General features: G+C 56.7%; 4 protein-coding genes, 1 long non-coding RNA gene and 2 pseudogenes across 17 annotated transcripts; 2 read left to right on the top strand and 5 right to left on the bottom strand.

The window, feature by feature from the left end:
- Window positions 1–39,366: 39,366 nt before the first annotated feature.
- LOC133234629 (tumor necrosis factor alpha-induced protein 2-like) lies at window positions 39,367–53,543 on the bottom strand. 4 transcript variants are annotated; one of them, XM_061395445.1, is made up of 12 exons: window positions 53,194–53,543; window positions 50,090–50,450; window positions 49,152–49,797; window positions 46,487–46,601; window positions 46,228–46,350; window positions 45,968–46,068; window positions 45,279–45,377; window positions 44,555–44,678; window positions 43,585–43,707; window positions 43,274–43,429; window positions 42,966–43,087; window positions 39,367–41,126 (listed from the first exon to the last, which is right to left on the bottom strand). In XM_061395445.1, the coding sequence occupies exons 1-12, from the start codon at window positions 53,524–53,526 to the stop codon at window positions 40,985–40,987; spliced, it is 2,445 nt and encodes an 814-aa protein (XP_061251429.1). In that variant the 5' UTR covers window positions 53,527–53,543; the 3' UTR covers window positions 39,367–40,984. The 4 variants fall into 4 exon arrangements, with proteins under 4 accessions (XP_061251429.1, XP_061251430.1, XP_061251428.1 ...); XM_061395446.1 differs by having other exon boundaries at window positions 53,091–53,232; XM_061395444.1 differs by lacking the exon at window positions 53,194–53,543 and adding an exon at window positions 51,323–52,884.
- Window positions 53,544–62,668: 9,125 nt separating this feature from the next.
- On the bottom strand, window positions 62,669–70,176 carry LOC133234632 (exocyst complex component 3-like protein 4; annotated as a pseudogene).
- A 7,187-nt stretch (window positions 70,177–77,363) lies between these two features.
- On the bottom strand, window positions 77,364–92,092 carry LOC133234628 (tumor necrosis factor alpha-induced protein 2-like). 7 transcript variants are annotated; one of them, XM_061395437.1, is made up of 13 exons: window positions 90,217–90,868; window positions 87,315–87,499; window positions 86,389–87,028; window positions 83,688–83,802; window positions 83,429–83,551; window positions 83,169–83,269; window positions 82,933–83,031; window positions 82,220–82,343; window positions 81,711–81,833; window positions 81,400–81,555; window positions 81,091–81,212; window positions 79,004–79,136; window positions 77,364–78,852 (listed from the first exon to the last, which is right to left on the bottom strand). In XM_061395437.1, the coding sequence occupies exons 1-13, from the start codon at window positions 90,843–90,845 to the stop codon at window positions 78,727–78,729; spliced, it is 2,676 nt and encodes an 891-aa protein (XP_061251421.1). In that variant the 5' UTR covers window positions 90,846–90,868; the 3' UTR covers window positions 77,364–78,726. The 7 variants fall into 7 exon arrangements, with proteins under 7 accessions (XP_061251421.1, XP_061251420.1, XP_061251423.1 ...); XM_061395439.1 differs by adding an exon at window positions 91,489–92,092 and having other exon boundaries at window positions 77,366–79,136; window positions 90,217–90,310; XM_061395440.1 differs by adding an exon at window positions 91,489–92,092 and having other exon boundaries at window positions 77,366–79,136; window positions 90,217–90,307.
- On the top strand, window positions 89,553–89,671 carry LOC133234839 (5S ribosomal RNA; annotated as a pseudogene).
- A 785-nt stretch (window positions 92,093–92,877) lies between the features above and the next one.
- EXOC3L4 (exocyst complex component 3 like 4) lies at window positions 92,878–108,141 on the bottom strand. Of its 3 annotated transcripts, none has more exons than XM_061395448.1 (12): window positions 107,703–108,138; window positions 101,655–102,076; window positions 100,141–100,792; window positions 99,097–99,208; window positions 98,729–98,851; window positions 98,275–98,375; window positions 97,992–98,072; window positions 96,357–96,471; window positions 95,451–95,570; window positions 95,225–95,377; window positions 94,460–94,581; window positions 92,878–93,420 (listed from the first exon to the last, which is right to left on the bottom strand). In XM_061395448.1, the coding sequence occupies exons 2-12, from the start codon at window positions 102,058–102,060 to the stop codon at window positions 93,228–93,230; spliced, it is 2,178 nt and encodes a 725-aa protein (XP_061251432.1). In that variant the 5' UTR covers window positions 102,061–102,076; window positions 107,703–108,138; the 3' UTR covers window positions 92,878–93,227. The 3 variants fall into 3 exon arrangements, with proteins under 3 accessions (XP_061251432.1, XP_061251434.1, XP_061251433.1); XM_061395450.1 differs by lacking the exon at window positions 92,878–93,420 and adding an exon at window positions 94,835–94,882 and having other exon boundaries at window positions 94,495–94,581; window positions 107,703–108,141; XM_061395449.1 differs by lacking the exons at window positions 92,878–93,420; window positions 94,460–94,581 and adding an exon at window positions 94,795–94,882 and having other exon boundaries at window positions 107,703–108,141.
- A 3,563-nt stretch (window positions 108,142–111,704) lies between these two features.
- Window positions 111,705–124,726, top strand: LOC133234633 (uncharacterized). Its single transcript, XR_009732235.1, has 4 exons — window positions 111,705–111,818; window positions 112,757–112,881; window positions 117,389–117,564; window positions 124,435–124,726. It is a non-coding gene; the product is annotated as an uncharacterized LOC133234633 (long non-coding RNA).
- On the bottom strand, window positions 113,345–118,277 carry LBHD2 (LBH domain containing 2). Of its 2 annotated transcripts, XM_061395452.1 has the most exons (4): window positions 117,965–118,277; window positions 116,425–116,514; window positions 114,756–114,912; window positions 113,345–113,709 (listed from the first exon to the last, which is right to left on the bottom strand). In XM_061395452.1, exons 2-4 carry the CDS (start codon window positions 116,494–116,496, stop codon window positions 113,609–113,611), a joined length of 330 nt encoding a protein of 109 aa, XP_061251436.1. In that variant the 5' UTR covers window positions 116,497–116,514; window positions 117,965–118,277; the 3' UTR covers window positions 113,345–113,608. The 2 variants fall into 2 exon arrangements, with proteins under 2 accessions (XP_061251436.1, XP_061251435.1); XM_061395451.1 differs by lacking the exon at window positions 117,965–118,277 and having other exon boundaries at window positions 116,425–116,924.
- Window positions 124,727–138,022: the final 13,296 nt, after the last annotated feature.

The raw sequence follows: 138,022 nt of genomic DNA, 5'->3' as shown, positions 1-138,022 counted from the left end.
ACAAAGTAGGAGGCATAACTCTTCCAGACTTCAGACGATACTGCAAAGCTACAGTAATCAAAATGGCATGGTATTGGTACAAAAACAGACATGAGGATAAATGGAAGAGAATATAGAGGCCAGAAATAAATCCAGACACCTCTGATCAATTGATCTTCAGCTAAGGAGGCAAAAATATACGATCGAGAAAGACTGTCCCTTTAGCAAGTGGTTCTGGGAAAGTTGGACAGTTGCATATAAACCAATGAAGTTAGAATACTCCCTCATATTATACAAAAAAATAAACTCAAAATGGCTTAAAGTCTTAAACATGAGACAAGACACCATAACAGTCCTAGAAAACAACATAGGCAAAACATTCTCTGACATAAATTGTAAAATGTTTTCTTAGGTCAGTCTTGAAGCCAATAGAAAGAAAAGCAAAAATAAACAAATGGAACCTAAGAAATTGCAAGCTTTTGCACAGCAAAGGAAACCATAAACAAAACAAAAAGGCAATCTACAGACTGGGAGAAAATTTTTGAAAATGACACAACCAGCAAGGGCTTAGTTTCCAAAATACATAAACAGCTCATACAACTCAGCAATGACAGAAGCCAGACAACTCAATTGAAAAATGGGCAGAATGAAATAAACATTTCCCTAAAGAAGACATACAGATGTTCAACATTGCTAGTTATTAGAGAAAAGCAAATCAAAACTACAATGAAATAGCTTCTCATGCCAGTTAAATTGGCCACCATTAAAAAGTCTACGAATAACAGATGGTAGAGAGAAAAGAGTGGAGAAAAGGGAATCCTTGTACAAAAACTCAGCAGTGGCCACAGGACTGGAAAAGGTCAGTTTTAAGACGGTAGGCACTGAGAGAGGGCATCAAAGGGCAGACAGACTGAAACTGGGTGGCCAAAGTATTGGAGCCTCAGCTTCAGCATCAGTCCTTCCAGTGAATATTCAGGGCTGATTTCCTTTAGGATTGACTGGATTGATCTCCTTACTGTCCAAGGGACTCTCAAGAGTTTTCTCCTACACACACACGTGTGTGTGTGTGTGTGTGTATCTGAATCACTTTGCTGTACAGAAGAAATTAACACAACGTTGTAAGTGAACTAGAATTTTTTTTAAAAAAGAAGAAGATAGGCTCCCAGACTCTGTTTAAAAACAGGCTGGCTTCTCTGGTGATGCAGTAGTTAAGAATTCACCTGCCCATGTGGGCCACACGGATTCCATCCTTGTTCTGGGAAGATCATCCACGCCTCAGAGCAACTAAGCCCGTGCACCACAACTCCTGAGCCCACTCTCTAGAATCCACAAGCATCACTACTGATCCCACAGCCACTGAAGCCCGAGTGCCTAGAGTCCCTGCTCTGCAACAAGAGAAGTCACTGCGACGAGCAGCCTGAGCACTGCACCTGGAGAGGAGCCGCCGTGCGCTCCAACCAGAGAAAGCACGCCCAGCAACGAAGATCCAGAGCTGCCAAAAAGTGAAAATCAGTAAAACCAGTAAAGAACTCTTTCAGAAAAAAACAGGCAAGAGGACATCTGATCTTATTTAAGATGGAAGAGCAAGGACCAGGTCTATGCTGTGACCTAAACAACCAAAAACCTCAGCAAAGCTAGCAGACAACAGCTTTTAAGACACTGGGCACCACGCCGTGAAGGACAACAGAAAACGAGGGAGGTGCGCCCTCTGCTGTGTGAACCAGCGCCAGCTGGAGTATTTCCAGGACAAGAGGCAAGGACGGGACCGGGCGTCTCCTGAGCGGAGCCCACAGGGCCGAGTGCTGAAGAGGAGAGAGACACACAGAGAGTTCTGGAGGCCTGCAGGGCCGCCCTGCAGTGTCGGCTGAGCACCAGTGAGCACAGGCCGGGTCAGGACAGGGGGTGGGGGGCCGGTGAGGCACCCGAGGCTGGGAAAGAACCACCACGAGGACTGGAAACCGCAGCAGCTGGCGCTCACACAAGGTGGGGAGTAATCGTTTGTACCATCAGCCAGAGTAGGCATGTCTCAGTTCAGGAGCAGGGAAATCACCCCGGACCAAATGCTTCTTGGACCCCACCTGTGAAAAGTGAAAATGTTAGTCATTCAGTCGGGTCCGACTCTTTGCGGCCCCTGGCCTGTAGCCTGCCAGGCTCCTCTGTCCATGGGATTTCCCAGGCAAGAATACTGGAGTAGGTTGCCATTCCCTTCTCCAGGGGATCTTCCTGACCCAAGGATCGAATCGGTGTCTCCTGCATTGCAGGTGGATTCTTTATCATCTGAGCCACCAGGGAAGCCCTGGACCCCACCTAACAGAGCTTAAATGCAAATCCCAAAAGGATCAGACTGTTTCCAAGTAACTCAACTGCAAACAGAACAAATACCAAGAATATTTGCAGGATGCAGAAATATCCAGCACCAAAAGATAAACTTCATATGGTCTGATTTCCCATCAGAAAGTATCAGGCATGCAAGAAATAGGAAAATAGAACCATAAGGAGGAGAAAAAACAGCCATCAAGATAGACCCATAAATAATACAGTTGAAGGAATTAGTGGATAAGGATGTTGTCACATAAAACTCAATTGTCAAAGGTATATGCCCCCCCATACACACACCCAGTGTTCACTGCAGCACTATTTACAACACTCAGGACGTGGGAGCAGAAGCAGAAGGGGACGCCAGAGGATGAGATGGTTGGATGGCAGCACTGACTCCATGGACATGAGTTTGAGCAAGCTCTGGGAGATACTGAAGAACAGGGAAGCCTGGCGTGCTGCGGTCCATGGGGTCCCAAAGAGTTGAACACGACTTAGTGACCGAACACCAACAAAATTAAATAACTAATGAAAAAATTTAAACATTAAAAAACCCCAAAAGTTGATAACAATGAGAGCCTACTGTAAAGCACAGGGAACTCTATTCAGCGCTCACTGATGACCGAGAAGGGGAGGGAATCCAAAACAGAGGGAATTGTTGTGTGTCTGTGGCTGATTCACTTTGCCGTACAGGAGACATTGAGACAGCAGTGTCAAGCAGCTACACACTCTTTGAAAAAACCCCCAATGGTCTACACGCCTGTATAAAAGGTAGAAATTGTGGAATTGGTTTCAAAAGACAAGACCCAATAGTATGCTACCTATAAGAAACCCACTTTAAATGTAAAGGCACAGCAGCTTAAAGATAATAGGAGGGAGAAAGATAAGCCACATCAAATCAAAAGAAAACCGCTGTGACTCCTTCGACATCGGACAGGATAGATTTCAGAGGAAAGAATATTATCAGAGACAGAGGACAAAGGAGTCTATTAGAGAACATGACAATTCTGAACATACCTGCCAGCAAGCTGCAAAATATGGCATAATGAAGCCAAAACTGATGGAGCTACTGAGAGAAAGAGATGAATTCACACTTACAGCAGGACATCCCAGCACCCCTCTTTCAATACAAGGACACCGAAATTCAGGAAGGAAATAGAAGACATGACTAACACGATCAACAAATTTGACATTTATAGAACATTATAACCAACAACAGCAAAATACACCTTATTGGCAAAGGCACACAGAACATTTGCCAAGAGAGACCATATTCTGGGCCGTAAAACAAGTGTCAAAAAATTTTAAAGTACTACAAATACTTAAGTCACACAAAGTATGTTTTCTAACCACAGTGGAATTAAATTAATAAGCAATAACAGGAAGATCTCTGGACAAAAACAATCCTCAAATATTTGGTAATGAAAGTCATGCTTCTGGGACTTCCCTGGCGGTCCAGGGAATTCTGAGTAACTAGTAAACACACGCTATGATGCTACCCTCAGCACCACGGTGACCAGAATTCTGCGTGTAAACAAGATACAGTTTTCCCAGCATAAATAAGGCACAAGGACTGACCCATGATCTTGGGCAGTGGTCAGCCTGGGTGACACAGAGCTCCAGCACTGGGTGCTGTTGGCACCTCTAAAGAAGCTTTTAAAATGACACCTATTCCCTTTGATATCTGGGAAGGTGTCCATTTTCTGCCTTGAGCAGGGAAAGGGGCACGTTCAAACCTCCCTCTTGACAGCTCCAGCCTGTCAACTACAAACTGGCATTTGCCAAGGTGGTTCAGAGGGCAGAGAATCCACCTGCAATGCAGCAGAGCCGGGTTCGATCCCTGGGTCAGGAAGATGCCCCGGGGAAGTAAAGAACCGATTCCAGTATTCTTGCCTGGAGAACCCCACGGACAGAGGATCCTGGCGGGCTACAGTCCGTGGGGTCACAAAGAGTTGGACGCAACTTGGCAACTAAACCACCACTGTCTGCCTCTCCAAGGATTAAGTCATGCCCTGCTGAACCTGCTGACCTTCAACACCCACTGAAGGAGTTTAGGATGCAGAGCGGAAATGTGGCACCCTCTGCTGCGGTGGGGGGAACTGCCAGGACAGGTCTTCACATAGTTAGATATTTTCCAGAGCCGATTTTAGGAGCCCAGTTCTTATATCTCCCCGTATGTGGAAAAGCACTGAAGTCCTCCATGGTGACCACTGTTCCGCGTGACGCGCAAGGCTTCACGAGACCTGTAGAGACTTTCCGGGAACGTACGTGCGCCGTGGCGCGTATCCCCCTTCAGCAGAATCACATGCATCCTGACCTTCCCCCTTTCTCCTCGGAGCAGTCTCTCAGAGCTCTCTGAGGTGCTGGCTCCCAGGCTGCAGTCCTCATTGTGCCCCAGGTAAAACTTCACTCGCAACTTTCAAGCTGTGTGTTTCTTAGTTGACAAGCCCTAGGGGCTCCTACTGCTCTGGTCACGACGGGCCCAAGGCAAGTGTGCGTCCGGCACCGGGGAAATGGCCCGCACCCTCTCAGGAGCCTGTGCGGCCCGTGCTCCAGAGCCCCCTGGAGCTGGAGTTGTGGTGGCATTTCCTCCAGAACTGAGCAGCAGGACAAGCTCTGGATGCCCCGTCCTCAAAGTCTGGACCTGCCCCCTCCCCCAGCGCTTTGGAGGACGCTGGGCAGGGAGCCCTAGGGCCCCTGGTCAAGGGCCCCAGATATGCGTCTACCTGCTGCCTTCGGACCTGAGAACTGTCCTACATCCAGAGCTTGCGAGGAACCATGATTTTTCCACGGACAAGCCAGTTACCATCAGCCTTCTGCTTGCCGGCTCCAAAAGCTGTTACTGTCCAAAATGCTACCTCATCGAGGGAACGACACTCTCCTGGACATCACTAGGGGCCCCGCCGCGCCCTGACTGCCGCCGTGGCCTGCTCTTCATCTCAGTAATCGTGTCCATCCTGTCTCCGATGGTGAACCCAGGGCAGCCTCTCTTGCCAAGCGCGGTCTGCAGACGACAGCCGTCTAATGGGTGCCGAAGCCCGTCCAGTTCAATGCCTGATGCGGAGCCTTCTCCAGGATGCCGGGTCTGGTGGAAGCTCTCCAGCCTCACCTTGTAGCCCATCCCGCAGGGCCTTCAGCACCCCTCACTTAGTCCTCTGCCAAGGAGGCCCCGGCGTCTCCACCTCCTTACTGAAGGCCGCTGTCACAGGCTTCAAGCCGCCCTCCCAGCAGTGAATGTTGACTGTGTCCTTGCCGGGCACTGAACTGAGTCCCGGGTGAGTGACTCCGTGTGGGTCACTCATGTCTATCCATCTGTAAATGTCCCCTGCCCCTCCCCCTGAGAGTCTCACTACTCTCAAGCTCCGCTCCCAGAGTCCTCTTTCTGCAGTTAGGGTGCCTCGGCCCCTTTGGTCAGGAAGCAGTTTGCTCTCAGAGATGATGCTTCCCTGCTGGGCTGCTTTCAAAGCCGATCCTGTTTGTCTGGGCTTCCCTGGTGGCTCAGATGGTAAAGAGCCTGCCTCCAGCGCAGGAGACGCAGGTTCGATCCCTGGGTCGGGAAGATCCCCCGGAGACCCGCTCCAGTGGAGCATGGTGACCCGCTCCAGTGTTCTTGCCTGGAGGATTCCATGGGCAGAGGGGCCTGGCGAGCTACAGTCCACGAGGTCGAACAGAGTCGGACATGTCTGCGCATGCGCACGCGTACCCTAGGTTAGTCCGGTTGATCCGCTTGGAGGTAAGGAGGCATGACAGGGTCAGGCCTGTAGAGAGACCCGTGACCTCCCTTTCCTTAGAGTATTTGCTCTGGAAGTCTTGTCATTGTACACCCTTTCTCTGCCCCCTTGAAATGTCTGAAGGTTATTCAAGTTGAGGAAGACGCTCAGGTTATCTCGGCCACCTGCCAGGGCAGGGAGTGGGCAGCCATCCAGGCTCGGCTCCCGGGGACCAGGGAGCCATCCGTGCGGGGACAAGCTGCCACCAGGGAAGCCCACAAACATCGCACTGGCCAAGATTCTGTTCCTCAGCAGTTTCACCTACTGGTTTTAGCGTTCGTCACATCTTTGGTAGATCATTGTACTCAGGACTGTCCCCAGGGGACAGTTAGTGGTGAGGTGAAGTTCTCCCAGCAGGGCTGGAGGGGAGAGGGCGAGGTCTGCGGTAAGGATATACTGATTCCTGGGCTGGCTGTTGGTTTGATATAAGAAAGGGGCAAGACTGGAAGACTAGTAATGAGGAGGTCTGGGGAAGAGGCATACGAGTGTGAGGGGGCTGGGTGGAAAGCAGGCAGATCTCTGTGCCACCGGAGCCTGCCGGAGACCCCTTCCCCTCTTTTAAGGAAGTACTTGACCACGTGGTAGACAAGATGGCTTGTCCAGTAGATGTCAGGGGCCTCCTTCCTTAGCCACACCACGGTTTACACAGGGGGCCATGACCAGGGACAATGGCGGCCAGGCTGGAGGCTGGGTGGGGGCTTCTTCTCCCTGAGACTTAGCTCACCGATGACCCCTCCAAAGGCCAACATGTCATCATAAGAGCTGCTGGCCCTCAGTGTGACACTGTCCCTTGAGAAGACAAGTCACTCACTTGGCCAGTTTATTACATCAGACCTCTTCCAAGCAGGAGATGGAGAAATGCTTCCTCAACAGAAGCAATGCCTACTCTGGATATAGATTTTTTCTGTGCCCACAGTTGCTCTGCCAGGTTACCTGACGTCTGATTGACCTTTCATAACATCACCTCAGAGTCAGAAGAGCTGTGACATCGGGGTGTGACTGTAGGCTCTTCTGTTCTGATACAGATCATATCGCTGAAGCAGCCGGTCAGAGAGATCAGGATTACCTTCAGCTAGGACATGGGGCAGGGTTGAGGCTCTGTCCCCCAGCGTGCGGGGTAAGCCCTGAACCGATGACCCATATATGATCCTACAGCCGAGTAGCTAGAGGCACCGTGGGGAGGTGGGAACAGCCGCTCTCATCACTCCTGGAAACCCAAGGGAAGCAATTTTACTTCTGGTCCCCGAACGTTTAGGTCCCACTACACTGTTATCCAGGGGATGAAGTCTTCCCCCAGGAACAGTGTTCTCTGAACTTAAACCTGTGAACATCGTCTGGTCACTTTGAGCTCTGTATTCTGATGGACCAGCAAAGAAAGGAGATACTTTCTTGGTGGGGGTAGTTGACCCTGGTTATCCTGAGAAGTTACAGTGCTGCTATTCAATGAAGACAGAGAGGAGCATATCTGAACTCAGGGCATTCTCTGGGGTATCTCTGGGTGCTTATATCCTAAGGGAAAATGGAGAATGGCTAACTGTAGCAACCACATTTTGACAAGAGAAAGGTGACTACGACTCCTCAAGTCTGAAAGTCTTGGTCACCCTACGAAGAGAGCAACCTGAGCCAATATAAATGATTGTTGAAGGTGAGGAAAATCATGTGTGAGTGGTGGAGGAGAAAGATGACTTTCAATTGCATCTCTAGTCCAGTTGCACCAGTGACTCGGCCTTCACCCCCTAATTTTTATGCAGTTAGCCTTTTGTGAAGATTGAAAGAAACTGAAAAATCAGACTTCAAATGTGGCATGAGAGGGTCTGAGTGGTGCAAGAGGCTGATTGTACGTAGCTGACACCTCTGATGCCCTGTGTCCCACACCATCAGCCCCCTCTGTCTCAGCTGGAAGTGTAACAGGCAGTTCCATGCAAGCTCAGGTTGATAGCATCCCAGGTACCATGCAACTTATCCACTTCTTATAGCAAGGCTGTGGGTGCTAAGTCGCTTCAGTTGTATCTGACTCTCTGCAATCCCCTGAACTGTAGCCCTCCAGGCTCCTATGTCCATGGATTTCTCCAGGTAAGAATCTGGAGTGGGCTTCCATGCCCTTCTCCAGGGGATCTTCCCGACCCAGGGAGAGAACCTACATCTCCTGTGGCTCCTGCCTTGCAGGTGGATTCTTTACTACTGAGCTAGTGGGGAAGACTTTTTAAAAAGTACTTTATTTTATTTTTGGCCATGCTCTGCGGCATGTGTGGTCTTAGTTCCCCAACCAGGGATCAAATCTGTGCCCCCTGCACAGGAAGTACAGAGTCCCAGCCACCTGGAGCACCAGGGAGGTCCTGGAGTAGCTGCTGTTGAGGTTTTTTTGTTTTGTTTTTTTTTAATGACCACAAAGTCTTTCATGCTCCTCTTTTCAAAAAGCACATCTCTCTGCTCCTTGATTTCAGGCTGGGCATGTGGCTTGCTTTGGCCAAGTTGATATTAGCCAACACCAATCGAGGCTTGAACACTCCTTGCTTGTTGTGATTTAACTTTTTAATAATTTTGTACCTATGGTGTATAGGTTGCTGAAACTGAAACTCCAGTAATTTGGCCCCTGATGTGAAGAACTGACTCACTGGAAAAGACCCTGATGCTGGGAAAGATTGAAGGCAGGAGGAGGAGGGGACGAGAGGATGAGATGGCTGGATGGCATCACCGACTCCATGGACGTGAGTTTGAGTGACCTCCGGGAGTTGGTGATGGACAGGGAAGCCTGGCGTGCTGTAGTCCATGGGGTTGCAAAGAGTCGGACACGACTGAGCGACTGAACTGATGGTTTATAGGCCAATATGGTCGGAAGAGTCAAGTAAAATCACCACCACCAAACACTTAAAAGATGCATGGATGGTGGTCTCTTCAGAACATTCATTCGATTCACGTTTCTGGCATCTACAGCACACGTAGCCTAGATGAATCTCGGCAGATGCTGATGGGCTGACGTGAGCTCAGACAGGTGCAGTTCCTGTAACAGCTGACGTGCTGGGTGTGGGTAGTTCTCAGCTGAAGCAGACTGACCAACCCTCTGGAATGTGACACACAGCTATTGATTCAGTGAGTGGTTTAGTCTCAATACTTATGAAGACAGAAAAGCAAAAGCAGTTCAACTCTATGCGCCAAGGAAATCAATACCCCTCCTTATCTCGCCTCAGCTCCATGTTATTAATAACTCTGCTGCCCTCTGTTCCACGGTCAGGAGAGCTCTAATCCTCTTGATATTTTGCATGATGTCACGGTGGTTCCTGGAGAAGGAAATGGCAACCCATTCCAGTATTCTTGCCTGGAAAATCCCATGGACAGAGGAGCCTGGCAGGCTACAGTCCATGCGGTCACAAAGAGTCGGACACAACTTAGCGACTGAACATGCACGCATAAGCTAATTCACTAGTGTGTTGACAACACCATGCTAATTGGATCTGTTACACAGGAAGAGGCAGGTACTGTGAGTGTTCCAGTGGGTCATCTGTGAGCCAGATAAGGGGACGTAAAGACTACTACTCAGCACATGAGCCAAGTTGGTCAGGTCCAGGCTGAGCATACCGAAACACCCTCTCAGGGAAGAGAAGGGGAGGAAAGCCTGCTGCCTCTTGTGTCTCCACCGCCGAGGAAGATGCACAGCTGGGTCAGGGGCTCTTTGTATTTCGGAGGCTACAGATACTGCAGCCACTCACTGAGTGGTCCAGAGACTTCCAGCTTTGACTAGAGGAGATCAGCGCATTCAGGGTGCTATGGCCATAGACTTCTGGCTTTGACTAGGACCCAGAGCCAAAGCAGGCTCTGCGGCACATTCAGGATGCTTTTTGAGCCACAAGACCCAGGACATCCAGTGGAAATAAAAGCATCAGGATTGGACTTGAATGCTACTTGGATTCTCTGGTAAGAGTCGCGGCAAAGCCCCCTCAGAGCATGGGGGGTGGGGGGGTCCACGCCTTCCCAGCACTTACACAACAGCTTCTGGAAGCTGTCAGCGCTGACAGTGGAGGGATATGTCCTCAAGGACTGGGCAGAAGAGCTCCCTGTCATGAACTGTTATCTGACCCACTGAGTCATAAGAGAGTCACGGGAGGCAGGCCCGGGAGCCATCTGTCATGTAATGAAAGTGCTACTTTTGAATCAGCTTCAAGCCAGGGGCTTTCCAGATGGTGCTGGTGGTAAAGAACCTGCCTGCCAATCCAAGAGACATAAAAGACACGGGTTCGATCCCTGGGTTGGGAAGATGCCCTTAGGAGGGCATGGCAACTCACTCCAGTATTCTTGCCTGGAGAATCCCATGGACAGAGGAGCCTGGTGGGCTTTAGTCCATAAGGTCACACAGAGTTGGACATGACTGAAGTGACTTAGCAAGCCAGTGCAGAGGACAGGAGTAAATTCCACCACAGATCCACCACCTCTTCTCTCTCCACCCAAGGCCTCTGGGGAACTCCTGATGACCAAATGGCAAAAAATGATGGCCTTGGGCCAGTGACCCTCTTGCAGAATGGATGTACCTTGTCCCTAAAGCTCTGTCAAGTTAGAGTTGCCCGGGATCTCTCCCAGGAGAGAACACTGAAACCTGGGACACAGGCAGGTTTTGCCAGTTCCCACTTGGCTATGAATTATCACTGATTAAGTTTCCGCAAATTATCACTGAGCTCCCCATGCCATTGGACCAAATTCAAAAAGTACCAGAGCCTCTTTACCACGAGACGCTCCTACACATGGGGACAGGAAGGGGATTGTCAAGCTCAGTGTGGCCAGCTCTTTGAGACCCCATGAACTGCAGCACGCCAGACCTCCCTGTCCATCATCAACTCTGGGATTTCTACCCAAACCCATGTCCATCGAGTCGGTGATGCCATCCAACCAACTCATCTTCTGTCGTCCCCTTCTCCTCCTGCCCCCCATCTTTCCCAGCATCAGGGTCTTTTCCAGTGAGTCTTAGCATCAGGTGGCCAAAGTATTGGAGTTTCAGCTTTAGCATCAGTCCCTCCAATGAACATCTAGGACTGATCTCCTTTAGGATGGACTGGTTGGATCTCCTTGCAATCCAAGGGACTCTCAAGAGTCTTCTCCAACACCACAGTTCAAAAGCATCTTCAGAGCTCAGCTTCCTTTATAGTCCAACTCTCACATCCATACATGACCACTGGAAAAACCATAGCCTTGACTAGACCGACCTTTGTTGGCAAAGTAATGTCTCTGCTTTTTAATATGCTGTCTAGGTTGATCACAACTTTCATTCCAAGGAGTAAGTGTCTTTTAATTTCATGGCTGCAGTCACCTATCTGCAATGATTTTGGAGCCCAGAAAAATAAAGTCAGCCACTGTTTCCATTGTTTCCCCATCTATTTCCCATGAAGTGATGGGATCAGATGCCATGATCTTAGTTTTCTGAATATACTACTGGAGATCAGTGGAGAAATAACTCCAGAAAGAATGAAGGGATGGAGCCAAAGCAAAAACAACACCCAGCTGTGAATGGGACTGGTGATGGAAGCAGGGTTCAATGCTGTAAAGAGCAATATTGCATAGGAACCTGGAATGTTAGGTCCATGAATCAAGGCAAATTGGAAGTGGTCAAACAGGGGATGACAAGAGTGAATGTTGACATTCTAGGTATCAGCAAACTCAAATGGAATGGAATGGGTGAATTTAACTCAGATGACCATTATATCTACTACTGTGGGCAGGAATCCCTTAGAAGAAATGGAGTAGCCATCATGGTCAACAAAAGAGTCCCAAATGCAGTACTTGAATGCAATCTCAAAAATGACAGAATGATCTCTGTTCATTTCCAAGGCAAATCATTCAATATCACGGTAATCCAAGTCTATGCCCTGACCAGTAACACTGAAGAAGCTGAAGTTGAATGGTTCTATGAAGACCTACAAGACCTTTTAGAACTAACACCCAAAAAAGATGTCCTTTTCATTATAGGGGACTGGAATGCAAAAGTAGAAAGTCAAGAAACACCTGGAGTAACAGGCAAATTTGGCCTTGGAGTACAGAATGAAGCAGGGCAAAGGCTAATAGAGTTTTGCCAAGAGAACGCACTGGTCATAGCCAACACCCTCTTCCAACAACACAAGAGAAGACTCTACACATGGACATCACCAGATGGTTGACATAAAAATCAGATTGATTATGTTCTTTGCAGTCAGCAAAAACAAGACCAGGAGCTGACTGTGTCTCGGATCATGAACGCCTTACTGCCAAATTCAGACTGAAACTGAAGAAAGTGGAGAAAACCACTAGACCATTCAGGTATGACTAAATCGAATCCCTTATGACTATACAGTGGAAGTTAGAAATAGATTTAAGGGCCTAGATCTGATAGAGTGCCTGATGAACTATGGATGGAGGTCCTTGACATTGTACAGGAGACAGGAATCAAGACCATTCTCAAGAAAAAGAAGTGCAAAAAAGCAAAATGGCTGTCTGAGGAGGCCTTACAAATAGCTGTGAAAAGAAGGGAAGCGAAGAGCAAAGGAGCAAAGGAAAGATACACCCATTTGAATGCAGAGTTCCAAAGAATAGCAAGGAGAGATAAGAAAGCCTTCCTCAGCGATCAGTGCAAAGACATAGAGGAAAACAACAGAATGAGAAAGACTAGAGATCTCTTCAAGAAAGTTAGAGATATCAAGGGATATGTGTATACCTGTAGCTGATTCACATTGTTGTAGAGCAGAAACCAACACAACCTTGTAAAGCAATTATCCTCCAATTAAAAATTAAAAAAGAGAGAAAAGAAGTAACTCAGGTGGCCACGGAGGGCCTGAGCAGGCATGCGCCCAGGAGCAGTCCATCCCTAGCTGCCACCAGGAGGGGGCACAGCCAGCTCGCTGGAACAGGAGCTTCCAGATCCTGGCTCCCAGCTGGAGTCCGCAATCCCAGGGAGCCTCCTGCGAAGCCCAAGCGGGCTGCTGTCCTCTCCCTCAGGGGGCCCTGCTCACCAAGGCGCTTCTGCTCTAGGGGTCCCCCACCCATGCCCCAGGGCCTTCTCTCCAGTCCTGGTCCCTGTTGACTGACATATGGCCTCCAGAGGCACCCAGCCTGTGAAGCTGAGAGTCCCGCCGTCCCGGGTAGTCCCAGGGGCCACTGCCTGCTGGTCCCCCTCCCTGCAGCTCTCTGGGCCCGAGGCTGGCCCACCTTTTCCGGGACATCACTGGGGTCATGGGACTTCAGAGCAGCCAGGGCTGCCGGCCACCCCTGGGCTGCACACAGCACCCAGGAAAGGCTGGGCAGCATGAACTGTGTGCCCTCGTCCCCAGGGCCAGGGATCTGAGGGGTGGGTCATGGGAGCAGAGTGGGCATAGGGCGGACCAGTGTCACCAGATGTCACCGCGCTGGCTTCTGGAGGGGGCTCAGAGTAACGACAGCTGGGGACTGACAGGGTGTTGTTGCCACTGGCCAGTAGGGGGCGTGCTGGGCAGTGGGGAAGGCACGTGGGGGGAACAACGAAGCGGGGCCCAGCGAGCCCTCCACCCGGTCCTCTGTCCACGGTGTCCCGGGGATGGCCCTGCCCCCTGACGCCCCCTCCTCACAATGTGAAGGGGAGGGGCTGGCCTGGGCCTGGCAGCCCCCGCCCTCTGCAGACACCCGCAGCCCACCTGACTCGCCTCCCCCCAGCTCGGAGTGCCCTGTGTCCTCCGTAAGTCCCTCTCAGCCCTTGCTAAACATTCGGGAGGAGTCCTTGGATCACTCTGGAAAAAAATCAGAGTTCCCGTCCTCCCTGATTCCGTTTGTTGGTAGAGTGGTGTGGACGGGGATGCTCACTGCCCTCGGGGAAAGGCTTGAGGGGCAGAAGCAGCGATGGACACCCTCCCCCGGGGATGAGAAGCAGCTGCCCTCCCGGTCCAGGAGCCCCTCTGCTGACCAAGCCTGACCCCACCGTCCTTTCACCCTGTGACCCCAAGGACAGCTTCCTGGCAAACACTCCCCCTGCCCCACACCCCGGGGGAGCATGGCAGCCCCTCGCCTGGCTCCTCCTTCAGGGATCTGCTCTTAACCCCCCACCCCCAGCCCAGGGCCCAGGCCTGGTGCAGAGGGGTGAGATTCCTGTCTGTTCTGGGGGCCCAAACCGGGTCCCCTCCCACTGCTCCTGGCTGCACTTTGGGAAGCTGTAGCCCTGGGGTCCGGCCAAGCTCTAGGGGGGCCCTGGCCCCCCGTCCCCCCGCCTGGGCTTCCCAGCCCCTCAGTCCTCCACCTGGATCCACTCTCATGGAATAACTGGAGGAGGCATTGGCCAGTCACTCGGCGGGGGGAGTTCCGGCCCCAGCCTTGGGCCCTCACACAACACGCCAGTGGGACCAGTCTCGTTTTTAAGTAAAACCTCAGGCATCCTTTCCTCTATTATGCAGACTTGAAAGGGAAAGTGTTAGTCTCTCAGTCATGTCTGACTCTGTGACCCTGTGGGCGGTAGCCTGCCAGTCTCCTCTGTCCCTGGGGTTTTCCAGGCAATACGGGAATGGGTTGCCATTTCCTACTCCAGAAGGAAAAAAAAAAACCCATTTTCTAGTTTCAAAAGTATTTCACTGTAGAAAATGTTCAAGTTAAAATAGCAAATAAGTAATTTAAAATCACACATAATACCAACAGAATCAGGCACTGCAGACGTGACACATATATATGAAAGTCGCTCAGTTTTGTCCGACTCTCTGCGACCCCACGGACCGTAGCCCACCAGGCTCCCCTGTCCATGGAATTCTCCAGGTAAGAATACTGGAGTAGGCAGCTGTTCCCTTCTCCAGGGGATCTTCCCAATCCAGGGTTCGAACCCAGGTCTCCCACATTGCAGGCAGATTCTTTATCATCTGAGCCACCAGGGAAGTCCTGGGTACGTGCTAAACAAACTCCTATCCCAGCTATGTTTGTACAAAATACTTTTTTTTTTTTTTAATTTGCCAGTGTTTCCCATGGTTTGGATTCCTGGTCTGGGAGGATCTCACGTGCTGTGGGGCAGCTAAGCCAGTGCACCACAACTCCTGAAGCCCGAAAGCCTAGAGCCTGTGCTCTGCAGCAAGGGAAGTCAGTGCAATGAGCAGCCCATGCACCGCAAGCAGAGAGTAACTAGCTCGCCACAATAGAGAAAAGCCTCCACGTGGCAATGAAGACTCTATAATAAAAAAAATAAAGGATTATGTGAAGGACACACTGGACAGCACCCACTCCCCGCTCAGCCCGTCTGCTCCTCTAACCCCTCCCCAGGCGGCACGCCTGCCATAGATACTGTGCTGCAAATAAACATTTGTCACTTAAGGTCAGGTTATGGATGTTTTCTTCGACGAGTGGAAGTGGACCTGGCTCATTCTGCGGCTTGCAGGATCTTAGTTTCCTGGTCAGGGATCGAACCCAGGCCCTGAGCAGTGGAAGCGCAGAGTCCTACCCACTAGACCGCGGCTCATTTTCTACAAAATGGCCACACTGTCATGTGATTATTTTCCTCTTTCTCTCTTGCTGGATATTTTGAGATTTTCCAGTTTATCCTACAGCAAGAATCCTTGTGCATATTATTTCTGATACATAGATTTTCCAGAAGTAGAATCCTTACCTCAAAGATCTTGTTGAAGGTAAGATAAGAGTCTTAATCTCTTTATTAAGATAAGAAATCTAGCAGAGGCAAACAGTCTACTGTTTGTCTGAGAAATCTCTTAAGTACTTAACACTGTTTCGGAATCCAGAAATGTGATTACACACAGTTACCAGCTAAGATCAGCAAGCAGCCTTCAGTTTTCTACGGAAAGTTGTTCTCATGAGTCATGGCAACAAATTCTAAAGTCTTAGAAACATTCTAAGATCCTTCTGTTTAAATAACAGATTCATTGTAACTGAGAAATGAGAAGCTGGTAACAGTATAAATGTTCAGACAAGTCCCATTTTATACCAGAAATCAAGACTTACACATGTGTAAGAGGTCTGAATTCAACACTTTATCAAATGGAAGTCTTCCATTAAGTTTTAAAATTCAGAATTATATCTTTCCCTTCATGATTCCGGGGGAAAGAAGACATCTTTAACTCTTTCTCAGCTTCCTTTTGTTGACTATATACGCTTTCGTTTTTCAGGCCAGGCTCTGGAAATTAACTAGTCGGCCTTTGAGAGGCAAAAATCAGATGTGTGGAGCTCCATTTTACTGAGCCAAAAAGAGAAATAAATGAATAAGATCTTAATTAATAATAGCTGAATAAGGAGCGCACACGATTTCTCTTCATCAAAGAATAGAAAAGCTTTTTAGTGGATACTGCAGTAATTAATTCAAAAAAGACTAAGGCCAATTCATTCTTCCACCAATAGGGAGCCAGTTTCCTCACAATTTTGCTGGAACTGGAGGCAATTATCTAGTTTATTTTTGGACAATCTGATGGGACACAAACACACCAAATGCGCATGTTTTCATGCTTTTTAAAAGGGGGCTTTATTGAGATGTAACTGACATGCAACAAACTGCACATATTTGAAGTTCACAGTTTAGTAACCTTTCATATGTATGTATCCTCATGAAACTGTCATGGCAATAAAGATAACACATCCAGCACCACTAAAAGCTTCTTCATGCCCTTTGTAATCGCTCTCCTCACCCACCCTGCTCACCACCCCTGGGCGAGGACAGATTCCTTCTTCGCAAGATCAGCTACCATTTCCCAGCAGTGAGGCTGACAGCAACCAGGAGCTTCCCCTCCTGCTCTGGCAGTGTAATTTCACACCCTCTGTGGAGGGCCCTTTGACAATATCAGTCAAGGTAACACATGCACAACTGAGCGAGCCATTCTAGGAATGAATCTTATGAGCACTCTAATATCCATCGAAAACGACACAGGTGCCAGGATAGTCTCTTCAATTGTAGTAGCAAAACACTGGAAACTCCCTAAATGTCCAGCAGTAGACACCAGGGAAATAATCCAGTGACTCAAACAATGGAATAATATGCAGCCGTGAAAGAGAATGAGGAAGCTTTATTAGTTCTGGTGCAGAAATTATCCCCAGATATGACATAAAGGGGAAAGTGTGTGTGCAGAGCGGTGGGTGGCCTGCATGCCTCTTCATTCTTTGTGGACCATCATGAGAGCTACGTCCCTGACCTCGCCTCTCACCCTCCCCTGTCCCTTGCCTCTGCAAAAAGAGGAAGCACTTACCTGGCTGGCAGTTGGTAGTGGTATTAAGCCTCTTTCTCTCTCTTGTTTATTAATTTTGTTCCACTGTCTCCTTCTGTCTCCAAGCGGGGAATCTGCCTGGGGGGAAGCACCGCTGTCCATGTCCAAGGGGCTCTGTTTGTCCAGAAGTGGTGGTCAGTGTTGTACAGCCCACAGCCTGAACTGAAAGCCACATCCTCCCCACCAGCTTTTTCAGTAGTCATGAGGATGTTCTGATCTTCACCTGCCTGCCAGACTCAGGTTGAGCCCAGGCAGGTCACCCCCAACAATGAGGTTGTGTGCCAGCAGGGTATACACATGCCATGCATGCATCCTACAAGGCGTGTGTGTATTTTATGTATGTGGGAAATGCACATAACATCAAACTTACCATCTTAACCATTTTAAGGTTACTGTGGTATTACATACAGACGCTCACATTGCTGCGCAAGCATCGTCACCATCCATTCCTGTAACTCTTCTCGTCTTGTAAAACGGGTACTTTATACTAAACAATAACTCCCCATTCTCTCCCTCAACCCCTAGCCCATGGCAACCACCATTATTCTTCCTGACTCTTTCAAATACTCTAAGTACTTCATCTAAGTGGAATCACACAATATTCGTCTTTTTGTGACTGGCTTCTCTCACTCAGCATGACATCCTCAAGGTTCATCTATGTTGTAGCATGTGTCGGAATTTCCTTCTTTTTTAAGACTGAATAATTAGTTTTGCTTTAGTTCAATGGAACCCCTTTGAATTCAGTTTTAATTCCGCTGTGTGGGTGTGCTGCGCTGTGCTTATCCGTCCGTCCATCGGTGGAGCTGGGGTTGCTTCCATGCTTTAGCTACTGTGAATGCTGCTCCTGTGAACGTGAGTGTGAGAAAGTCTCTCTGAGCCCCTCCTCTCACTTCAGAGCATGTACCCAGAAGTAGAATAACAGAGCACAGGGTAGTCTTTAAAAAAATTTAAGGACCACCCTATATTCCCCCAGTACGCTTACATTCCCACCCACAGTGCCCAAGGGTTCCAATTTCTCTACATCCTCACCAGCTGTTTTTTGATTTTTTGATAGTAGCCATCCTGGTGGGTATGAGGTTGATATCTCATTGTAGCTCTGATTTGCATTATCACTAAGTATTAGTGATATTGAGCGTCTTTTCATGTGCTTATTGGCTATTTATGTATCTTCTTTGGAGAGATGTCTGTTTAAGTCGTTTGCCCACTTTTGAACCAGCTAGTGTGTGTAGGGGGGTTATTTCTATTATTGTTGAGTTTTAGAAGTTCTTGACCTATCCTGGATATTAATCCCTTGCAATGCAGAACACCCAAGTTCAGTCCCGGGGTGGGGAAGATCCCCTGGAGAAGGGAATGGCTACCCACTTCAGTATTCTTGCCTGGAGAATTCTGTGGACAGAGGAGCCTGGCAGGCTATAGTCCATGGGGTGGCAAAGAGTTGGACACGACTGAGTGGCTAACACTTTCACTTTTTCACCAGATATATGGTTTCCAAATAGTCTCTCCCATTCTATGGTAGTATTTTTACTCTGTAGATAGTGTCCTTTGAAGAAAGACAAATTTTAAAATTTTAATGAAGTCCAACTTGTCTCTTCTAATTTCATTACCTATGCCTTCGGTAATATGCCAAGAAATCATCGCCAAATCCAGTACCATGAAGCTTTTGACCTGTGCTTCCTTCTAACAGATGTATAGTTTAAGGTCCATCATTTAGGTCTTGATCTATTTTTAGCTAATTTTTGTAAATAGTGTTAGGTAAGTGAGTGACTGAACTGAACTGAAGGGTATAATTTCATTCTGTTGCATGTGGGTATCCAGTTTTCTGAGCATCATTTGTTGAAAAGACCGTCCTTTCCCTGCTGAATGGTCTTGGCACGCTCGGCAAAAATCATTTGATATATGAGGATGTATCACTGATCCTTTTCATGATGCCAGTTGTTTTGCTGTTCACACTGTCTGCACTGTTCGCCGAACCCAGCGTAGGCCAGGCTCAAACTCAGAGACTGGAAGGAGGCTGGAGGAACCATAGGAATGTGTATTCTCCCCTGGCTGGCACGTCGGCCGTAATGCAGCCTCTCTCCTGGCTGATGCAGCAGCGGTAGCAGCAGCCATAGCTTAACCATAATGTAGCAATAAGGTAGCCACGACACAGGTCGCTCCGGTGTAGCCCCAGTGCAGCAGCAGCAGCCCGGGCTTTCATGGTGAAACTCATACAGGCGAACCACACAAAGCAGCCTGTGAGCAAGTGAGTACCTCATGACGCGCATGCATAGGGCTGCGAGTGAGCTTGGCTGTTACATAACCATGCAAAGTCACTGTTTACAGAGGGTGTGAGAGCGTGGGTGAGAGAGCATGACTGGCAGCATCGTCTTAATTTCCCCACAGAGGGCTTCTATCCGCACTCTCCATTTTATTCCACTGACCTATGTCTGTCTTTATGCCAGAGCCACGGCTATTACTATAGCTTTGTAGGAAAGTTTGAAATCAGGATGTGTGAGTTCTCGGTTTTGTTCTTTTTCAAGATTATTTTGGCCATTTGGGGTCCCTTGAGAGTTCGTGCGATTTTTAGAATGGGGTTTTCTATTTCTGCATATTCTACAAGTGTCATTAGTTTGAAGAATTTTAGATTTTGATAGGGATAGCATTGGCTCTGTAGATCACTTTGGATAGTATTCGTATCTTAACAATGTTAAGTTTTCCAATCCATGAACACGGGATGTGTTGCTATTTATTTGTTTCTTCTTTCATTTCTTTTGACGGTGTTTTGTTGTTTCACTGTACACCTCCTAGGTTAGGTAAATGCTTAAGAACTTTCTAGATGTCTCATAGCTCGTCTGTCCCTCATTTCCTGCACTACTGTCTTCTTTTGTGATTGGTTGATTTTTTTTTTTTAATAATGAAATGTTTACATTCTTTTCTCATTTCCTTTTGCATATATTATATAGCTGGTTTCTTTGTGGTTACCATGGGGATTACATTTAACATCCTAAAGTTATAACACCCAAGTTTAAATTTATACCAGCTTAACTTTAATAACATACGGAGCTCTGCTCCCTTACAGCTCTTTTTCATGGTCAGTATCACAAAACTACATCATTAAACGTTGTTGTCTCTGTCCCAGGCTGTTAATCCTCTTGGCCAGGAGTATCTGGGGCACTGGCTGGGGGCTGTGTTACAGTGAACACCACAGGCCTTCTGCCACCAGGACCAGTGTTGTGACTGGGCTGGCCTTGTGTTTCTTGTTACAATTGCAGGACACACTTCAGCAAAAACCCACCAGGGAACTTTGAGGAACAAGCTTTATTACTCACAGGTCCTGGAGGGTGCATAGCACACCGAGGACCACACAGGTTGTGGGAGCGAAAGAGAGACAGCGAACGTGGGGCCCTGCCCTTGTTGTGGTCCGAAAATGGTGTCTGGGGTTGTATGGCTCACTCGTCACTGAAACAGGAGAGCAGGAGTTAGGGTTTAGCTTTCTTCCAAGTTGTTGGTTTCCTAGGTTTCCCACAGGGCTCCGAAAGGGGAAATTCCTGAGTGTGGGAGGCCTAGGGCCTCAGCTCGTTGTTTTGATAGTAGCTGTCTCACACAGCTGGTGATATGTTTACTTAAAATGGGTGTCTTCTGAAATGGATGCCTCAGCACTTACATTGCAATCAAAAGCTTAATGTTACGTACTTACACTACACTTGTCTTCCCCAAAATCAGTTCAGTTCAGTTCAGTTCAGTCACTCAGTCGTGTCTGACTCTTTGCCACCCCATGAATCGCAGCACACCAGGCCTCCCTGTCCATCACCAACTCCTGGAGTTCACCCAGAGTCACGTCCATCGAGTCAGTGATGCCATCCAGCCATCTCATCCTCTGTCGTCCCCTTCTCCTCCTGCCCCCAATCCCTCCCAGCATCAGAGTCTTTTCCAATGAGTCAGCTCTTCGCACGAGGTGGCCAAAGTACTGGAGTTTCAGCTTTAGCATCATTCCTTCCAAAGAACACCCAGGGCTGATCTCCTTCAGAATGGACTGGTTGGATCTCCTTGCAGTCCAAGGGACTCTCAAGAGTCTTCTCCAACACCACACTTCAAAAGCATCAATTCTTCGGCGCTCAGCTTTCTTCACAGTCCAACTCTCACATCCATACATGACCACAGGAAAAACCATAGCCTTGACTAGACGGACCTTTGTTGGCAAAGTTAATGTCTCTGCTTAATATGCTATCTAGGTTGGTCATAACTTTTCTTCCAAGGAGTAAGAGTCTTTTAATTTCAGGGCTGCAGTCACCATCTACAGTGATTTTGGAGCCCTCCAAAATAAAATCTGACACTTTTTCCACTGTTTCCCCATCTATTTGCCATGAAGTGATGGGACCAGATGCCATGATCTTCGTTTTCTGAATGTTGAGCTTTAAGCCAACTTTTTCACTCTCCTCTTTCGCTTTCATCAAGAGGCTTTTTAGTTCCTCTTCACTTTCTGCCATAAGGGTGGTGTCATCTGCATATCTGAGGTTATTGATATTTCTCCCGGCAATCTTGATTCCAGCTTGTGCTTCATCCAGCCCAGCGTTGCTCATGATGTACTCTGCATGTAAGTTAAGTAAGCAGGGTGACAATATACAGCCTTGACGTACTCCTTTTCCTATTTGGAACCAGTCCGTTGTTCCATGTCCAGTTCTAACTGTTGCTTCCTGACCTGCATATAGGTTTCTCAAAAGGCAGGTCAGGTGGTCTGGTATTCCCATCTCTTTCAGAATTTTCCACACTTTATTGTGATCCACACAGTCAAAGGCTTTGGCATAGTCAATAAAGCAGAAATAGATGTTTTTCTGGAACTCTCTTGCTTTTTCCATGATCCAGCAGATGTTGGCAATTTGATCTCTGGTTCCTCTGCCTTTTCTAAAACAAGCTTGAACGTCTGGAAGTTCATGGTTCATATATTGCTGAAGCCTGGCTTGGAGAATTTTGAGCATTACTTTACTAGTGTGTGAGATGAGTGCAATTGTGCGGTAGTTTGAGCATTCTTTGGCACTGCCTTTCTTTGGGATTAGAATGAAAACTGACCTTTTCCAGTCCTGTGGCCACTGCTGAGTTTTCCACATTTGCTGGCATATTGAGTGCAGCACTTTCACAGCATCATCTTCCAGGATTTGAAATAGCTCAACTGGAATTCCATCACCTCCACTAGCTTTGTTCATAGTGATGCTTTCTAAGGCCCACTTGACTTCACATTCCAGGATGTCTGGTTCTAGGTGAGTGATCACACCATCATGATTATCTGTGTCTTGAAGATCTTTTTTGTACAATTCTTCTGTGTATTCTTGCCACCTCTTCTTAATATCTTCTGCTTCTGTTAGGTCCATACCATTTCTGTCCTTTATTGAGCCCATCTTTGCATGAAATGTTCCCTTGGTATCTCTAATTTTCTTGCAGAGATCTCTAGTCTTTCCCATTCTGTTGTTTTCCTCTATTTCTTTGCATTGATCGCTGAGGAAGGCTTTCTTATCTCTTCTTGTTATTCTTTGGAACTCTGCATTCAGATGCGTATATCTTTCCTTTTCTCCTTTGCTTTTCGCTTCTCTTCCTTTCACAACTATTTGTAAGGCCTCCCCAGACAGCCATTTTGCTTTTTTGCATTTCTTTTCCATGGGGATGGTCTTGATCCCTGTCTCCTGTACAATGTCACAAACCTCAGTCCATAGTTCATCAGGCACTCTATCAGATCTAGTCCCTTAAATCTATTTCTCACTTCCACTGTATAATCATAAGGGATTTGATTTAGGTCATACCTGAATGGTCTAGTGGTTTTCCCTACTTTCTTCAATTTCGGTCTGAATTTGGCAATAAGGTGTTCATGATCTGAGCCACAGTCAGCTCCTGGTCTTGTTTTTGCTGACTGTATAGGGCTTCTCCATCTTTGGCTGCAAAGAATATAATCAATCAGATTTCGGTGTTGACCATCTGGTGATGTCCATGTGTAGAGTCTTCTCTTGAGTTTTTGAAAGAGGGTGTTTGCTATGACCGGTGCATTTTCTTGGCAAAACTATTAGTCTTTGCCCTGCTTCATTCTGTATTCCAAGGCCAAATTTGCCTGTTACTTCAGGTGTTTCTTGACTTCCTACTTTTGCATTCTAGTCCCCTATAATGAAAAGGACATCTTTTTTGGTGTTAGTTCTAAAAGGTCTTGTAGGTCTTCATAGAACCATTCAACTTCAGCTTCTTCAGCGTTACTGGTTGGGGCATAGACTTGGATTACTGTGATATTGAATGGTTTGCCTTGGAAACGAACAGAGATCATTCTGTCGTTTTTGAGATTGCATCCAAGTACTGCATTTGGGACTCTTTTGTTGACCATGATGGCTACTCCATTTCTTCTGAAGGATTCCTGCCCACAGTAGTGGATATAATGGTCATCTGAGTTAAATTCACCCATTCCAGTAATATAAACCATTAATTCTTTTAAATGCATTATTCTCCTAAATTTCATGGAAAACAAGATTTGGAGTTCCAGACCAAAGTTACGGTAATACTAGCTTTATGCTAGAAACTGTTTGTTTGTTTTTAGTGTATCCATCACTTAATTAGGTAGAAAACAAGCAAAGGTACAGGCACAAACCATTCTTACAATAATACTGGCTTGTATAATTGCTCATGTATTTACCTTTATTGAGATCTGAATTTTCCCATGTGGCTTCAGGTTACGTCTAAAGCCCTCTCACTTCATCTTGGATGACTCCTTTGAGCATTTCATGCAGGTCAGGTCTCGTGGTCATGGAGTCTTTCAATTTCGTTTATTAGGGAATATGATCATTGCAGGTCTTCCCAGGGGGTGCTACTGGTAAAGAATCTGCCTGCCAATGCAGGAGACGTAAAAGAAGCAGGTTTGATCGCTGGGTCAAGAAGATCTCTTGGAGGAGGCCATGACAACCCACTCCAGTATTCTTGCCTGAATAATCCCGTGGACAGAGGAGTCTGCTGAGCTACAGTCCATGGAGTCACAAAGAGTCCAACACAACTAAAGCAACTTAGCACACACCCACATGTTCATTTCTCTCTCTTTTGAAGGACAGTTTTGCTGGGTATACGATTCCTGGTTGACAAGTGTTTAAATTTTAGCATTTGCATATACTGGCCCACTGTCTTCTGGCTTACAAAACTTTATATATATGTTTGGCTGTGCCAGGCCTTAGTTGCAACATGTAGGACCTTTAGCTGTGGCATGTGGGATCTAGTTCCCTGACTACGGATGGAACCTGAGACCCCTGCATTGGGAACGAAGTCTTAGTCACAGGGCCACCAGGGAAGTCCCATGGCCTCCAAAACTTCTGATAAGAAATCTGCTGATGATCTTATTGAAAATCCCTTGTATGTGATGATGTGATGATTCACTTCTCTCTTGCTCTTTTCGGGAGAGTGAAAAATCTGGCTTGAAACTCAACATGGAAAAACAAAAGATCATGGCATCTGGTCCCATCACTTCATGGCTAATAGAAGGGGAAAAAGTGGAAGCAGTGACAGATTTTCTTTTATTGGGCTCCAAAATCCCTGCAGATAGTGACTGCAGCCATGAAATTAAAAGACACTTGCTCCTTGGAAGGAAAGCTGTGCAAACCTAGACAGTGTATTAAAAAGCAGAGACGTCAGTGTGCAGACAAGGTCTGTATAGTTAAAGCTATGGTTTTCCAATAGTCATGCACAGATGTGAGAAGTGGACCATAAAGAAGGTTGAGTGCTAAAGAATTGATGTTTTTAAATTGTGGTGCTAGAGAAGACTCTTGAGAGTCCCTTGGACAGCAAGATCAAACCAGTCACTCCTAAGGAAATCAACCCTGAATATTCATTGGCAGGACTGATGCTGAAGCTGAAGCTCCAATACTTCGACCACCTGATGTGAAGAGCCAACTCGCTGGAAAAGACCCTGCTGCTGGGAAAGATTGAAGGCAGGAGGAGAAGGGAACGCAGGATGAGATGGTTGGATGACATCACTGACTCATCGGACATGAATTTGAGCAAACTCTGGGAGATAGTGAAGGAAGGGAAGCCTGGCCTGCTGTAGTTCATGGGGTTGCAAAGAGGTGGACATGACTTAGCAGCTGAACAACAATAAATTGTACTTTTCAGCTCCAGAATTTTGGGGAGGAGGGAGTTCTTTTTAGGTTTTCTCTTTACTGATATTTTCGTTTTGTTCCCACATTGTTTTCCTGACTTTCTTCACATCTTCCTTTCTTTGAGCTTCTTTAAGATAATTGTTTTAAAGTCTTGGTGTACTCTATCTGCTATCGGGTCTTCTCCAGGGTGGTTTCTGCTGGTTTCCCTTCCTCCTGTGAACAGGCTATTTGTTCCTGTTTCTTTCTGTGTCTCGTGATACTTTGGTTGTACAGTGGGCATTTCCATTTCATAATGTAGGAACTCTGGAAATCAGATTTTCCTCCTTCCCCAGGGTGTGCTGGGTTTTGTTATTGTTTTTATTTTTATTCTTGCAGGCTGTCTCTGTGCAGAGGATTAGCCCGAGGTGTGGATATGATATCTTTCTGAGTCTTTCCTGGGTATGTGCTGTCACTTCCGAATTTCCCCCAACTATGCAGTTCAGGCTCCTAAAAGGGGAAAAAGCACAAAGTGAAGGTGGGAAGGGCAAGGGCTCTTTGAGTCCTCTGCAAGGCACCGCAGCTAGCGGGGCAGGTCTTGCAGCAGTGGAGAGGGAGGCGCGAAACAACGCAGCCGCCTCTTTGTGCACCTCTGTGATCAGACAGCATCAGCGACGAGAGCGCAGGTTCCCAGTGTTTGGAGGGCAGAGTCCTTTTTGCCCACCTAAGCTCCCACATGCTATGTGCAGGCTGCTCCAAGAACATGTAAATAGCTAGCTGCCGAATGGCTGGGAGAGGAGGATGGGTAGCCGCTACTGTGCTAAGAGCTGAAATTGCCCCAAACTAATCACCAACCAAAATTTATCATCCAAATATTCCCCATATTCCCCGAGAACTTGGATACCTTCAACAGACTCCAGAGTTCCAAAATAATTGCATCAGAAAGACTCTGTCCGTGTGATTGTTGTCTAGGTGGGGAGACAGAGCTCTTGTTCTTCTTATTCTATCATCTTCCCAGAATCTTCTCCGAGGTGTATTTTGTATGGCGGTTACACAATGCTCATATACATGTATAATGTCCCCAAATGACAGTATTGTTCACTCAGAACATCGAAGCAACTAAAAGCCCTTTAGAACAAGTGATACAATCTGTTAAGTTCACTGACTGAAAACAAATGTCTGTACAAAACTCATTAGGTTAACACTTTTTGCCCAGGACCTTATAAAATAATTTTTATACGAAACGGTCTGCTTCACAATATTGGCTAAAACCATGAAAAGCCTAGTAACAAGTTTGAAAAGAATTGTTTAAGACCTATATGGTAGCAACTCAGTAGAGAACACTTAAAACTAAAAATCAAGGAGGAGGACCAGAATTCACCGCTAGAGTGAAAGGGGCTGCCTGCGGCAGTAGGGGTGGCAGGGGGTGGAGAACTGACATTTTAATTGTAAGCTTAGAACAGTTATTTGGTTTTTTTGAACACTAGTTGCATTGCTGACCTGGTAAAAATATAAATCGAAACTTAAAAATTTCACCGGACAGAACAAATTTGGTGAGGAAGTTACAAGATAATTTTGAAACCTTGGAACTACATTTTTAAAAATAAGTATTTCAATGTCCTTGAGAAATTTTGTGCTAAGTTACAGTCACACCAATGGTGGGTGCATGTCTTCATTCCCAACACTTCTCTCACATAGCCCTGGGAGTGAGTGTGATCTTAGGAGTGAGGCACCCAGGACACCAGCTTTATGTACTGGCTTAGTGTTTGCGTGATCCTGAGATGAGCAGCTCTTTAAATTTTGTGCCCTGGTGCTTCCCTGTTTGATCCCAGTCCTACCCCTCATTGTGTCCCTGGGCAATTGCAAAGATTACTGCCACAACTGGAGACTTGAAAGAAGCAGGAATGGGAATTCATATTTCATTCCCGCACTCCAAACTAGCCAGCTTAGCCTGTGCAGATGTTGAATGGATCTTGGAGAAGGACTCCGAACTGTGATAAATGGAATCAGGCGGTGACTGCACTTGTATCTGCTGTCCCAGATGTAGTAGGTTTACTGGGGCAAATCAAAATGGCCCTGGCACTAGGCATGTGACTATTAGACTCGTTATTGTCTTCTTTGTACTAATCATCAAGGACCATCAGAAAGAGTTGGCTTTTACCTGGCAGGGCCAACAGTATACCTTAACAATGTTCCCTCTTAACTATGGAAATTCTTCTGCTCTCTGCCACAATATATCCCACAGAGATCTCTACTACCTCCCTTATTATTTGTAACCGGTGCTTTCTTAAAAGCTGAGGAAAATATTTAATTTGCATATGAGTCACCTAGGAATTCTTCCTTTATGAATTCTAATCCAGAAAGTCTAAAGCAGGCATTCTGCATTTCTAAAAATGTTCAGGGGAATGCCATGCTGCTAATCTTTTGGCCACTCTACGAGTATCAAGGTCTTAACACACTGACTTTTTAAAATACAGTCACACAAAAACACAAAAATTTTCTATTTTAATCTATGCTTAGCTTACTTTTTGCAGAAGAAATTCTTTTTTAAATTGTGGTAATATATGCATAACATCTATTTCTGCTTTATTGACTATGCCAAAGCCTTTGACTGTGTGGATCACAATAAACTGTGGAAAATTCTGACAGAGATGGGAATACCAGACCACCTGACCTGCCTCTTGAGAAACCTATATGCAGGTCAGGAAGCAACAGTTAGAACTGGACATGGAACAACAGACTGGTTCCAAATAGGAAAAGGAGTACATCAAGGCTGTATATTGTCACCCTGCTTATTTAACTTATATGCAGAGTACATGATGAGCAACGCTGGGCTGGATGAAGCACAAGCTGGAATCAAGATTGCCAGGAGAAATATCAATAACCTCAGATATGCAGATGACACCACCCTTATGGCAGAAAGTGAAGAGGAACTAAAAAGCCTCTTGATGAAAGTGAAAGAGGAGAGTGAAAGAGTTGGCTTAAAGCTCAACATTCAGAAAACGAAGATCATGGCATCTGGTCCCATCACTTCATGGCAAATAGATGGGAAAACAGTGTCAGGCTTTATTTTTGGGGTTCCAAAATCACTGCAGATGGTGACTGCAGCCCTGAAATTAAAAGACTCTTACTTCTTGGAAGAAAAGTTATGACCAACCTAGATAGCATAATCAAAAGCAGAGACATTACTTTGCCAACAAAGGTTCATCTAGTCAAGGCTATGGTTTTTCCAGTGGTCACGTATGGATGTGAGAGTTGGACTGTGAAGAAGGCTGAGCGCCGAAGAATTGATGCTTTTGAACTGTGGTGTTGGAGAAGACTCTTGAGAGTCCCTTGGACTGCAAGGAGATCCAACCAGTCTGTTCTGAAGGAGATCAGCCCTGGGATTTCTTTGGAAGGAATGATGCTAAGGCTGAAACTCCAGTACTTTGGCCACCTCATGTGAAGAGTTGACTCATTGGAAAAGACTCTGATGCTGGGAGGGATTGGGGGCAGGAGGAGAAGGGGACGACCGAGGATGAGATGGCTGGATGGCATCACTGACTCGATGGACATGAGTCTGAATGAACTCCGGGAGTTGGTGATGGACAGGGAGGCCTGGCGTGCTGTGGTTCATGGGGTCGCAAAGAGTCAGACACGACTGAGCGACTGACCTGAGCTGATGCATAACATAAAACTTCCTGTTTTAACCAATTTTAAGTATACAGTTTAGTAGCACTAAGTACATTTATGCTGTTATGCAACCATCACCACCAACTATCTTGAGAATTCCTCTTGCAAAACTGAAACTCAGTTCCCATTAAATAATAACTCCCCATTCCCTCCTCATCCTAGCCCCTCACAACCACCATTCTATTTTTCATCTCTATGAATTGATCTTATTCAACTGAACATTAACAACTGGTCGACCACATTGATGACATCATGCTGATTAGGTCTGATAAACAGGAAATAGGAAGTACTTCAGATACCTTAATAAGATACATGTGAACTATAGGATGGGTGATAACCCGTCCCCCACCAAAAAAATTTAGGGGCCTGTGATTTTAAATTTCTGGGCATTATTTGGTCTGGAGAATTTTAAAACATCCCCTCTAAGATGAAAGGCAAATTGCTGCATGTTTTACCAGCTACCATGAAAAATGGGCTTCCCTTGTGGCTCAGCTAGTAAAAAACCTGCCTGCAATGTGGAGCCCTGGGTTTTTTCCCTGTGTTGGGAAGATCCCCTGGAGAAGGGAAAAGCCACCCACTCCAGTATTCTGGCCTGGAGAATTCCATGGACTGGATAGTCCACGGGGTTGAAAAGAGTTGGACACGACTGAGTGACTTTCACTTTCATGAAAAAAAAAAGAGGCAAATTCTTGGTAGGTCTTTTTAGACTTCGGAAGCAACACATCTTGGTGTGCTGTGAGATGACCCATCTGCAGAGTTCCCTGTTGGTAGCCGGTTTCAAGAAGAGACCAGAGCAAGGGAAGGCTCTGCAGGTTCAGGCCACTCTTCCACACAGGCCGTTCTGCCTGTTGTATAGATTACCACCTATAATCCCGCAGATCCAGTGATGCTCAAAATACCCATGACAGCATCTGTAGGAAAAGCACAGCCAGATCTCTGGAGCAACCCTCTGCTCTCTTCTTCAGCTGACTGTTTTCCTTCTGAGAAACAGCTTCTGGTTTGCATTTGGGATTCAGTGGAGACTGAATCCCCATCATGGACACCCAGTGACCACTCAGCATGAGTTTCCCATCAAGAGCTAAGTGTTGTTCGACCCACTTAGCCAGAAGGGTTGATGTGTCCAGTAGCTTTTCCATCATCACATGGTCTGAATGAAAGACTCAAGCTCAGGCAGGCCCAGGAGGCACAAGCATTGGACTGGCCAAAAAGTTCATCGGGCTTTCCTGGAAGATGCTACAAATGAACTCTTTGGCCAACCCAGTAATAAGAGTAGAAAGTGACTCCAACACCAATTCCTGTTGCATCGCCTCGCCTCCCTTCTCTCAGCCTATGCCTAAGGCCTCTTGGGCTGTTGAGTAAGAAAAACTCAAGTCTGATTGTCTGAGGGTCTGTCGATACGCTGGGTCTCCCTGGAAGTGGACAACGCTGCACTGCAGCCCCACTCAGTAGTGACCCCGAAGGATGCTGGTGAAGGAGCATCCGCCCAGGCTGCAGAGCTTGGAGCAACATGTTTGGCTGTCTACTATGTGTAGAGGGAGAAATGGCCAGAGAGACGGATTTACACTGATTTAGACAGTGGCTAACACTTTGCTTGGAGGACACCACACAGAATTGGGGGTTTGTTGACAAGAAAGCCTGGGGAAGAAGCGTGTAGATGGACCACCTCTCAGAGTGGGCACAGACAGATCTGTTCCCCGCATGGAAGCGTATCAAAGGACATTCACTTGGGAAGCGATTCGTTAATCAGGTGAGAGGACTAAGGTCTGTGTAGTTGTCATCAACCTCCGTGATAGTTTGCTCGAGTTTCCTTGACAAAGTACCACAAACTGGGTGAACAGAAGTGTGTGCCTCACGGTTCTGGAAGCTAGAAGGCCAGGAGTTGTTGTGAGGGTGCTTCCTTCTGAGTGCTGACAAGAAATTTGTTCATGCTTCTCGCCTCGCTTCTGGAGGCTCTCTGGGGACCTTTGGTGCTCCCTGGCTTGTAGGAGCATCGCCCCAGTCTCTGCTTTCATCTTCACATGTGTTCTCCGTGTATGTGTGTGCGAGTTTCCAAATCTCTCTTAAAATATATATATATTAATTAATTTATTTTTGGCAGTGCTGGGTCTTAGTTGCGGCGTGCAGGTTCTTCAGTTGCACTGTGTAGGGCTTAGTTGCTCCACAGCATGTGGGATCCTAGTTTCCAGTCCAGGGATTGAACCCATGTCCCCTGCATTGGAAGGCATATTCTCAACCACTGGAGCATCAGAAAAGTCCCTCATCTTTCTACTGATATAAGATCAGCAGTCATATTGGACTAAGACCCACCCTAATGACCTTATTTCAGCTGATTACCTCTGTAAAGATCGTGTCTCCAAATGAGGTCACTTTCTCGGGTACTGGGCATCGGATCAGGACTTCAATATGAAGTGGGGAGGGGGACACAAATCAACCCAGAAGAGCTTCTTTCCCCCCAGCCGCCCCAGTGGGTTCGCTATGGCCCCATGAACACAGCAGCTATGGTGACAGGGATGCAGGCTCTGCTTGGGGTCAACAACGCAGACTTCCTCTTCCCAGGCAGCTCTGGCAGCTGCCCAGTGCCTTATCTTGACAGTGGCGGCAGTCAGCACTTGGCTCTTGGTGGCACCATTCCCCAGGGACAGCAGCCGGCTGCCTGGGAGCAGGTGGCTTACACTGGCCCTCTCCCATCATGCAAGGGCTATGATTCATCCTCCTGGAATAGATGCATTCTGGACAGAGATGTGGCTTGGCTTCCTTGACTGTAACTTCCATCAGCGCCACGACTCACGGACTCACGAAATGCCTTATCTGCCATCATGGTTCTCCATGCTGCATGGCTTCTCAGAGAGGGATTCATGTCACAGCCAAGGGGGTGCAGCGGTGTGGGCTCCCGGCCATGGACTTCACTGGTCTCACTGCACACCTGGAAGTGACCAGCCCAATGGAGGGGCTGAATGACGTAGGGAAGATTCAGTTGTGGTGCCAGATAGGCGACAACATCCAGGAAGGACTTCACTGGTCTCACTGCACACCTGGAAGTGACCAGCCCAATGGAGGGGCTGAATGACGTAGGGAAGATTCAGTTGTGGTGCCAGATAGGCGACAACATCCAGGAAGGACAAGGCTCTCTCTGCTTCACAGGCTTCCATAAGGGTTTGGGTCAGAGACAATTACATGGGTCTGTTTCTGCCGTGGCAAAATGCATGGGTCCAGGGACCCCCCCCTGCTGGTCCAGTGGCTAAGACTCTGAGCTCCCTACGCAGGAGGCAGGGTCCAATCCCTGGTGGAGGCACAAGAGCCTACATGCCACCACTAAGAACTGGTGCAGCCAGATAAATAAATAAGTACTCAAAATGCACAGGTCCAGGGCCAGGGAGTGGAGCTGCAGTGGACCCTCTCTTACCCCCAACCTTGAGCTCTGCTGACTTGAGGGTCTCAGTCCTCCATGGGGAATACTGCAGCCACGGGGCACCCAGCGGCTTTATCAAATCGAAAGGCAATACTACCACCTGGCTCTTTGGGGTTCATTATGCAAAAGGCCGGCAAGGGATGGCTCTATGGCTGGCATGATCAATTCTGTTCCTGGGGGCCACTGTGTGGCCACTTTGCAGTGAGGACGGGAGGGCTGGCCTGCAGAGCAGGGTGTTCTCTGGAGCTCTTCTGACAATTTCTACAACCTGCAGGAAGGGCTAATGGAAAACCACATCAACCATAGCAGGGCAGGGGAGCCAGGACTCAGACCCCTCGGGGACCTTCCTTCAGGTCATTTCATCACTTCCTTGTTCTGCAGCCAGCCCACCAGCTGAGGCTCTGGCTGCGGGTGGGGGAAATCCAGGCTGAGTAAGGAAAGAAGAATGAGTAACGGGAGAAGGAGACATGGCTTCCCAGCTGTTACAGAAACTAGGGCTGTGGGAGCTTCGCCTGAGAGTCTTTGCTGCTGCTGCTGCTAAGTCGCTTCAGTCATGTCTGACTCTGTGCGACCCTATAGACAGCAGCCCACCAGGCTCCCCTGTCCCTGGGATTCTCCAGGCAAGAATACTGGAGTGGGTTGCCATTTCCTTCTCCAAAGGATGCATGCATGCTAAGTCACTTCAGTTCTGTTCGACTCTGTGAGACCCCATGGACAACAGCCCACCAGGCTCCTCTGTCCACAGGATGCTCCAGGCAAGAGCACTGCAGTTGGTTGCCATTTCCTTCTCCAAGTCTTCGCTAGTTTAATGTGTTTGTTTTGCGAACTGTTTCCCTCTTGTCTCTCCTCGGCTTTGTGACTGTACCTGCCGTCTGTTGGAGGTTAACTCTACAGTTCAGACTGCAGGTAACAGAGCATCCGGGGGGCTGTGACTGAGTGTGGGAAGCAGTTAGCACAGCCGGGAAGAGATAAGGGGACTCGGGACAGCACATCCTCATTCTGGGGAAGAGAGAGTACCCCCGCTTGTGCGAAGGCTGGGTGGATGGCGCTGAGTGAAAGCGTTCACGGGACGCTGAGTCCACAGGAGGTGCATCTGGAGACCAATCGCCTGTCATCAGTCCAAGTCCCCCAGCTCCAAACTCCTCTGTCATTGCCCTACGTGAGGGTTTTGGAATTTCCTCCCTTGCAGAGTGCTGAGCTTCATCAGTAGCGGGTGCCGGAGGGACCATGAAGCAGGAGGGTGTCGTCGGTGTCACACCCATCTGTTGGCGGCCACCTGGCGCATCTCGCCCCGGACCGCTGCCCCCTCCGCCCCGACCTCCCAGGAGGCTCTGCAGCAGGTTCCGAGCGGAGCACCTACCAGTGCGTGGCTCACCTGGCATCCCAGGGCCTGCCTTTCCAGCAAGTTCTGCAGGCGGAGTGCCTCACTGAACTTTGCTGGGGCTGCAGCCTCCCCACTGAGGCCTGAATCCGGGCCAGGAGCCCACGTGGGGGTCGGGGTGGGATGAGGGGCTCTTCCAGACTCGCTCCTTCCTTGGGGCACTGCTACACCCTCAGCACCCCAGCTCCGCCTGTGCTTCGGCTGCTCCATCCTCAGTAGCCATCTCCACACTCTGATCCCTGCTGCCGTCCCTAAGCGGCCCCCTCCCAATTACAGTGTGGTCCTTGACTGGACTCCGAATGATCCGAGACTGTAAAGGTGCTCAGCTACAAGCCTGAGCCAATGTCACGGAAGGATGCTCAGAGGGCAGACCATGAGCAGAGGAGAGATGGTGGAGTCCAGAGCTGATGAGAAGAATGGATGCTCGAGGTCGCCCCACCCCTGTGCCTGCACCCCAGCCCCCTGGGGCCCAATCCTCCGACCCAGCCCCTCCCCTCTAACACCCCCCCAACCCTCCCACCCTCTGAGACCCCAGTTTACTGTTCTAACCTCTTGTGGGGGTACCCTCACATCTCAGCTCTGCTCACCCTCTGTGTGACCGTAGGACCCGAACCATGAAAGAAAGTTGCTCAGTTGTGTCTGACTCTGCGACCCCTGGTGACCCCTGTAGTCACCAGGCTCTTCTGTCCATGGAATTCTGCAGGCAAGAATACTGGAGTAGGCTGCCATTTCCTTCTCCAGGAGATCTTCCCCACCTAGGAACCAAACCCAGGTCTCCTGCATTGCAGGCAGATTCTTTACCGCCGAGCCACCAGGGACGCCGACCCAAACCGTGTTCTCCTTTGAAGCCCACTCTGTGACTGCAACCGGCCCCTGAGCACTGAGCTTGGTTGGAGAAAATCACCGGCCGCTGACAAAACCACTTCCACAGTCTCAGCATCGCTGGACCACCTCACACTCGAGATTCACAAGTCTCATCTCCTCCTGGAAACTACAGCATCTCAATGAGATGTTAGATTGTAAACTGTGTAACACACTCACATGGCTCAATAATTGAAAAAATTAAAGCTGGACACACAGTGACGTATCTCCTCCAAAACCTCTGCCTCCCTCCCCATCCCCTCCCCACCCTCCCCCACCACCCACGTGCACACACACACTCACCAGCAAGCACGCTCTGTTCCTGGTATGTTCTTCCAGGCCGTCTTAAGGCACATACATTGTTGTTCAGTCGCTAAGTCGTATCTGACTGCAGCACGCCAGGCTTCCCTGTCCTTCACTATCTCCCAGAGTGTGGTCCAACTCATGTCCATTGAGTCGATGATGCCATCCAAACATCTCATCCTCTGTTCCCCGCTTCTCCTCCTGCCCTCAATCTTTTCCAGCATCACGGTCTTTTCCAGTGAGTTGGCTCTTTGCATCAGGTGGCCAAAGTATTGCAGCTTCAGTTCAGTTCAGCTGCTCAGTTGTGTCCGCCTTTTTGCGACCCCATGAATCACAGCACGCCAGGGCTCCCTGTCCATCAGCAACTCCCGGAGTTCACCCAAACTCATGTGCATCGGTGATGCCATCCAGCCATCTCATCCTCTGTCGTCCCCTTCTCTTCCTACCCCCAATCCCTCCCAGCATGAGAGTCTTTTCCAATGAGTCAACTCTTTGCATGAGGTGGCCAAAGTTTGGAGTTTCAGCCTCAGCATCAGTCCTTCCAATGAACACCCAGGACTGATCTCCTTTAGGATGGACTGGTTGGATCTCCTTGCAGTCCAAGGGACTCTCAAGAGTCTTTTCCAACACCACAGTTCAAAAGCATCAATTCTTCGGCTCTCAGCTTTCTTCACAGTCCAACTCTCACATCCATACATGACCACTGGAAAAACCACAGCCTTGACTAGACGGACCTTTGTTGGCAAAGTAATATCTCTGCTTTTTAATATGCCATCGAGGTTGGTCATAACTTTCCTTCCAAGGAGTAAGCATCTTTTAATTTCATGACTGCAATCACCATCTGCAGTGATTTTAGAGCCCCCCAAAATAAAGTCGGCCACTGTTTCCACTGTTTCCCCATCTATTTGCCATGAAGTGATGGGACCAGATGCCATGATCTTGGTTTTCTGAATGTTGAGCTTTAAGCCAACTTTTTCACTCTCCTCTTTCACTTTCATCAAGAGACTTTTCAGTTCCTCTTCACTTTCTGCCATAAGGGTGGTGTCATCTGAATATCTGAGGTTATTGATATTTCTCCTGGCAATCTTGATTCCAGCTTGTGCTTCTTCCAGCCCAGTGTTACTCATGATGTACTCTGCATATAAGTTAAATAAGCAGGGAGACAATATACAGCCTTGACATACTCCTTTTCCTATTTGGAACCAGTCTGTTGTTCCATGTCCAGTTCTAACTGTTGCTTCCTGGCCTGCATATAGGTTTCTCGAGGCGGGTCAGGTGGTCTGGTATTTCCATCTCTTTCAGAATTTTCCACAGTTTATTGTGATCCACACAGTCAAAGGCTTTGGCATAGTCAATAAAGCAGAAATAGATGTTTTCCTGGAACTCTCTTGCTTTTTCCATGATCCAGTGCATGTTGGCAATTTGATCTCTGGTTCCTCTGCCTTTTCTAAAACCAGCTTGAACATCTGGAAGTTCACGGTTCACGTACTGTTGAAGCCTGGCTTGGAGAATTTTGAGCATTACTTTACTAGCGTGTGAGATGAGTGCAATTGTGTGGTTGTTTGAGCATTCTTTGTCACTGCTTTCTTTCGGATTGGAATGAAAACTGACCTTTTCCAGTCCTGTGGCCACTGCTGAGTTTTCCACATTTGCTGGCATATTGAGTGCAGCACTTTCACAGCATCATCTTTCAGGATTTGAAATAGCTCAACTGGAATTCCATCACCTCCACTAGCTTTGTTCATAGTGATACTTCCTAAGGCCCGCTTGACTTCACATTCCAGGATGTCTGGCTCTAGGTGAGTGATCACACCATCGTGATTATCTGGGTCATGAAGATCTTTTTTGTACAATTCTTCTGTGTATTCTTGGAGCTTCAGGCAGACATAAATGTCTATTTTTTTCTACTTTTGTTTATCCATGGCTGCACACCATCAACTCTTCTACACTGTGTGTTTTTGGTTTTTTTTCTCAACATTATATGTTGGGACAATTTTCAAATTGGAAGCAAGACAACTTCCTCATTCTCTCCCCAGCCACGTAGCGCTCCACCGTCTGCACCACGGCAATAATTTCCCTGGCGTCTACTGATGGACACTCAGGGGGTTCCCAGCGCTTTGCTACGACAATGGAAGTGACTGTCCTGCTGCCTGTCACTTCTCATGGATGTTAGAGAGTTGATAAGATTCATTCATAGGAGCAGAATGGTTCCCAGGAATCTCTGTGGGTTTCACTGATCTTGCTGAGTTGCCCTCCTGGGGGCTGTGAAATCACACTTCCAGAGTAGTTGTGGGGGTGGCTCCTGGTGACTGTCAGCCTCACCAGACACTGTCGTCACCCACACACTAGGGGTTTGGGCAGTCTATTCTTTTTAAATATTTTTAATTTTTTGACCACGCCATGTGGTGTGCAGGATCCTAGTTCCAACCAGGGACCAAACCCATGACCCCACAGTGGAAGCTCTGAGTCTTAACCACTGGCCCACCAGGGTTTCATCTTTCAAACCAGAAACCCCAGGCTTCCCCCCAGGACTCCCCTGGCTGCAAGGAGGCCCCGAGGCCCCGTGGTCCCCGTTGGGATGGGAATGAGGCTTCCCCTGCCTCCCTGCCCTGGGCCAGCCTCACCTCCCCGTCTCAGCCCTCACAGACCAGGCCTCCTCCTGGGCACCCTGGCACTCCTCACGGGCTCCCTGGCCTCCCTGCGGCATCCCCGCTCTCCCTACAGCAGCCAGAGAGTTCTTTCCCAGTCACAGATCCCAGCAAACTGCCTCTTCAGAGTCCCTAGTGCTCCCCCCTTTGCAGTGAGTGGAGTGAGTGAACCCCAACGCCCAGCCCCACCAAGGCCCCCTCGTTGCCAGCCTGCCACTTCAGTGGGGCTTGCTTGAATCCCCACTCCCAGCCAACCCTGCCTTGAGCTCATTCTTTCCCTAAAACCTGAGCCCTTCCCGAGTCCTAGGCTGTTTCCCTTCTGGTGCTGCCCCTCCCTGCTCTGTGCACATGCCTGTCCCCCGCCAGGGTCCCCCGCCCGTAGTGAGTACTGCCTGTGGCCACAGCGGGACTGCCCCACCCCATAACCGCTGCATCACCCCCCCACCCCCCCCCAACCATCTGCCCCGCACTTGAACCTGGACTGTTTATTAACTTGCTCCCTGTTCCTTCCGGGCCTCCCAGGGATGTGAGCCCTTCAGGGAGAGCCTGGCCCGCCCTCCCCATTGCTCCCCTGCAGGGACGGGGCGGGGTTGGAGGATCCCACCTGCGCTTGACCCATGGCCTGCCTTCCAGTTCACAGGAGCCTGGATGGGGGCCGGGGATGGGGTCCCTCACCCACAACCTGCCCTCTGTCCCCTCTGCCCAGCGACCCACTCCTCGCCTCTGAGGTGAATCCTTCCCTTAAAGGAATTTTCCTTCCATGACCACAAAGTTACTGATGCAGAGCCCTTGGTGGAGGGGCCGGAGCTGGTGACCCCGCGGGACCTTAGCGGCTCTCCCCCTCCTACAGGGACAGCAGGGATGGCGCCCCCCACAGCGCCAGCATCGAGTCCACCCAGCCGGCTCCCCGACCCCAGGGCCCCGCCTCTGACCGCCTCTGTTCTCCTTGGACCCTGGCCCACCCTGCTGCAGGGAGGCTGGGGGGTGCATCTCAGCACCCTCTGCATTTTGGGGCCCAAGTCCATTCTCTTTGGTCCATGAATAACTGCCTGGATCAGAAACTTTCCATCTGGCCCTCAGCTTCCATGAGCTCCCCCCTCCCCCTGCCTCCTCCTCCTGAGCTCCGCAGGGAGAACTCAGCGGAAAACCCACCGGCCATCCCCCTGCCCTGAGGCTCCAACCTGCCCAGGGCCCACACTCGGAGCTCAGCCTGGGGTGGCCTATCCCTCCCCCTCCCCTGGGTGCTCCCCAGGATCAGTGGGTCCATCCCTCCCGCATCTCATCCCAAAGGGCCTTCCCTCTGGCTCCAGCCGCTGATGTCCAGGCGTTTCCAGCTGGACTTAGTCAATCCTCCCCCGCCCCCCCACCCCACACGCCTCCAGCTCTGTGGAATGAGTTCACCAAGGTTCCCCTTTGCCTCCCAGGGACTCTGCCCTTCTCCAAATCCTGGGCCAGGATGGGGGTGTGGAGGAGAGCTGGGGCCAGCTGTAATCACAGCTGGGCCCTTCGAGGTCAGTTCCAGGAATACGAGAGCCAGTTCCCACTGGGCCCGATACATGGAGCTGAAATGTCGCCATCCCCCTCTTCTGTAAAGGACTGTGGGGGACGTCAGACAGGTTCGTGATCACCACCTCCAGGTGAGGAAACTGAAGGGTGGAGTGAGGGGCCTTGGCCCACAGCAGACCCTCCCAAAGGTCACGCTCACAGGTGAGAGCTGGGCAGGAGGCGCTGGGGGACAGAGTCTGCCAGACCCCAAGAGGCTGAGAAAGCCTCTCCAAGAGAAATCACTCGACAGCCAGTTTTGAAATCAGCTTTATATTAAGCTATAAAAACCAAGAATTTGTTCTTAAAAAAACATACAAAAGCACACTATCAAAAAATAATAATAACATCAAACATGCAAATGTACAAAGGCCTTCATGAACCATCTACTCGGGCCAATTTCTGGCCACAGTACCTGGAAAGAGGGGGACAAGTCCACGAGAGCTGGCTACAAACCCAGTCACAGAGGGGCGTTCCCGCAGGCACAGGCGGGGTGGGTCACGCCTGCATCTCCACTGTCCCAGGCCCAGGAAGGTGACTGCACCTTTGCTTTCCTGGGTAGGATAAGGCACTCCACAGGGCAGGCGATGGGTGAAGGCTGTAGGCAGCAAAATAGTGTCCACCCCATAAAGATGCTCACATCCTAATCCCTGGGCCTGTGACTACGTTAGTTTCCATGGCAGAGGAATTAAGGTTGTCAGGTGGAATTAATAATCAGCTGACTTTAACATCAGAAGAGGATCCTGGAGTGCCTGGGTAGGTCAAAGGTCATTGTCCGGTGGGTTAAAGGTCACCACCAGGGGCCTTAAACCGGAAGAAGGAGGTAGGAGGGGAGTGCTGAATGCAAAAAGGATTTGACTGGCCTTTCCTGGTTTTGGAAATGGAAGGGGGCCACAAGCCAAGATATATGGGAGGTTGGCCTCTAAAAACTGGAAAAAGCAAGGAACTTCCCCACCAGAGCTTCCAGAGGAACCGCCTAGGTCAGCCCACCAGATCACGTCAGACTGCTGACCTCCAGAACTGAAAGCAAGGTCTCGTTTTAGGCTCCCAAGCTGTGGAAGTTTGTTAGACTGGCAACAGGGAACTGACCCAGAGCCAAGGGGTCAGAGGTCAAGATGGCCCTGCCCCGACCTCCGCCTGACTTCCAGGGGAGGACCCACAGAGGCATCCCTGGGTCTGCACCTTGTCGGGGGAGGCAGACCCCGAGAAAACCCAGCAGGTCCTGGTCCTCCCAGGCCCGTCCTCAGGGGACACCTGAAGGGAATCAGAGAGGGGGTTAGGGGCTCGGACACTGGCTTTGCCCCCACTTGCCCTGTCATCCCACAGGCCCTTTTCCAGTCCCCCCACGCCTTCCCCAATAAGAGCTCATCTTTCCCTTTTTCCTCCTCCACTTCTTCCTTCTGTTCTACTCAGAGGCTGAGGCCGGCTCGATGCAACCCTGCACCAGAGAAGGCAGGAGGGGTGAGGCTCGGGCCCTGGGCAGGAGCTGGGGAGGCTGGAGACCCAGCCTGAGCAGGGCAGTCCTCAGGCAGGTGTGGCAGGACCTCGCGGACAGGCGGTGATCCCGGAGCTGGGTCCCCGAGCCACACACCCTCCTCACCCCTCCTTCAGGGCGTGCAAGCTCCACTCTCATCCACAGAGCTTCCCCTCCACGGCTCCTGCCCCACAGGAGGGGTCAACACGCCATGGCTTGTCCAATTCCAGTGGCCCAGGGGCCCACACCTCGGCCAGGCTGGGGCAGAAGCAGCAGCAGAAGGCAGGACCCCCAGAGGGGCTGCGGGGCTATGACACTGGTGCCGGTCTGACGGCCTGCAGTGGAGTGGTGTCCCATGCTTGCCAGGCGCTCCTAAGGAGATCAGTACACAGGAAAAGCTAACCAACCTTTATAAGCGAAAATAGGGCCTTGGAGGGCTCGTGTGCCCCCGTGTTGATGTCCAGAATGCTCCGGATGCTCTTGGCGTCACTGCTGGACAGGTTCCCCTTGATGGCCAGGATGGCACTCAGGTGGCCCTTGCTGTCAAAGACAGGGTCCCATCAGTGTAGCCCGCTCACCAACACCCCTGCTCACACCCCTTCCCAGCACCCAAGACTCCTGGCCGGAGCCACAAGGCCCGGCAGCCAATCCCCCTACCCACGAGGGTGCCCTGATATGCTTAAAGCACTGGGCTCGGGAGGCACCGGCCTCAGTGCCTCCAGAGGGTGCCAAGCTCCTGCCCGGTCCAGCCTTTGCACTGGCTATTCCTCCCAAATGCTCATCCCCAGGCCCTTGAGGTAACCAGCTCCTTCTCACCCCTTAGCACTTAGCTAACATGTCACCTCCCCGTCAAGAAGCCACCTGCCAGTACAGGAGACACGGGTTCGACCCCTGATCTGGGAAGATCCCAAATACCACCAAGCAACCAAGCCCTTGGACCACAGCTATTGAGCCTGTGCTCAAGAGCCCTCAAGCCCTCAAGCCCGCGCTCTGCAGTAAGAGGAGTCACTGCCATGAGAAGCCCGAGCTCTGCAGTAAGAGGAGTCACTGCCATGAGAAGCCCGCGCGCTGCAGTAAGAGGAGTCACTGCCATGAGAAGCCCGCGCTCTGCAGTAAGAGGAGTCACTGCCATGAGAAGCCCGCGCTCTGCAGTAAGAGGAGTCACTGCCATGAGAAGCCCGCGCTTTGCAGTAAGAGGAGTCACTGCCATGAGAAGCCCGTGCGCTGCAACTCGAGAGCAGTCCCCTACTTGCTGCAGCTAGAGAAAAGCTCACGCAGCAACAAAGACCAGCACAGCCAAAAGTAAACAATAAAAACTGTTTTAAAAAGTCACCTCCCCAGAGAGGATTTTCCAGCTCTAAAGTCAGCACCTCCCACCATTCACAACCTTGGTTAAACAATCTTTAAAACTTGCAAATAGTACTCCTTCGCCGGATGACCTCATCATTGCTAACCCTCATCTGACTATCTGTCTGTCAGAAGGCCTGGTCTGTCTTGTACCTCCTCCCATCCTGGTGCCTAAACACAGCCGGGTAGCTAGTAGGAGACCACTTGATAACTGTTGGCCGGCTGGGTGGATACAAGGATCCATGAATGGATAGACGGATAGGTGGGCAGGTGGATGACTAGATGGGTGGATGGATGGATAGATCGAAGGACAGACAGATGGGTAGATGAGTGCGTGACCAGATGGCTGGATAGCTAGATGGGCGTCCAGATGGGTAAGCGGGTGCCTGTATGATGGGTAGTTGGACGGGTGAGTGTGTAAGTGGATGGGTGGCTGAACAGGTGGACTAGACCAGCCAGTGGCTGGACCAGGCTATGCGGGGACAGGCCGGCCACACCAGAGGACTCAACCCACAGAGACTGCTGCCCCGGCTCACCAGATCCTCAGGCAGTCAGGGATTGAGCCTGCACTCTAGAACAGAGGCCCCAGGACACAGGTCAAGCCTCTGAGGACCTCTAGGCTGACCGGCGGACCCCAGCTTCACTACGGACATGCCACGGCCTCCAGCAGGTCCGTGGTCCCTCTGGTCTCGGATCCCCTTCTGAAGGAAAGTCTCAGAGGATGCATTGTGGAGTCGGATGCCTGGCTTTGCTGTCTCGGCTCTACGACTGACCAGCTGCTTTACCCTGGACACATTCCTCACAACCCCCAAGTCTCATCTGGACGACCGGGATGAAGAATGTTAGCCCTAGCAGGTGGCAGCAAGGACCGAGTGAACAGCTGCTGTAAAGATCTGGGCACAGTGGCCAGTATCTATCTGCACTCTGCCCACCCTCAGGGACTCACTCTGGCCGCCCCTCCAGGCTCCGACTGCAGCGGGGAACCACAGGGCCACGCTGCCTTCCCTGGGTGCTGGAGGTCCCGGTTCTCACCTGAAGTCAGGGTACAAGGTGGCATAAGTGGCCACCTCAATCTTGATGGCACTGGGGTCTTGCAGGCGAATGATCTCCGCAAGCGTGGGGAGGGCGTCGTGCAGCCAGGTGGCCGGGGAGCCCTGCAGGCACAGGCTTGTTGAGAGAGGCTGGCCCTGCCCAGAAGCGCGCCCAGGGGCCCAGAGAGGCTCAGATCGGACCTGATCAGGTTTGGAGAGGCCCAGAGAGGCTGTCCTAGCCCGTGAAGAGCTTGGAGCAGGAGGACAGCCTACCGCCGTGGGAGGTTGAGGGGGTAGGCGGGGGCTTACACTCTGGGTGCAGAACTGCTGGATGAGCTGGGCGTTGGCCTGGACGTGCCCCGCCAGCTGCTGCTGCTGCTCTGCCGTCTTGAGGACCAGGCGCCGCTTGCAGAGGCGGGCGATGTACTCCTTCACCAGGTGCAGGTGGACCGCCTCCAGGAGCTCCTGGGTGGGTGAGTGCGCAGGGCCATGGGAACCCACCACCTCCCTGAAGGCCAGGGTCCAGGGAGGGGCGGTGGCCAGAGCAAAAAGCGCATCCGGGTGTGCGCACACACACGTCTGCCTGCGTGTCCCCCGCCGGCAGCCCAGCACCCCCTCACCTCCCGGAAGCAGTCCTGCAGCTCTGAGAACTCAGGCATCCTCTCGGCCACGGCGGAGACAATTTCCTCCAGGGTCTGCTGGGGGGCAGCCCAGCGGGTCTGCGTGAACCTCTTGAACAGCGGCTGCGAGAGAGGGTCAGGCTGTGTGGCCACACCCGGCAGAGGACGGGCCAGCCCAGTAGACACGCACGCACAGACACGCACAGACACACACGGGGCCAGGACAGGGGTCGGGTTATATTAAAGACTCCCCGGGCGCTCCAGCAGGAAGTGGAGGCCGGGTCTGGGTCCCCTTCTCCAAGGCCGACCAGCCAGGACTGCCATCTGCCTGCCCTGAGGCCTTCTCCAGCATCTCCCTCCTTGGATAAATAAATTCCTGACTAAACAAAGCCCTGTGCTTGGCTGGGCCTATGATGATGATGCCGAGTCATCCAGGGTCACCGCCTGGCCACCCGCAGCCGTGGGCACTGGGGTCAAGGGGGGGTCCCCCAGGGGGCAGGCAGGGAGTGCCCCCCTTCCTCCCCTAGGACCCCCGCCTCCTCCTGCGGTACAGGCACCAAGGGTTTCTGGGGATGCCCTGGGCCCCGCAGATGTGGCGGGAGCCACCAGAGGCTCTGAGCCTCCTGGCTGGAAGGCAGGGTCAGGTAGGAGGGCCTGGGGGCCTCAGGGGAAACTACAGGCAAACTTGAGGACTAGGTGGAGTCCCAACAGGGAGGGGCGCTGAGGCTTCTCTTCCGCACCCCAGGGCCCTAAGTGGCCCTCTGAGGCCAAGCCTGAGGCTGAGCGGGGGTGATGTCAAGGGCGGATCACGGCCCCATCACGGGCCTCCCTGCAGCTGCCCCGTGCCGCGCCTTCCTCGAGCCAGGTCTTCGTTTCTGTCGCCGACTCCCCCACCCCACCGTCCAAGGCCCTCCCGCAGGCCCCCCCAGCACTAGACTCAGCACTGCCGGGGGGCAGGAGGCTGGACTACCTTCAGGTCCCCAAACAGGCTCTGGAGCAGGGTATCAAAGCCATGGCTCTTGAGCTCATTCAGGGGCCTCAGCAGGGAGCTCCGGAGGTCTGGCGGTGTCTGCCACTGCTGCTCCAGGGACGTCCTGGAAACACAGGAGGCAGGGAGGTCACGCCAGCCCCAGCCCCGCCCAGCCTGCAGCCCTAAACCAAGAGAGCCAGGGAGCCCCAGGCGAATCTCCCTAAACCATCGCTCTAGAACCCTCCCTGGCTCCCCAGGCCTGGTGGGAGCAAGACCAAGACACTCCATCCAGGCTCCCTAGGCGGGACCCAGCCTTCCCACCTAACACCCACCTAACACCACATCCTGTTCTAACTGAGGACAAGTGGCTCAGCCTCTCCATAGCTCAGGGTGCGCATGGATCAGTGGACACAGTCACTGTATCTACTTAACGAGGTTGCTAACAGGATAAATGAAGCCCTGCGCGTGAGCGCCTGACCCACCGGCACTAGACAAATGTTCGCTGTTGCAGCTGTAAGCCTGGGTATTTCCTTTCCACCCTGTTCATTTTAATTCAACATCTCTGCTTAGGCTGCTCCTCCTCCCTCCCCCATCCCAGGCACCTCCCCCCCCGACCCCCCCACCCCCGCCTCTCTGCACCCCCACCCCCTGCCGGCTTCCCGGGCCCCCCCACCAACACAGGCAGGCAGCCGCAGTGACTCCCCCCACTGCCCAGCGCCCTTACCGGAAAGGGAGGCAGTTGTTGATGTTAGCGATGACATTGGCCCTGTAATTGCGCAGCTGTCTGCATCGCTCCAGAAATCCATCAAAGGCGCGCTGGTAGCTGGTGAAAGGGAAAGGGCACACATAGGAGCAGCACAAACACTGGGGCAATGGCAGCCTCGGTGGCTGCCTGATCACCCTCCTGCTCCACATGTGGGCCGGACGCAGCAGGCATTCCGGAACTGGCTTCACACGCTCAGCGCTCAGCCAGGCGGGGCCAGGGCCCCTGCAGAGCTGCTGGAGAGGATGCGGCAGAGCCCCCAGGCCCCTCTAGAGCTGCAGGCAGAGGCAGGGAGGCTGGCAGCCATAACTCTGGGGTCACAGACCCGGGTCATCACCTGAAGGGGAGGCCAGGGCCTCAGTCCCTCGGGGGGCATCTTTGCAGTCGGAGGCTGCTCTTCCAGGGGATTTGCTGAGCAAGGTGGCGGCGGGGTGGTCAGATGACCCGAGGCTCTCAGCGCCCAGTTTGGTGGTGCAGGGGGACAGGGACTCCTGCTCATAATAACAGACACCCTAGGGGCAGGGAGGGGGCGCTGGTCTAGCTAAGATCCCTACCTGGGGCCCAAGGGAGGGATTGGGGCTCTGAGAGAGGTGGTGGCAAGGACTCCTCAGCCCCCAGCCCCGCTCCAGGCATGTATGCCCATCACCCACCTCCTGAGGAACCTGGCCAGCTCTTCCAACAGCAAGGGCTTTATCTGCGCGCCCAGGTCCAGGGTGATGCTCTCGGCCTTGGCCTGGCCCTGGGAGATGATCTGCAGGGGTCAGGGGTGAAACTGAGCAGAAGCCTGCCTGCTCTAGGGCTGGGGCAGGGGTGGGCGTGGGTAAGACATGGAGCAAGGGGGTGTGTGCTCAGTGGCGGGCCCGTCTGCCCACAGGGACGAGGCCGGTGCAGGCGGCACAGTGGGTGCTACCTGGATGATGTCGATGGCCAGCTCACTGTGGCAGTGACCGTCCAGCCTCTGCGGGGCCTCATCGTTGGTCCAGCGGTTTGACTCCAGCTCCAGAGCTCGGGCCGTCAGCTCCCTCACGCTGGCCTGGAGGGGAGGAGGGGCCCGCTCAGGGTAGGGCGAAGCCCACAGGGGCATCCCTGCCAGGCTCCCTGCCCGCGCCCCCCGCTCCTCTTCCTTCCCACCCCGCCTCAGCCCCGCCTGGCACTGGCCCTGGACTCACCACCTCGTTGGAGAGGAACGTGGCCTCTAGCAGCCGGATCTGGGTTGGGGGCAGGAGGGTCCCCAGTCTGACTCCCTGCAGCTCGGGCGCCAGCTTGGGGCTGTTGAGGATGTCGCTGTGGGCAGATGGGCTGGCTGAGGAAAACCAGCACTGTCCCCCCAACCCCAGCCCCCGCCCCAGCCAGAGCCCTGCACACAGCTCAGTCGCCTTCCCTCCTGTGCCTCCCACCCCTGCCTCTCCATCTCAGTTCAATCCAGGCCCCAAATCCCAGAATCACCCTGCCTCCGTTCACTCTCTCAGCCGCATCCACTCTTACTCCATGTTATGCTCCCGAAACCCATCAGCCTCTAGCTACCCTGCCAGAGGCACCCCACAGCCCAGCCCCCATCTCCCGCCTGGCACACCAAAGGACCCTCCTCCCGGGCTCCCTGCCTTGCCTCCAACAGTCCCTCCTCCCCGCTAGGGCGGGAAGAACCATATTTCCGGTCTGATCATCCTGCTCCAAGGGCTCCCACTCCCCTTCTCACCCTCTGTCTCCTTCCCTCCATCCCCCACAGTGCTCCCATTGCATCCCACCAGCCTTGCCCCGCCTCCCCCCACCCCCAGACCAGCTGTGCTGCCCTCAGAGGAGGGCCAGTCCCAAGGCATATCCACCCATCCTTGTGGCGCTTCCCTTGGGTCCCAGAGCCTCCTGGGGACTGCCCAGCCCTGGCACTTCCTCAGGGCCTTTGTCTGCCCGGAGGCTCAAGAATAGCCCTTTCTGCCTCCCGCGCCCCCCACCCCGGCCTGGATGCGCTGTGTCCCTTTGCTCCCCAGACTTCTGGCCACACGGGCCTCCATGGAGCCACCCTGGTCGCCCCCTCTCAGGGCTCAGCGTCCCGCTGCACTGACCCCAGGGGGCCCCAGGTGAAAGCCCCTGAGGTCACAGGGACAGGAAAGTGGAGGGGCAGAAGGGACAGGCCCAGCACTTCCTGGTGAGTCAGGACCAACAAGAAGGAACCGGTTCGGCTGGCGGGCCTCTCCGGCATCCCCTGCCCTGGGCCAGCTTCCCTGCTCTCCTTGACTCCTCACCACCACCCCCGCCTGGTCCTTCCTTGGGCCCCTGCTGGAGGCTGAGCCACCAGCACTAACCGAGACCACTGACATCCCTGAGAGCCTCAGACATCGCTCACAGGGTCTACACCTGCAGGCTTCCTGCAGGCTTTATGCTACAGGCCGGGGCCAGCCCCTACCAGAAACCCTGAACCGATCCACACTGCAGTTTAAGTCTCTCCCTACCCAGCTTGTACGAATGACGGACATGCTTGTTGCAGTAAAATAAGGGAAAAAAGAAGAAAGGAGGTGTTGTGCTGTTTTTTTCCTCCAGTTCTTTACCTGTTCCTGATCTGCAGTCTGTAACTAAGTTTCTTTATCAAAAGATTAAACCTGATTTGAGAATTACATGCTGCACCTATCGTCCCCTCAAAACATTTTGTATCTGGGGCTCAACTTCATAGCGCCCTCTCTGCAAACCACCCCTTCGAGTTTTTCTCTCCTTCTGCATTATAGAAAGAAAGTCTCAGTACAGTCCACAAAACACAACGGACCCAACGACTGGGCCAGCAGACTGCCAGACCCAAATTACCAGGCTACTCAACGCCAGCCTGATGACTGGTTTTGAAACAGCGTGAGGAGAAGCATGCAGGATCCTTACCCCTCTGTTCATCTCCAACCCCAGACTGCGAGCCCCCAGCTATATGATCCCCTAGGTTCCTCATGGAGGCAGGGACACAGTACTGGAGGCAGGAGCCTGCTGTGTTCTTGCCTCTGTCTCCGGATTTTCTTATCCAGCTTCGGTGGGCAGAGAAAGCCAAGATACTGGCAGCAACATGCTCAGGGATGCATGGGGTCTGAGTGTATCAGGGGATGCCTGCATCTGAATACAGTTGGTACCAGGGATTCTCCACTGCAGTACCAGGTGCCTCCCAAGCTGAGAGCTCCAGGCCTCGGTGGCCAGAACTCAGCTCTGCCACTGGGAGAGACCTTGCACAATGGGGATTTCCCCAACAGGCCCAGTGCCCCCCTGGGAGTGCCTGGGAGTGCTCCCTGGGCCTGCTGGGGGTATTGAACCACAGTGCTCCCAGAAGGCCTCCCAGCCCAGCCTTGGGCCCTGTAGGGCAGCTCCCTTTGCCAGGAACACCATCCCCCACTGCCTCTCCCAGCCTGTCCTTGCTTCCCCCTCGCCTGACTCCCTTACTTCTGTTAGACTGTCAGCAGCCCCAGAGCAGGGCCGCTGCCTCCTGCGGCTTGTAGAATCCTGCACCTCCTCCTCCGAGCTGGCTTCCTGGGCTGACCCAGGCCAGGCCAGGGCCCCTGCTCCTGGCCACAGCCCTTCCTGACTCTGGATCACAGGCGGCTTCACCCCCTAACCCAGACTGGAAACTCAGGAATGAAAGATGAGGTCCTTGCCCCCATTCTCTGTGCCTCAGTTTCCACAACTGTGGGATGCCGCTGAGGCTGGAGAGACTAAGGATTCCCAGGGCAAAGCAGGCCCAGCGGAGGCCCTGTCCCTTTGATTCCAGCCCCCCCTGGGCCGTTCTCCCAGGGGACTCCCTGCACGTGGTGACACCCAGGCCCTGCCCGCCCAGGGAACCCCAGCCCGGCGGCACCCCGCACCCAAGCTCACTTGGGGTAGAGGTTCTGCACCCATAACAGCAGCATGTAGGTATCTCGCTGGCACAGCTCAAACTGCGTCAGGGCCGACAGCTGGGACGCAAATTCCGCGTGGTAGCTCTCGGCGTAGGCGGCCACCACGCGGATGTCTGCGGGGAAGAGCGGCTTGAGGCGCTCCACCACGGCCTCCAGGTCCTCCTTCATGGTGCGGCCCATGTGCAGGAAGGTGCGCTCGGCCTCCGTGCGGCCCTCGGCGTCCGCAGCCGGCCGCCGGCTCAGGCGCTCCGCGGCCGCCTGCGCCACGCCGTCCCGCCACAGCTGCAGCCAGCCCCGGGGCCGCGTGGCCGCCAGCCCCGGGCACCCCGGGGGCCCCGCCGCCGCCGCCGCCGCCGCCGCGTGGTCCTGGCGCTCCTGCTCGGCCAGCACGGCCAGCGCCTGGCGCAGCCGCTCGGGCTCCGCTTCCAGCGGCCGGCGCAGCTGCCCTAGCACCTGGTCGCGCAGCAACGCGTACAGCGCCTCCACCTTGCTCTGGCGCCGCACCAGCTCCTCCTCGCTCGCGCGACCCGCCGCCGCGGCCTCCTGCAGCTCCAGCTCCAGCGCCAGCAGAGGCCGCGCCGCCTCCAGCCGCCCGCGCTCCAGGTCGGCCTTGAGCTCCTCCACTGCGGCCAGGACGCGGCATTAGTGTGGCCTGGGGTTCTGAGACCCGCCCAGTTCACCTCCCAGGGGCCAAGACTCCCCAAATCATGCAGGGTGTCCCAGCCCGGGCAGGGCATACCAGGCTCAGATCCTGAGATCAGGGGGCAGCAGGTGAAAGCAGGGAGGGGAGGCCCTTCGACGCCCTTAAACACCCACATGCCCTGCCCACTCTGTCCCAGCTGAGCGGGGCATCCACTCCAATGAGCCCCCATCCTGCCCAGACCCTGCCCGCCTGGGGAGGGGGCTGCCGCCTACCTGTGGGCAGCTGGGCAGGCGGCCGCGGACTGGATTCAGACTCGCTCTCGGTCTCTGATAAGCTGGGCTGACCCTTCTTCTTCCTCCCTTTGGTGAAGACGCTGATCATGGTGGCCAGGCCTTTCGACTTTTTCTTCTTCTTGCCGGCCTCTTCTTCGTCCCTGTCTGTGGCCACCTCGGCCTCCAGGGATGGCACTAGGTCCTCGGAGGAGGCCTCCGACATGGAGGCCTCAGACTCTGCCTCTGAGGTAGAGGGCAACTTCTGGGCGCTTCTGGGGAAGTCAGGGGCCCCGGACACAGGCTGCTGGCCTGGGAGTCCTTGGAAGAAGGTCAGCATCTTCAGCATCACCCCGACTCTGGCCTGCAGGTTGACAAGCGGAGGGAATGAGAGGGTCAGTGGTCGTGGGGGACTGGCCCCTGGCTCCCCAGCCCAAGCATGCAGCCAGGTTGATCTGTTTTCACCTGTGTGACCGCCAGGGCTCTGGCTGTCTCCTGGCCCAGATGGATACCAGCAACTTAACTTTCCCCCTGGAGACCACTTCCGCAGAACTCGCAGGCCCTCCCAGAATCTCCAGACAGAAGGAGACTTCATTTTGGCAAATCCTTCCTTGTCAGCCCATCCTCTGGGCAGGGAGGGGGACCACAGGCTCGCTGGGGACCCTGGGGGAGTGGGCAGAGCTCGGCTTCTGGCCCAATGCACAAAGCGAGAACCGAGGTCCAGAACAGTCAGAGGGCACAAGAGGCTGGGCTGAGGCAGGAATCCGGCCCCAGCCCCATCCTCCGTTCTGCTCTGTTCTCTTGACTCATGTGGCTTGGGGTCCCAGGGGAACGTAGTGAGCAGAAACAGGGCTGCTCCCACTGGGACCACGAGGCAGGCAGGGCCAGACCCCTATTATGACCTTGGGGGGCTCAGGTCTACAGAAACCACAGTGCCCCCTCAAGCCCTTTCCCAGGTCAGAGGGACAAGCGGCCTAAGGAGGCCCAGGCCTGTCTGAGGTCACACAGCAGCTCAGACAGGAAACTCGAGCTTCCCAGCTCCACCTCACCCTGCCTGCTCCCCAAATGGGGTGACGTAACCACCACAGAAGCTTCCATTTCCTGGGCCCTTCCTGAGTGCCCGTCCCATCACTTCCGCACTGCCTTCCAGGAGGGGTGTTATTTTCCTCATCTCACGTAACTAGCTCAGAGAGGCTTAAAATGCCCCCATGGTCAACAACTTGGAACTCAGCTCACCAGGCACTGGGCTTCCCCACCATCCAGAGAGGCAGCACCTTCCCCAGCGCCTTGACCATGGGGTGAGCCAGGCCAGGACCGGTGGAGGGGAACACGGCTGACCTGAAAGGAGGCAGCGGGGCAGGGCTGGGAAAGGGGAGCAGAGGGGAATGGGCCTCCTTGGTAACTTGAGTGAGCCGTAACAGGGCCTGCCCCACCACCCAAGAGTAAATACACCAAGTCGTGACTCACACAGCACGACTTCAACTCGCCCCTGCGGCAGCCCTGCAAGGCAGACAGGGTGATCCACCCCTGCAGAAAGGGAAACTGAGGCGGCAGGAGGTGGGGAGGTGGGATTAGGCCCGTCAGATTTTCCACATCCCCTGCTGCCTTCCCAGCAGCCCAGCCACCTTCGCGCATCCTCCCAGGAATGCTTCCCAAAGCCCCGAGCTTGACCAGAGCCACTCAGTGGCCAGGAAGCCGGGCTTTCTCCCCTCCCACAGCCTTACCAGATACCGGGGGCAGAGTCCTACACTGCTGGGTCTCAGCTGCCAGCTGGTGCCATTTGGACTGCGAGTTCCCCTCCAGAACCAAGCTGAGGGTCCTCCGGGGAGCCCCAAAGCCAGGGTCCCCAGGTGCAAGGCCACTGGGCACTTCTGCCCTGCCCATCCCTTCCCCCAGCATCCCTCCCAATCCATCTCGCTTTCATGCCAGACACCCGCAGGAGCTGGTCCAGCTGGTTGGCAAGGGCCGCTCAGCCTCACCCTGGGCCCAGGCCCCACCTCTCCCCGCACACCTTCCCCTCCGCTGCCACAGGAGGGGGAGGGCCCTCCTGAGTGGCTGCGGACCACCTTCCTCACCTCTGCCCTCAATGCCCCGCCTCCTCCATCCCCCACGTATGAAGCTCCCGCCAGACTCCAGACCTGGTTCCTGCAGGTCCCAGCACGGCATAGCCGCCTCCTCCTCGCCTCTGGGGCACAAAATCTCCTCCCCAGCCAAGGTCCGCAGCAGCCCCTTTGGCCCCCACCCAGGCCTTCACTCTGAGGCCGCTGGTGCAGCAGAAAGAGAGACCATTGTGGGCTTGGCTGTACCATCCGCTAGGGTGTAGACCAGACCCCACCCTGCCTTCATAGACCTCAGTCTTCCCATCTGTGCAATGGGGAGGAGAACCCCACCTCACAGTGCTGCTGAAAGCAGGATGTGAGGGAAGCTGACGGGCCGAATCCCACCCCACCAGGCCTCAGTAAGGGTCTGAGTCTTGTGTCCCAGTGTCTATCAGGCTAACCCTGGTGGCCGGACACAACAGAAAAGGGCAGGAGAGGCATTCCTTTCAGCCGAGGCCGGTGGCTGGGCACACTCGGACAGGAGGGGGTATGCTCCGAATCACACCGTGTGGCCACAGCCTGGGGTACCTCCCTGGTCCGCCCAGCTCCCCCAGTTTCTATGCGGGCACACACACTCTCACTCTCCTCGCCCGGGTCAGGGCTGAGGTCCACGCCAGCCCCCCTGGTCCTTGAACATGAAGACATTCAAGCTCAGGCAGGTGAAGTGACTCGGCCTCTGTCATACAGCCAGCCGCCCCCCACCCCGCCCTGGGCCACTCCCGCCCCTCCTACTGCAAAGGAAGGGACACTAGGGCCCCTTCCCACAGCCCCTCCTCCCGGGTGCATCTAACCCGACCCTGACGCAGCAGCTCAGCCATAGGGCTTCAGTTTCCCTAGAAGGGGGACTGCGGAAGACCTGGGGTTCTCCGCGCGGGGTACCCTCCATCGCGCCAGCCGCTCCCTACCGGGATCCGGCCGGAGAGGCGGGTCTCGTCGGGGCGGGTGGGCGGCCGCGTGGAGAGTTTGGAGACGGAAGCACCGGACGCACCGCGAGCGCAGGTCACTTACTGTGTCCGGGCCGAGCCTGTCGCCGCAGAGCCGGGCGCCGCCTGAAATAGACGCAGGCTCCACCCCCGTCGTGCCGGCCCTCCCCGCCCGCCGCCCCCGCGGAAAACCCCCGGGCGGAGGCCAAAGCCGAGAGAGTGTGCTGCCCGGGTCCCCGCGTCCGGTGCCGCGCGCGCGCACCCCCTGATCGAGGCGAAGACTGCCAAGCTGGGGTGTCCAGGAAGGGACTCTCTCCCACCAGCCTGGGCGGGGTGTCGGGGCTGGCTGTTGCCAGGCCTGAGTGGGGCCCCAGACCCGCACCCCCCAGCGGACAAGATGGGTTTGGTGCTGACCCATTGTCCGACAACAGCTTCTGATTGGCTGACTGGAAGGGGCCCTGCACTCAGGACCACTTTCCCAGCGTCACAGAGCCAGCACCTCGGGCAGCTCAGAGGACCTCCTAGCAACCCAGCTCACCCCTAACTGTGGGGAGTCCCCTTCCTCCCGCGAGGTGCTGGGGACTGTCCCACCTAACTCTGAGGCTGACCTCAGAGGATCACCCCTTCGGGAGAGAGTGTTCCCACCCTGGGGGTCACTGTGTCCACACACATCCCTGGGGAGGTGGCCCCCATGGAAGAGGCTCCCTAAGGCACCGGGTGCTGGTCAGCCTTTGCCAGAGTACCCGTGCTGGTGCCTGGCATACACTCTCATCACCCAGCCTTCCTTAAAAAGGGGAAATGGCTCACAAAAGTGAGTGACTTGCCCGAGGTCACACAGGCAGTAAATGGGGGTCCGAACCCACACCCAGGCCTGCAGGACTCCCACTGAAGCGCTTTCCCTTTCTGGGACCCAAGCTGGGTCAGGCCAGGTTCCTAAAGGCACCAGGTGGGGATCCCAACAGCTCAGGCTTGAGTCTCACTTAGCCTGGCTTTGTCCTCATTCAACGCAACGCATCCTTGAGCAGGTCACATTGCTTTCTGGGCCTCAGTTTCCCATCTGAGGCCTGTTTCTCTGGGTCAGTCAAGGGGCCGGAGGGGAGCTGGGGAAGAGGACCTCTTCCCTGTTTCACATCCTAGAAATTCCTGCCCTCTGAAAAGGACCTTGCAGCTCAGGAATTTCCCGTCTGGGCACCGGCTTCCTTGTTGCTCCTTAATAGAGCTTCTGCTCCTCCCTCCCTTTTGTGTGCCCCCCTTCCCCCTCCCCTCTTGTTCCCTGCTCCCCCTGGAAACTGGGCACAAAGCTCTGCAGCCTGGGAGGCACAGCCAAGTGGGCAAGGCAGCGGGGAGAAGGGGGTGCCCCTTGGAACTGAAAACTTCCTCTTCCTCCTTGGGAAAGGCAGCCGGGGACCAGTTTGGGGCTTGGACATTGATCCTGTCTCTGGACAGGGTAGGAGGGGGTTGAGGGGGGTTATTGTGGGAAGAGGGAGCTTCAGGAGGCTGCAGTAAGACAGACTCTACCCCCTTCTCGCCTCGTGGCCTCAGGGGTGACATTTTTCAGATCTGAACCAACGGTCACAGGGGGTCATTCCAGCTGCTCCCAGTGCATAGAGGGGAAGACTAAAGGACTGCCCCCCGCACCACAGCAAGTTCATCCAGCCAGAGAGGGTGATGAGGACATGATCCAAGGGGTCCTGGCCCACTGCCTCCGTGGCTGTCTGCTGTGGCCTCATTGTGCAATCCTCAGTCCTCCCTGCCAGCCTCCTCTTCTAATCCCAGATTGGGAAATCGCTGGAGAATCCAAAGTGCTCTGGGTCATGGAGGAGGGGACAGCGTCAGGCTCATAGACCCACCACCCCCTCAGAGCCCCAGACCCTGATGGGCAGGGGCAGAATGAACACACACGGGCAGGCTAGGCACCCCCTTACCCAGCTGCCATGATGCCTGCACTCCCTCCCCGGGGCCTCACCCGAGCTCCAGGCTGTAACCAGGGCATGGGAGATGCTGCCTCGCCCTCCTGTGGTTGCCCCAGTCACTTCCCCTTTCCCTGAGTTCCGGCATGAGGGTCAAGGGTCACTTCCGTGAAGCCCCCAGCTCAAGGGCAACCCTCTAACAATAGGGCTGCGTGGAGAGCCAAGGGGTGTGACCGTCAGTGGGGCCCAGGGGGCAGGAGCTATTCTTACCCGCTCTTGACAGACGAGGAAACAGTCCTCAGGAGACCAGACACTTCCAGAAGGAGCCAAAGGCCAGCCAAGAATTCCACCCTCAGCAGGAAATGAGCATCAGATGCGAGTTGGGAGTGTCCCTGGTCAGCTGCTGTCCCATTACCGTCCTCCCCAGGGGACTGGGCCTCAGGCTGCAGGCCGGTTCCACCGGGCAGGAGGGCAGCAGGCACGGGTGGACTGGCAGCAGACCCCCAAGTCCAGCCCAGACGTCAAGTGCCCCACACCTGGCCCAGAGCTGTGGTCAGCTCCTGCATGCAACCCAGGACTTGTCATTTCTAATTGGAAATGACAGGTGCCTTTTTTTTAATTGTTGTAAAATTCACGTAACCAAATGCCCCATTTGGACTATTGTAAGTCCACAGTGCAGTGGCAGTAAGTTATACGCTGTTATGCAGCCAGCACCACCATCCATCTCCAGGATTTTTTTCACTTTGCAAAACTGAAACTCCGTACTCATTAAACACCACCTCCCCTTTCTCAGCCTCCCACCAGCCTGGCACCCATCATTCTACTTCCCATGTCTCTAAACCTGAACACTCAAAGCAGCGCATACGAGTGGGATCAAAGGCATTTTGTGACTGGGGTTACGTAACTTCACATAATATCCTCAAGGGTCATCCATGTTGCGGCATATGTCCGAATGTCCTTCCTTTTAAAGCTTGAATAGCGTTTCATTGTTTATCTTTTCATCTGTCCCCAGCCACCTGGGTTGCTGCCACCTCTTGGCTGTTGTGAATAATGCTGCTGTGAGCCCGGGAACTCAACCAGCCCTGCCAGACCCTGCTTTTGGTTCTTTTGAGTAGACAGCTGACTTTTGTCCCCCTCCACAGGGATCAGGCTCTTTCCTAAGTGTTTGTATGAGTTAACTGGTTGCATCAGACAATCTGATGAAATGGGTGCTCCTTAATTATCTCCTTACCACAGATGAAGAAATCAAGGCACAGATAGGTCCAGTCACGTGATGTTCAGTGGTGGAGCTGGGAGCCCGCACTAAACATATTGTGGTTTGGTCGTTCATTTGTTTTCCATGCTTTGCAACCCCACGGACTGCAGCACACCAGGCTTCCCAGTCCTTCACTATCTCCTAGAATTTGCTCCAACTCATGTCCATTGAGTCAATAATGCCATCCAACCATCTCATCCTGTCACCCTCTTCTCCTGCCCTCCATCTTTCCCAGCATCAGGGTCTTTTCCAGTGAGTGTGCTGTTCAGTTCAGTTCAGTTCAGTCGCTCAGTCGTGTCCGACTCTTTGCGACCCCATGAATCGCAGCACGCCAGGCCTCCTTGTCCATCACCAACTCCTGGAGTTCACCCAGACTCGCGTCCATCAAGTCAGTGATGCCATCCAGCCATCTCATCCTCTGTCGTCCCCTTCTCCTCCTGCCCCCAATCCCTCCCAGCATCAGAGTCTTTTCCAATGAGTCAACTCTTCACACCAGGTGGCCAAAGTACTGGAGTTTCAGCTTCAGCATCATTCCTTCCAAAGAAATTCCAGGGCTGATCTCCTTCAGAACAGACTGGTTGGATCTCCTTGCAGTCCAAGGGACTCTCAAGAGTCTTCTCCAACACCACAGTTCAAAAGCATCAATTCTTCGGCGCTCAGCCTTCTTCACAGTCCAACTCTCACATCCATACATGACCACAGGAAAAGCCATAGCCTTGACCAGATGAACCTTTGTTGGCAAAGTAATGTCTCTGCTTTTGAATATGCTATCTAGGTTGGTCATAACTTTTCTTCCAAGGAGTAAGCGTCTTTTAATTTCATGGCTGCAGTCACCATCTGCAGTGATTTTGGAGCCCCCCAAAATAAAGTCTGGCACTGTTTCCACTGTTTCCCCATCTATTTCCTGCTGTTTCTTATCCCCTAATGTTGATCAGGGCTTCCCAAGTGGCTCAGTGGTAAAGAATCCACCTGCTAATGCAGGAGACTCAGGAGACATGGGTTCGCTCCCTGAGTCAGGATAAGCCTCTGGAGGAGGAAATGACAACTCACTTCAGGATTCTTGCCTGGAGAATCCCATGGACAGAGAAGCCTAGCGGGCTCCAGTCCATTGGGTTACAAAGAGTCAGATAGGGCTGAGTACGCGCACACACACACACCAACTGAAATACAGCTTGATGCATTTAAGCCAGCCGCAAGGAAGGACTGTCCGCCTGGCTTAGATGCAGAAATGGAAGGTTTTTGTTGTTGTTGTTTTTGTTTTTGTTTTTACTGCCCTCTACTCCTTTTTCATCTTTGAAAAAAAGAAGTATTTCCCAATCTGTTTCATGACCTCAATTAACCCTGGTCGGTTTATTGAGTCTTCGCCCTCAGCCTGCGCGGCAGCAAGAGGGGCAGACGCGGGCCGGAGAATATAACGCGGGTGGTGTGTGCTGAACGTCCTCCCTCGATTTCCACTCCCGGAGCTCCCAGGACGAGGGGGAGGAGACGACAGAAGGGCGCGCATCCTGCCACAGGGCTCCGCAGGTGCCAGAAAGCCCGGTGCCTGCGAGAGATGGGACTGGAACAAACGGGGCTGTGGGTCGCTGGGTCTGGCCGCCCCTGGACGACCGCCGGGAGGGCAGGGCCGGGGGCGGGGCTCCTCCACGGCCACGCCCACTTCTCTCCAGGCGATGACTTTGCACTTCCCACAGCCCCAGCCCCGGCTCGCGCGCTGCTTCTCCTCGCACTTCGCAGGGTCAATTGACCCGGGACCCTTGCTGGGGCCTCCAGTTTCTCGGGGCTGTCACCGTTCGCTCCCGAAGTGCGCTGGGCAGAGCCATCGGATCCTCTGTTGACAGGTGAGGAAACTGAGCCTTGGAGGCAACAAGTGGACGCAAAAAGCTGAGGCCTTGAGGCTGGGGATCTCTGCTGTCACCCAGCCTCCCCCAAAGGGGAAGTCACTTGCTCAGGGTCATTGGCAGCTGCACCTGACCTCGGCCCGAGTCTCCTGACCACCCCGAGGACCACGAGTGGTCAGGTCAGCTGACCAGGAGCCACCCTCCCAGGCCAGCCCACCCCAGGAGAGCCCCCATCGGGGCAGGTGCACACCGACAGGCAGTGTCCCCCCCAGGCACCCACAAAGCTCTCTGCTTGTTAATAGCCCACCCTTCCTCCAGGGGGGAAGCCAGGCCCTGCACTCCCTTCTGTGTTTGGCTGATGGTGAAAATGAGGCCTGAGGAGAAAGGGCTGGAGGTGCTAGAGGTGGGTGGGGCCACATGGGACAAGGCAGGGCCCGCTGGGCATAAGGACCCCAATCCCAGTGGCCTGCTAAGGAGGACACCACCTCAAGGGCACCAGGGAATCTCCACACCGGCCCCAGTGGCCTGGGCTCTTTCCTGAAAGGGCCTGGCTTTCCACAGCAGTTTTTGGTGGTGATGCAAGATGACCTGCTTCAGACCCGGGACTGCCCCAACCCGGCAACCGGGCTCTTCTCCTCCAAGGCACAGTTTCCGGGAAAACAGCCACATACAGTCCCACCAGGGACAGAGCGGGTCACGTGGCAGGAGTTGTGGGAATCCCAGTGCTCCACAGGGCCAGCCAAGGCCGAGGGCGGAGGGAACCTGCCCCAAACCTCCACCGCGCCTTCCCCTTCCTCCAGTGTGGGTGCTGGAACCCCTCCTCATCCGGGGAGCTCTGCCCTCTGCACTTTGGAGAAGGAAGGCACGATGGTGGGGGCTCGGGCACGGAGACCACTTGGGCCCTGGGGCATCCCACCACCTCCATCTATGGTTCCTGTTTTTGGCTGAACTGAGCAGCTTGTGGGGGGCTCAGTTCCCCTGAGGAGGGATGGAACCCGAGCCCTTGGCAGTGACAGAGCAGAGTCCTAACCACTGGATTGCCGGGAAGCCCCCATCTGGGGCTTTAGACACATTGCTTCACCCCTGTGGCCTCAATCCTTTCTGGAAACAGAGCAGACACTTGCTTAGGGGGCTGCCAGAAGGGCTTCAAGGAGAGGGAGCATGTAAATAGCAATAATTGCCATCCTGAGGGAGTGCAAACAGGCAGGCCGGCCCTGGTCCTGCACATTTGCACTTTCTCCCCTAATGCTCCCAACGTTACAGCAGGAGCTGGAGCCCAGAGAGGTGGGGTAACCTGCCCAACGTCACCCAGCTAGCAAGGTGCAGAGCTGGGCTCCTAGCCCAGTGGGGTCTGAGTCCACAGCCTAATCCTTTATTAAAAAAATTTAAATACAGTTGATTTACAATTGATCTGCAATCAACTAATCTATAGTAATTTTGATCACCCTGCCCAGTACAGGGGCACAGGCCGGCCACCCAGCGCTCCACACTGGGAGATGGCTGGAGAAGCACCATCTAGCCCAGGGTGGCCCAGTCCCAGCTCCTCCCCCCGGGCCAATGGACAGTGGGCAGACATTGACCTTGGTGGGAGGGGGACCCTCTGACCTGCTGGAGGTCCCTAAAGGGCTCTGAGGTAGAAAAGGAGGAAGTGAGAGAGGGGACAGCGTGGCCTTGGGCACCCTGCAGCCCCTTCTTCCCCCTGGGGCAGCAATGGGGGCTCTGTGAGGACTGCAGCCCGGCCGCCAAGGGGGCCACTCAAGTGTCCAGGGGCCCCATGAAGTCCAGGAAGGAAGGGGCCAGGGTCAGCAGACCAGGGAGGAGGAGGGAGAGGCTGCCCGGGCACGGAGGTGGCAGGCCGGCTGCCCCTCCCGGTGCCCTAGCTGCAGGATCTCCGGCTGATCCCACCTACCCCTGAGCTCCACTTCTGCTGGACACAGCCTCCCAGCATCTCCTGTCACAGAGGAGGGGACCCAGCCTCAGAGAGGACCAGGCCGGCTCACCTGCTACGGGAGAGAGCAGCTGAGACCCAAACACCCTTGAGCAGGGTTGGCCCCAGGCTGGGCGAAGGGCCACAGAGGGAACATGCCCAGGTGGAGTGAGGGGGACACCAGGTCCCTCCTGTCACCCAGACTGTCTTGGGTCAGCAGGTTGGGTTTCCTGTCCTTGAAGCTGAGCATCCTGCCTTGGGCAGGCTGGCCCCCACACCCTCTCACCCCCAGCCTCATCAAGGAGCCACAGGCTCAGGGCAAGAGATGATCCTCCGTCCACAAAGGAGCCCAGGAAATGTGGGCAATGGCAAAGCCAAGCTGAGCCCAAGGGGGAAGAGCAGGGGGCGGCACAGGGGGAAGGGGGTGGCCAGGCAGAGGTGGGGCCTGGGACCCGAGCTCTGGGGGCACACAGGGTGTCTGCTGCACAGAGGAACAGACACTGGGCAAGCCCCCCACCACACCATCCCTGGCGCTGACAGGGTCACCAGGAACACACACACACACACACACACACACACGCACGCACGCACACGTTTCCTTATCAGCCAGACAACCTGGTCCTCAAGTCCGGAAGCAGCTCAGAGAGCCAGCCCTCTCCCCAACCCGTGCTTGGCCTGGACAATAGAATGGCCAAGGAAACACTTGGCTCTTCGCGAGGCCTCCTGGGACCTGGTGGTGGGCAGGGTCCTGAGCACAGCCCCCCAGCCCGGGACAGGATGGCCAATGGCCAGGGCCCTGGACCTGAGCCAGCTGGGGTGCCCTGGCCTCAGCCCTCCCTGCAGTCCCCGGCCTCCCTGGCTGCACCCTTCATAGGAGCTGCCATCTAGCCTCCTATTCACCCCAACTCGGCTTTGGGAAGCTGACCCCAGCCCCTCACGCTCTGCTGGGCTCACAGGAACACAGCCAGGGCACACAAGCCACCTGGGCACGGAGGGTCCTGCCAGGAAAACCCTGTCTTTCTGGCTCTGGGCCTGGGTCTCCGCCTACATCCTTCCCGCTGCCACTCAGAGGCTGCATAGCCCCTGCTTCCCCCTGGCCTCCCCCTGGGGGTGTTCCCCACTCGCGGGCCCCACCCACCTCAGGATTCACTGGTGGAGCCCCCCACCTCCACACCCAGGGTCTTTGCTGCTTTTTCATGCCAGGCCCAGGGGAACGTGAGGTCATGGGTCCCCAAACCTGGCTTTATGGCAGGCCCTTGCTTCGCTCCTCCTGGCCTGGGAGGCACAGACAGCACCCCCATTTCGCAGCTGGAAAAAACAGGTGCAGAGAGGTGAAGAAACTTGCCTACAGTCTCCTGACTGGAAAGCAAGCGGAACAACAAGGACTACGCCTGGCTCAGAAACCAGCCTGGACCCTCTGCCTGCAGCCCAGGGGCTCAGGCAGGGCCAGGCCCGTCGGTCAGGGCCGCGGCCGGGGCTGCAGGCGGGGTCTCTTTGAGGGGCCGGGGACGCAAAGGTGTCGGGGGTGGCAGGGGCTCCCTGTGGAGAAGCTGGCCAGGACCAAACCAGGGCAAGGCTTCCTGTGGCACGGCCCCTACCCGACCTCTGCCAGCCACCGGGCTGACTCGTGGGGTCAGGCTGGCCTGTCAGTCCCCTGCCGCTCCCAGGGAAAGAGGCACCCCTTGGATACCTGCCGGCCACCCCGCCGGCTGTAGGACCTCAGGCCACCCGTGCTGGGGCCTGGTGTGAAGCGGCGCAGACCTCCATCCTTTGCTGGCCTCAGTTTCCCCACTGACACTAGGGCTAGCTGCCAGCATTAGCACTCACATGCCCCGCACCCACCCCACCCCTGTTCATGGGGCCTGGAACCCCAACCTCTCCTCTTCCTCCTTCCGGCCCCGTGCCTGGGCAGGCTGTGCCTGGCGCTTGCTCCTGACCCCCCAGGATCCCAACAGAGGGGAGGGTGGGGGAGAGGTAGCTGGTGCGGCCTCCCTCAGCGCCTCCCTGTTAATCCCCATCTCAGCGCTCTGCTTTCCTGGAAAGCCCCAGGTTGCCAACGCAAACGGGGTTTCCTAGCAGCTTTGCCTGCAGCCTGGAGCCAAATTTCAGTGCCACGTGTTCGAGAGAGAAAGATGAAGAGGGAGGTTTGCAGGGGTCAGGCCGGAGTAAGCTCCTTGCAGCCTCACGTCCAGAGCCAGGACCTGCAGGGTCCACCCCTCCACACACTCACTCCAGGCTGACACTTGCCCTGCAGCAGCACACAACTTTCACTGCTGGGAAGTCCCTCGCACATCTAACCCAAATATCTCAAGCTGTAGAACAAGCTTTGGCCTTTCTTTATCTGCCAGGGCACAGGCTTGCTTAGAACAGGACAGAACAGTGCCCACCCCTGCGGGGCGAAGCTCACTTGGCACATGAGGCCAGGGCCCCTGGGGAACCGGGGTTGAAGTTTGTTTTGCTCTGTAACCACAGCGGTGGGCCTTCCCGGTTCAGACCTGCCTCAGTCTCCCCGTTGGTACAGTGGGCAGGAAAAGGGAGTCACCACAGAACCTCTGGCCGGCCCCTGGGTGGGTGGGGACACAGACCTTCTGTCTGAAGTCAACTTGGCCCCGCCCCTCCTTAGAGACATACCATTTTAATTCATGTTTATTTAAAAAATAAATACTCTGTTCTTCATTTTCACATTGGGGTGGTGCGAGACAGTTAGGCAGGGAGGCCTTCCCGGGTGGGCAGTACCAAAGGGAACTTCTGCGCCAAACCCTCCTCCAAATGCCTGGAATGCCTCTCAGGCTTGCTGGCATGCCTGGCATGACCTCCTCCTGGCCACCAGAAGGAGGAGGATGGACGGTCCACCACGGGGGGCTTCAGGCCTGGGGTTGGGCTGAGGCTGCCTTCCGGGTCCCCCAGCTTGGGGCTCGGTGCCAGGGGAAGGTGGCCGCCCTCCGTCCACCGGGGTCCGCCCCCTCGCAGGCCAGCAGCACTATATGCAGGTAACCAGCACGTCTATGGAGGTGGACAACTCGATCTCCTCGAAGAGCACGCGGTCCCCCCACCCCACCCCCCGCCCGGAACCCCGGAGCCGCCGGCCTTGGCCGCAGCCCTCAGCAGGGCCTGGGCGTGGCGCAGGAAGTGCTGGTTCCGACGACGGCCCAGTCGGCGCAGCGCCAGGATGGCCAGCACGTGGTCCCGCCTGCAGAGACACGCAGGCCTCCGCTGTAGACTCGACAGCTCCAGTGACACCCCCGACCCCAGGGCGAGGGGGACCCCGGGGCTCGGACTGGAAGCGTTAGGGCACCCAGCGTTCCTGGGGGGGTGCCTGGGTTTTGAAGGGTGCAAAGACCGGCGGAGACGGGAAGAAGCAAGCCTGATGGGAATGGCCTCTGAGGCCCAGGCAGAGGTTCCGGAAACCTAGTGCGCTGAGGGAGGCAGCAGGGGGCCGCGATGCCGATGAGGCAATGACGGAGCGGGGGCAGGCAGGGGAGTCAGAGCCGCTCCGGCCCAGCAGCAAGCAGACAGGCACGTGGGGGGTGGGAGGCGTGGCCCAGTGTGCCGCCCCTCCCGCCCCGAGCACCCCAAGGAGCTGGAAGCACTGTCTCCCGCAGCGAGGGAGGGCCGGCCAGCCTGCGCAGGGAAACCCCGAGGGTCCAAAGGGGAACCTTCCGCCTATGCGCAGTTACTCTGAATCAAGGCCAAACAGACGGCGCAGGCTGGGATCTGAGGATTCTCCGGTGGGGCGGGGCGGGGCAGGGGACCGGGAAGGGGCTAGGCCCGGGCTTTCTGTAGCTTCCCCATCCTGGAATCTCCAAGGCCATGGAGAGATTCAGCTGGGATTTCCACGTGCGTGATGACTCAGCACCCCCCAAACACACACCCTAGGATCAAAGCCTTCTTCCTCCTGGCAGGTGTAGGGGCTTCCAGAAAGGGCTTTCTCCCGGAGCTGGGGGCCTGTGCTTTCCCCTAAGACTCGCTGGAGGAAGGGCTCCGGCTCCCTTCAGACTCCAGGGACCACAAGAGCGAATGAGGACGGCGAGATTAGAACACCGGGGAAGGGCAGAGACGATCCCACCAGGGCCCCCACAGCCTGAGGGTCCGGGGCCCGCAGGTCGCGCCGCCCGCACCTGCGCACGGAGGCCGGGGCTAGTCCGAGCCCCGCCCAGAGGCCCCCTCCCTGTCTCCCGTCCCCAGAACCAGCTCCGGGGTACGAACCTGACGCCCGGGAGAGCTTGGCCCAGCCACGTGGCCTCGGAGCCCTGCGGAGACGCAGGAGCGGTGGGCCACCCTCGCCCCCAGCCCCCTTCCCGCCCCCGCCTGCAGCCCCTCGGTTAGTGCCCGGTTTAGCCCTCCTGCAGCCACCACCGCGGCCCCACCGGGACCTACTCCGGCCCCGCGGAAGGTGACGTGGCCCCGGCTCAGGATTCCTCTTCCCTCCCCACGACACGGCGAAGAGGAGGCTTTCCGTGTCTGCTCAGGTGGGTGAGCCCAGGCCCCGCGGGGAAGGCCTGCCTGGCATCAGACGGGGAGTCGGGGACCAGCGGCCCAGATGAAGGGTGTCTGTGTGGGGAGGACATGCCTGAGCTCGCTCTGCTGGGGGTGGGATGGAGGAGAGGTCTGACGCAGTCCCTGCCCATCAGACGCGACTGCGACCCTCACCCCTCCCCTACACCGCCCACAAAGTACATGCAAATCAACGCAAATATATGCAACGTGTCCTCCTCACCTGGCCCCTCCCCGGCACGCGGAAAGTGGGGCGATCCGCTTGCCAAAGCCTGCCCATCGGGGGTCTCTTACAGGGGGCGAGATGAAACCAGATGAGGGGGGTGCTACTGGAGGGTCCGGGGGCTGGAGAACCCCCAAGAAGGCCAGCGCCCCGGGGCAGTTGGGCGATGCTCCTACCAAGCCCTGGAAGGTGCTGCCGATGGCCTGCGCTTCGAGACCCATATTCTGGGAGCTGCTCCGGCGGTCCGCACCCCGGAGCCGCTTGCGGGGTCTCAGGGCCTGCTCCAGGTACTAGCGGATGACATAGCTGTGGGCCTGCTGCAGAGTCTCCTGGGGGGGGGGGGGGCACAGGGTCACAGGGAGGAGCCCTGGGCATGCCCCCACCAGCGCCCGCCCTGCCCCCGAATACCTGGGCCAGGAGTGGGGCCATGTGCTCCAGGAGGCCCGAGAAGGCCACCACCTTGTCCATGAGGGGCTGCAGCAGGTCCTGGGTCAGCCAGGCCTTGGTGCACAGGACCCAGAAGAGCGGCCAGGGGCAGAGCGGTGGGCAGTCTGCCAAAGCTGACCCCCAGCACCCACTAGACCCTCCCCTGGGCACCCAGGGCATGGCTCCGGACAGAGGCGATTCAGGCCAAAGGGCGAGTTGGCATCAGGAAGAAAGTCTGGGGAGCTGACCCCATTCTCTACGGTATCTTGGGGACAGCCCCTCTCCTGGCTCTACACCTTTCCCTGAGACTGCCTCTTCCAGGCCCGGAGGCCCTGTGGGCAAGGTTAGAGTTTGAGCCTCTAGCCAGGCCTTGCCTGCGGAGTTCTGGGGGCGCCTTGAGGGGCTGGATGAGGCGCCATTCCCTGGATGCACCCTCTCTGAGGAGAGAGTCCTCAGAGAGTCTGAGAGTTTGTCTCTGAGAGGAGAAGACTGAAAGCGTTAGTCTCTTAGTCGTGTCTGACTCTTTGTGACCGCGTGGAGTGTACCTCCATCCATGGGATTCTCCAGGTAAGTATACTAGAGTGGGTTGCCATTCCCTTCCCCAGGGGATCTTCCTCACTCAGGGATCGAACCTGGGTGTCCTGCAATTATTGGTGGATTCTTTACCATCTGAGCCACCAGAGAAGCCCAAGAAGAGTGAAGGACGAAGGTAATTGTTTCCCAACTGTTCTTGCTCAGCTGGGAATATGTCTGGGTTCCCTGCCTGTGCCCGAAACACCACCCCAACACGCCCCCATGGTAAATCAGTGCTCTGACGTGGGCCCCCAGGCTCAGGACACAGGGCGCACGTGCTGAGCAAGGAAAGTGGGGAGAAAGGGCCTGCCCCCTCACCCCCACAGCGCCCTGCAAGCCCTGGAGCAGCCCCTTCTGAAAGGCACGGGCGGCAGCCCCCAGGGCCTTCTCCAGCTCTCCAAAGCTTTCTGGGAACTTGGCCAGAAGGTGAGTCCTAGGGAGGGGGGCGGGCCAGGAGGGGGCAAAGTGGGCAAGGGGTCACGGCCTGGCATACAGCCGTGAAGGCTGGGTGCCACCCCAGCTCCGATCACTCAGACTATAGTGTGAGGGGCAGCCCCCTGGGGCGGCACAGTGGAGAAGACCTGGGAGCGGTCACGTGAGGGGGCAGCACTGCGCCTGGGAGCCGAGTACAGGGGGGTGGGCCAGGGAGTGTTCGAGGTCCCACCGCATGGCAGGGCCCCCCTGTGGCAGGGCTGAGCCAGACCTCCATCCCTCCTGGTGACAGAACAGTGCAGCACAGCCCTTCCTGGCCCAGAGGCCCTCCTCAGACGCTGTGATAGTCGCTCAATCGTGTCCGACTCTTTGTGACCCCGTGGACTGTAGCCCGCCAGGCTCCTCTGTCCACGGGGTTCTCCAGGCCAGAATACTGGAGTGGGTTTCCATTTGCTTCTCCAGAGGATCTTCCCGACCCGGGGATTAACCCAGGCCTCCTACATTGCAGGTGGATTCTTTATCCTCTGAGCTCCCAAGGAAGCCATTTGAGCCTCATAACTGCCTCTCCAAATATCACAATGTCCCCATTTCATCATTGAGGAGGCAGGGCTAGGCTCTCCCAGTTTGCAGCCCAGGGACACAGAAGTGAAGTCTCTCAGTCGAGTCCAACTCTTGGTGACCCCATGGACTGTAGCTCGCCAGTCTCCTCCATCCATGGAGTTTTCCTGGCAAGAGTACTCGAGTGGGTTGCCATTTCCTTCTCCAGAAAGACAGGCTAAATTTCTACCAGGGGCTTGACCAGAGATGGCCTACACCAGAGTCCCCTGTGCCCAGGGCCAGCCTGGCACAGTCTAGGGACAAGAGTGTTAGAGATCCAGCGCCTTATCACGGTCATGCTTTGGGTTCCCAGGTGCAGCAAGTACTGCCTGCGTGACCGACGACCAGCGGCGATGCCTCTCTGAGCCCCCACACTGCAGTCCCGTCTGGCCGTGGGGACATCACACCATCAGCAGTAGCTGATGCATCTTCAGCTGGGGGACACTACGGCTTAGCCTGGGCTGAAGGCTCTGGCAGCCCACAGCGGAGGGCCACTGCCCCCTGGAGGCAGAGGAACCCAGGCCCCGGCACCAGCAAGGCCCTGGGGATTGGGGAAGGGGGAGTGTCAGGGAGGGCTTCCAAGAAGAGAGAGGGTCCCTAAAAGGAAGAAGGCTGAGTGGGATTAAGGGAGGAGAGAATGGAGCCCTAGGTGGCAGGGATGAGCTTGGCAAGGGTGGCTGGAACCTTGGCCTCTGCTCAGCCCTGAAGCTCCCTGTGTCCCTGCCAGGACCTCAGCTCTGCGGGGCCAAGGGAGGACCCTACAGCGGGGACAGGGGCGGGGACGAGCACGGAGAAGGGGTCCCCTCTGGGAGGCCTTCGGGCAAGGCCGGGGCCGCAGGGGCAGTGTCTGCGTCGCGGTTCCCAGGTCTCGCGCACCCCCTGCCGGTCGCGCTGGGCACCGCGGGACAAACCCACCTGAGCTCCTGGCAGGCATTGATGCTGGCGCACAGGTTAGGCTCGCTCACCGCCCCCGATTCCAGAAAAGCCTTTTCGTACCTGGGGAGCGGGGTACGCAGGGGCCTTGGAGACTCTCCCTGGCTGCTAAGACCCCGAGTCCGCCCTCTAGGCTTCTCCCTCCCAGTTGTCCAGAGTCTCGGATTCCGAGGAAACAGGATGGGTGGGTTCCTCCCCAGGGACAACCAGCGTCCACACCCTGGCCACCCCGCCCACCACATCCCGGCCCAGGATTCGCCCGCACCTGTGCAGGAAGAGCCCTAGCGCCCGGGCGCAGATCCCCAACGATGTGGCCTCCAGCTCTGCGGAGATGGCGCCGGCTGCCTTCATGTGCACCGCCATGACCTGCGAGCCAGCGCCTCTGAGCCCTCTGTCCCAATGTCCCCAGCGCCCACCTCGTGGCGCAGGGACATCTCCACCCTCCCCGATCTGCCTCCCAGTCTTGGCTCCGACTTCTAGGGGGCCCGATTTCCAGACGGTCAGCCCTCCCAGCTCCGCACACTCACGTGGTCCACCCCCACCCCCTCCCACCCCGCAGAACCCTCCCATCCCCCCCACCCCTGCTAAGCTGGGAGCTGTGGCCTCGCTCTCCCAGCTTGGCCATGAGACCGGAGGATCTCTGACCGTGCACCCACGTGGGACCTCAGGCTCCTGTCCGATGGGGAGATGCGGTTGTGACTGTGACTTTTAAGAGAGTCTCCACTGCCCGAGGCCCAAACACATGTCCTTCCCTCCAGCGCACCATACAAAGGACAGCGACGTGTGGTAGTCCGGGGCCTCCGCAGCCGCCCAGCGACTCTGCTGCAGCTGCAGGATGCCATCAAAGCAGCTCACAACCTTGGTCTTTGAGGGCCAGGAAAGGGGCCACGGTGAGTGAGACCCTCCCAGGAGGGAGGCCCCCCCACCTCCAAGACCTAGGGCGCGCCCTTGGAGACAAGGGCACCCCTGCCGGGACACAGGCCCACGCCCGAGGCCGCAGGGCGCAGAGAGGCTTGGACCCTGGGCACTGCGCCTCCCTAGCCCGCTGGCATTGACCACCCTCTACCTGGACCCTGCCCCCTCCGGCCCAGCCCCGCCCCGGTCTCACCTCCAGGAAGCTGGTGTAGTCGTCCTCCAGTCGGGCCCACACGTCCGGTGCCAGGAGTGGGGGCAGCCCCTCCGAGGGCAGAGCCTGGTCCTGGGAGCCCAGGAAATCAGGACTGGAAGGCAGGGCGGGGCCTGAAGGTCGGGGCGGGACTCTGATGCCACCGCGGCTGCCCCCCCTGCCCTCTGCCTTGGCTCAAAGCCTAACCCCATCGCTGTGAGGCCCGGAATCTGGGCTTCCGTTCACACGCCCCACCCGCCACCCCGCCCTCCAGGATTCCGTGCCAAACGCCCCTCCGCCCGACTTCCCACCTCAGGATTTCCTGGCTAAGCAGTCAGCAGAGCGTGCCCTGAAAGCATAAAGATGACAGTCCGGATGGACCTCCACCAGCTTGCTTCGGGAGTGACCTCCACCCTCACGCTCCGGTTCACCCAGGATTGAGCTCTAAACGCCCCCAGGATCTTGCAGTTCAGGATCCAGCTAGGATCCAGCCCACACCAGGGCAGGTGCCTGTCTGCAGCCACACAGAATATTAAGAAGCCCAGCACTTTGGCGCTCCCTCCAACTGCCCATCTGCCTGGGGAGCTGGGGAGCGCTCAGGGGCACGGGTGACCCACCCCATCACGTTCTGCACAGCCCTGAACCGAGGTGTCCATCCAAAGCAAGAGTGGGGGTGAAAGCCAGCCCTCAAGGAGCGCGGTGAGCCCGTGGTTGTGTCCAGCCTGGAGGGGGCGCCCTTGGCCAGTTCACTCAAAGGCCCCACGTGGACTAGGGGGGACTCACTGGGCTCACCGCCTCGGAAGCAACCCCGCCCGGAGCGCTTTCCAGCTTCAGAACCGAGAGGGAGAGCACCAGGGTCTGGGATGGGGAAGAGAGAATGTCAAAGGGCTCCTGGATGGGATCTTGGGTGCCTAACAGCCAGCACTCTCCCGGGGAGGAAAAGGTGCCCTGTGCCCTTCAGAGCAGGTTTCTGAAGGCTTCGCGCGCGGGCAGTGCCAGCCCCTCCTTGCCCTCGCCCCACCCCGCGGCCTCCGGCTCGGGCCTCACCTGCTGTAGACGTTGGCGGCCCAGTCCAGCAGCACATAGAGCTGCTCGCAGCCGCGGGTGTCCTGCGAGAGCTCCTGGAGGTGCCCGCCCACCGCACTGTGAAAGGCACGCAGGTAGGCCTCCCACGCCGGGAAGCCGGCGGCCAAGTAAGCGGGGTGCACCTCCCGATGCACCTTCTGCAGGTCGCTGCGAACCAAAGCGCCGAGCTAGGCCAAGAGCCTTGCCAAGTTGGGGGCAGGGTTGGCCGCCCCCGGGGCCTCCCTGGCACCTGCCTGCCACAGGGCGTCCTCCCAGTACGGTGCTTCTGCTCAAAGAGGAGCTCAACAGCCCCCGAGGAGGACATCCACCCCTTTTTCTGGATGTTCCAGCACTGGACGGGGGTGACGTCAGGCTGGAGGGGGCTGGCCCAGGCCACCGGGGGCTTATCCGGGCCTTGCAGCCCACAGGGAAGACTGTGGGAGGGGCCTTGCTGCTGATGCTGCTGCGGCTCAGTGGCTTCAGTCTTGTCCGACTCTGTGCCACACCAGAGATGGCAGCCCACAAAGCTCCCCTGCCCCTGGGATTCTCCAGGCAAGAACACTGGAGTGGGTTGGCATTTCCTTCTCCTTGGTTCTATATTTAACCAGGGGCTGAAGGCTCCCAACTCTCTTCCCGACTGCCCCCCCCAACCCCCTGGCCCCGAAGAGGACTAGGAGGGGGTCTCTAGGGCATGGGGGCCTGGGCACAGGGCCCTCACCACCCCCAAGCTCCCCAGGGCTCTGCTCACTCCCCACCCCCTTTCAGCCCGGCCTGGCTGTTGGGGAAAAAGAAGAGAAACTTCTTGGCCTGCTGGGACCTCGCTCCCACTGTGTAAAGACAAGTTGAAGGTGGTGGGGGCCAGCAAGTTCTCACTTCAGCCCAAGGAACTAGGGCCCAAAAGAGGGCAGGACCTGCTGAAATCACGGACCAACCAGAGGCTGAGCCACCCCCCATCCCCAGGCCACCCCCCACCACCGGGACAAAGGCCAGGCTGGAGCCAGCACCTGAGCCTTGGGTGATATTGGGCCGGAGCAGCCTCTCCCCAGGCCTCGGTGTGCCTGGGGTGATTGACACCAGGACGGGCAGGGCCCAGCCCCTAACCCACCCCCCTCCCCGCACCTGCCAGCAAGATTGTCCATCCAGGGGACAGACAGGCAGGGGGTCACCCAGGCCTACCTTCCTCTCCCACAGGTGGCTGAGCAGCTGGAAGGAGGCTGCCCGGAGTGAGGGGCCGGCCCAGGTGCTCCATGCGGGCCTTATCAGCCCCGCCCCGGCCACAGGTCCTGGTTCTCCCAGATGCCAGGACTCAGGGACCGTGCCCTCAGATCAGCCCCAACACAGCAGGGAGCATCGTGCCAGCGGCCGTCTGTCCCCCCCGCCCCCACCCTCCACCGTGCCCCCCAGCGCCCAGCAGGGGCAGGAGTGGTGATGCAGGATCCATTCCAGCCGGGCCCAGCCTGCCCCGCTCAGGGCTCTGTCTCCAGGGAGTGTGGGGGCAGGACAAGCCAGACTACCTTGGTTGGCAAGAGCTCACACTTAGTAAGCACCTACTGTATGCTCGGTCCAATGCCTGGCACGTGTCAGATCCCCATGACAACAAAGTGACAGGGTGTCATTCACCCCACTTCATAGATAAGGAAACAGGCTCAGAGAGGGGCAGGGTCTTGCCTTAAGCCACACAGCTCAGGGGCGGGGAGTCAGGACCAGCCTGGGTCTGGCTAGGAAGCTGGGAGCAGAGGCTGAACCCTGTCTCCCAGTACCAGCAGCCCAGCATTGCTGCCCAGGGAACCCTTTCTCCTGGCAGAGGGTCCGAAGGTGGGCAGGCTGCCAGATGCCAGGAGTGGCATCAGACTTGAGTTCTCCCAGGAAGCTGAGGGGAAAATTCTGGGGGAAGAGGGGCAGCTGCCGGCTGGGTCTCACGGGAGGTGACAGAGGCAAAGACTTGACAGAGGCAAACCCAGCCACCCTGCCTGACCACCTCGTCCCAAAGCCCATCGAGGGCCCCCTGGTGTTCCCTCTGCCCCCTGCTCCCCGAATCCTGCTTCAGCAGCTTCCCAAGTCATTCTTGACCTTCACGAGGCACAAGTCAATCAGGTCACTCTCCTGCTTTCAACTCTTCCGTGGCTCCCCACAGCCTGGCATTTGAAGCCCCCTCGCCCCCCATCATGGTCTGTACTTCCTCCAGCCTCACTCCTGGGCCTCCTGGGCCTGCACCCAGCCAGCCTCCCAGCTTCTGCTCAGGCAGCTCCTTCTCCCAGCCTCTCCCTCTGGATTTCAGAAGCTGGGGTGCAGTTGTCTCCACCTCCGAGCAGTCCTTGGGCTGTTCTGTACCACCTGCCTGCTCATCAGGCCCCCGGACTGGCCCCCTGGTGATGGGGCCTCCTCACTGGCCTGGGGACCTCTGTCCATCCACCCCTCCGTCTCCCCGGAGGCAGCCTGTGGGGGCAGTGAGCCTTCAGTGTGAGGGTCACCCCTGCCTGTGCGGGCCCTCTCGGGCATCAGGCTGGTGTCTTCTGGGCTGCAGACTCCCTGCTGACTCTGCCGTGGCCCCTGCCCCGGGCCTGCCTCCCCATGGGGCCTTTTCCTGGCCCTCTTTCTCTCTGTTCTGTTGCCCTGAGTGTTCAGAGGCCCTGGCCCCTGCACCTTGGCCTCAGCTGAGCCTCAGGAGCCAGGAGACGCAGGCCTGGGCTGTGCCCTGAGGCCCATGTTCTCCAGGTCAGGGCATCGCGCCCACTGCAGGGCCAGGAGCAGGTGTGGGAGCACCACCCAGAGGCCATGCTTACCGGAAGCTCCCACCTGAGGCCACCCTGTCTGTGACCAAGTCAGGTCTGGGCTCCCCTCAGCACTGGGTATCTCCACCCCAGCTTCCCCCCGCTTTTCCCAGGCCTGCCCTCCTATAGCGGCCCCTCCCAGGTATCCCATCGCAGTCCCAATCTTGCCACCTCCCCAGGGCCTGGGCCAGCACCCCATCCTTCAAAGCTCCAAAGTAGCCAGCTGGGGCAGAGGACGGCGTCTCCCTCGTACCTCCCCCATCACCTGGTCACAGGTCCTAACTGTACTCCTTCCTAGACCCCCTGGATTCCATCTCCTTAGAGGGGTCGGGGGTCTTGCCAGAATATAAACCTCCCTTAAAGCCCTTCTCTGCCGTGTAAGATTCTTCTGAAATAAGGAAGAAGACAAGCATGTGTGTTCTGAGGGCATTCAACATTTGCCTAGAAGAACTAGTTAAGTCAATAAGGCAAGAAAAATGAATAAGAGGTATAAATATTGGGAAGGACCTGATGAGAATGTCATTATTTGGAGGTGCTATGATTACCTGCTTAGAAATAGCTTTCTGAAACTCCAGAAAAGCCTATTTTCAAAAAGTTCTTAACCGGACATGGAACAATGGATTGGTTCAAAATTGGGAAAGGAGTGCGTCAAGGCTGTATATTGTCAACCTGCTTATTTAATGTCTAAGCAGAGTTCATCGTGTGAAATGCTGGGCTGGATGAAGCACAACTGGGATCAAGATTGTCGGGAGAAATATCAACAAACTCAGCTACACAGATGACACCACCCTTATGGCACCCTCCACTACTCAGTGGAGAAGGAAACGGCACCCCACTCCAGTGTTCTTGCCTGGAGAATCCCAGGACGGGGGAGCCTGTGGGCTGCCGTCCATGGGGTCGTACAGAGTCGGACACGACTGAAGCGACTTAGCAGCAGCAGCCCTACTCAAGTGTACAGTTTAGGAATGCTCCTTATATGGAGTCCTGCATAACCTACTCAAGCATACAGTTCAAGAATGCTCCTTATATGGAGTCCTGCATAACCACCATCCAAGTCAGTTTACAGAACATTCCTAGAAGCCCACAAGGCTCGCTGCTACCCATGGCACTCAATGCCTCCCCAACAGAGGTAGCCGCTAATTTGATTTTATGTCCGTAGGTTAGTCTCCTCACAGGCTTCTTTAGTGCGCCGTCTTCAACCTCGTCTGCTCCGCCTGGCTGGCCCGGCTCCTCCTGAAGCTGCCCGCTCGCCCCTCCTCCCACTTCAGGGATTCCCTAAGTTTGGGTGAACTCCGGGAGTTGGTGATGGACAGGGAGGCCTGGCGTGCTGCAGTTCATGGGGCCGCAAAGAGTCAGACACGACTGAGCGACTGAACTGAACTGAACTGAACTGAACCCTACATAGTCATTGGAAAAGACCCTATGCTGGGAAAGATTGAAGGCAGGAGAAGGGAACGACAGAGGATGAGATGGCTGGATGGCATCACCGACTCGATGGACATGAGTTTGAGTAAGCTCCAAGAGATGGTGATGAACAGGGAAGCCTGGCGTGCTGCAATCCATGGGGTTGCAAAGAGTCAGACACAACTGAGCGACTGGACGGAACTGAACTGAACCCTACATCCTGGCTCCCAGCCCTTGCCTGATCATCCCCACGGCCTCAGTGATCCCTCACGAGTTCTAGGCTGCCCCTCCTCTTCCGATGCCAAGGGTTTCTCTGGGTGCAGATATTCACCATCACCCTCCTTCCCCAGACACACGCATAAACCCACAATCTGAGTACCAGCCCAGAGGGAACGGCAGGCCACTTCCTACCAAACTGCCACCCCAAGGCATCTATCTGCGAGGAGGGGATGGTGGGCAGTAGAGTTTGAAGCGGCCATTGGGGGTGCATCACGAATTCATGGGGCGCTGGGTGGCCCCTCTGCGGCAGCCCCTACCCAGCCCGGGCCTCAGTCTCCTGCCTGTCAAGTCGGAGCAGAGCCCGCCTTTTCCCAAAGGCTGCTTCCAGCTCAGAGGAGTCCCGGCTTTAAAACACCCCATCGTGAGGTCGAAGTCGCCAGCACTGCGGCAACAGAGCAGCCTTGACGCTCGTCTCAGCGCACCAACCCCGAAGCCCCCGGGCAGGCCAGAGCCCACGGGCGTTGCCTCGCGCCTCGGGGGCCCCTCCTGGAGCCGCGTCGGGCGGGCCCCGCACACAGGCGCCGGGCCCTGCACCACGGGCCATGTAGTACTCCACCGTCTGCACCACGGCAGTAATTTCCCTGGTGTCTACTGATGGACACTCGGGGGTTCCCAGTGCTTTGCTACGACAATGGAAGTGACTGTCCTGCTGCCTGTCGTTTCTCATGGATGTTAGAGAGTTGATAAGATTCATTCATAGGAGCAGAATGGTTCCCAGGAATCTCTGTGGGTTTCACTGATCTTGCTGAGTGGCCCTCCGTAGGGGCTGTGAAATCACACTTCCAGAGTAGTTGTGGGGGTGGCTCCTGGTGACTGTCAGCCTCGCCAGACACTGTCGTCACCCACACACTAGGGGTTTGGGCAGTCTATTCTTTTTAAATATTTTTAATTTTTTGACCATGCCATGTGGCGTGAGGGATCCTAGTTCCCCAACCAGGGACCAAACCCGTGACCCCGCAGTGGAAGCTCTGAGTCTTAACCGCTGGCCCACCAGGGAAGACCCAGGAGATTTGGGCAGCCTAATGAGCCACCCTCCCTTCCTGCACATCTTTCAAACCAGAAACCCCAGGCTTCCCCCCAGGACTCCCCTGGCTGCAAGGAGGCCCCGAGGGCCCGTGGTCCCCGTTGGGATGGGAATGAGGCTTCCCCTGCCTCCCTGCCCTGGGCCAGCCTCACCTCCCCGTCTCAGCCCTCACAGACCAGGCCTCCTCCTGGGCACCCTGGCACTCCTCACGGGCTCCCTGGCCTCCCTGCGGCATCCCCGCTCTCCCTACAGCAGCCAGAAAGTTCTTTCCCAGTCACAGATCCCAGCAAACTGCCTCTTCAGAGTCCCTAGTGCTCCCCCCTTTACAGTGAGTGGAGTGAGTGAACCCCAACGCCCAGCCCCAACCAAGGCCCCCTCGTTGCCAGCCTGCCACTTCGGGGGGGCTTCTTGAATCCCCACTCCCGGCCAACCCTGCCTTGAGCTCTTTCTTTCCCTAAAACCTGAGTCCTTCCCAGGTCCTCGGCTGTTTCCCTTCTGGTGCTGCCCCTCCCTGCTCTGTGCACATGCCTGTCCCCCGCCACGGTCCCCACCCCCCAGTGAGTACCGCCCGTGGCCACATCGGGACTGCCCCACCCCATGACCGCTGCATCACCCCAGACCATCTGCTGGGCACTTCAACCTGGACTGTTTATTTACTTGCTCCCTGTTCCTTCCGGGCCTCCCAGGGATGTGAGCCCTTCAGGGAGAGCCCGGCCCGCCCTCCCCACTGCTCCCCTGCAGGGACGGGGCGGGGTTGGAGGGTCCCATCCACGCTTGTCCCACCGCTGACCATGGCCTCCCTCCCAGTTCACAGGAGCCTGGATGGGGGCCGGGGATGGGGTCCCTCACCCACAACCTGCCCTCTGTCCCCTCTGCCCAGCGACCCACTCCTCGCCTCTGAGGTGAATCCTTCCCTTAAAGGAATTTTCCTTCCATGACCACAAAGTTACTGATGCAGAGCCCTTGGTGGAGGGGCCGGAGCTGGTGACCCCGCGGGACCTTAGCGGCTCTCCCCCTCCTACAGGGACAGCATGGATGGCGCCCCCCACAGCGCCAGCATGGAGTCCACCCGGCCGGCTCCCCGACCCCAGGGCCCCGCCTCTGACCGCCTCTGTTCTCCTTGGACCCTGGCCCAGCCTGCTGCAGGGAGGCTGGGGGGTGCATCTCAGCACCCTCTGCATTTTGGGGCCCAAATCCATTCTCTTTGGTCCATGAATATCTGCCTGGATCAGAAACTTTCCATCTGGTCCTCAGCTTCCATGAGCTCCCCCGTCCCCCTGCCCCCTCTTCCTGTGCTCCGCAGGGGGAACTCGGTGGAAACCCCCTGGCCATCCCCCTGCCCTGAGGCTCCAACCTGCCCAGGGCCCACACTCGGAGCTCAGCCTGGGGCGGCCTGTCCCTCCCCCTCCCCTGGGTGCTCCCCAGGTTCAGTGGGTCCATCCCTCCCACATCTCATCCCAAAGGGCCTTCCCTCCAGCTCCAGCCGCTCCAGCCCCTGATGTCCACGCCTTTCCAGCTGGACCCCAGACTCCGCCCACCCTCCACTTAGTCAATCCTCCCCCGCCCCCCCACCCCACATGCCTCCAGCTCTGTGGAATGAGTTCACCAAGGTTCCCCTTTGCCTCCCAGGGACTCTGCCCTTCTCCAAATCCTGGGCCAGGATGGGGGTGTGGAGGAGAGCTGGGGCCAGCTGTAATCACAGCTGGGCCCTTCGAGGTCAGTTCCAGGAATACGAGAGCCAGTTCCCACTGTGCCCGATGCATGGAGCTGAAATGTCACCATCCCCCTCTTCTGTAAAGGACTGTGGGGGACGTCAGACAGGTTCGTGATCACCACCTCCAGGTAAGGAAACTGAAAGGTGGAGTGAGGGGCCTTGGCCCACAGCAGACCCTCCCAAAGGTCACGCTCACAGGTGAGAGCTGGGCAGGAGGCGCTGGGGGACAGAGTCTGCCAGACCCCAAGAGGCTGAGAAAGCCTCTCCAAGAGAAATCACTCCACAGCCACTTTTGAAATCAGTTTTATATTAAGCTATATAAACCAACAGTTTGTTCCTAAAAAACATACAAAAGCACACTATCAAAAAATAATAATAACATCAAACATGCAAACTTCTACAAACGTACAAAGGCCTTCATGAACCATTTACTCGGGCCAATTTCTGGCCACAGTACCTGGAAAGAGGGGGACAAGTCCACGAGGGCCGGCTACAAACCCAGTCACAGAGGGGCGTTCCCGCAGGCACAGGCGGGGTGGGTCACGCCTGCATCTCAACTGCCCCAGGCCGAGGAGGATGAGTGAACCTTTGCTTTCCTGGGTAGGATAAGGCACTCCACAGGGCAGGGGATGGGTGATGGCTGCGGGCGGCAAAATAGTGTCCACCCCATAAAGATGCTCACATCCTAATCCCTGGGACTGTGACTATGTTAGTTTCCACGGCAGAGGAATTAAGGTTGTCAGGTGGAATTAATAATCAGCTGACTTTAACATCAGAAGAGGATCCTGGAGTTCCTGGGTAGGTCAAAGGTCATTGTCTGGTGGGTTAAAGGTCACCACCAGGGGCCTTAAATCAGAAGAGGGAGTAGAAGGGGAGTCCTGAGACCTAAAAGGATTTGACTGGCCGTTGCTGGTTTTGGAAATGGAAGGGGGCCACGAGCCAAGAAATATGGGAGGCTGGCCTCTAAAAACTGGAAAAAGGAAGGAACTTCCCCACCAGAGCTTCCAGAGGAACCGCCTGGCTCAGCCCACCAGACCCACATCAGACTGCTGACCTCCAGAACTGAAAGCAAGGTCTCGTTTTAGGCTCCCAAGCTGTGGAAGTTTGTTAGCCTGGCAACAGGGAACTGACCCAGAGCCAAAGGGTCAGGGGTCAAGATGGCCCTGCCCCGACCGCAGCCTGACTTCCAGGGGAGGACCCACAGAGGCATCCCCGGGTCTGCACCTTGTCAGGGGAGGCAGACCCCGAGAAAACCCAGCAGGTCCTGGCCCTCCCAGGCCCATCCTCAGGGGACACCTGAGGGGAATCAGAGAGGGGGTTAGAGGCTCGGACACTGGCTTTGCCCCCACTTGCCCTGTCATCCCACAGGCCCTTTTCGAGTCCCCCCACGCCTTCAAGATAAGAGCTCATCTTTCCCTTTTTCCTCCTCCACTTCTTCCTTCTGTTCTACTCAGAGGCTGAGGCCGGCTCGACGTGATCCTGTACCACAGCAGGCAGAAGGGGTGAGGCTCGGGCCCCGGTCAGGAGATGGGGAGACTGGAGACCCAGCCTGAGCAGGGCAGTCCTCAGGCAGGTGTGGCAGGACCTCGCGGACAGGCGGTGATCCCGGAGCTGGGTCCCCGAGCCACACACCCTCCTCACCCCTCCTTCAGGGCGTGCAAGCTCCACTCTCATCCACAGAGCTTCCCCTCCACGGCTCCTGCCCCACAGGAGGGGTCATCAGGACACAGCTGTTCCAGTTCCAGCGGCTCAGGGGCCAACTCCTCAGCCAGGCCTAGGCAGAAGCGGCAGCAGAAGGCAGGACACCTGGAGGGGCCGCGTGGGGCTGTGACGCTGGTGCTGGTCTGACGGGCCCAACATGGAGTGGTGCCCCATGATCGCCAGGCCCTCCTAAGGAGATCAGTATACAGGGAAAGATAACCAACCTTTATAAGTGAAAATAGGGCCTTGGAGGGCTCGTGTGCCCCTGTGTTGATGTCCAGAATGCTCCGGATGCTCTTGGCGTCACTGCTGGACAGGTTCCCCTTGATGGTCAGGATGGCACTCAGGTGGCCCTTGCTGGCAAAGACATGGTCCCGTCAGTGCAGCCCGCTCACCAACACCCCTGCTCACACCCCTCCCCAGCTCCCAGACTCCTGGCTGGAGCCACAGGGGCCGGCAGCCAACGCCCCTGCCTAGGAGGGTGCCCCGTTCTGCTTAACCCACTGCGCTCGGGTGGCACCAGCCGCAGTGCCTCCAGAGGGTGCCAAGCTCCTGCCCGGTCCAGCCTTTGCACTGGCTGTTCCTCCCAGAATGCTCGTCCCCAGGCCCTTGAGGTAACCAGCTCCTTCTCACCCCTTAGCACTTAGCTAACATGTCACCTCCCCGTCAAGAAGCCACCTGCCAGTACAGGAGACACGGGTTCGACCCCTGATCTGGGAAGATCCCAAATACCACCAAGCAACCAAGCCCTTGGACCACAGCTATTGAGCCTGTGCTCAAGAGCCCTCAAGCCCTCAAGCCCGCGCTCTGCAGTAAGAGGAGTCACTGCCATGAGAAGCCCGCGCTCTGCAGTAAGAGGAGTCACTGCCATGAGAAGCCCGCGCGCTGCAGTAAGAGGAGTCACTGCCATGAGAAGCCCGCGCGCTGCAGTAAGAGGAGTCACTGCCATGAGAAGCCCGCGCGCTGCAGTAAGAGGAGTCACTGCCATGAGAAGCCCGCGCGCTGCAGTAAGAGGAGTCACTGCCATGAGAAGCCCGCGCGCTGCAGTAAGAGGAGTCACTGCCATGAGAAGCCCACGCTCTGCAGTAAGAGGAGTTACTGCCATGAGAAGCCCGCACGCTGCAGTAAGAGGAGTTACTGCCATGAGAAGCCCGTGCGCTGCAACTCGAGAGCAGTCCCCACTTGCTCAGCTAGAAAAAAGCTCGCGTAGCAACAAAGACCAGCACAGCCAAAAGTAAACAATAAAAACTGTTTTAAAAAGTCACCTCCCAGAGAGGATTTTCCAGCTCTAAAGTCAGCACCTCCCGCCATTCACAACCTTGGTTAAACAATCTTTAAAACTTGCAAATAGTACTCCTTCGCCGGATGACCTCATCATTGCTAACCCTCATCTGACTATCTGTCTGTCAGAAGGCCTGGTCTGTCTTGTACCTCCTCGCATCCTGGTGCCTAAACACAGCCGGGTAGCTAGTAGGAGACCACTTGATAACTGTTGGCCGGCTGGGTGGATACAAGGATCCATGAATGGATAGACGGATAGGTGGGCAGGTGGATGACTAGATGGGTGGATGGATGGATAGATCGAAGGACAGACAGATGGGTAGATGAGTGCGTGACCAGATGGCTGGATAGCTAGATGGGCGTCCAGATGGGTAAGCGGGTGCCTGTATGATGGGTAGTTGGACGGGTGAGTGTGTAAGTGGATGGGTGGCTGAACAGGTGGACTAGACCAGCCAGCGGTTGGACCAGGCTATGCTGGTACAGGCCGGCCACACCAGAGGACTCAACCCACAGAGACTGCTGCCCTGGCTCACCAGATCCTCAAGCAGTCAGGGATTGAGCCTCCACTGTAGAACAGAGGCCCCAGGACACAGGTCAAGCCTCTGAGGACCCCTAGGCTGACCGGCGGACCCCAGCTTCACTACGGACGTGCCACGGCCTCCAGCAGGTCCGTGGTCCCTCTGGTCTCAGATCCCCCTCTTAAGGAAATTCTCAGAGGATGCAGTGTGGAGCCGAATGCCTGGCTTTGCTGTCTCGGCTCTACGACTGACCAGCTGCTTTACCCTGGACACATTCCTCACACCCCCCAGGTCTCACCTGCACGACGGGGATGAAGAGTTTCAGCCCCAGCAGGCAGCAGCGAGGACCGAGTGAACAGCTGCTGTAAAGATCTGGGCACAGTAGCCAGTATCTATCTGCGCTCTGCCCACCCTGCAGGGACTCACTCTGCATCCCCCACAGGCTCTGACCGCAGCAGGTAATCACAGGGCCACACTGCCTTCCCCGGGTGCTCGGAGGCCCCGGTTCTCACCTGAAGTCAGGGTACAAGGTGGCGTAGCTGGCCACCTCAATCTTGATGGCACTGGGGTCTTGCAGGCGAATGATCTCTGCGAGCCTGGGGAGGGCGTCGTGCAGCCAGGTGGCTGGGGAGCCCTGCAGGCACAGGCTTTGTTGAGAGAGGCTGGCCCTGCCCAGAATCGTGCCCAGGGGCCCAGAGAGGCTCAGGTCGGACCTGATCAGGTTTGAAGAGGCCCAGAGAGGATGTCCTAGCCCGTGAAGAGCTTGGAGCAGGAGGGCAGCCCACCGCCATGGGAGGTTGGGAGGGGGGGTGGGGGCTTACATTCTGGGTGCAGAACTGCTGGATGAGCTGGGCGTTGGCCTGGACGTGCCCCGCCAGCTGCTGCTGCTGCTCTGCCGTCTTGAGGACCAGGCGCCGCTTGCAGAGGCGGGCGATGTACTCCTTCACCAGGTGCAGGTGGACCGCCTCCAGGAGCTCCTGGGTGGGTGAGTGCGCAGGGCCATGGGAACCCACCACCTCCCTGAAGGCCAGGGTCCAGGGAGGGGCGGTGGCCAGAGCAAAAAGCGCATCCGGGTGTGCGCACACACACGTCTGCCTGCGTGTCCCCCGCCGGCAGCCCAGCACCCCCTCACCTCCCGGAAGCAGTCCTGCAGCTCTGAGAACTCAGGCATCCTCTCGGCCACGGCGGAGACAATTTCCTCCAGGGTCTGCTGGGGGGCAGCCCAGCGGGTCTGCGTGAACCTCTTGAACAGCGGCTGCGAGAGAGGGTCAGGCTGTGTGGCCACACCCGGCAGAGGACGGGCCAGCCCAGTAGACACGCACGCACAGACACGCACAGACACACACGGGGCCAGGACAGGGGTCGGGTTATATTAAAGACTCCCCGGGCGCTCCAGCAGGAAGTGGAGGCCGGGTCTGGGTCCCCTTCTCCAAGGCCGACCAGCCAGGACTGCCATCTGCCTGCCCTGAGGCCTTCTCCAGCATCTCCCTCCTTGGATAAATAAATTCCTGACTAAACAAAGCCCTGTGCTTGGCTGGGCCTATGACGATGACCCTGCCGAGTCATCCAGGGTCACTGCTTGGCCACCCGCAGCCTCCAGCACTAGACTCAGCACTGCCGGGGGGCAGGAGGCTGGACTACCTTCAGGTCCCCAAACAGGCTCTGGAGCAGGGTATCAAAGCCATGGCTCTTGAGCTCATTCAGGGGCCTCAGCAGGGAGCTCCGGAGGTCTGGCGGTGTCTGCCACTGCTGCTCCAGGGACGTCCTGGAAACACAGGAGGCAGGGAGGTCACGCCAGCCCCAGCCCTGCCCGGCCTGCAGCCCTAAACCCAGAGAGCCAGGGAGCCCCAGGCGAATCTCCCTAAACCATCGCTCTAGAACCCTCCCTGGCTCCCCAGGCCCGGTGGGAGCAAGACCAAGACACTCCATCCAGGCTCCCTAGGCGGGACCCAGCCTTCCCACCTAACACCCACCTAACACCACATCCTGTTCTAACTGAGGACAAGTGGCTCAGCCTCTCCATAGCTCAGGGTGCTCATGGATCAGTGGACACAGTCACTGTATCTACTTAACGAGGTTGCTAACAGGATGAATGAAGCCCTGTGCGTGAGCGCCTGACCCACCGGCACTAGACAAATGTTCGCTGTTGCAGCTGTAAGCCTTGGTATTTCCTTTCCACCCTGCTTATTTTAATTCAACATCTCTGCTTAGGCTGCTCCTCCTCCCTCCCCCATCCCCCATCCCAGACACCTCCCCCTTCCCCTCTGCACCCCCACCCCCCTCCGGCTTCCAGGCCCCTCCACCAACACAGGCAGGCAGCTGCAGTGACTCCCCCCACTGCCCAGCGCCCTTACCGGAAAGGGAGGCAGTTGTTGATGTTAGCGATGACATTGGCCCTGTAATTGCGCAGCTGTCTGCATCGCTCCAGAAATCCATCAAAGGCGCGCTGGTAGCTGGTGAAAGGGAAAGGGCACACGTAGGAGCAGCACAAACACTGGGGCCCAAGGGAGGAGCTGGGGCTCTGAGAGAGGGGGCGGCAGGGACCCCTCAGCCCTCAGCCCCGCTCCGGGCATGCATGCCCATCACCCACCTCCTGAGGAACCTGGCCAGCTCTTCCAACAGCAAGGGCTTTATCTGCGCGCCCAGGTCCAGGGTGATGCTCTCAGCCTTGGCCTGGCCCTGGGAGATGATCTGCAGGGGTTGGGGGTGAAACTGAGCAGAAGCCCGCCTGCTCTAGGGCTGGGACAGGGGTGGGCATGGGTAAGACATGGTGCAAGGGGGTGTGTGCTCAGTGGTGAGTGCGTCTGCCCACAGGGACGAGGCTGGTGTGGGCGGGGCAGCGGGCGCTACCTGGATGATGTGGATGGCCAGCTCACTGAAGCAGCGGCTGTTCAGCCTCAGTGGGGCCTCATCCTTGGTCCAGCTCTTGGACTCCAGCTCCAGAGCTCGGGCCATCAGCTCCCTCACTCTGGTCTACAAGGGAAGAGGGGCCCGTTCAGGGTAGGGCGAAGCCCACAGGGGTATCCCTGCCAGGCTCCCTGCCCCCCCTGCCCCCCCCATTTCCTTCCCTCTCCCGCTCAGCCCCGCCCAGCACTGGCCCTGGACTCACCACCTCGTTGGAGAGGAACCTGGCCTCCAGCAGCCGGATCTGGGTTGGGGGCAGGAGGGTCCCCAGTCTGACTCCCTGCAGCTCAGGCGCCAGCTTGGGGCTGTTGAGGATGTCGCTGTGGGCAGATGGGCTGGCGTGAGGAAAACCAGCACTGTCCCCCCACCCCCAGCCCCCGCCCCAGCCAGAGCCCTGCACACAGCTCAGTCGCCTTCCCTCCTGTGCCTCCACTCCTGCCTCTCCATCTCAGTTTGATCCAGGCCCTGAAGCCCGGAATCACCCTGCCTCCGTTCACTCTCTCAGCCCCGTCCACTCTTACTCCGGGTTATGCTCCCGAAACCCATCAGCCTCAAGCTACCCTGCCAGAGGCACCCTACAGCCCAGCCCCCATCTCCCGCCTGGCACACCGAAGGACTCTCCTCCCAGGCTCCTTGCCTTGCCTCCAACAGTCCCTTCTCCCCACTGTGGTGGGCAGAACCACATTTCCTGTCTGATCTCCCTTCTCTAAGGGCTCCCTGCTCCAAGGGCTCCCACTCCCCTTCTCACCCTCTGTCTCCTTCCCACCATCCCCCACACTGCTCCCACTGCATCCCACCAGCCTTGCCCCGCCTTCCCCACCAGACCATCTCTGCTGCCCCCAGAGGAGGGCCAGTCCCAGCAGGAAAGGCTGTCTGCCCCTCCCCGACCTCACCCTGGACGGAGGCATATCCACCCATCCTTGTGGTGATTCCCTTGGGTCCCAGAGCCTCCTGGGGACTGCCCAGCCCTGGCACTTCCTCAGGGCCTTTGTCTGCCCAGAGGCTCAAGAATAGCCCTTTCTGCTACCCGGCACCCGCACCCCCATCCCTATGCGCTGTGTCCCTTTGCTCCCCAGACTTCTGGCCACACGGGCCTCCATGGAGCCACCCTGGTCGCCCCCTCTCAGGGCTCAGCGTCACGCTGCACTGACCCCAGGGGGCCCCAGGTTAAAGCCCCTGAGGTCACTGGGACATGAAGGTGAAGGAGCAGAGGGGACAGGCCCGGCACTTCCTGGTGAGTCAGGACCAACAAGAAGGATCCGGCTTGGCTAGCGGGCCTCTCCGGCATCCCCTGCCCTGGCCAGCTCCCCTGCTCTCCTTGGCTTCTCACCCACCACCCCCGCCTGGTCCTTCCTTGGGCCCCTGCTGGAGGCTGAGCCACCAGCACCAACCGAGACCACTGACATCCCTGAGAGCCTCAGACATCGCTCACAGGGCCTACACCCCAGGCTTCCTGCAGGTTTTACGCTACAGGCGGGGCCAGCCCCTACCAGAAACCCCGAGCCGATCCACACTGCGGTTTAAGTCTCTCCCCACCCAGCTTGTACGAATGGCAGACATGCTTGTTGCAGTACAATAAGGGAAAAAAGAAGAAAAGAGGTGTTGTGCTGTTTTTTTCCTCCAGTTCTTTACCTGTTCCTGATCTGCAGTCTGTAACTAAGTTTCTTTATCAAAAGATTAAACCTGATTTGAGAATCACATGCTGCACCTATCGTCCCCTCAAAACATTTTGTATCTGGGGCTCAACTTCATAGCGCCCTCTCTGCAAACCACCCCTTCGAGTTGTTCTCTCCTTCTGAAGTCCACAAAACACAACGGACCCAAACTGGACCAAAATGGCAGCCAGCAGACTGCAGGACCCGAATTACCAGGCTACTCAACGCCAGCCTGATGACTGGTTTTGAAACAGCGTGAGGAGAAGCACACAGGATCCTCACCCCTCTGTTCATTTCCAACCCCAGACTGCGAGCCCCCAGCGATATGATCCCCTAGGTTCCCCACGGAGGCAGGGACACAGTACTGGAGGCAGGAGCCTGCTGTGTTCTTGCCTCTGTCTCCGGATTTTCTTATCCAGCTTTGGTGGGCAGAGAAAGCCAAGATACTGGCAGCAACATGCTCAGGGATGCATGGGGTCTGAGTGTATCAGGGGATGCCCGCATCTGAATACAGTTGGTACTAGGGATTCTCCACGACAGTACCAGGTGCCTCCCAAACTGAGAGCTGCAGGCCTTGGTGGCCAGAACTCAGCTCTGCCACTGGGGGAGACTCTGCACAACGGGGATTTCCCCAACAGGCCCAGTGCCCCCCATCCTGCCTGGGAGTGCTCCCTAGGCCTGCTGGGTGTTGAACCACAGTGCTCCCAGAAGGCCTCCCAGCCCAGCCTTGGGCCCTGTAGGGCAGCTCCCTTTGCCAGGAACACCATCCCCCACTGCCTCTCCCAGCTTGTCCTCGCTTCCCCCTCCCCTGACTTCCTTACTTCTGTTAGACTGTCAGCGGCCCCAGAGCAGGGCCGCTGCCTCCTGAGGCAGGTAGAATCCTGCACCTCCTCCTCCGAGCTGGCTTCCTGGGCTGACGCAGGCCAGGCCAGGCCAGGGCCCCTGCTCCTGGCCACAGCCCTTCCTGACTCTGGATCACAGGCGGCTTCACCCCCTAACCCAGACTGGAAACTCAGGAATGAAAGATGAGGTCCTTGCCCCCATTCTCTGTGCCTCAGATTCCCCAGCTATGGGATGCCGCTGAGGCCGGAGAGACTAAGGATTCCCGGGGCAAAGCAGGCCCAGCGGAGGCCCTGCCCCTTTGATTCCAGGCCCGCCTGGGCCGTTCTCCCAGGGGACTCCCTGAACTTGGTGACACCCAGGCCCTGCCCGCCTGGGGACCCCCGCCTGTCACCCCGCGCCCAGGCTCACTTGGGATAGAGGTTCTGCACCCATAACAGCAGCATGTAGGTGTCTCGCGGGCACAGCTCAAACTGCGTCAGGGCTGCCAGCTGGGACGCGAATTCCGCGTGGTAGCTCTCGGCGTAGGCGGCCACCACGCGGATGTCTGCGGGGAAGAGCGGCTTGAGGCGCTCCACCACGGCCTCCAGGTCCTCCTTCATGGTGCGGCCCATGTGCAGGAAGGTGCGCTCGGCCTCCGTGCGGCCCTCGGCGTCCGCGGCCGGCCGCCGGCTCAGGCGCTCCGCGGCTGCCTGCGCCACGCCGTCCCGCCACAGCTGCAGCCAGCCCCGGGGCCACGTGGCCGCCAGCCCCGGGCACCCCGGGGGCCCCACCGCCGCCGCCTCCACGCGGTCCTGGCGCTCCTGCTCGGCCAGCACGGCCAGCGCCTGGCGCAGCCGCTCGGGCTCCGCTTCCAGCGGCCGGCGCAGCTGCCCTAGCACCTGGTCGCGCAGCTGCGCGTAGAGCGCCTCCACCTTGCTCTGGCGCCGCACCAGCTCCTCCTCGCTCGCGCGGACTGCCGCGGCGGCCTCCTGCAGCTCCAGCTCCAGCGCCTGCAGTGGCCCCGCTGCCTCCAGCCGCCCGCGCTCCACGTTGGCCTCGAGCTCCTCCACTGCGGCCAGAACGGGGCATTAGCGCAGCCCGGGGTTCTGAGACCCACCCCCCACCCTGGTCACCTCCTCGCGACCGAGACCCCCCAAAACATGCGGGGTGTCCCAGCCCGGGCAGGGCACACCAGGCTCAGATCCTGAGATCAGGGGCAGCAGGTGAAAGCAGGGAGGGGAGGCCCTTCACGCCCGCGTGCCCTGCCCCCTCTGTCCCGGCTGAGCGGGGCATCCACTCCAATGAGCCCCCATCCTGCCCACACCCTGACCACCTGGGGAGGGGTTCCCGCCTACCTGTGGGCAGCTGAGCAGGCGGCTGCAGACTGGATTCAGACTCGCCCTCAGTCTCTGCTAAGCTGGGCTTACCCTTCTTCTTCCTGCGTTTGGTGAAGACGCTGAACACTGTGGCCAGGCCTTTCGACTTCTTCTTCTTGCCGGCCTCTTCTTCCTCCATGTCCGGGGCCACCTCCCTGGGGACCCTGGGGGAGGGGGCAGAGCTGGGCTGCTGGCCCACTGCACAGAGCGAGAACCGAGGTCCAGAACAGTCACAGAGCGCTAGAGGCTGGGCTGAGGCAGGAATCCAGCCCCAGCTCCATCCTCCGTTCTGCTGGGTTCTTTTCTTGACTCGCGTGCCTTGGGGTCCCAGAGGAATGCGATGAGCAGAAACAGGACTGCTCCCGCTGGGACCACGAGGCAGGCAGGGCCAGACCCCTATTATGACCTTGGGGGGCTCAGGTCTACAGAAACCACAGTGCCCCCCTCAAGCCCTTTCCCAGGTCGGAGGGACAAACGGCCCAAGGAGGCACAGGACTGTCTGAGGTCACACAGCAGCTCACACAGGAAACTCGCTGCACCACACCCTGCCTCCTCCCCAAGTTGGGTGACATCACCACCACAGAAGCTGGGATTTCCTGAGTGCCCATTCCATTACTTCCACACTGCCTTCCAGGAAGGGTGTTATTTTCCTCATCTCACGTAACTAGCTCTGCTGCTGCTGCTGCTGTTGCTTCAGTCGTGTCCGACTCTGTGAGACCCCATAGACGGCAGCCCAACAGGCTCACCCATCCCTGGGATTCTCCAGGCAAGAACACTGGAGTGGGTTGCCATTTCCTTCTCCAATGCATGAAAGTGAGAAGTGAAAGTGAAGTCGCTCAGTTGTGTCTGACTCTTTGCGACCCCATGGACTGCAGCCTACCAGGCTCCTCCGTCCATGGGATTTTCCAGGCAAGAGTACTGGAGTAGGGTGCCATTGCCTTCTCCCATAACTAGCTCAGAGAGGTTTAAAATGCCCTCATGGTCAATAGCTTGGAACTCAGCTCACAAGGCACTGGGTACCCCCACCATCCAGAGAAGCAGCACCCTCCCCAGCGCATTGACCGTGGGGGAAGCTAGGCCAGGACCGGTTGGGGGGAAACTGGCTGAATCGAAAGGAGGGAGCGGGGCAGGGCTTGGAAAGGGGAGCAGAGGGGAACAGGCCTCCTTGGTAACTTGAGTGAGCCATAACAGGGCCTGCCCCACCACCCATGAGTAAATACACCAAGTCGTGACTCACACAGCACGACTTCAACTTGCCCCTGCAGCAGTCCTGCAAGGCACACAGGGTGATCCACCCCTGCAGAAAGGGAAACTGAGGCGGCAGGAGGTGGGGGGTGTTGGGATTAGGCCTGTCAGACTTTCCACAGCAGTTTTTGTCAGCAGTTTTTGGTGGTGATGCAAGATGACCTGCTTCAGACCCGGGGCTGCCCCGACCCGGCAACCGGGCTCTTCTCCTCCAAGGCATAGTTTCCGGGAAAATAGCCTTGCTCCACATACAGTCCCACCAGGGACAGAGCGGGTCACGTGGCAGGAGTTGTGGGAATCCCAGTGCTCCACAGGGCCAGCCAAGGCTGAGGGCAGAGAGAACCTGCCCCAAACCACCACCGTGCCTTCCCCTTCCTCCAGTGTGGGTGCTGGAACCCCTCCTCATCCGGGGAGCTCTGCCCTCTGCACTTTGGAGACGGAAGGCACGATGGTGGGGGCTCGGGCATGGAGACCACTTGGGCCCTGGGGCATCCCACCACCTCCATCTATGGTTCCTGTTTTTGGCTGAACTGAGCAGCTTGTGGGGGGCTCAGTTCCCCTGAGGAGGGATGGAACCCGAGCCCTTGGCAGTGACAGAGCAGAGTCCTAACCACTGGACTGCCGGGAAGTCCCCCATCTGGGGCTTTAGACACATTGCTTCATCCCTGTGGCCTCAATCCTTTCTGGAAACAGAGCAGACACTCGCTTAGGGGGCTGCCAGAAGGGCTTCAAGGAGAGGGTGCATGTAAATAGCAATAATTGCCATCCTGAGGGAGTGCAAACAGGCAGGCTGGCCCTGGTCCTGCACATTTGCACTTTCTCCCCTAATGCTCCCAACGTTATACCAGGAGCTGGGGCCCAGAGAGGTGGAGTAACCTGCCCAACGTCACACAGCTAGCAAGGTGCAGAGGTGGGCTCCCAGCCCAGAGGGGTCTGAATCCACAGCCTAATCCTTTTTTTTAAAAAAACTTAGTCTCCGCCCATATCAGCCTGAAGGCGCCAGATCTCCTGTGATCGCAGAAGCTAAGCAGGGTCGAGCCTGGTTAGTACTTGGATGGGAGTCCACCTGGGAATACCGGGTGCTGGAGGCTTAAAAAATAAAAAATAAAAAATTTAAACACAGTTGATTTACAGTTGATCTGCAATCAACTAATCTATAGTAATTTTGATCACCCTGCCCAGTACAGGGGCACAGGCCGGCCACCCAGCGCTCCACACTGGGAGACGGCTGGAGAAGCACCATCTAGCCCAGGGAGACCCAGTCCCAGCTCCTCCCCCTGGGCCAATGGACAGTGGGCAGACATTGACCTTGGTGGGAGGGGGACCCTCTGACCTGCTGGAGGTCCCTAAAGGGCTCTGAGGTAGAAAAGGAGGAGGTGAGAGAGGGGACAGCGTGGCCTTGGGCACCCTGCAGCCCCTTCTTCCCCCTGAGGCAGCAATGGGGGCTCTGTGAGGACTGCAGCCCGGCCGCCAAGGGGTCCGCCCACGTATCCAGGGGCCCCATGAAGTCCAGGAAGGAAGGGGCCAGGGTCAGCAGACCAGGGAGGAGGAGGGAGAGGCTGCGCGGGCACAGAGGTGGCAGGCCGGCTGCCCCTCCCGGCGACTAGCTGCAGGGTCTCTGGCCGATCCCACCTACCCCTGAGCTCCGCTCCTGCTGGGCACAGCCTCCCAGCATCTCCTGTCACAGAGGAGGGGACCCAGCCTCAGAGAGGACCAGGCCGGCTCACCTGCTGCGGGAGAGAGCAGCTGAGACCCAAACACCCTTGAGCAGGGTTGGCCCCAGGCTGGGCAAAGGGCCACAGAGGGAACATGCCCAGGTGGAGTGAGGGGGACACCAGGTCCCTCCTGTCGCCCAGGCTGTCTTGGGCCAGCAGGTTGGGTTTCCTGTCCTTGAAGCTGAGCATCCTGCCTTGGGCAGGCTGGCCCCCGCACCCTCTCACCCCCAGCCTCATCAAGGAGCCACAGGCTCAGTGCAAGAGATGACACTCCGTCCACAAAGGAGCCCCAGGAAATGTGGGCAATGGCAAAGCCAAGCTGAGCCCAAGGGGGAAGAGCAGGGGGCGGCACAGGGGGAAGGGGGTGGCCAGGCAGAGGTGGGGCCTGGGACCCGAGCTCTGGGGGCACGCAGGGTGTCTGCTGCACAGAGGAACAGACACTGGGCAGGGCCCCACCACCACCATCCCTGGGCGCTGACAAGGGCTGGCACGTTCCAGGAACACACACACACGTGAACACACACACACATACACACACACACGCACACATGCTTCATTATCAGCAGACAATCTGGTCCTCAAGTCCGGAAGCAGCTCAAAGAGCCAGACCTCTCCCCAACCGGTGCTTGGCCCGGACAATAGAATGGCCAGGGAAACACATTGGCTCTTCGCGAGGCCTCCTGGGACCTGGTGGTGGGCAGGGTCCTGAGCACAGCCCCCCAGCCCGGGACAGGATGGCCAATGGCCAGGGCCCTGGACCTGAGCCAGCTGGGGTGCCCTGGCCTCAGCCCTCCTTGCAGTTCCTGGATCCCTTGCTGCACCCCTCATAGGAGCTGCCGTCTAGCCTCCTATTCACCCCAACTCGGCTTTGGGAAGCTGACCCCAGCCCCTCACGCTCTGCTGGGCTCACAGGAACACAGCCAGGGCACACAGAGCCACCTGGGCACGGAGGGTCCTGCCAGGAAAACCCTGCCTTTCTGGCTCTGGGCCTGGGTCTCCGCCTACATCCTTCCTGCTGCCACTCAGAGGCTGCATAGCCCCTGCTTCCCCCTGCCTCCCCCTGGGGGTGTTCCCCACTCGCGGGCCCCACCCACCTCAGGATTCACTGGTGGAGCCCCCCACCTCCACACCCAGGGTCTTTGCTGCTTTTTCATGCCAGGCCCAGGGGAACGTGAGGTCATGGGTCCCCAAACCTGGCTTTATGGCAGGCCCTTGCTTCACTCCTGGCCTGGGAGGCACAAATAGCACCCCCATTTCGCAGCTGGAAAAAACAGGTGCAGAGAGGTGAAGAAACTTGCCTACAGTCTCCTGACTGGAAAGCAAGTGGAACAACAAGGACTACGCCTGGCTCAGAAACCAGCCTGGACCCTCTGCCTGCAGCCCAGGGGCTCAGGCAGGGCCAGGCCCGTCGGTCAGGGCCGCGGCCGGGGCTGCAGGAGGGGTCTCTTTGAGGGGCCGGGGACGCAAAGCTGTCGGGGGTGGCAGGGGCTCCCTGTGGAGAAGCTGGCCAGGACCAAACCAGGGCAAGGCTTCCTGTGGCACGGCCCCTACCCGACCTCTGCCGGCCACCGGGCTGACTCGTGGGGTCAGGCTGGCCTGTCAGTCCCCTGCCGCTCCCAGGGAAAGAGGCACCCCTTGGATACCTGCCTGCCGCCCTGCCGGCTGTAGGACTTCAGGCCACCTGTGCTGGGGCCTGGCGTGAAGCAGCGCAGACCTCCATCCTGTGCTGGCCTCAGTTTCCCCACTGACACTAGGGCTAGCTGCCAGCGTCAGCACTCACACGCCCCGCCCCCACCCCACCCCTGATCACGGGGCCTGGATCCCCAACCTCTCCTCTTCCTCCTTCCGGCCCCGTGCCCGGGCAGGCTGTGCCTGGCACTTGCTCCTGACCCTCCAGGATCCGTAGTGGGGAGGGTAGGGGAAAGGCAGCTGGTGCGGCCTCCCTCAGCGCCTCCCTGTCAATGCCCCATCTCAGAGCTCCGCTTTCCTGGAAAGCCCCAGGTTGCCAACGCAAACAGCGTTTCCTAGCAGGCTTGCCTGCAGGCTGGAGCCAAATTTCAAGGTCACGTGTTCGAGAGAGAAAGATGAAGAGGGAGGTTTGCAGGGGTCAGGCCAGAGTAAGCTCCTTGCAGCCTCACGTCCAGAGCCAGGACCTGCAGGGTCCACCTCTCCACACACTCACTCCAGGCTGACACTTGCCCTGCAGCAGCACACAACTTTCACTGCTGGGAAGTCCCTCGCACATCTAACCCAAATATCTCAAGCTGTAGAACAAGCTTTGGCCTTTCTTTATCTGCCAGGGCACAGGCTTGCTTAGAACAGGACAGAACAGTGCCCACCCCTGCGGGGCGAAGCTCACTTGGCACATGAGGCCAGGGCCCCTGGGGAACCGGGGTTGAAGTTTGTTTTGCTCTGTAACCACAGCGGTGGGCCTTCCCGGTTCAGACCTGCCTCAGTCTCCCCGTTGGTACAGTGGGCAGGAAAAGGGAGTCACCACAGAACCTCTGGCCGGCCCCTGGGTGGGTGGGGACACAGACCTTCTGTCTGAAGTCAACTTGGCCCCGCCCCTCCTTAGAGACATACCATTTTAATTCATGTTTATTTAAAAAATAAATACTCTGTTCTTCATTTTCACATTGGGGTGGTGCGAGACAGTTAGGCAGGGAGGCCTTCCCGGGTGGGCAGTACCAAAGGGAACTTCTGCGCCAAACCCTCCTCCAAATGCCTGGAATGCCTCTCAGGCTTGCTGGCATGCCTGGCATGACCTCCTCCTGGCCACCAGAAGGAGGAGGATGGACGGTCCACCACGGGGGGCTTCAGGCCTGGGGTTGGGCTGAGGCTGCCTTCCGGGTCCCCCAGCTTGGGGCTCGGTGCCAGGGGAAGGTGGCCGCCCTCCGTCCACCGGGGTCCGCCCCCTCGCAGGCCAGCAGCACTATATGCAGGTAACCAGCACGTCTATGGAGGTGGACAACTCGATCTCCTCGAAGAGCACGCGGCCCCCGGCGGCCCCGGAGCCGCCGGCCTTGGCCGCAGCCCTCAGCAGGGCCTGGGCGTGGCGCAGGAAGTGCTGGTTCCGACGACGGCCCAGTCGGCGCAGCGCCAGGATGGCCAGCACGTGGTCCCGCCTGCAGAGACACGCAGGCCCCCGCTGCAGACTCGACAGCTCCAGTGACACCCAGGACCCCAGGGCGAGGGGAACCCCGGGGCTCGGACTGGAAGCATTAGGGCACCCAGCATTCCTGGGGGGTGCCTGGGTCTTGAAGGGTGCAAAGACCGGCGGAGACGCGAAGAAGCAAGCCTGATGGGAACGGCCTCTGAGGCCCAGGCAGAGGTTCCGGAAATCTAGTGCACCGAGGGAGGCAGCAGGGGGCCGCGATGCCGATGCAGCAATGCCGGGAGAGGGGACAGGCAGGGGAGTCAGAGCCTCTTCCCCTGAGAACCGTGCTGGGGAGCCCGGGCCCAGCAGCAAGCAGAGAGGCACGTGGGGGTGGGAGGCTTGGCCCAGTGTGCTGCCCCTCCCGCCCCAAGCACCCCAAGGAGCTGGGAGCACTGTCTCCCAGCGAGGGAGGGCCGACCAGCCTGCACAGGGAAACCCCGAGGGCCCAAAGGGGAACCTTCCGCCTATGCGCAGTTACTCTGAATCAAGGCCAAACAGACGGCGCAGGCTGGGATCTGAGGATTCTCCGGTGGGGCGGGGCGGGGCAGGGGACCGGGAAGGGGCTAGGCCCGGGCTTTCTGTAGCCTCCCCATCCTGGAATCTCCAAGGCCATGGAGAGATTCAGCTGGGATTTCCACGTGCGTGATGACTCAGCACCCCCTCAAACACACACCCTAGGATCAAAGCCTTCTTCCTCCTGGCAGGTGTAGGGGTTTCCAGAAAGGGCTTTCTCCCGGAGCTGGGGGCCTGTGCCTTCCCCTAAGACTCGCTGGAGGAAGGGCTCCGGCTCCCTTCAGACTCCAGGGACCACAAGAGCGAATGAGGACGGCGAGATTAGAACACCGGGGAAGGGCAGAGACGATCCCACCAGGGCCCCCACAGCCTGAGGGTCCGGGGCCCGCAGGTCGCGCCGCCCGCACCTGCGCACGGAGGCCGGGGCTAGTCCGAGCCCCGCCCAGAGGCCCCTTCCCTGTCTCCCGTCTCCAGAACCAGCTCCGTGTACGAACCTGATGTCGGGGTAGCTTTTGATGAGCGTCTCCAGGTGCCGCCCTATGTCGTCTTTGTAAGTCTCGCCCAGTATGTCAGCCACGCACGGGATAGCCTGGCCCAGCCACGTGGCCTCGGAGCCCTGCGGAGACGCGGGCGCGGTGGGCCACCCTCGCCTCCAGCCCCCTTCCCGCCCCCGCCTGCAGCCCCTCGGTTAGTGCCCGGTTTAGCCCTCCTGCAGCCACCACCGCGGCCCCACCGGGACCGCCTCCGGCCCCGCGGAAGGGGACGTGGCCCCGGCTAAGGGTTCCTCTTCCTTCCCCACGACACGGTGCAGAGGAGGCTTTCCGTGTCTGCTCAGGTGGGTGAGCCCAGATCCCGCGGGGAAGGCCTGCCTGGCATCAGACGGGGAGTCGGGGATCAGCGGCCCAGATGAAGGGTGTCTGTGTGGGGAGGACATGCCTGAGCTCGCTCTGCTGGGGGTGGGGTGGAGGAGAGGTCCGACACAGTCCCCGCCCATCAGACGAGGCTGTGACCCTCATCCATCCCCTACACCGCCCACAAAGTACATGCAAATCAACGCAAATATATGCAACGTGTCCTCCCCACCTGGCCCTGCCCCGGCACGCGGAGAGTGGGGCGAACCGCACGCCAAAGCCCGCACACCGGGAGTCTCTTACAGGGGGCGAGATGAAACCAGGCTGAGGGGGCGCTACTGGAGGGTCCGCGGGCTGGAGAACCCCCAAGAAGGCCAGCGCCCCCGGGCAGTTGGGCGATGCTCCTACCAAGCCCTGGAAGGTGCTGTCGATGGCCTGTGCCTCAAGGCCCATCTTCTGAGAGCCGCTCCGGCGGTCTGCACCCCTGAGCCGCTCGCAGGGTCTCAGGGCCTGCTCCAGGTACTCGCGGACAACATAGCGGTGCACCTCCTGCAGAGTCTCCTGAGGGGGGAAGCAGGGTCACAGGGAGGAGCCCTGGGCACACCCCCACCAGCACCCGCCCCCCCCCCCATACCTGGGCCAGGGGTGGGGCCATGTGCTCCAGGAGGCCCGAGAAGGCCACCACCTTGTCCATGAGGGGCTGCAGCAGGTCCTGGGTCAGCCAGGCCTTGGTGCACAGGACCCTGAAGAGCGGCTGGGGGCAGAGCGGTGGGCAGTCTGCCAAGAGCTGACCCCCAGCACCCACTAGACCCTCCCCTGGGCACCCAGGGCATGGCTCCGGACAGGGGCGATTCAGGCCAAAGGTCGAGCTGGCATCCGAAAGAAAGTCTGGGGAGCTGACCCCCTTTTCTACGGTATCTTGGGGACAGCCCCTCTCCTGGCTCTACACCTTTCCCTGAGACTGCCTCCTCCAGGCCCGGAGGCCCCGTGGGCAAAGTTGGAGTTTGAGCCTCTAGCCAGGCCTTGCCTGCGGAGTTCTGGGGGCACCTTGAGGGGCTGGATGAGGTGCCATTCCCTGGATGCACCCTCTCTGAGGAGAGGGTCCTCAGAGAGTCTCAGAGTTTGTCTCTGAGAGGAGACTGAAAGCGTTAGTCGCTTAGTCATGTCTGACTCTTTGTGACCGCATGGACTGTAGCTCTGTCCATGGGATTCTCCAGGTAAGTATATTAAAGTGGGTTGCCATTCCCTTCTCCAGGGGATCTTCCTCATCCAGGGATGGAACCTGGGTGTCCTGCAATTATAGGTGGATTCTTTACCATTGAGCCACCAGAGAAGCCCAAGGAGAGTGAAGAATGAAGGTAATTGTTTCGCAACTGTTCTTGCTCAGCTGGGAATATGTCTGGGTTCCCTGCCTGCGCCCGAAACACCACCCCAACACGCCCCTATGGTAAATGAGTGCTGTGACTTGGGTCCCAGGCTCAGGACACAGGGCGCACCTGCTGGGAAAGGAAAGTGGGGAGAGAAGGGCCCGCCCCCTCACCTGCACAGCGCCCTGCAAGCCCTGGAGCAGCCGCTTCTGAAAGGCATGGGCGGCAGCCCCCAGGGCCTTCTCCAGCTCTCCAAAGCTTTCTGGGAACTTGGCCAGAAGGTGAGTCCTGGGGAGGGGGAGGGGCCAGGAGGGGGCAAAGTGGGCAAGGGGTCACGGCCTGGCATACAGCCGTGAAGGCTGGGTGCCACCCCAGCTCCGATCACTCAGACTATAGTGTGGAGGGCAGCCCCCTGGGGCGGCACAGTGGAGAAGACCTGGGAGCGGTCACGTGAGGGGGCAGCACTGCACCTGGGAGCCGAGTACAGGGGGGTGGGCCAGGGAGTGTTCGAGGTCCCACCGCATGGCAGGGCCCCCCTGTGGCAGGGCTGAGCCAGACCTCCATCCCTCCTGGTGACAGAACAGTGCAGCACAGCCCTTCCTGGCCCAGAGGCCCTGCTCAGATGCTCGTGAGAGTCGCTCAGTCGTGTCCGACTCTTTGTGACCCCGTGACTGTAGCCCGCCAGGCTCCTCTGTCCACGGGATTCTCCAGGCCAGAATACTGGAGTGGGTTTCCATTTGCTTCTCCAGAGGATCTTCCCGAGCCCGGGGATTAACCCAGGCCTCCTACATTGCAGGTGGATTCTTTATCCTCTGAGCTCCCAGGGAAGCCCTTTGAGCCTCATAACTGCCTCTCCAAATATCACAATGTCCCCATTTCATCATTGAGGAGGCAGGGCTAGGCTCTCCCAGTTTGCAGCCCAGGGACACAGAAAGTGAAATCTCTCAGTCGAGTCCAACTCTTGGTGACCCCATGGACTGTAGCTCGCCAGGCTCCTCCATCCATGGGATTTTCCTGGCAAGAGTACTCGAGTGGGTTGCCATTTCCTTCTCCAGAAAGACAGGCTAAATTTCTACCAGGGGCTTGACCAGAGATGGCCTACACCAGAGTCCCCTGTGCCCAGGGCCAGCCTGGCACAGTCTAGGGACAAGAGTGTTAGAGATCCAGTGCCTTATCACGGTCATGCTTTGGGTTCCCAGGTGCAGCAAGTACTGCCTGCGTGACCGAGGACCAGCGGCGATGCCTCTCTGAGCCCCCACACTGCAGTCCCGTCTGGCCGTGGGGACATCACACCATCAGCAGTAGCTGATGCATCTTCAGCTGGGGGACACTACGGCTTAGCCTGGGCTGAAGGCTCTGGCAGCCCACAGCGGAGGGCCACTGCCCCCTGGAGGCAGAGGAACCCAGGCCCTGGCACCAGCAAAGCCCTGGGGATCGGGGGCCGAGAGGGAGTGTCAGGGAGGGCTTCCAAGAAGAGAGAGGGTCCCTAAAAGGAAGAAGGCTGAGCGGGATGAAGGGAGGAGAGAATGGAGCCCTGGGTGGCAGGGATGAGCTGGGCAAGGGTGGCTGGAACCTTGGCCTCTGCTCAGCCCTGAAGCTCCCCGCGTCCCTGCCAGGGCCTCAGCTCTGCGGGGCCAAGGGAGGACCCCATGGAGGGGACAGGGCGGGGACGAGCACGGAGAAGGGGTCCCCTCCGGGAGGCCTCCAGGCAAGGCCTCCAAGGGGCCGCAGGGTCGGTGTCTGCGTCGCGGTTCCCAGGGCTCTCTCGCCCCCTGCCGGTCGCGCTGGGCACCGCCGGACAAACCCACCTGAGCTCCTGGCAGGCATTGATGCTGGCGCACAGGTTAGGCTCGCTCACCGCCCCCGATTCCAGAAAAGCCTTTTCGAACCTGGGGGGCGGGGTACGCAGGGGCCTTGGAGACTCTCCCTGGCTGCTAAGACCCCGAGTCCGCCCTCCAGGCTTCTCCCTCCCAGTTGTCCAGAGTCTCGGATTCCGAGGAAACAGGATGGGTGGGTTCCTCCCCAGGGACAACCAGTGTCCACACCCTGGCCACCCCACCCACCACATCCCGGCCCAGGATTCGCCCGCACTTTTGCAGGAAGAGCCCCAGCGCCCGGGCGCAGATCCCCAACGTGGTGGCCTCCAGCTCTGCGGAGATGGCGCCGGCCGCCTTCACATGCTCCGCCACTAGCTGCGAACGAGCGCGTCTGAGCCCTGGGTCCCGATGGCCCCAGCGCCCACCTCGTGGCGGAGGGACATCTCCACCCTCCCCGCTCTGCCTCCCCGTCTCGGCTCCGACTTCCAGGGGCCCCGATTTCCCGGGGGTCAGCCTTCCCAGCTCCGCACACCCACAGGGTCCCCCCCGCTAAGCTGGGAGCTGTGGCCTTGCTCTCCCAGCTTGGCTGTGAGACCCGAGGACCTCTGACCGCGTCCCCACGTGGGGCCTCAGGCTCCTGTCCGATGGGGAAAGGCAGTTGTGACTGTGACTTTTAGGAGAGTCTCCACTGCCCGAGGCCCAAACACACATCTTTCCCTCCAGCGCACCATGCAGACGTCGAAGGACAGCGACGTGTGGTAGAGGCCCTGCAGCATGTCAGGGGCGTCCGCAGCCGCCCAGCGACTCTGCTCCAGCTGCAGGATGCCATCGAAGCAGCTTGAGATTTTGGTCTGTAGGGCCAGGGAAGGGGGCCACGGTGAGTGAGACCCTCCCAGGAGGGAGGCCCCCCCTACCTCCAGGCTCTAGGGCACGCCCTTAGAGACAAGGGCACCCCTGCCAGGACACAGGCCCATGCACGAGGCCGCAGGGCGCAGAGAGGCTCGGGCCCTGGGCACTGCGCCTCCCTAGCCTGCTGGCATTGACCACCCTCTACCTGGACCCCGCCCCTTCCGGCCCAGCCCCGCCCCGGTCTCACCTCCAGGAAGCTGGTGTAGTCGTCCTCCAGTCGGGCCCACACGTCCGGTGCCAGGAGCGGGGGCAGCGGCTCCGAGGGCAGAGCCTGGTCCTGGGAGCCCAGGAAATCAGGACTGGAAGGCAGGGCGGGGCCTGAAGGTCGGGGCGGGACTCTGATGCCACCGCGGCTGCCCCCACTGCCCTCTGCCTTGGCTCAAAGCCTAACGCCATGGCTGTGAGGCCCAGAATCTGGGATTCCATTCACATGCCTGGCCCGCCACCCCGCCCTCCAGGATTCCGTGCCAAACGCCCCTCCGCCCAACTTCCCACCTCAGGATTTCCTGGCTAAGCAGTCAGCGGAGCGTGCCCCGAAAGCATAAAGATGGCAGTCCGGATGGACCTCCACCAGCTTGCTTCGGGAGTGACCTCCACCCTCACGCTCGGGTTCACCCAAGATTGAGCTCTAAACGTCCCCAGGATCTTGCAGTTCTGGATACAGCTATGATCCAGCCCACACCGGGGCGGGTGCCTGTCTGCAGCCACACAGAATATTAAGAAGCCCAGCACTTTGGCGCCCCCTCCAACTGCCCGTCTGCCTGGGGAGCTGGGGAGCGCTCAGGGGCACGGGCGACCCACCCCATCACCTTCTGCACAGCCCTGAACCGAGGTGTCCATCCAAAGCAAGAGTGGGGGTGAAAGCCAGCCCTCAAGGAGCGCGGTGAGCCCGTGGTTGTGTCCAGCCTGGAGGGGGCGCCCTTGGCCAGTTCACTCAAAGGCCCCACGTGGACTAGGGGGGACTCACTGGGCTCACCGCCTCGGAAGCAACCCCGCCCGGAGCGCTTTCCAGCTTCGGAACCGAGAGGGAGAGCACCAGGGTCTGGGATGGGGAAGAGAGAATGTCAAAGGGCTCCCGGATCGGATCTTGGGTGCCTAACAGCCAGCACTCTCCTGGGGAGGAAAAGGTGCCCTGTGCCCTTCAGAGCAGGTTTCTGAAGGCTTCGCGCGCGGGCAGTGCCAGCCCCTCCTTGCCCTCGCCCCACCCCGCGGCCTCCGGCCCGGGCTTCACCTGCTGTAGACGTTGGCGACCCAGTCCAGCAGCACGTAGAGCTGCTCGCAGCCGCGGGCGTCGTGCGCGAGCTCCTGGAGGCGCCTGGCCACCGCGCCGTGGAAGGCACGCAGGTAGGCCTCCCACGCCGGGAAGCCGGCGGCCGCGTAAGCGGGGTGCACCTCCCGCTGCACCTTCTGCAGGTCGCGGCGAACCAAAGCGCCGAGTTCGGCCAGGAGCCGCGCCAAGTCGGGGGCAGCATCGGCCGCCCCCGGGGCCTCCCCCGCGCCCGCCTGCCGCACGCGCTCCTCCGCGCTCCGCCGCACGGCGTCCTCCCAGTACTGGCGCCAGCGGCGCGGCGTGCGCAGAAAGTCGCCGTCTGCGGGGGGCTCCGGGTGGGCCTCCTCTTCCGCGCGCACCACTCGGGCCAGTTCCTCGAGCGCGGCCGCGTCCACGCCATCCGGGCCCAGCGTCTCGCGCACGATAGCGCCGATCTCCGCGGCCAGCCCGTCGTAGTGCAGGCACACGTCCATGGCACGCCGCGCGAAGCCCGTGGGGTCCTGCTGGAAGGTGCACGAGGCTTTCTCGGCCACTAGCCCCGTCTCCAGGAGCCGCAGCTGCTCGAAGGCAGCCAGGAGTTGCCGCTCAGAGATGAGGTCGGCCACGGACGTGCCTTTTGCAAGGTCGGGCGAGAAGAGGGCCAGTGAAGGGGACGCTCCAGGTAGGCCTGTCGGCCCCGACCCTACACACCCCGGGCTGGGCTGCCTGGCTCCAGAGCGCTACGGAAGGCCTGCTCCAGGAGCAAGGGACCCGACTGCCCTATGTCCTTCGGAATTGCCTTTGAAGAGGCAGATCCCAGGTCCCAAGCCTGGTTCAGATCGTGCCTGGGATGGGTCCTACCTCCCCTTGCCTTCAGCCCCTACATCAGCCACTGCTCCCTGCATGGAGCTGGACCTGGTGGCCTCCAGCGCAGTCCTGACTCAGGTCCTGTGGCGCCAGAGCTCGGGCTGGGCGTGCCCTTGGATGCCCAGGTCCTGCCCGCGGTGTCCAGCTTCAGCCTTTCTTGTTCCCCGCTCTGGGCCAGCCTCCACCCCCGGGAGACCTCCACCTTCGCCTGCACGCCCTTTTCAGGGCTCATGTCCTGAGTGGCCCCCTAATCTCGCCTCCGGAGGGTCACAGGCACCCTCCGTGATCCTGTGATCTGACTGGGCCAGTGCCTTGTCCACCAGTCCGGTTTGGCCAGGAGCCAGGCTGTGGAAGCCCATGGAGTTCTGGGGCCCTGCAGATCTGGGTTCAAATCTCATTTTTCCACTTCCCAGCTGTGAGACGTGAGGCAAGTTACTTAACCTCTCTGAGCCTCACTTTTCTCCACTGCCCATGTTGAAACGCTGGAAGAATTTTACCCTGCAGTTGTGCCGGGGCAGGGGTTTGGAGTGGCTGGGGAGGGTAACCCATCAAGAAGCCTGGGCCCCGCCCCCACCTCTCTGGCCTTGGTTTCCTCCTCTGCTCAGTGAGGGGGGTTGGGGAGCCCTCACCTTCGGCTTCCGCAGGCCCCTCCCGCGTGGACGACCGCCGGCTAACACCTTCGTTGGCCTTGGAGGACCCCTTCCGGCCGCAGGCCGGCCCTGGCTCCGAGGTCGACCCGGTCTGGTCCCCGGCAGGGCCGTTGTCTGGAGTGCGCCGCAAAGACCCGAACAGGAAGCGGCCGCTGAGCCTGAGCAGCCTTGCATCCCCCCGAGGGGCTCGAACCGAGGCCCGTTGGCTCGCTCTCGAGAAGGCCCGCCGCAAGGTGCCCAGGCCCGGCCTGGAGCCCTCGTGCCCGGCGCCGGGCGCGTCCTCGCTACTCGCCCGCCGGGCGCCCTGGGCTGGGGTGTGCGGCTCCGCCGGCTCCTGGGGGCGGTGCGGCTCCGGCCCAGAGGCCTCTGTCTGCGGCAACGGCATCTTGGCGGCAGCGGAGCTGGGGGTGAAAGGGAAGCTCAGGAAGCCGGGGCGGGGTGGCCGTGGGGCGACCAGTCTCCGGGAGCACACACCGAAACCCCATGAGATCCCGGGGGGGCGTGTGGGGGCCCAGGCGCTGGTCAGGGAAGCTTCCCCCTGCCTCCCCGGGCCAGAGGTGACCCCAAAGCTGTCAAAAGGAACTGTCACCAGGCAGCTTCCGTGGCCTGAGCCGTCTTTGTGCCAGGATGCAGCTACTTCTGCAGACACGGCGGACAGCTACTTCTATCAGGAAGCCTCCCCTGACACCATTTTCCATGACGGTCTCCCCTGAGTACCCACCCGCGCTGGGTCTGCCAGGCCAGACCCTCCCACCAGAGCTGGAGAGGGAAACAAAGCTGCAGATTCTGGGTCTCAGCCCAGCCCGCAGCCCACAGTCCCCAGAGTGGGCCCAGCAACCACGTCCAGGGCTTCCTGAACCACCAGTCCTGAGGCCTAGCGGGTCCACCCCCTCCACAGCCCCTTCATGCCCCCCTCACTCCTCAGCTCACCCCCTTTCAGCCATCAGGCTCACTGCTTCTGCTCAAAGCGGAGCTCAACGGGGACGTCCACCCCTTTCCCTGGGTGTCCCAGCACTGGACGGGGGTGGGGTCAGGCTGGAGGGGGCTGGCCCAGGCCACCGGGGGCTTATCGGGGCCTTGCAGCCCACAAGGAAGGCTGTGGGAGGGGCCATGGTTCTATATTTAACCAGGGGCTGGAGGCTCCCAACTCTCTTCCCCGATGCCCCCCGTGTAGAGGACAGGGAGGGGGTCTCCAGGGCGTGCGGGCCTGGGCGCAGGGCCCTCACCACCGCCAGGCTGCCCCAGGCTCCGCTCACTCCCCACCCCCTTTCAGCCCCACCTGGCTGTTGGGGAAAAAGAAGAGAAACTTCTTGGCCTGCTAGGACCTCCCACCCACCCCACTGTGTAAAGACAAGTTGAAGGTGGTGGGGGCCAGCAAGTTCTCACTTCAGTCCAAGGAACTAGGGCCCAAAAGAGGGCAGGACCTGCTGAAATCACTGACCAACCAGAGGCTGAGCACCCCTCTTCCCCCGGCCACCCCCACCACGGGGACAAAGGCCAGGCTGGAGCCAGCACCTGAGCCTTGGGTGATATTGGGCTGGAGCGGCCTCTCCCCAGGCCTCGGTGTGCCTGGGGTGATTGACACCAGGACGGGCAGGGCCCAGCCCCTAACCCACCCCCCTCCCCCCGCATGCCAGCAAGATGTCCGTCCAGGGGACAGACAGGCAGGGGGTCACTGAGGCCTACCTTCCTCTCCCAGAGGCCGCTGAGCAGCTGGAAGGAGGCTGCCCGGAGGGAGGGGCCGGCCCAGGTGCTCCATGCGGGCCTTATCAGCCCCGCCCCGGCCACAGGTCCTGGTTCTCCCAGATGCCAGGACTCAGGGACCGTGCCCTCAGATCAGCCCCGACACAGCAGGGAGCATCGTGCCAGCGGCCGTCTGTCCCCCCCGCCCCCACCCTCCACCGTGCCCCCCAGCGCCCAGCAGGGGCAGGAGTGGTGATGCAGGATCCATTCCAGCCGGGCCCAGCCTGCCCCGCTCTGGGCTCTGTCTCCAGGGAATGTGGGGGCAGGACAAGCCAGACTACCTTGGTTGGCAAGAGCTCACACTTAGTAAGGACCTACTGTATGCTCAGTCCAATGCCTGGCATGTGTCAGATCTCCATGACAACAAAGTGACAGGGTGTCATTCACCTCACTTCATAGATAAGGAAACAGGCTCAGAGAGGGGCAGGGTCTTGCCTTAAGCCACACAGCTCAGGGGCGGGGAGTCAGGATCAGCCCGGATCTGGCTAGGAAGCTGGGAGCAGAGGCTGAACCCTGTCTCCCAGTACCAGCAGCCCAGCATTGCTGCCCAGGGAACCCTTTCTCCTGGCAGAGGGTCCGAAGGTGGGCAGGCTGCCAGATGCCAGGAGTGGCATCAGACTTGAGTTCTCCCAGGAAGCTGAGGGGAAAATTCTGGGGGAAGAGGGGCAGCTGCCGGCTGGGTCTCACGGGAGGTGACAGAGGCAAAGACTTGAAACCCAGCCACCCTGCCTGACCACCTCGTCCCAAAGCCCATCGAGGGCCCCCTGGTGTTCCCTCTGCCCCCTGCTCCCCGAATCCTGCTTCAGCAGCTTCCCAAGTCATTCTTGACCTTCACGAGGCACAAGTCAATCAGGTCACTCTCCTGCTTTAAACCCTTCCGTGGCTCCCCACAGCCTGGCATTTGAAGCCCCCTCGCCCCCCATCATGGTCTGTACTTCCTCCAGCCTCACTCCTGGGCCTCCTGGGCCTGCACCCAGCCAGCCTCCCAGCTTCTGCTCAGGCAGCTCCTTCTCCCAGCCTTTCCCTCTGCTCCCCACAGCTGACCTGGATTTCAGAAGCTGGGGTGCAGTTGCCTCCACCTCCGAGCAGTCCTTGGGCTGTTCTGTACCACCTGCCTGCTCATCAGGCCCCCGGACTGGCCCCCTGGTGATGGGGCCTCCTCACTGGCCTGGGGACCTCTGTCCATCCACCCCTCGCTATCTGCCCGGAGGCAGCCTGCGGGGGCAGTGAGCCTTCAGTGTGAGGGTCACCCCTGCCTGTGTGGGCCCTCTTGGGCATCAGGCTGGTATCTTCTGGGCTGCAGACTCCCTGCTGACTCTGCCGTGGCCCCTGTCCCGGTCCTGCCTCCCCACCCATGGGGCCTCTTCCTGGTTGTCTTTCTCTCTGTTCTGTTGCCCTGAGTGTTCAGAGGCCCTGGCCCCTGCACCTTGGCCTCAGCTGAGCTTCAAGAGCCAGGAGACACAGGCCTGGGCTGTGCCCTGAGGCCCATGAGGGCCTCATAGAGAACCATGAGGTTCTCCAGGTCAGGGCATCGCGCCCACTGCAGGGCCAGGAGCAGGTGTGGGAGCACCACCCAGAGGCCATGCTTACCGGAAGCTCCCACCTGAGGCCACCCTGTCTGTGACCAAGTCAGGTCTGGGCTCCCCTCAGCACTGGGTATCTCCACCCCAGCTTCCCCCCGCTTTTCCCAGGCCTGCCCTCCTATAGCGGCCCCTCCCAGGTATCCCATCGCAGTCCCAATCTTGCCACCTCCCCAGGGCCTGGGCCAGCACCCCATCCTTCAAAGCTCCAAAGTAGCCAGCTGGGGCAGAGGACGGCGTCTCCCTCGTACCTCCCCCATCACCTGGTCACAGGTCCTAACTGTACTCCTTCCTAGACCCCCTGGATTCCATCTCCTTAGAGGGGTCGGGGGTCTTGCCAGAATATAAACCTCCCTTAAAGCCCTTCTCTGCCGTGTAAGATTCTTCTGAAATAAGGAAGAAGACAAGCATGTGTGTTCTGAGGGCATTCAACATTTGCCTAGAAGAACTAGTTAAGTCAATAAGGCAAGAAAAATGAATAAGAGGTATAAATATTGGGAAGGACCTGATGAGAATGTCATTATTTGGAGGTGCTATGATTACCTGCTTAGAAATAGCTTTCTGAAACTCCAGAAAAGCCTATTTTCAAAAAGTTCTTAACCGGACATGGAACAATGGACTGGTTCAAAATTGGGAAAGGAGTACATCAAGGCTGTATATTGTCAACCTGCTTATTTAATGTCTAAGCAGAGTCCATCGTGTGAAATGCTGGGCTGGATGAAGCACAACTGGAATCAAGATTGTTGGGAGAAATATCAATAAACTCAGCTAAGCAGATGATACCACCCTTATGGCAGAAAGTGAAGAGGAACTAAAGAGTCTCTTGATGAAGGTGAAAGAGAATGACAAAACTGGCTTAAAATTCAGCATTCAAAAAATGAAGATCATGCCATCCAGTTCTATCACTTCATGGCAAATAGATGGGGAGAATGGAAACAGCAACAGTCTATTTTCTTGGGCTTCAATATCACTGCAGATGGTGACTGTAGCCGTGTAATTAAAAAACTCTTGGTCCTTGGAAGAAAAGCTATGACAAACCTAGACAGCATATTAAAAAGCAGAGACATTACTTTGCTGACAATTGTCTGTATACTCAAAGCTATGACTTTTCCAGTAGTCATGTATGGATGTGAGAGTTGGACCACAAAAAAGGCTGAGTGCCGAAGAATCGATGATTTTGAACTGTGGTGTTGGAGAAGACTCTTGAGTCCCTTGGACTGTAAGGAGATCAAAACCAGTGAATCCTAACGGAAATCAATCATGAATGATTTTTGGAAGGACTGATGCTGAAGGTGAAGTTCCAGTACTTTGGCCACCTGATGCAAAGAGTTGACTCATCAGAAAAGACCCTGATGCTGGGAAAGATTGAAGGCAGGAGGAGAAGGGGACGACAGAGGATGAGATAGTTGGATGGCATCACGGACTCAACGGACATAAATCTGAGAAACTCCAGGAGATGGTGAAGGACAGGGAGGCCTGGCGTGCTGCGGTCCATGGGGTCGCAGAGTCGGACACGACTGAGCGACTGAACAACAACAACAAAAGGGCACGTAAAAGCCTTCCCTTCTTGAGGCTTTCCTGGTAGCTCAGTGGGAGAGAATCCACCTGCCAACGCAAGAGAGATGGGTTCGATCCCTGATCCGGCAAGATCCCATATGCTGCAGGGCAACTGAGCCCTTGCACCCCAACTATTGAGCCTGTGCTCCAGAGCCCTGAACGGCAGGTACTGAAGCCCGCGTGCCTAGAACCTGTGCTCCACTGAGATGAGAGAGGCCTGCCCTCCACAATGAGCGCAGCCCCCACTGGCTAGAAACAGAGAAGCCCTGCAGCAGTGACGACCCAGCATAGCCAAAAACAAATAAATACCAACTAAAAAAGGCTTCCCTTAATACAGCAACCAGATAGAACCCTTGTCCCCACCCCGCGCTGCCTTCCCCCTCAGGAGAAGCACACGCTCCTCCTTAGCTCGGCATTCAAGGCCGTACCTGGCCCCTCCAGTTTCTTCTACTCTCTCTCACTCACTGGCTCACCCACTCTGATCACTCGGATACACTCACGTGTCCTCCGCACCTTTGTACAGACTGTCCTCTCTGCCAACAGTGACCTCACCCTCACCTTCTCCAGCTGCTCGCGGCTGCTTCACGGCTCAGCTCAGGTGGCTCCTCCGGCAAGAAGCCTTCCCCGACCCCCTGAGCCCCAGACCACAGTCAGGACCTCCTGCTCCGCACCTGGTTCCTGACCTGCGCATGCCTCCTCCCATGACGGAGGGGCACTTCCAGGGTCAGGGGCATCTTCCCCTTGACCAGGAGCCCCCCAGGGCAGGGAGTGGGCCTGACCCAGCGTCCAACCATGGCAGGTGCCCAAGGAACACAGATAAGCAGTTTCATGCAGGCGCATCCGCCCTTGGGTGTGCAGCCACTTCTGTGACTGGTGTCCCCTGGGGTGTGTGCCTCGGCGGGTCTGTGAGTGGCTGTGTCCGTGCGTGTCCCTCTGTCTGCGTGTCTCCATGTCCCTGTCTGTCTGCTTCTATGTGTGTGTGCGCGTGCTCACTGAGACTTGAGCTGGCATTCTGGTCTGGGCTCTAAGCTGAAGCCGTTAGCCTGGAAGGCCACCGGCAGAACCGGAATTTTCCCTAAGCCCTTGAATCCCCGCCTCCTGCGCACAACACCCCAGAGGCCCTCCTCCTCTGCCTGCGTGGACATACCTGCCGAGTGAGTAGACGCTGGGCCCCAGGCAGAGCAGGGCCACCAGGAGAAGCCGGCGGGGCCGGGCCCTCAGAGCGGGACCCGGGCGATGGGGCCTCTGGAGCAGCCAGGGGGACTGACCGACGGCTGGGGCTTTCCAGCTGCGGTCACACCGGCCGGCCCCCGCCCCACCCCCAGCCCCACCCCACCACGAGCCCTGCTTTCACTTTCAGATGTCCTCCCCCCTGCCCCCCACCCCCCGCCCTGCTCAGAGGCAATAAAGCCAACCTTTGATTCCTGCAGCAGTGGGGAGCCCAGCCCAAGCTCAGGTCAGGGCCCTGGTGGCTGTCGGCTTAAAAAATATTCACAGCCTACAAGTTGAGAGTTGCATGCCATTTGGTGGGAAGTTCTAGGACTTCAAGCCTGGGAGGCAGCACATCAACTACCCTTAGAGAACTGCTCCGAGGAGGGGAGCGGGGGACTGGTTATATTGAAGTTTCGCAATGAAAGGTGGTAGTCTGAACACCAATAGACTATTGTCAAAGAAAATCAGATATCCCAAGTCACGGACTTCGGCACTTTTCTGTGTGTGGGAAGACGGAAGAGTCTGTCACTGAAATCACTCCTTTCATTGCACCTCAGCTGCCAGGGCAGGTCCTCTGCATCTTCACATCCTGAGCTTCCTTCCTTTTCTCAGGACTCACCGTCGCGGGTGGCTGTCACCTGACAGCTGTAGGCTAGACAGCAGGTATTTTTCTCCCTCCTCTGTCCCCTTAGGGCTCACAGGTTCACACTGAAGGGCTGCAACCCTTGTCGACTGTGACACCCTGTTTACTGATACAACAGGAAGTACTCCATTGCTCCTTCCTTGGCTCAGTGGTAAAGTAGCCAATGCAGGCGACACTCGTTCAATCCCTGGGTCAGAAAGATCCCCTGGAGAAGGAAACGGCAACTCGCTCCAGTATTCTTGCCTGGGAAATCCCATGGACAGAGGAGCCTGGCAGGCTATAGTCCCTGGGGTTGCAAAAGGGTTGGACACAACTTAGTGACTAAACAACAGCAATTTCTCAGGGTAAAGGAGAGGATGAGGGGGCAGCACTCTGGGGTCTGTAGGGAGCTGACCTCGCTGGGGACGGCTGGGACAGCCTGTCCCTCCTGTGGTCAGACTGAGGCTCGAAGGAGCAGGCGCCAACCGGCTGGAAGTGGGCAACCAGCCCACGGTGTCCAAGCCCAGAAGGACCCCTCCCTCCAGGGCAGAGTTACCAGCACCAGCCCTGTGCCCTGCCAAGCTCATCTTGAGAGCCCCTGTGCCCTGCCTGGTGCTAAGAGCCCCGAGGGCAGACCTGGGACACCGGAAAGAGGGAAGGGACACAGCGACAGCACAAGGAACATTGTAAGCCACTCTTCAGGAGCTGGGAGAAGGACAGGGCCCCAGAGGACAGACAGGCTCGAAGTCAGGGACAAGGAGGGATGGCAGGGGTCAGCCCGTGAGGGAAGGCGCGGAGGTGGGCCTGAGACTGATCAGCCATGAGCATGCAGCCCACTTCCCCACGGTGGCTCCAGTTAAAGACATTTAGTGGGAAGGGTCACTGAGACTTCCCAGAAGAGGCAGGCCCCACACCTTCCTGGGGGGATTCCGCTGCTGGCATCCTAGGGAAAAAAAACTTAGGGAAAATCCAGGGAGGACAGATCCAGGCCTGTTCACTCGGCCTGGAGCCACAGGGCCATGGTGCAGAGCAGCGGAGGTGCTCCAGAGAGCGTCCTGGAGAGAGCAGACACAAGCCTGTGGGCCATCCCCAGGCTGCCAACGCAGACATTCATTTTCTCAAAGTTCTGGGGGCTGCAAGGTCCCAGATCAAGGTGCCGGCAGGGCTGGTTTCTCCCGAGGCCTCTCTCCTGGGCTGCGGCTGGCCGTCTTCTCCCTGTGTCTGCACATGGTCATCATTCTGTGGGTCCGTGTCCTGACCGCCCCTTCCCATAGGACATGTTGGACCAGGACCCACTAAAATGGGCTCGTTTTAACTTGTCGTGGTTGTCCGACAAGTCCCTAAGTTGTGTCCGACTCTCTGCGACCCCGTGGCTCTTAAAGACCTATCTCCAAATACAAACCCATTCTGAGACCCTGGGAGTTAAGACTTCAACAGAAGGAAGTTTGGAGGACAAAATCCAGCCCACAGGAGACTGGAAGGCACCCAAGATGCTGCAGGACCTTGCTGTCATCTGCAGACAGACCATGCTGTTCCTGGAGCTGCCAGCACCTCCTCCAGGAAGCCCTCTAGTTTCCTCTTGAGTCATTAGATCCTAGATCCCTGGGTTCCCCTCTGTGCGGTAAGGCCATCAGAGTCCCAGCTCAAGCCTGTGAGGCACCGGCTACTTGGGTGAGCCGTCCCCCAGCTCAGGCTAGCCTGCCTGCTGGCTTCCTGTCCCATGCGTCTCTCCAACAGTCAGAGGCTAACAGATCAGAGGGCCAAGGACAACTCTTGACAGAAGGAGGGGTCCCCGAGGAGACCACCCAGGGCCCTGGGACTTTGTGGGGTAGCTGGTCCCCACCCCTGTTGCACTGGGTTACCAGCTCAGAAAGAAACAGGAACCTGCTACGTGGCAGACAAGTCCAGGTCTCTGCCTGTGAGGCCTGGGTCTTCCCATGGGGCCACGCGTGGGCACTGGAAGGTCCTCAGTCCGCCCCTCCTGTTCTCCAGCTCAACGAGGCTCATCTGGGTGCTGGGACCTCCCGTTGTGGGTCACCTCCACTTCAGAGCCCAGGATGGGGGGGGTGGTTTCTCCCAGACAGCTCCCAGCTGCACCCCACCCCTGCCCAAACCTGTGCCCACTTTTCAGCACAAGGCTGGGATGTTTCTTTTGTCCTATTTCTAGGTGGTTTTCCCCAACTTTCTCAGTAAAATCCCTTCAGCAAAGTCCCAGCCTTGTCTCAGAGGAGCCTTGGGCACAGGGCTGGTCTGGCCTGGGTCAGGAGAAGGCTGGGCTGAGGGGGCAGATGGAAAGGGGCACACAGCTGGGGACCCAACGATGAGAACAAGTCCTGCTGCCTCGTGCTGGACTGCACCGCCTTCAGAGAGGCAATCCTGAGTCAGCCTCAGGTCGTCGTTGCTGTTCAGTTGCTAAGTCCTTTCTGACTCTTTTGCGACCGACCCCATGGACTGTAGCCCACCAGACTCCTCTGTCCATGGGGATTCTCCAGGCAAGAATACTGGAGTCAGTTGCCATACCTTCTTCCAGGGGATCTTCCCAACACAGGGACGAACCCAGGTCTCCCCCATGGCAGGCGGATTCTTTACCGACTGGGCCACCAGGAAAGCCCAAGAATATTGGAGTGGGTGGCCTATCCGTTCTCCAGGGGATCTTCCCCACCCAGGACTCGAACTGGGGTCTCCTGCATTGCAGGCGGATTCACCAGCTGAGCTACCAGGGAAGCACCCAGCCTCAGGTTATTTCTCCATAAAACGAGGTTGCTGTTGGGATCCAGTAGGTTTACCTCGGCAGAGCCACCTGGTGCCCAAAACTGGAAGGGGAGGGACAAGGACCACACCACCGGAGGCCTAGCCCGCGCCCTAGAGGCTCCTGGGGAGGAGCCAGGCTAGCGCACGCTGAATGCTGCTGCTCCTGCTGCTAAGTCGCTTCAGTCGTGTCCGACTCTGTGCGACCCCACAGATGGCAGCCCACCAGGCTCCCCCGTCCCTGGGATTCTCCAGGCAAGAACACTGGAGTGGGTTGCCATTTCCTTCTCCAATGCATGAAAGTGAAAAGTCAAAGTGAAGTTGAATATAGAGGCCCAAAGTGCCCGAATTCCAGCTTCACTGCTGCGGGGCCCAGGACAGAGCTCTGCCCGGGAACAGGACACCGAGGCTCCGGTCTCTGCCCCTCACCGGCTGTGGGCCTGCGCGAGGGACAGTGTCTGTCTCCGAGCCTGGATCTCTCGAGCCGAAGCCGGACGCAGCGTTGCTTAGGTGTCCCTGGCCCGGCCTGACAGTGGGCGGGACCGTGGAGACGGGGCGGGGCTTCCGGTGGGCGGGGCACACGCCTGGCACCGCCCCCTGCACCTATCACGGCTTCTCGCGGGTCAGTCGCCATGCGCGTGGACTCAGCCCGCTCTGGTCGCTACAGGGCAGGCCCACAGGGTAAGGCTCCTTTGCCCCGCCCCACCGGGCTTCCTCCCTGGGCCTGACTCCCCCGTTCCCCTGCTCCCGGGGCACGACGGGGTCCCGGGACCCCCAGTTGAGGCGGCGTCTCTTCCCCAGATCTGCCCTGATCGGTGGTGAGTTCGAGGGTGGCGTTGCGGGCATGCTGGCGCTTAGGTCCCAGGCGCACCGGGAATTCCGCCTCAGCCCGGCTCTTTATCAGCCGCGGGACCTCGGGAAAGTCGCTGTGACACCCTGCCCGGGAGGGGCGAGGATGAAATCTCAGCACCATCCCCCGCCACACACACACATTCCACACCCGGAAACCCCCGCCTGGGAATGACTCTCGGCTTGCTCGAGCCCTGGACCCAAATCCCCCATGTCCGCAAGTCCTGGCAAGGCTTTCTGTGGAATGTCTGCCACCTGCCCCCTTGTGGAGGCGACAGGAAGGGCCGGAGGAGGACGGGAGGGACCTTGAAGGACAGCCCAACCCCCTCAACCCCCCACCCCAAGAGGAGCCAGCCTGGGCCTGTATACTGGCCACAGGTTTAAAATTAAAGCGGGCTGCCAGGCAAACTTCTGCACCTCCGCCTCCCACCTCTCCTGCATTTGGGAGGGGGTGGGGGTGGGCTATTTTTAGAAGGCAGGCGGGTTGGAAAGTGCTTTATTCATCCTGGAGGTTAGCAAGGCCTCCGGGAGAGAACAGAGGGGCCTGTGTCTCCCTCTGCCTCCTCCATGCTGACCCTGACCTTGCACCACCCACTGGGCCTGTGGATTTACTGAGCTAACATTTACTCAGGGCTCCCCCTGCCAGGCCCTGAGCTTCCTCAGGCCTGGGTCAGCCTGGCCAAGGGCAGGGGGCTAGGTTGGGGTGATGGGAGAAAGGGTGGCACACCTGGACAGTGAGCCCAGGCAGTGATCAGGTTTCCACACCCCAGGTCCACCCTGACCAGTCAGCAGAGCCAAGAAGCCGTGTCGCTGGACCCCTTGGAGGGACAGGCCCCTCACGTGGCTCAAGAAGAGGTGCTACCCAGTCTCCCACATGGACTGTCTGGCTGGCTGGGTAGGTGGCTTCCCAACTTCAGGAGTCCTGCACTAGTTGAGGCCAGCACTAGCCTCGGGCACCTCAGTTTCCTCATCTGTACAATGGGACTATGCAAGATTCAACCTGGGACAGGGCACCCCACCCATGTACCATTCCTGTGACCTACTGCACCCAGAGTGGGTAAGGGGTGACAGGAGGAGTCCTGCCCTCAGGGGCCAGCCAGGACTGGAGGCCCTAGGTAGAGGTGGGGAGGCCACCTGGAGGATGCTGGTCTCAGCCTCAGCTGAAGCGGGGCAGAGGGTCTCGGCAAGGCGCCAGAGGAGCGGACACGACAGCCGCACCAGCCATGCCCACGTCCAGTGTGGGACACCCAGTCACTCTGGTCTGGCAACCTGGGCTCTGAGCAGAGACCCTCGCCTGGAAGGCCACTGGCAGGACCCAAACTGTCCTCAGCCCCTGGAATCCCCACCCAGTGTGCCACTGACCACCAGGAAGAGCCTTTATTTGTGCTTCCCTCCAGAGAAGCAGGAGGGGTGTGACCCAAACCCTGGGCCGTGGCCAGGAGGGGGCTGTGGGGGGGCGGTGCCAGTGGACCTGGTGAGGCAGGAGGGGTGGTGGTCGGCTGTGCCCACTGGGTGCCCGGGCAGGCCCAGGCCTCTTGAAGCATCAGCCCAGCCCCTCCAGGGCGGAGGCCCCCTCTCAGCTGTCAGAGCCTGGCGACGGCGGGATCCGGCCGGTCCTTGTCCTACGGCTGGGCGCAGGGGGCCTGGCCCGTGGAGTTGGCACACTCGCCGTCGGTGTCAGCTGGAGCCTCCCCTGGTGCTCCCGGTGGACGCGGTGAGGGGGCTGAGGAAACACGCAGGCCTCCATGTCGGCGGGGCGCGCATTTCTGACAGGTTTGCCAGGAGAGGTGTGAGGGTGGGCAGGCCACAAGCTCCCCGCCGCTGAGGGGGCAGGGGGGTCACTGGGTGCGCGGCTCCCAGTGCAGGGGGAGGGCACGACCAGGCTCCAGGAGCAGGAGAACCTTGACCCCCGGCACAGCTACCAGTTTGGGGGTAGCCAACTGGGTGGAGACCCGGGGTCCGCCCCAGAGCCCAGGTCTCAGTGGTTACCCAAGGGGCAGGCCCTGGGCAGACCCACTGGAGGTTGAGGGGACTTTTGGGAGAGGTGGCGGTTAAGGTGCAGACAAGCTCTTCTGGGCCCAAGCTCGGGGAGCGGCGGACCATGAGGGCTGCAGGGCTGGGCCAGGGGCCGATGGTGGAGGAGAAGAGGGCAGGCAGGGAGGAGCAGCCCCATCTGAGGCTGAATCCCCGGGACTGACCCTTCGGGGCTCAGGGGACAAAGCTGCCCAGGGCACGGCTCACCCCTCGAGCATCCTCCCCGGGGGCCCGGCCGGCTGTTTCTCCTACGCGGCAGACTGACTCCTGGCTGATCCCTCTCCTGCCCACACATCCTCCTCCCAGAAACCTCCCTGGCCCCGGCAGCCCCTTGGCCTTTAACCAGGGCACCCACACCAGGACAGAAGCCTGCCAGCAGCTTCTGCACCCCCACCCACCCCGCCTTGCACCCACACCCTTACGCCTTCCAGGCCCTAGTGGGCAATGCACACTTGTCCCAAGGTGATGAATCGTGAGAGGAAGGGGAGAGGGCCAGGACCGGGTGTTGAGAGGTGAGAGCAAGGGTGCACCTGTGTGCCAGGCCTGGGGCCACACCTGGACGAGGGAGACGCCTGTGCAGATGGTGGGGAGGGCGGCAGGAAGGCCAGGCAGGCAGTGCCCAGGCGGCAGAAGCTCACCGGGCGGGTGGATGGGCGGGGTGCAGGCTGGCTGGAGGGGTGGAGGACCGGGCGTCGGACCTCTCTCGGGACCCCTACGGGGCCGCCCCTCACTCACCAGCAGCAGCCTGGGTCTGGGCAGACCCCCTCTGGGAGCCCTCTGGAGGCCAACGCAGCTCCCCGCTCTCCACCACACCCAGCTCGCTGGGCTCCACCACGATCGAGGGTAGCCGCTGGCCCAGCCGAGGGCCCTTCTCCCGGGCACCCACCATAGCCTGCAAGGGGGATGGACAGGGGGTCAAAGCAACAGTAGGCCTGAGCTCCCCACGGCCTGCCACGCCTGTCCTGCATTGTCCACGGGATCCCCCAGAGGGTCGCCGCCTTCCCCCTCCCACCCCTGGAGCTGGGGTGCTCAGCGCCAGAGCCACACAGATTCCACCTGGGCTCGGCCCTCAGGCCTGTTTCACAGAAGGGCCTGTTGTGTGAAAGGCCAAGGTCACACAGTGAGCAAGCTCAGGGCGTTTGTGCCTCCCTGGCAGGCAGCCTCCCACATCCCGCCGGGCCCCTTCCTGGGGTCTCTCTTACGGGCCCTTGGCCTCCTCCCAGCTCAGGGGAGCTGGGAAGCTGTTGCCATGGCAACCTGAGCAACTTCTCTGGGCTCATTGTTCAGTGCCCACAAGAGCATGCGGGGGCTGCCTCCACAAGCCCTCCTGGAGCCAGCCCTCAGCATCTCCGCCTCCCATTCAAGGCCTTCCAAGGTAGAGGCCCCGAGGCACCCCGTGCTGCACGCAGACCTGCAGCCCTGACTCTCCTGCGCCAACCCACCTCCATGCCTTTGCTCCAGTCGGTTGGGCTGGTCCCCAACCTCTTACCCAAAAGGCCGGCTGCTTGTGCACTCTGCCTTCCCCAAAGGCATGTCGAGGTGGGGAAGAGCGGGCATACGGCTGGCAGGACTTTGCTAAATGGCCCTCGCACCTCCCCGCCCCCTGCCCAGCAGAACAGTCTGAACTCGTGTTTCAGTATACTGTCTGATCAGCCTTTGAACAAAGTACCGCAGAGATCCTGAAGCGTGTCGCTAGGCTGGGACTTCTGTGGGATCAGAGGGACAAGACCAGCGACCCCGCTATGGCCCAGTGACTGGATCTCCTGGGCTCCACTGCTGGCCTTGCCCATCCAGGGGCTCCTCCCTGCCCCCACCCCGGAACCCTCTTTCCACCAACCCCGCCAGTCTCCTTCTTGCCCTCCTCCCGGAAGCCCTGCCGGGCCCCACCCAGGGCCGCTCCTCTGCCCAGATGGTACGGGAAGATCTGCCAGTGGAGTTTGGTGTCCACCCTCTCCATCCGCCCCCCACCCCCTGCCAGGAGGGCAACCCCAGGCTCCAGACAGGCCCTCGTGCAGCTCTGGGCTGTGCCCCCTCAGTGGCCTGCTGGCCCCAACAAGGAGAAGAGCCCAACTCCAGACTCAGAGCGACAGGCCTGGGCCTCTTGGGCAAGAACCTCCCATGTTAGCTCCATCAACACCTTCTGGAGAAGCTGAGGCGAGAGCAGGAGACCCTGGCATGGCCTCACTCAGCAGAGAGCAGACTGACCTTGGCGCAGGCCCTGGGCTCCCCAGGGCTGGCTGGGGTGCTCCCTGAGTCAGGAGAGCTGGGCCTTCAATGACTGTGTGCATCAGATTCCTGCGGAGGGGCAACCACCTCCCCCACCCAGATGGGTAAACTGAGGCACGTGCTGTCACAGGCCAGGGCTTGAGAGCGGCAGATGGCAGGTCCCCAACCACACACATACCTCTGCTGCCGGGCCTCCAGCCTCCTTGTCTGGGCCCAGCTTGGGCGCGGCAGCGGGCCGGGGGCCACTCATGCTGCAGCTGCCGTCCGGCTGCATGGAAACAAGGAGCAGAAGCAGGGTGCATGTTAGGGCCCGGATGTAGCGCCCCGTCCACTCCTGGAAGCCCCAGACTGCCCCAGCCCACACCCACCCCACCCCAGGCCCACAGCCACTGCCCAGGCTGGGCCTCCACCACTGTGGCTGCCCGCCCAAGCCACCATCAGGGAGGCGCTGGACAGGCCCCAGGTCGGGGGCCCTAGGCTGCGGCAGGAGGGTCCACTCCTCCCCGAGAACAGACGCCCCACACACACACCTGAGGCCCCGCCTTCAACCCCCACAGCTGAAGGGAGACTGACCCCCTGCCTGGCTGTGGCCACTTCCCCTCAGGCCAGGCCCAAGCGCCAGGGAGCCTGGCCAGAAACCACACAGCGAGGGCGCTGGGAAGAGGGGCCCTGCTAGGACTGCTGGGCACCAGACTAAGACGTTCCACCTGCACCAGGCTGGGCTAGATCTGGCGGGCAGGCAGCTAACTTGGGCACCGGCTGGGAGGCAGCAGGAGGCCTCCGACAAGGGGCAGGAGTGCTGGGAGGGCACCGGGCAGAGGGAGGGCGCTGGCCAGCCAGCTGCAAGGCTCCCAATGCCCTGCTGGTTGTGGGGGAGGGGTGCTGTGCACACCCAGCAAGAGGTGGGGGGCAGCTATTCCAGGAAATGAGTTCCTTTGACCAAAACCCAGCTTGGGTCAGCTCAGGTCCCGCTGGGACCCAGGGATTCTGGGGAGTGGGGGGTGGGCCACGTGCAGCATGGGGCCTCCAGGGCAGTGGTCAGCCAACATACCCACCCGAGCCTCCACCCAGTCCCAGAGCACGTGAGAGCCCTCCCCCAGCCCCTAGGCTCCAGGTCACCCCTTCCTGGGATTCCACCCCAGGATCCCAGAAGCTCAACTGGAGCCCAGGGCAGCCAGGGCCAATCCCAGGAGAGTGGACTCAGAGATCCAGATGCGAGAAAGACCAGAGGGAGACGCAGAAAGAACCGCGCAGGCCACAGAGAGGACGGAGGGATGACAGAACTAGAGGGCGAGATTGAGAGAGACGACAGAAAGAGGTGAGAGGTGATGGAGACACATGAGAGAGGGCGGCTGATGGAGACAGGCGGTGGAGCCAAGGGGGCGACGGGCGGCGGGCAGACGCCGGAGGGCTGCCTCCCCGCAGCCTGGCACCAGGGGCCCCTGCCAGTGGGGCATCCCCGAAGCGAAGGCTCGGCCACCCACACCTGCAGCGGCGGCCAGGTGTGGCGGGCCAGCCCATAGAGACGCTGCTCCAGCCCAAAGCCCGGCGTCCGGCAGCCAAGGGCTGGCTGTGGTCCCCACACCTCCCGTTCTCCAGGGAGCGCCGACTCAAACCCACTCCTCGCCCCTTCCTGCTCTCCCAGACGCCGCGAACCGTGGGGCGCTGGCCGGACGAGGGTGGGGAGGGGGCGCGCCCCGCGTCTCGCTCACACTCACCGCCAGCGGGTGCTTGCGCGGGGCCGGCACTGTCTGCTCCACCGCTCGCCGGGTCTGCCCGCCCTGGCTGGGTCCCCGCCTTCCTCCAGCGCGCTCTCCGCCCACAGGCGCTCCCTCGCCCGGCCCCTCGTCCACACTCGCGCTCCCAGGTCCAGCTCCCAGGTAGCACCCCGCGCCATCTACCCCCTTGCCAAAACCGCAGCCGCCCAGAACCTGATCCTGGTCACTCGAGGCACACAGCCTCAAGTTTGAGGTTCCGGAATTCGGGGGGGGGGGGTGGAATTCAGGGTGACTAGATATATCAGAGCAAGGACACCCTCCAGTTGGAAGGAGGAGTGTAGAGGACAAGGACCACACTCAAGTGTGAGGGCCAGTGCGTGTGTGCAGGGAGAGCGTCACCACACCAGTCCTCTCTTCATCCCTGATTCCAGGCCCCCAAAGGGACAGTCTCATTCAGCCTGACGTGTAGACCTGACTCCTGAGGCCGGGATGCATGCCTGTTGGTCCACCCAGCCTTCCACCATCCACACCTCACATCCACCATCATCTACCCAACATCCAACACCCAGCCCACACCCACAATCCACCATTCAGCATCCGCTACCCAGGCACTGTCATCTACTATGCCCATCTATTCATGTCTCTTCTACCATCCAATCATCATCCAACCACCAGCCAGCCTCAGCCATCTGCCATGCGTCCCCCACCACCAATAAACCAACAACTGTCCCATACAACCAACCACCTGACTTCCACCATGCAAGTTCCATCCACCATGCATCCATCCACAGTTTGTTGTGATCCACACAATCAAAGGCTTTAGCATAGTCAGTGAAGCAGAATTGGATACTTTTCTGGAATTCTCTTGCTTTTTCTATGATCCAACAGATGTTGGCAATTTGATCTCTAGTTCCTCTGCCTTTTCTAAATCCAGCTTGAACATCTGGAAGTTCTCAGTTCATATACCGTTTAGGTTGGAGAATTTTGACCATTACTTTGCTAGCATGTGAGATGAGTGGGTTTGTGCTGTAGTTTGAACATTCTTTGGCATTGACTTTCTTTGGGATTGGAACGAAAACTGATCTTTTCCAGTCTTGCGGCTACTGCTGAGTTTTCCACATTTGCTGGCATATTGAGTGCAGTGCTTTCACAGCATCATCTTTTAGGATTTGAAATAGCTCAACTGGAATTCCATCACTTCCACTAGCTTTGTTTGTAGCGATTCTTCCTAAGGCCCACTTAACTTCACACTCCAGGATGTCTGGCTCTAGGTGAGTGATCACACCATCGTGGTTATCTGGGTCATGAACATCTTTTTTGTACAGTTCTTCTGTGTATTGTTGCCACCTCTTCTTAATATCTGCTGCTTCTGTTAAGTCCATACCGTTTCTGTTCTTTATTGTACCCATCTTTGCATGAAATGTTCCCTTGGTATCTCTAATTTTCTTGAAGAGATCTCTAGTTTTTCCCATTCTGTTGTTTTCCTCTATTTCTTTGCATTGTTCACTTAGGAAGGCTTTCTTATCTCTCCTTGTTATTCTTTGGAATTCTCCATTCAAATGGGTATATCTTTCCTTTTCTCCTTTGCCTTTCACTTCTCTTCTTTTCTCAGCTATTTGCAAGGCCTTCTGAGACAACCATTTTGCCTTTTTGCATTTCTTTTCCTTGGGAATAGTTTTGATCACTGCCTCCTGTATAATGTTATGAACCTCCGTCCATAGTTCTTCAGGCACTCTGTCTATCAGATCTAATCCCTTGAATCTATTTGTCACTTTCACTGTAAGGGATTTGATTTAGGTCATACCTGAATGACCTAGCGGTTTTCCCTACTTTCTTCAATTTAAGTCTGAATTTTGCAATAAGGAGTTCATGATCTGGGCCACAGTCAGCTCCTGGTCTTGTTTTTGCTGACTGTATAGAGCTTCTCCATGTTCCGCTCCAAAGAACATAATCAATCTGATTTCGGTGTTGACCATCTGGTGATGTCCATGTGCAGAGTCTTCTCTTGTGCTGTTGGAAGAAGGTGTTTGTTATGACTAGTGCGTTCTCTTGGCAAAACTCTGTTAGCCTTTGCCCTGCTTCATTTTGTACTCCAAGACCAAACTTGCCTGTTACTCCAGGTATCTCTTGACTTCCTACTTTTGCATTCCAGTCCTCTATGATGAAAAGGACATCTTTTTTTGGTGTTAGTTCTAGAAGGTCTTATAGATCTTCATGCTTCTGCTGCTAAGTCGCTTCAGTCCTGTCCGACTCTGTGTGACCCCATAGACAGCAGCCCACCAGGCTCCTCCGTCCATGGGATTCTCCAGGCAAGAACACTGGAGTGGGTTGCCATTTCCACCTCCAATGCATGAAAGTGAAAAGTGAAAGTGAAGTCGCTCAGTCGTGTCCGACTCTTAGCGACCCCATGGACTGCAGCCTATCAGGCTCCTCCGTCCATGGGATTTTCCAGGCAAGAGTACTGGAGTGGGGTGCCATTGCCTTCTCCGATAGGTCTTCATAGAACCATTCAACTTCAGCTTCTTTGGCATTTGTGGTTGGTACATAGACTTGTATTGAATGGTTTGCCTTGGAAACGAAACAAGATCATTCTGTCATTTTTTGAGACTTCACTCAAGTACCGCATTTCAGACTCTTTTGTTGACTATGAGAGCTACTCCATTTCTTCTAAGGGATTCCTGTTCATGGTAGTAGATATAATGGTCATCTGAATTAAATTTGCCCATTCCAGTCCATTTTAGTTCAGACTGGTTCAAAATTGTGAAAGGAGTACATCAAGGCTGTATATTGTCACCCTGGTTAATAAACTTATATGCCGAGTACATCAAGTGAAATGCTGGGCTGGATGAAGCACAAGCTGGAATCAAGATTGCCAGGAGAAATATCAATAACCTCATATATGCAGATGACACCACTGTTATGGCAAAGAGAAACTAAAGAGTCTCTTGATGAAGGTGAAAGAGAGTGAAAAAGCTGGTTTAAAACTCAACGTTCAAAAAACCAAGATCATGGATCCAGTCCCATCACTTCATGGCAAATAGATGGGGAAACAATGGAAACAGTGATAGACTTTACTTTCTTGGGCTCCACAATCACTGCAGATGGTAACTGCAGCTGTGAAATTAAAAGGCGCTTGCTCCTTGGAAGAGAAGCTATGACGAACCTGCTGCTGCTGCTAAGTTGCGTCAGTTATGTCTGACTCTGTGCGACCCCATAGACAGCAGCCCACCAGGCTCCCCTGTCCCTGGGATTCTCCAGGCAAGAACACTGGAGTGGGTTGCCATATAGACAGCGTATTAAAAAACAGAGGCATTACCTTGCTGACAAAGGTCTATATAGTCAAAGCTATGTTTTTTTCCAGTAGTCATGTATGTATATGAGAGCTGGACCATAAAAAAAGCTGAGTGCTGAAGAATTGATGCTTTTGAACTGTAGTGTTGGAGAAGACTCTTGGGAGTCCCTTGGACACCAAGGAGATCAAACAAGTCAATCCTAAAGGAAATAAGTCCTGAATATTCACTGGAAGGACTGATGCTAAAGCTGAAACTCCAATACTTTGGCCACCTGATGGGAAGAACTGACTCTGGTGAAAAGACCCTGATGCTGGCAAAGATTGAAGGCAGGAGAAGGGGATGACAGAGGATGAGATGGTTGGATGGCATCACTGACTCAATGGACATGAGTTTGAGCAAGCTCCAGGAGATGGTGAAGGACAGGGGAGCCTGGCATGCTGCAGTCCATGGGATCAGAGTCAGCAACAACAAAATGCATCCATCCATTCACCACCACACCCACCACTTACAAGCGTCAGTACACCAGGAAAATACCCTTCAGTCCTAAATAATTCACCATCCATCTATCCACCATCACTGACTACCTAACAGCTTTCCATCAGTGTTTAACAGCTGTCTATCCATCTACGGGTGGTTTACTCGTTCGCCACGTATCTGGTTGTCAGTCACTAACCTACGGCTGCTGTCCATTTGCCTGAATTGATTCACCACTCACCCATTAGTCCCCGGCCGGTCAGTCACAGTTTGTTGTTGTTTGCTCACTAATCTTGTCTGACTTTTTTCGAACCTATGAACTATAGCCTGCTAGGCCCCTCTCTCCGTGGGATTTCCCAGACTAGAATTCTGGAGTGGGTTTCCATTTCCTTCTCCAGGGGATTGTCCCGACCCAGGGATCAAACTCTGGCATTGGTAGGCGGATTCTTTGTTCCTGAGTCACAATTCATCTATCCACAATTCAGTCACCAGTCACGCCCCATCCCTAACCCATTCATATGTCTATGAGCCACCATCTACCATCCACCCACTTCTTATCTCTGTTCACCACCCATCTATCCATTCATTGCCCATCTCACAATATCCTCTATCTATCCATCCATACATCATCCAGCCATAATTCATTATTCATTCAAAACCCATTCATGTATCATCTACCATCTATCCGTATTCATCCATTCTAGAAGAATTCATCGAGTGCCCTCTGTACACCAAGCATTATTTTAGATGCTGGGGACAGAGCAGAGAGACAGCACTGAGACCCATCCACCATTACAAACCATCCAGTAATTATCTGCACATCATCCCCCATTCATTATTCACTACTCACTCAATACCATCTTCATTTATCATCCATTCACCATCCATTTGCCATCTACCAATCTTCTTCCCTCTATACATTAAACCATTGATTTATAATATGCTGCTGACCACCTACCATCCATCTGAAATCTCTCCACCATCTTCCCATCCACCATTCACCTTTCATGCATCTATATTCCAAGATGTATCTGTCATTCAGCCATCATTCATTCACCACCTAACTGACATCTCTCTATCCACTATCCACCTTCCATCTACATGTCCACAGCACACAACCCATTATCTGCTGACCCAGCAACCATCGATTTATTTGCCATCCATGCACCATTCAGCCACCATTTACTTCTCCACCATTCACGGTCCATCCATCAATCATGTATCCATTCACATGTATCTATTAATACCATCTAACCATCCATTCTTTGTGGCTTAGATCCTTGACCAGCATCCCCTATTTATCCTCCATCCATCCATAATTCCATGATTCAGTTATTGAACAAGCATCCACCACTCACCACTTATTGCCTATAATGCACTATCTATGGGTTATTTCAGTATAAATCAGTCCCAATTTAGTGTCCAAGTTCACGCGCCCTCCATCTATCAATCTATCCACTCATCATCACTTAAGTACCATTATAGATGCATCCACCATCCACCATCTTCTGAGCATCAGCACCAGGATCTACCATGCTTCCAGCACCCAGCCAACCATTATCTGTACACCAGCCTCCCACCCATACACACTTTCTGCCTCCATCATCCATCTGTTAGTTCACCTCCCCATCCGGTCATTCATCCCCCACCAGCCATCTATCCACTGAGTGACTTACCCATCTATCACTCTGCCACGCATTCATCTATCATCCTTAGATTATATTTGTGTTATCCATACACATAAATACGAGTAAATCTTTCTCACTTCTCTTTTTCCACCACCCATCTCCACCCTTCACCCATCCACTCGTCTTCTGTCCATGCATTCATAAACTAAGCATTTATTTATTAATAACTGTTAATATTAAACATAAATATTAAACACTTATTACTCAGTGCTAGTGTGGGATTCTGGAATCATCAAGATGAAACAGATCCCATCTATATTCAGTCTGATGAATTCAGTCTGATGGTTAAAAAAAGGGAAATGTTACAATAGCCAAGACATAGAAAGAACCTAAATGTCCATCAACAGAGGAATGGATAAAGAAGACGCACACACACACACACACACACACACACACACACACACGTGTGCACGTGCCAAGTTGCTTCAGTCGTGTCCAACTCTGTGCAACCCTGCGGAGTGTAGCCCACCAGGCTCCTCTGTCATGGGATTCTCCAGGCAAGAGTACTGGAGTGGGTTGACCAAGCCCTCCTCCAGGGGCTCTTCCCCTCTCAGGGATCAAACTCGTGTCTCTTACATCTCCTGCATTGACAGGCAGTTTCTTTACCACGAGCACCACCTTGGAAGAACATATGTATATACTGTGGGGTACTACTCAGCCATCAAAAATAATGAAATAATGTAATTTGCAGCCACATGGATAGACCTAGAGATTATATACTAAGTGAAGTAAGTCAGACAGGGAAGGGGAACGTCATATGATACGACCTATTTGTGGAATCTAAAATACGATACAAATCAACAGAGGTGTGAAACAAAACTACACTCACAGATACAGAGAACAGCCTTGTGTTTGTGGGGGTGGGGAGGGAGGGACTGGGAACTTGGAGTAGCGGAGGCAACTATTACATCTGGGATGGAGAAACAGGGCCATACTATGTAGCGCAGGGAACTACAGTCAGTGCTCTGTGACAGACCATGGTGAAAAAATATATATATGCCATTTCCTTTCCCAGGGGATCTTCCCGACTCAGGGATCGAACCTGGGTCTCCTGCATTGCAGGCAGACGCTTTACCGTCTGAGCCACCCTGCTGCTGCTAAGTCACTTCAGTCGTGTCCGACTCTGTGCGACCCCAGAGACGGCAGCCCACCAGGCTCCCCAGTCTCTGGGATTCTCCAGGCAAGAACACTGGAGTGGGTGGCCATTTCCTACTCCAATACATAAAAGTGAAAAGTGAAAGTAAAGTCACTCAGTTGTGTCGGACTCTTCTCGACCCCATGGACTGCTGCCTACCAGGCTCCTCTGTCCATGGGATTTTCCAGGCAAGAGTACTGGAGTGGGTGCCATCGCCTTCTCCGCCACCCTACCATGCTATGTATATATATATTCATCTGGATATCTGGGTCACTTTGCTCTACAGAAGAAATTAACACAACATTGTAAGTCAACTATACTTCAATAAAATAAAATTTTTTTTTTAAATGGACCAGGTCAGACAGAGAATGATCAGTGTAAAAATGTATATTGTGTCCGAATCTTGGTGTGTCCCCCTCTGGCCATGGGGTGGCCGCCATAGCTCTTTGCACAAGTTTCCAAAGAGGAGGCCCAGGGAGACAGCGTCAGGGCAGGATCAGCAGAGGCCTGATCTGGGCAAGGGGGCTGCAGCAGGGGCCGCCTGATGATGTGGGTGAGAAAAGAGGTGAGGTGCGAAAAGCGGTCGGCAGATACGATGCGATGCTGGGAGGAGCAGCCAAGGGACTGGTCCCTGATGACAGCGGGGAGCTCTGGGAGGGTTTTAGGCAGGCAGGTCTTCCAGTCAGCTATGTGCTGAGACGGGACCCCCATACACACATCCACCTCCTCACTGGACAGAACGTGAACCTCAAGGATGGTGGGGTGCTGTTCTAGGGTCATGCAGCAATGCTGGGGCAGGCTCTGGCTGCAACTACACCATCGCAACACCCTGGCACCCTGTGTCAGGAGAGTGCCTGCTGGCATGCCCCCACCACCACCCCATCCCCCAAAAGGCCATGTCACTTCCTTTCCACCTGGGCGGGATTTTCTCTCCCTCCTTGTTAACGAGGGTGTCAGCTGTCACCCAAGGTGCTGCCTTTCACCCAAGGTGTTAGCCGACAAGGGCTCCTAAGAGGGCTCTCGGGAGGTGCTCAGGGCCACTGAGGCTCCAAGCCCTGGTGGAGGAACAGCGGAATGGGGACAGGGAGCCTCTTTAAAGACAGACCTGGAGGCCCAGAGCTGAGCCCACAGCGGCCATCTTTGGGGCCGGTCTTTGCCTCCAGCCTCCAATTCTGCTTCTCCCCCTCCCTGCTGCCCTCCACCGTGGGCCCTTCTCCACTAGGGACAGACAGATCTGGAGGCGGGAGCTGTGTGTCCCGGTGGCGCCCTGCCTTCGCTGTGTGCCCTTGGGAGGCCCTGCCTGCTCTGGGCCGTGGTGTTCCTGCCAATGCAGTAAGAGAGTGTTGTGCCGAATGAAGAGTAAGGACCAACCATCCCTGAGGCTCCCTGGCCTCAGCGAGGCTGCAGTTCTCCTACCGGTCCCCTCCCCTACACGCACCCTCCAAAGCTTGAATGGAGGTGATGGCACCGCGCGGCTGGGGGCACTCAGAGTGGGTGGAGGCCTGGCTCTGGGGCAGGGAGGTTTGCTCTTGGCGCCCTCTTGTGTCAATTCTAGTGTAAAACACCCCAGACCGCAAAACAAGAGCAAAGGGAAATTCCGGTGTTAATTTCAAGTGAGCACCATGGTCCAGGGCTTCCCTGGTGGTTCAGACTGAAGAATCTGCCTGCAATGCAGGAGACCCAAGTTCGATACCAGGGTTGGGAAGATCCCCTGGGGGTAGGGCAGTGGCTACCCACTCCAGTATTCTTGCCTGGAAAAGCCTGGCGGGCTACAGTCCCTGGGATCAAAGAGTCAGATACCACGGAGTGATGACCACTTCACTCTCACCTCGTTCCTGTACTTTGTCCTCAGGTGCGGATCCTCTGTGAGGCGCAGGGCTGGGACGCAGCGCCTCTGTCCTTGGTGGGCTGCTGGGCGGAGGGTCCTAAGTAATGACCCCAAGGGAGGAGTGGACCGGCCCTGGGGATGGGTTGACAAAGAGGCAAGAGACAGCTCCTGGCCGGAGCTGGAGGGAAGGGCCCTGAGGAGGGATTTCCAACGGCTAGCTCCAACACTGAATCCCCAGCCCCTAAATTAGACTGGCTGACCGCACAATGTTTCTGGACGTTTCTCTTTAACGTAAACAATCCGATTTCAGCCTTTTAAATGCAGTAATAAGGGAATCACACCAATAGAGGCAGCCCCTGGAGGCACCGGCGCCCTTCCCTGCGGCTCAAGGTCCCCAGGAGCTGCCGACGTGGCCATCAGTCCCATCACAGCACCCCTCGAGGCCTGTGACGTGTCCACCCAGGCTGAGAGCCGCACCAGGACAAGTGGGGGCTGGGGGAACCTGTCCTCCCAGTGAAGCTGCAGTGGGGATGGGTGGGGGGGACCCGGGCCTGCCCCCAGACCCGAGCTGCCCTCCTTGACCTGCACTGCGGCTGCCCCGAGCCTGAGCGGGGTCCGGGCATCTTGGGGTCCTGAGTCACGCGCCGAGCAGGCCGACGGCCCCGAGGCTCTGGGGTGCGGGCGGGGCGGTCCTCGGGGCCGCGGGCCTTCTCTCGAGCGCGGGCTCCTAGCCGGCTCCCTGCGCGGCCCCGGCTGCTCGCACCCGCGAGCCCAGACTCGGGACAGGCAGCTTGTGGGCTTGGGGGCCTGGCCCGCCTCCGACGGTGGGGGCGGGCGGCGGAGAAAGCGCCCAGCGCCGCCGGACACGCGCTCTCGGCTTGGACGTGGGCGGCCCGGAGTCTGTCTCCCTGTCTGTCTGCGGGTCCCGGCGCCCGTTTCCCTCCATGGGGCGGGGCGGGGATTCCGGTTGCGGGAGCCAGAGCGGGGGTCGGGCTGACCTTCCTTCCTCTCTTAGCGCCGCAGCCCTGGCAGGTCCGGAAAGACAGAGGCTCGGGGAGCGCGGGTCGCCTGGGAACCCAAGGCGGAGCCGCACGGGATCCAGGGCCCGGCGCCCTGACACCCCGCCCTCTGGCCGAGGAAGGGCTGGCTCCCTATTTCAGAGCCCTGGGGTGCTTGCTCGCCCCCGCCCCCCACCCCCGACCCGCGCAGGGAGCTCCGCTCAGGAGGAGAGGGGGCGATTGGGGTATGGCTCCACCCGCCGCGCCCGGAGGACAGGTGACCTGCGACGGGGAGGTGGGGGGCGTGGAGGGGGTGGAGCGGGTATGGGAGCGATTGAGGCCACGAAAGAAGGGGAAGGCACCGCGCGGGCCAGGGGGCGAAGGGACGCTACGGGGGGTCCAGAGCCCGGGCCACCGCGGTGCTGACCGAGGCCACCGCCGCAGGGGCCACCCGGTCATCCCGGCCACGGTGCTCCGCCTGCAGAAGGGACGGTGTTAGCGCCTGCCCCTCTTTCTGCCTCACCACAATTCTTCACGCTGTCCGCAGGGCGAGGATGGGGTTGGGCAGGGCTCCTGGTCCTGGGTTTTAGTCTCTAGAGCCTCCCAAGGGCTCGCCCACGGCCAGGAACAGAGGGCAGCACGCAGCAGGCCTACACCCCGGAGGCTCCAGGTCTTGCCCCACGTGGCCACCCCAGCTCAGCCGCAGTTTCTGCTTCACAGGTCCGGGGGGCAGATTGCTCTTCAGGTGAGCGTGTTCCACCTGGCTCAGGTGTGTCCGACTCTGTGTAGCCCACCAGGTTCCTTTGGGATTTTTCCAGGGAGGAGGACTGGCATGGGTTGCCATGCCCTCCTCCAGGGGATCTTCCCGACCCAGGGGTCCAACCTGCGTCTCTTATATCTCCTGCATCGCCAGGCGGGTTCCGCTAGTGCCGCCTGGGAAGCCCGGCCGCCCTGGTCTATGAGCAGTGACTGTCCTGAGCCTGGTGTGTGCTTAGTTCCTAAGCTCAGTCTGACTCTGTGACCCCACGGATTGTAGCCCGCCTGGCTCCTCTGTTCATGGGATTCTTCAGGCAAGAGTGGGTTGCCATTCCTCCTCCAGGGGATCTTCCTGACTCAGGGATCGAACATGCCTCTCCTGCGGTCCTGAGCCCCTTTGTGTAATAAACAGAAAGTTTAAAATCTGTGCCCTTTTATGCATGTACATGTTTGTACAGCATTGAAATGTTCTGCAAGTCCAGCGATATTCTAGCTGAGCCTGCTTGGCTCTTCCTGTGTACAAGGCACGGTTTGGTGCTTTGCCAAGCTCATGTAATCTCGGAAACCCTGTGAGATGGTATCTTATGACCTCATCCTACACATGAAAAGACCAGGCACAGAGAGGCTGAGGAACCTGCCCGGGGTCACAGAGCTGCGAGGCGGGGCTCTGCTTTGAGTGGGCACGTGAGACTTGCTGCAAACCCCTGGGCTAGGCTGCTGTCCTGGGGTGCGGGGCTCGAGTGGGCAAGGCGGCACACCTCTCCCCACACATCCATTCAACACTGTCGGGCCACAGGCTGGTCGGGGCCAGCCAGTCCGGCGGGTCCTCCAGATACCACAGCAGCCTGGAATCGAGGGGCTCAGACACCGCGACCAGAGACCAGAGCGGGAAATGGCTTGCCCCAGGGCTCCCAGCACAGAACCCAAGCTGGGACTTGAGTCTTCCCAGCCCCTCCTGCCTTCCAAGGGGAACCCTGGAGTCCCCCCGCTTCCCCCCACCATCCCTGCCCCAGGGGTGACCAGTCACTGCGGCTAACAGGATGGACGTAAAGTCCTTGACCTTGTGGAAACTGCCCACTCCCGTCTCCCTCTCCTCTGTTTACTGGTTCTCCAGAGCTGGACTCTAAAAGCGACTACAGTGAGATGTCCCTGGCAGGCCAGTGGTTAAGACTCTCCGCTTCCGCTGCAGGGGATGTGAATTCAATCCCTGATAGGGGGCTAAGAGCCCACAAGGTGCGCGGACAGAAAATTTAAAATTAAAAAAAAAAAAAGCCCCGGAGTGACTGCCCCCGCTACTCGCCTGGGGGCAAAGCACTGACTGCTGGAGCAAGTCCTGAGCAAAACCGAGGTGGGCGCCGGTGGAGAGCAGGCGTGGGCCGGACTCCTTTCTGGGACCCAGCCCTGCCTGCCGGTAGGGCGGAGCAGGGTTCAAGGCCCGGAGGCCTGGCGGAGCTGCAAGCCCAGGCCCGGACACCAGTCTCCCCGCTCCCAACGCCACGCCCACCTCCGGCTGGTCCTTCAGCCTCGGGGCCACCGTTTCCTCCTGCGTTCCTTCACCGAGAACCAGGGTGACATCCGCTGCTCCGGGCGCACCTCGCCAGTGGGAGCAGAGGCCCCCTAATCCCGCGCCCCAGGACCCCGCGCTCCTGGCCCTTCCCAAGTTGGGCGGGAGGGTGGGGGAAGGCCGGAAGAACTGCTGGGAGGGGTGACCAGGCAGCAAGTCCCCTGAGCTGAGACCCTCAGACTCAGGGGAGTCAGCAGGGGGCCCGGCTCTGGGTCCTGAAGGCTGCTGTAGGGAGATTATCCCTGAGCTCTGCTAGCAGCCGCGGAAGGTGGGGGGTGCGGGTGTTAGTTCCACCATAAAAATAGCGATTTTAAAGGTAATACGGCGGACACCACCCTAATGGCAGAAAGCAGCGAGGAGCTAAGGAGCCTCTTGATGAAGGTGAAAGAGGAGAGTGAAAAAGTTGGCTTAAAACTCAATATTCAGAAAACAAAGATCATGGCACCTGGTCCCATCACTTCATGGCAAATAGATGGGTAAACAATGGAAACAGCGATATACTTTATTTTCTTGAGCTCCAAAATCTCTGCAGATGGTGATTGCAGCCATGAAATTAAAAGACACTTGCTCCTTGGAAGAAAAGCTATGACAAACCTAGACAGCGTACTAAAAAGCAGAGACATTACTTTACCGACAAAGGTCTGTCTAGTCAAAGCTATGGTTTTTGCAGTAGTCATGTATGGATGTGAAAGTGTGAAAGTCCCTCAGAAGTGTCCGACTTTTTACGATCCCATGGACGATACAGTCCATGGAATTCTCCAGGCCATAATACTGAACTGGTAGCCTTTCCCTTCTCCAGGGTATCTTCCAAACCCAGGGATTGAACCCAGATCTCCCATATTGCAGGCAGATTCTTTACCAGCTGAGAAACAAGGGAAGCCCAAGAATACTGGAGTGGGTAGCCTATCCCTTCTCCAGCGGATCTTCCCAACCCAGGAATTGAACCAGGGTCTCCTGCATTGCAGGTGGATTCTTTACCAACTGAGGAAGCTGCATGGATGTGAGAGATGGACTGTAAAGAAGGCTGAATGCTGAAGAATTGATGTTTTTGAACTGTGGTGTTGGAGAAGACTTTTGAGAGTCCCTGGAACTGCAAGAAGCTAAAACAAGTCAATCCTAAAGGAAATCAGTTCTGAGTATTCATTGGAAGGACTGATGCTGAAGCTGAAGCTCCAATACTTTGGCCACCTGATGCAAGAGCTGACTTATTAGAAAAGACCCTGATGCTAGGAAAGATTGAGGGCAGGAGGAGAAGGGGACGACACAGGATGGGATGGTTGGATGGCATCTCCGACTCGATGGACATGAATTTGAGCAAGCTCCGGGAGATGGTGATGGACAGGGAAGCTTGTCGTGCTGCGGTCCACGGGGTCACAAAGAGTCGAACACGACTGAGTGAGTGACTGAGCAACACCAACAATGGTGATGGAGAGGTGGTTTAGGAGGAGTCCTTTGTGCCCACTCCACCCATTACCTCCCTTACTCCTCACAACTTTGGGAGGTGGGGACGTGCAGCAGGGAAGAGGGATTGGCTGTCAGGTGTGATCATCCCTCGGACTCAATCAAGTGAAGCGGGGACTGGCTGGGCCGTGTCCAAACTAGATGTCCCCCCAGAGGTCACCGGGGCTTCCCCCCCTCGCTGACCGGGCGAGCTGCCATCAGGTGCCCAGTGTGGCAGCAGGCTGCACCCGTGACTGTGAGTCAGGGTCTCCAGCCCCCTTTCAGACGGGGAGCTGGGCTCCCAGCGTTGGCCTGGGTCTCGTGCCCTCACCCAGCCCGTGGAGCATCCCGCGTGGGCAGCTTCGGAGGATGGCTGGGGGGGACGGGTGCTTTTGGATGCAGAGAACATTCCAGGCGTTTCCTGCAAGGCTGTGCCTGAGGGGACCAGTGGGGCGGGGCTCACAAACCAGGCCTGGGTCGCTGCCCCGCCCCACCCCGCGCCCCCACTCCCCACCCCATTGCTTCCTGCACACACATCCAGGGGGCACTTTTTTCGGGTCCACCCTTGGCAGAGGACTGGTTCATGCCCCTGACCTTCAAAGTCCTCCACGTCGTCAGCTGGGAGGCTGAGAAAGAGGAAGAGAAACACCCTTCAGGAAGAGCTGTGGCCTAGTGAGCCAGGCAGCAGGAAACCTCAGGAACCCCTGGCGGGGTCGCCGTGGCCAAGGGACCCAGGTGGCGGCTGGCAGGGAAGCGGGAGTCGCTGGGCCTACCAGCCAAGACCCGCCATGCACGTGCAGGCCTGCCTGCCTCTCTGCTGGGCCGCCTGGGCCGCCTTCGGTCCCTGCTCTGAGCCGGGGAAGCCTCACGGGGCTGCTTCTGCTTCCTTTCCATTCGCTTCTCAGTGACAGTGTCCTGGTGGCAGGAGTCGCCCCCATCTGCAAGGCAACCCCCCTACCCCCGTCTCATCACCGTGAGCACGTCCTCACAAGCCCTCACTCTCTGAGATGCTCTCTTTCGACTCCTCTGTGCGCTGCTCTGTAATCTGTCCCTGGACCAGAGAGGATGCTCTGGTGACAGTCTTGGCTCTTGCCATATCTTCGGCGTGTGGCATCTCAACAGGGATCGAACCCTCGCCCCCGGCATTGGGAGCATGGAGTCTCAACCACTGGACTGCCAGGGAAGTCCCTGTTTCATTTTTTTGGTGGCTCCATGGAATTTCATACTTTGGAGGTACCATTATGTACCTATTTATCTACTGAAGGACACTTTAGTTTTCATTCTTTTAATTGTAAGTAACCGGGTCATGAGTATTACTGTACGTAGGACTGCACTGATCAGAGTCCCAGCAGAGGCCCACGGAAGCGGGCGAATCCAGGAAAGCATAAAAGTGGGTTTATTTACTGGGGTCTGAGCAGGATCCCAGATACTCGGGGAGGGACGGCGGCTCCGAAGGTGGTGACAGGTAGGTGGGGAGGGGCCGTGGAGGGAGGAGTGGCTGGAACCTGGGGGCAGGTGTGTTAAAGAGGGGCCCGGGGCAGGCTGTGGCTGCAGCCATGGGACGGGGGATGGTGGGGACAAGATCCCAGTCTTCCTCTCCTGAGCTCCCCCTCCCACGGGTATGGCCCGTCTGGAACACAGAGCAGGCAGAGAAGGGCGGAGAGTGGCCCTGGAGGGGCACCCAGCCCACAGCCTTCAGCATCCACCCCTGTTCCCTGGGGGACACGTGTCCTCAACACTCAGGACACACGGGCTGCACCAGCCTCTGATCACCTTGGGTGATAACAACCAGGAAGGGGGCCGGCCTGAAGCTGGAGGCACCCCCCCCCCAATAAGGTCTCAGGGGGTGGAACCGGACAGCTGGGAAGAACACAGCCACCCCCCACCCCTCCCCGGGGGGTGCTTGCTGGGACAGAGCCTGCTTCTGACATGCTCTGCAGCCGCTGAGCCCTGGGTCAGGCCTTCAGTGGCACTTTTTTTTTTTTGCAGCTTTATTTATTTATTGGCTGTATTGGGTTTCGTTGCTTCGAGGGCTTTTCTCTAGTTGCAGTGAGTGGGGCTACTCTCCAGTTGCGGTGTGTGGGCTTCTCATTGCGGTGGCTTCTCTAGCTGTGGAGCACGGGCTCTAAGTGTACGGGCTTCAGTAGCTGCAGCTCACCGGCTCAGTAGTTTTGGGGCATGGGCTTAGTTGCTCTGTGGCATGTGGAATTTTCCCGGACCAGGGATCGAACCCGAATCCCATGCATTGGCGGGTGGATCCTTATCCACTGATCCAGCAGGGAAGGCCAGCAGCGCTTATTTTTTAGCCTTGGTGGGATGACCCAAACTTTTGTTCCCTCGGGACCTGAGTGCTTTCCGAGCCTATCTTTAAGGATCGCCCTTCCTTTTGCCCAGTAAAAAGCATTGAGCGCCACAGTGAAATCCCAGGGTGCCACACGTAGTCCACCTGGCCCCAACATGTAGCTCAGATCAGATCCCCTCTGATGACTGGAATCAATATGCCCTTCTCTGTCTGCTGGTTCAGTGGCATGAGGAACCAGAAGTACCCGGTTGGGGGAGGAGACAGCCTCAGCTTTAATTCATCCGAAGCATGAATGCATTTCCTGATGGAGACATTCCTTTCTTGGACACTAGTCCAAGGTCACAGGAAGGAAAGCAAAAATTCCTCCAGTGTGTTCTTTGGTGTAATTGTGGGAGGGACGACTCCCACCTCCACTGCTGGATTCCTGGAGCCAGGCGTTTGGGCTGTGGGGGAAGGGCGCCCTGCAATGCCTGGTGGGTCAAGGCGTACCCCACACCCTGGAGAGCAGCACTTAGACCTTGCAGGGTGTTGTCTCTCACCCAGCATGGTAAGTAGCCTCTGCAGACCGTCCCACCGTTCTCCCAAGCCAGCTGCTTCTGGAGGATGGGGCATGGGGTAAGTCCAGGGAATTTCTTGGGCAGGAGCTCTCTGCCTCACTCTCTTCATCAGAAAGCGAGTCCTTCAGCCCGAGGCGATGTTGCCTGGGTTGCCATGGTGATGGATAAATAAAGCATTCTCCCAGTCCGCAAATGGTGCTGCCGGTAGAAGAAATGTGACTGGAAAGGCCTCACCTGAAATTCCCAAGGGCAATTTGCTGCCCTTTCCATGATGAAAGGAGTCCTATGTCATCAAGCTGACCACCAGGCACCAGGCTTGTCCCTCTGGGAAATGGTACCACATTAGGAACTCAGTGTGGGTCCCCACTGGTGACAAAGTGGGCACTCAGCCATAATGGAAGCCAAGTCAGCCAGGGTGAGGGCAGTTCATACGGCCGAGTCCCTGCATAGACTCCATTTCTGCCCTCTTGGTCACTTGTACATGTACCTGATGAGCAAGCACTGGGGCAGGGGAGGGGAGAGGCTGACGTCCTCAGAAACAGATCGCCTTGTTCACTCGACACTTGAGAACTTGCTCCCTGGCAGATGTCCTTTGGTGTGTATTCATTCTCGATTTGTGCCCTTTCTGACAGGTCCATCTGTGTGCCTTTCCCCCAGATCTCCAAGGAAAAGTTTATTCTTTCCAAGTCTCTAATCAGCTGGCCAACCTGTTAACCACTGCCCATGAGTCCACATCAGTTCAGTTCAGTCGCTCAGTCGTGTCCAACTCTTTGCAGCCCCATGGACTGCAGCACACCAGGCCTCCCTGTCCATCACCAACTCCTGGAGCTTACTCAAACTCATGTCCATTGAGTCGGTGATGCCATCCAACCATCTCATCCTCTGTCATCCCCTTCTCCTCCTGCTCTCAATCTCTCCCAGCATTGGGGTCTTTTCCAATGAGTCAGTTCTTTGCATCAGGTGGCCAAAGTATTGGAGTTTCAGCTTCAGCAGCAGTCCTTCCAATGAATATTCAGGACTGATTTCCTTTAGGATGGACTGGTTGGATCTCCTTGCTGTCCAAGGGACTCTCAAGAGTCTTCTCCAACATCACAGTTCAAAAGCATCCATTCTTTGGCACTCAGCTTTCTTTATAGTCCAACTCTCACATCCATATGTGACTACTGGATAAACCATAGCCTTGACTAGACAGACCTTTGTTGGCAAAGTAATGTCTCTGCTTTTTAACATGCTGTCTAGGTTGGTCATAACTTTTCTCACAAGGAGTAAGCATCTTTTAATTTTGTGGCTGCAGTCACCATCTGCAGTGATTTTGGAGCCACACAAAATAAACTCTGTCACTGTTTCCAGGGTTTCCCCATCTATTTTCCATGAACTGATGGGACCGGATGCCATGATGTTAGTTTCCTGAATGTTGAGTTTTAAGCCAACTTTTTCACTCTCCTCTTTCACTTTCATCAAGAGGCTCTTCAGTTCCTCTTTGCTTTCTGCCATAAGGGGAGTGTTATCTGCATATCTGAGGTTATTGATATTTCTCCCGGCAATCTTGATTCCAGCTTGTGCTTCTTCCAGCCCAGCGTTTCTCATGATGTACTCTGCATATAATTTAAATAAGCAGGGTGACAATATACAGCCTTGATGTGCTCCTTTCTCAATTTGGAACCAGTCTGTTGTTCCATGTCCGGTTCTAACCGTTGCTTCCTGACCTGCATACAGATTTCTCAAGAGGCAGGTCAGGTGGTCTGGTATTCCCATCTCTTTCAGAATTTTCCACAGTTTGTTGTGATCCACACAGTCAAAGGCTTTGGCATAGTCAATAAAGCAGAAATATATGTTTTTCTGGAACTCTTGCTTTTTCAATGATCCAACTGATGTTGGCAATTTGATTTCTGGTTCCTCTGCCTTTTCTAAAACCAGCTTGAACATCTGGAAGTTCATGGTTCACGTACTGTTGAATCCTGGTTTGGAGAATTTTGAGCATTACTTTACTAGTGTGTGAGATGAGTGCAATTGTGCGGTAGTTTGAACATTCTTTGGCATTGCCTTTCTTTGGGATTGGAATGAAAACTGACCTTTTCCAGTCCTGTGGCCACTGCTGAGTTTTCCAAATTTGCTGACATATTGAATGCAGCACTTTCACAGCATCGTCTTTTAGGATTTGAAATAGCTCAACTGGAATTCCATCACCTCCACTAGCTTTGTTTGTAGTGATGCTTCCTAAGGCCCACTTGACTTCACATTCCAGGATGTCTGGCTCTAGGTGAATGATCATACTATCCTGATTATCTGGGTTGTGAAGATCTTTTTTGTATAGTTCTTCTGTGTATTCTTGCCACCTTTTCTTAATGTCTTCTGCTTCTGTTAGGTCCATACCATTTCCATCCTTTATTGAGCCCATCTTTTCATGAAATATTCGCTTGGTATCTCTAATTTTCTTGAAGAGATATCTAGTCTTTAGAATCAACATATTTGCCTTCTGGAAGAATTGCTCTTCACCATAGTCTTTCAGGGCTTCTCCTGAGTGTGTCTGTAAAGCCACAGCCATCCATCTTTTGTGGGAGTCACCACACCAGGCAGACCAATCTTTAAATCGGACATGCATGTTTTCATCCTCCATTGATTGATCACGACACTTCCCATGGGAGCATAGCTGTGGGGTTTTTAAGAGTTGGTAAAACAGATACCATGGAGTCTAAGTCACCTACTCATGAAGTTTACTTGTTCCTTCCAAGTCTGTTTGGGATCAGTTTCATTTTACAGTGGAATGCTATGTACATATCTACATTTAAGATTTAGTAGGTAAGACAATATCTATTTTATGATGGACATCTTGAGTCATAGTTTCTTGGTTATCCATGGTTAGGCATTAAGTCTCCATCTAGACCCAACAGCAAGCCAGGAACAGACCTTGAAATGGAGAAGAGTTGTTGGCAGAAGAAGACATGGTCTGCAACTTCCCTGGTGGTCCAGTGGTTAAGAATCGACCTGCCGATGCAGGGGACCCAGGTTCGATCCCTGGTCCTGGAGGAGTCCACATGCTGTGGGGCAACTAAGTCTGTGCAGCACAATGGCTGAGCCCACGTGCCACAATGACTGAAACCCCCACACCTTAGAGCCTGTGCTCCACAGCAAGAAAAGCCCTGCGTGCAGCAGCAAAGACCCAGCACAGCACTCTCCCCACAGACAAGCAAACAAACCCAGGGTCTGTTGGGTCTTGGGGCTTAACTGCTTATGTGGCAGGGCAGTTTGCACCAAAGCCTGGACCTGCATTGTTCTGAATCCACTTTTTCTCTGGGCTTCCCTCAAAATTGACAGTCTTCATGGGTACCCAGCAAATGAATCAGAGAAGCTTACCCAAGTGGTAAACATATCTAGAAAAGCCAAAGAAGGCAATCAGGTACTGTTCCTCTGCCTTCTTGGTGGGCCTTCATATATTTGAAAATGTCTTTATTTCCACCTTCATTCTTTGAAAGATATTTTTGCTGGGTATAGAATTCTGGGGGTGGCAGTTATTTTGCTTTTATTTTGGTACTTTAAAGATGCCACTCCAATGAGACGTCTTCTCATTTACACAATTTCCAATGAGAAATTTGATGTCATCTTTATTCCTCTGCATATAATGTGTCTTTTCTCCCCTCTGGCTGATTTTTTTTTTCTCTTTATCAACAGGTTCTGAGCAATTTGATCATGATGTGCTTTAGTATTACTTGTTTGTTTGGGGGGTTTTATTGTTTTTTCTTATGTTTCTTGTGCTTGTGATCACTGAACCTCTTGGATTTGTTATTTATGGGTTTGATCGAGTTTGGAAATTTTTCAGCCATTACTTCTTCAGATTTTTTTTTTTTCTGTCCCTTCTCTTTCTTGTTCTTCTCCTTTGGAACCCCAATCCATATATTGGATCACTTGATATTGTCCCACAGTTCAATGATGTTCATTTTTTTTAATTAAAGATTTTTTTTTGGCTGTTCAGGGTCTTCCTTGTGGCACACAGGCTCACGAGCTGCGGCCTGGGCTCAGTAGTTG

The sequence above is a fragment of the Bos javanicus genome, chromosome 21 (assembly GCF_032452875.1).
Source record: "Bos javanicus breed banteng chromosome 21, ARS-OSU_banteng_1.0, whole genome shotgun sequence".
Taxonomy (NCBI): Eukaryota; Metazoa; Chordata; class Mammalia; order Artiodactyla; family Bovidae; genus Bos; species Bos javanicus.
Note: the sequence above shows the minus strand (reverse complement) of the source record. Positions and strands in the feature narration are given on the sequence as shown.

Bases quoted from the DNA above. Each gene is read 5' to 3' on its own strand.
- LOC133234629 (XM_061395444.1), bottom strand. From the start codon at position 51,721: ATGCGCGAAGGTGGCTGGGCTGCTGGGAAGGCAGCAGGGGATGTGGAA. The intron at 46,069-46,227 runs GTAGCACCCACT...TGACCCCTGCAG, and splicing joins TGGCCATCGACATCATCCAG to ATCATCTCCCAGGGCCAGGC. The intron at 45,378-45,967 runs GTGGGTGATGGG...CCCTTTCACCAG, and splicing joins CTGGCCAGGTTCCTCAGGAG to CTACCAGCGCGCCTTTGATG.
- LOC133234628 (XM_061395436.1), bottom strand. From the start codon at position 90,845: ATGTGTGCGTGTGTGTGTGTATGTGTGTGTGTGTTCACGTGTGTGTGT. The intron at 82,344-82,932 runs GTAAGGGCGCTG...CTGTGTTTCCAG, and splicing joins AACAACTGCCTCCCTTTCCG to GACGTCCCTGGAGCAGCAGT. The intron at 81,213-81,399 runs GTAAGCCCCCAC...CTGTGCCTGCAG, and splicing joins AGCAGTTCTGCACCCAGAAT to GGCTCCCCAGCCACCTGGCT.
- EXOC3L4 (XM_061395448.1), bottom strand. From the start codon at position 102,060: ATGCCGTTGCCGCAGACAGAGGCCTCTGGGCCGGAGCCGCACCGCCCC. The intron at 100,793-101,654 runs GTGAGGGCTCCC...ACCTTGCAAAAG, and splicing joins GGGGCCTGCGGAAGCCGAAG to GCACGTCCGTGGCCGACCTC. The intron at 95,571-96,356 runs GTGAGGGGGCGG...CTCTGCCCCCAG, and splicing joins GCTTGCAGGGCGCTGTGCAG to CCGCTCTTCAGGGTCCTGTG.
- LBHD2 (XM_061395451.1), bottom strand. From the start codon at position 116,520: ATGCAGCCGGACGGCAGCTGCAGCATGAGTGGCCCCCGGCCCGCTGCC. The intron at 114,913-116,424 runs GTATGTGTGTGG...TCCCCCTTGCAG, and splicing joins CTGGAGGCCCGGCAGCAGAG to GCTATGGTGGGTGCCCGGGA. The intron at 113,710-114,755 runs GTGAGTGAGGGG...GTGTTTCCTCAG, and splicing joins CCAGACCCAGGCTGCTGCTG to CCCCCTCACCGCGTCCACCG.